The sequence below is a fragment of the Leptosomus discolor genome, chromosome 4, assembly GCF_034619465.1.
Source record: "Leptosomus discolor isolate bLepDis1 chromosome 4, bLepDis1.hap2, whole genome shotgun sequence".
NCBI classification, from domain to species: Eukaryota; Metazoa; Chordata; class Aves; order Leptosomiformes; family Leptosomidae; genus Leptosomus; species Leptosomus discolor.
This window is the reverse complement of record NC_141394.1, coordinates 17,564,563-17,708,741: the sequence shown is the minus strand read 5'-3', so window position 1 is coordinate 17,708,741 and position 144,179 is coordinate 17,564,563. Positions and strand designations below refer to the sequence as shown.

The following is a 144,179-nucleotide window of genomic DNA, read 5'->3' as shown; positions in this document are numbered from 1 at the left end:
CTGGAGCTTATCAGTATTCCTAACAGGAACCTACCCAGAGTCTTTGCTTTCAGAGCAGCAAGACTGGAGAAGCTGGTGACAGCTATAATGGCAGGGCACTAATGACTGTGGAGCAATGTTACTTTTGTAATTGGAAATGATACATACAGTGTCATTAAAACAGATTGTTGATGCCGTTTTTATTCTTGTCATAGGCTTAGTTATAAGAATGGATTCACTCTAAGGAGATGACATCAGAATTTTTATGCTTTCCAAAATTAGATGGACAGATCATGAGGCTTTAACTCATGAAATCCTGTTTTTTTCCAGAAGACCAGCTAAATTAAGGGAGGATTTTAATGACTGCTTACTTTTCCTTCTGTTGAACAGTAGCCCAGAAGAGGTGAAATGTCATTGACATGGGATTCTGAAATGTGGCTTAAGAGCTGAGAGCTCTGACTTGAGCTCTGATTTTCTTGTTTGTTTTGGTTTGTGGGGGTGTTTTTCCTTATAGATGTTGCTCTTTAACACACAGATCTTTATAGCCCAGTGTTTGGTATAAAATATGAGAAGCTTTTTTTAAAGACAAAATCAAGATCCCATCCCTTCAAGAAACTTGTAATTCCCCAAGTAACTCTGTTATTCTAATCCTTTGAGTCTCCACTCATTCTGTCTTTTTTTAGGATAAGTAGGTACAAAAAGTCAGCAGCAGAAAGGGATGGTGGTGGAGAAGAGACACTTCAACAAAGGAGGTCTTCTTGAATACTTTTAGTGCAATTTTTGCTTATCTCATTATTTTTAGGTCATTTTTAAGATCTAATGGGCATGTAAGGCCTTCCATCAGACCCCCACTATAGGTGACTGACATCCTCATTGAAGCACTGAGCATCTGTTTATCGTGTTCTAGTATTAGTCTTGTTACATGAGAAGGAAATAGCACTGGGGAATATATTCTTCTGGAACAAGTGGCAAACAAAAAAATAATGAATGGAGGGGGGTGTGTATATATGTTAAAAACACAGCCTTGTATTTGGGTGTTTCTCTGTTCATTTTTTAATGTTTTATCCATTGATGATTTGAATAGTCTGCTTCTGGCTAAGCAGAGAGTTGAGTTGGAGCACTCCTGGAAGCTGGTATAGCTCCTAGCAGAAACGGGCAGAAAGTCTGAGTCTAGGCCAGATTAGGAACACATAGGTAGATACAAAACTAGAAAATTTGGGAAGAACTAGGTACAGCTTTTGACATCTCACTGCTGGTGTTTCTTTTGACAGCACTGTGAGTAAGGCCATATAGCTTGGCTAAATTAGCTTTAATGAAATAAACAGCTGTTTGTTTAATGCCAAGAAGCCAAAATAGAATGGTTGATCAGAAGGAAGAACCTCAGTTGTTCAGTCTGTCTCCTTCTCTACTAAAATTGCAAAACATGAAATATATACAGTTGAATCTGGCCTGAAAAGGATCGAGTATACTGATGACCACAAGTCACCTGAGATGAATACTGCAGATTTCTCAACAATAAAACATAAAGTCCCTTAACACTGATTTATGCAACAAGGCAACTCTCCATACCTTTCATATGAAGTTTTCAATTTCTTCCCCACACCGATACTCTGAATATGTGTCTTAACAGAAAAACCAGAACTACTGGTTAAATTTATGCTTTGTATTTTGTTTCTGGTTTAGGTGGGAAATAAGACGACGTTCCTATGTAAGCCCTATGTTATACGGAGATCCCTGACTTACTGCAGCGACCAAAATTCTGCTGGAAAGTCAGAAACTCACTGTAAAGGACTCCTAAATAGGGTTACAGCCACTTGCTGCTATCTTCCGTGAGTAACTCTACAAAACAAAACCAAGATGGAATTCATGCTTGCATTCTGAACCCTACTGAATGCACTCTGAATAAATGTTCAATGTGTTTAAGTCCCTTAGGTTGTTAAAAGTCTGCCATGGCCGAACAGGGTAGATTTACGATCGTGATGATGAAGTAATAATGAATTCTTCTGTGTTCAGAATACATCCAAGCTGCGTGACAAAAATGCATAGCGCTAGCTTCCCCTTCTGGCCAAAAGAAGTAAGTGATTCTGAAGGTGAGAGTCACACGAATAATTTCTGATTTTTTTATTTCTATGTGCTAAAGCTAAACACTAGTTTTCAGAGAACAAATTAATGCTTAACTGCCACTGGGGTGGGGTGGGGGAAGTGCTGGTGGAACATCTTTGCTTCTTGTGATGTATGATGATGTATTGAGATGGGGTTGCTGTTGGAACATAGAATTGTTTTCTAAACGTGGGCCTAATTTGGAAAGCAGTTAGATAAACATACCAACTTCTGGACAGAAAGATTCCCAGTGTCCCTTCTGGACCCTTATTAGCTGGTGCTAGAAACAAATATCTTACTGCTTTTCATACTCTATATGCTAATTTTCCCCATGCAGCTGCATCAGTTATGATTGTAACTTTTGTTTTGTTTGGAGTTTGTGGGGTTTTTGCTTGCCTTTCTGTTTTATTTAAAGATTCTTCTTTCACTTTAATTCTATGGCACAATATTTTGTAGCATTAGCATAAGCTTTGTAAATGTAGGGTGTACTAGCATAAAGGTGTTTATTTTGTGGTATAAAACAGCAATACATAATATGATCCAACATGCTTTTTAACAAGACCTTTCTGAGTTAGTTTGCCAGCCTTTTACAATGTTGTATTACTGTATCTCTGGATGGGTTGATCACATAACAATGAACCTTAGCAGAATATTCCCTCTTTGTGATTTTTACTCACATCTGGTACAGATGCCTGGAAAAATGGGACATTTAAATCACTAAACAATTTTGCATTATAAGACCACCAAAGTCTTGCTTTATGGGCATGTTGGACAGTAAGCATGCGAACACAACATGCATGCACATATGTACATACCAGAGAAACAGAAGCTTCCCTGCATGATGACAGCCTCATATTTAAGATGCTTAGGTGGACTGCAGGAGACAGGCTTCCCTGTTCATACCACGAGTTTGGTCTGAATTGGAGACACTTAGGTTTTCCTATATCTCAGTATTGAATCCTGATTATCAGATTTATCATGGGCTTGGTCTTCCGTTTCGTCTTGACTGTGTCATCCTGGAACCGAAAACGGGTCTTGGTATGTTTTGCTGCAATGTTATGTTCCTATGGACAATTCTACCCACTATCTCACTTCCACCAATTGTGGTTTTCACCTGCTTGTGAAGCACTCGGCATAGGGATGTTGAGACAAAGACCTCTGAGCGCCGATGCTGTTGGACGTGCACGGAAATCACTTGAATGTGTGAAAGGTTGTGTCTTTACTCTTAACATTCAGGTTGTCTACAATGGTAAACAGTTATGCATTCATCATTCATTCCTTGCCTCAATCTGTGCTTCACCTTGTGAACTAAGGTATTCTTTTTGGCGTATAAAGCTGCGCTAACTTCATACCAACCTAATAAATCTTTAGCACACTGGGGCGGGGGGAAGGAGGATTGTATTTAGACACTTAAAAGTGCTAGTCCTCTGCTCCCATCTTTGTCAACTCCTACAGAACTTAGAAATTGCAGCTAATCAAGCCTTTGCTTGAGCAAAAAGTGTCTGGGAATGACGGTGCCTTGTCAAAGTCAAGCGTCAGATTGTATTATGCTTCCTATGTTTACTAATATACTTGCTATGGTTTCATTGCTGTATTGAAAATAATCAGGAGGAGGTAATTAACGATTTCCTTTTTAGCTGTGCAATAATGAACTACATGAGCAATATTTTGATATTATGAGTCATTGGTGGCCATGGTGAAAAACATACTCTTCAAGCCAAGCTTTTAAGTACTTTCTTAATTGAAAGAAAAAAAAAAAATTAGTATTTTACTGGCAAGTAATTTACCCTTCCAGGTTTATGATTTTAACAATGATTCAGTCTTGGAGAACATTATTTAACTTGCTTTTACAACCAGTGGTCTACATGAATAATGTTTGGGATGTTTTGTCCATATAGTAATTTTCATTTTATTTTCTAAGAAATGTGAACCCTTACAGAAAAGATAATTGCTTTTATAAGAAAATATTTTTTTATCTGCCCCCTTTATATGTCATTTTATATCAGGCAGTTCATCATGAACAATTAAAAAACTAGTGCATAAGGAGTAGAAAACTTTCTTGTAATGGTTGATGTCCTTTCTCACTGATGTGCAGTCATAGCTGAGTTCATACCGACAAAAAAATGCTGAAGTCACTGCTGTAAGGTTTTGTGAAGAAACTTCAGCTGCCTTGTTTTATAAAAATGTTACACAAATATAAGGTATAGTTATTTAAGATGAATTCTTCCTCTTCTTTCTTCGGATACTGTCTTGTAAGTCTCAGCCAAAGCTCAAAGAATAAATTTCTTTTTCCAGGTTCTCAGGCAGCTCAAACAGCTCTGACAACCTTACGGCTCCTTGCCAGCACGGGTACAGGGAATCTGCTCAGCTGTTGGAGTCATCCCCTCTTTGTAGGCTGCTGAACCTGGAAAGCTGTGGTAAGGCTGTCTCCAGACCAAGCCACGGAGCTGACCTGCTGCTCTGTCCTGGCCTTTGTAGTAAAACCGTGGAATACCCAAATGCTGCAAACACCTGTTTGTATAGCTGTTGATGAGCCTTTGGGGAGATTTGCTGCTTTTGTGCTGTTTCCTCGTCTGAGTCAAGAATGCAAAACCGGAGGCCTGCGCTCATGTTGCATTTAAACGGGCAAACTTTCAGCTGTGAATATGCTTCCGACTGTTTTTTTTTTTCATGTGTCCAGTTATCTTTTAAGATGAAGCAGAAGGAATATTTTGTCTAAAGTGCTAAGGCTGTTCTTCTTAAAAGGCTAGTGCTCTTTAGTGAAAATAAGGCTGTAATCAGCAGTTAGTTACCTTTGCTTAGTGTTGTGCTGCAAAGAGGGGGTTGAAGCAATCTTCTCTGGTTGCGTGAAAACTGAAATGAATTGAGGGGTGTCCTCTGAAATAAAGGAGAAATGGTCATTCAGTCACCACTATAGTTTCAGTTTGTACTGTGGGCAGGGACGGTAGTTACTCTGTAACTTGGCTAAACCTGATAGGCAGGTAGGATTTAACCCTCGCCACAGATTGACACTTGTTTGTTGCTCCTGTCAGCTGTGGTAGGTTGCAGTGGAAGAGACCCCCTTGTTTCTGTGCGTTGAGAGGCAATTGGTCTGGGTCATAGCCACAAAGGGGAAGCACTATGATGCTGGGGGCCAGGCAGGTGGTGTTTGCAGGAGGGACCCTGATAGAGTTTGGATGCTTCGATCTATGTTATGTCAGTCACAATTTCTCAGGCAGTTTAAGGAATATCTTGGGGGAGTTTCTTGGACTGCTTGTAATAGCAGTAAAACCACTAGTTTAGCTGCAATCATACTAGCCAAGAACAAATAAGCAGTGTGGACTATTACATGCAGAATGGAAGAATGTTGGAGGAGGAGAGCGGGTGAAGGTGTTACACCGCAAGCACAACGTGAGTAGCCAGCATAGGAATTGACACTGAATTTGAATTCCTGAATGAGAAGTTAATTTTGCAATAAGGCATAGTGGAGAAAGGGATTTGGGAGCATGGCAGAGCCACCACCACCTTAAACACCCTTCCCATCCTCACAGGGGGAGAAAGAACTGATGAAATAAAATTTCATCTCTAAGAAATCGTAATTTCTTCTTAAGTGATGTGAATTTCATAATTCTGTAGCCAGTAGTCACTGTAGGCATGCCAGACCTTTTAATGTGCAGAGGGAGGGACCAATAGGGAGTTCCTAACAGAAGTACATCTTGTTCAGGGAAAAGCTGGTGAGTTTCAGGCTGATGCTGTTTGTTTAATTGTATCAATTATTTGTCCTGTTGTAATTTCCTTTAGATCGTAGAGATTGTTAGTTTTGTATTTGCCTTTGCAGCACATTGCTTATAGCTGTGTCTATGAACATATTAAATATCATTGTGATAAAAAAGTGCATGAAGATTACTTTGAGACTTCTTAAAGAAGAGGTGAACAGAGCAGGGAAATCAGAGTGCTGCCAGAGAAAGGAAGAACGAACGAATCCAACTAAAACTGCAAGGGGAAGCCAGTTAGACGGAATGTAAATCTGCATGGTGGAATTTGGCAAAAGTGCTAATGATAATACTGCTTCTGCTGTGAAAAGTTGCAAAATGCTCTTTTTCTATGATTTTATAATGATTTGGGTTCAGTTGCCCACTTTGTATGAAGATCTGTGCCTCCTCCCCACACCTTACTCCCCGTAGTCCATGGTACAATACTTTATAACACTTCACAGGACATTTGATGTAGTATTGGCTCAGAAGGAAGGCTGCCACTTCGTGAGCAACCAGCAGTAGTTTTAACATCTGGGGTAGATTTGCAGCAAGGAGGTTAAAACAGATCATTTTCCTTAAATCTTGGGCAAGTTTGCAGACTGTGATGGAATAACTATGGGATGCACATTTTTATTCTTCTGTCACCCCTGGGGAAAAGAAGCAGAGAGAACACAGAAAGGAAGATGACTTAAATTTGAAATAAAAAAAAAAAAACCAACACAAACAGCCCCCTCCCCCCCCCCCCCCATTTTTTTTTTTAAAGCAACCAAGAGCTTGATGAAAAGCTACTGAAGTACCCTCCCAAATACCTCAGCTAGGATATTAAGTAAAGTAATGATGACCAGGTAAAGGAACACAAGCCAAGAGATATGTTGGAGATCAGAAAGCACAAAAGCAATGAGTCTGACCAAAACTCGTTGGGCTGAGTGTAAGAAAGACCAAAAATATACACGTTTGGTCATATACGTTAAAAGCCCATAGAGGAAAACATAAGAGCACTGTGTACTATGACAGAATGTAGATTAAGGAGACTCTAGATATAATCCAGCTTCTAAGGAAATACTTTGCTTATGTTGGGTCAAGTTAGAGTGGCATAAAATCCTAGATGGTAGAAGAGTGCCCAGCTCTAGGAGACCTGCGTAATCTCTCTTCCAGAATATTGAAAGAAGGCGTGTCTATAATTGACGATGCAATAGGAAGTCTTCCTGTAATTTCTAACATTTGGGGACTATAGTTTCTGACTGGTGAAAAGCAAGCTTGTTGAATAACGGAGTTGAGGGGAAAGGGGAAAAAAAGAGGTGACTTGAGCAACTTGGATTTCCACACTTCACCAGCGTGCAAGGTCTTGAAAATGGTTCTTGTAGGATGACTACTCTAAAACACATGTATGCTCGTTGGTGGTCATACCAGATTGGCAGTGCAACTCATGAACTGTATAAAATAGCAGAAGTTTTGTGCTTAACTGCTGAATGCACAATTTAATTTCTTTCCTATTATTCTGGTCTACAAGATTATCGTAGACAGAACTGAACAATCTACCCTCCTCTTCAGTGCTGACAAAACATGCAATTTTCTGTACTCATTCATCTAGTTCTTGCAACAAGGTCAACGACAAAAGTATTCAAGATGAAAGCAAACAAAGTGAAATAAAATGCAGGATCAATGATCTGTGGTGACACTATAGCAGAGTGGCTTTTTTATTGTTGCCGCTGCTATTAAAATAATAGCAGGGATGTGCTGCCTTGGTTTAAGCACAGCACTTGAAACTGCCTCAGAAAACTTGTTGAAGGGAGAATCATAGTGACACGTGCTAACTGCTGAATAAAGATGTGATTAAACAGAAAAACTGCACAAGGCTGTTTTGAGATGGGAATTCTTGTCTCTCTGCTGTGGTTTCATCACATGCTGATAGGGACACAAAATTGCATGTTTTCTCAACTCTTCAGAGTGGATTGTTCAGTTCTCTGTCTATGATAATCTTGTGGACCGGAATAATAGGAATGAGATTAAATTGTGCATTCGGCAGTTAAGAACAAAACTTTTGTTATTTTATACAGTCCCTCAGTTGCACTGCCAGTCTGACAGGGCTCTGAACAAGTCTAATGCATTCTAGAAAAGTGGTAGGAGTGCTAGCTCAGCCACTGGATTGTGTGCTTTTCTGTTTATTGGAAATAAATGCATGTACTTCAACAAGAAGAGGTGCAGAAAAGGTATGGTAAGATGACTAGAGAAATAATAATTTGAAAAAAAACCAAAACAAACCACACAACAAAACAACCTTTCATGAGAGGGAATTTTAAAAAATCAGGTTTAACTCTGCAAAAGGAAGACTGAAAATAAATAGGATTTAGTAGACGTGTCTGGGGGTTTAAGTGTTTCTTCTCCCTTCCTCCTATCTGAAATGAAATTGGGGAATAGTAAATTGCAATGCACAGGTTCAAAGTGGACATTTTAAAGATTTTGGACCAGGAGAGAAATGATGATTTGCAACGCTCTTCCTTATCAGGACAGGGCACAGAAACTGTTACTGCCTCAACGCAGAAGTTGGTGTACTCATGAAATGACCAGAAATGAGTCTTGAGCTGATCTCCAAAGTGAGGAGGGGAAAAGAGAGTTGTTTGCCACTGCTGTGTACCTATAATGTATTTCATTATTCTGTAACGTTCCTTCAGATAAAAGTTTATTTTGGCACTGACTGGGTTCATTACAGATCACCAGGATCGTGGATTAGAGTTTAGGGTCACTTTTTGAGACTAGGATGAGGTTGATGTGGAAGGACCTGCTGAGGGCGCGGGGGCGGGGGGTTGGGCCTTGTCTCCTCGCGCAGGGTCAGGCGGGCCTCCCTCTCTCGGGGGGCAGTTTGTCAGCCAGCGGCTGCAATGCGGCCTTGGTAGAACCCCAGACCGGTGCTGCCACGGGAGCTGGCGGCGCGGCGGGCGATCAAGCAGGTGGCTGTTCGGTCTCACGGGTGACCCCGGTTCTGCCCAAAGGCGAACCACTGGCGGCGGGGAGGGTGAAGGAGACGCTCCTGCCGGCACGACAGCTCCGGCGCCTCTCGGGATGCCACCGCTCGGGGGCTCCTGCCGGGGCCGAGGAGGGGCGGAAGGAACGCCTGGCGGGCGGCCAGGAGGATGGCGGCGGCCCTGACCGGCCGCGGCGCTTGGCGGCGCATGCGCGGCACCGCCTCGGCGCAGGCCTCCGGCGGGGCGGGCCGGGCCGCTGGCGGCGGGGTGGGCCGCTCGCCCCCGGCCGGGCGGGTTCCGGCTCAGCGTGAGGGCGTCACTTCCCGCGGCGGGGAGGCGGGGCAGCGGCCGGTGGGTGCCGGGGCAGGAAGGGGGCGCCTCCCCTCCCCCGCACCCCCTCCCCGCCCCGTGATTCCTCCACTCCCAGAGTCGCCCCCGGGCTGAGGGGGTTGAGCGGGTGCGGGGCTGGGGCTGCCCGGCGGCGGGGGGCGGTGTGGGTGCGCACCCTGCCAGACCCGCGGCGGTGGGGGCCGCCCTGTCCTCCGGGAGCGCGTCGCGGCAGCCAGGGTCAGCCTCTCCCCGGAGGCTTCGGAAGGCTGCTGCGAGTAGCGGCTTTTGCGAAGGAGCGGCCCCCCGGGCTCTCGGAGGAGCTTCGCGGGGGTCCGTCTTTTAGGCCCGTAGCGGTGCTGAGGTGGGTCAGACCGGGCCCAGGGAACGTGGTGGTTGTGCCTGGTGCTGCTGCCCTGTGTCGGTCCTCTGGGAGGCTTCAGCTCCTTCGGCTTATTTCTACATGTTCTTGTGTCTTGACTGCTTCCTGCCGCCCGCCCCGCTTTCTCGTGGAAATAAGGTGTAAAAAGCTCGTCCTGAGTAATAGTTTAAAAACACCCTGCAGCTGTGAAAATAGAACATACAGTAATGTCAGTAAGCATAGGAGTTGGTTTACTTGGTTCCTTCCTGGATATTTAGGGTAAAGTGTATGCTTTCAGAGGCTGCCTTATTTAAAGGTGCTTTTTATTTATCTATTTACTTATAAAGATAATACCTTCATTTATTAAGCATGATAATAAAGAGATGCTATGCTGTTGAAGATTCCATAGCTTCTTTTTGTTGTGTTGTTTTGGTTTTTTTTCAATGGAAGAGAGAACCATCTCGTTTGTTTGTTTGTTTGTTTTAAACAGTAGGTATAGATAAAATAAAAGCTGATGATTCCCTGTGCACATAGGTTTTATTTGAGTCCTTACAAGTGCTTTGAAGGAAGTAAAAATGTTTTTCTTTCTCTTTAGGGTGCAAACAGAAGTGAACTGATACCTTTGATACTTTTAATTCCAAACAAGATGAAGATCCTCTCTTTGCTGCTGAAGTTCCCTCATTGTTATTTCTCTAGAAGAACTTGGGTCACGAACTTTCACCTCATGAACTTTCACTTCACTTCCAGAGCAGATTTCCTATGCATTGAATCTCTTACACCAGTGCACGTGTATTGTGCAAAGTGGATATGTTCATCAAACAGTTTGAGGAGAGAGCTGTGTCACCAGGTGTCCCCTGACCAGCAAATAGAGGGACTTTCTGACAGAGAACAAAGACTGGTAGACAGACTTTACAGTGGCCTAATCCAGGGTCGTAGAGCCTGTTTAGCAGAAGCCATTACACTTGTAGAATCAACTCAGAGTAGGAAGAAGAAAATAGCCCAGGTGCTCCTTCAGAAGGTATTATCCTACCACAGGGAACAAGAAAAGTTAAATCAAGGAAAACCTCTTGCCTTTAGAGTGGGTTAGTCATTTTATGTCTGTCCAGTAGTTGCATTGAGGGAGTTACAGTCCTCGCCTTTCATTATCACTGTTGTTCTTTAAGCATTATGGTCTGTGGTCTTGGGTTGTTGGTTTTTTGTGGTGTGTAACCAATCTAGTTCTCTTCTGTTGCCTAGTAGAATTATGACTTGAACTGGAAAAATGCTTTTGAAAAAGCTCTAGAAATTATTGTTGCTTCTTGGGGAGGTGTTATTTGTTCTTTTTTTTTATCACTATTATAAGCTGAAATGTTTGTAGTTTGCAGATTGATACACTTAGATAGGGAAGGATGTAGTTTAAGCAGACCTCATCTTTTCCCAAAGAAGGTGTTTTCTTGAATGCTTCCTGAACACCTTCTTTCAATCTGCTAATGGAAAAGCACGTTCCTTCCTGTTTTATGGCCTTACTTTAAAGCAGCTTACTCTTCAGCTGAGGGTATTGAACCTGGTTTGCTTGGAAACTATATAAATATTTTTCCCTTGCAAAGAGATGGACTACTAAAGTATGTCATGCCCAGCTGTCATCTCTCATGTGTGTGTACAGAGATAGTAAGAACAAGAACTTGGGCATGAGAGCGAGGAATGTTTGGTGCTAATCTTGGTTTGCGTGCTTTGACATGCATGTAAATCACCTCGTTGTTTGAAAGAACAGCTCTTCAAGGTAGAGGCTTTTGCTTTTAGAGTGTTTCTTTTGTAAGTAGTTAGTAAATGTAAAAAATCCAGATTAGGGATATGGTATTTTTAAAGTTCTGAAGGATAAGTCAGTATAAATAAATATATTAGGAGGGGAGGAAATAGGGCTGGATAAACGCAGTGTTACATTGGTGTGGGTAGGATGAGGGGTGGTGTGTGAGCGCTGCTGTGTTGGGTGAACCGAGGTGGTGTATTGCAAGTCAGTTACAACTACTTCGTTGTGTGTATTGGTTGTGACATAGCTTTTGTTTGCCTTTGCTGTGGTACTGTGTCACAGTATGGATTATTACCAACTTAGATGTTGATGGTGCTCACATCATGTAATATTTATTTGGTTAACAAAATGTTTTTTTCTTCCTAATATGATTATTTAGGGTTGTCTGGTCCTCCTGGTGCTGGGAAATCAACTTTCATAGAATGCTTTGGGAAAATGCTTACAGAAAGAAAATACAAAGTGTCTGTGTTGGCTGTAGACCCTTCCTCTAGTACAAGTGGTGGTGAGTGTGACTTAAAGTTTGAGTCAGATTTCTAATGCCTTGTCAACTGTAGGAGTATCTCTTTGGGCCAAATGGAGGGAAATTTTGGGCCTAAAACTAAAAGTAAGATATTAAAAATAAATGTTGCATCAAGTTTTCATTTTTTTCCCCATGTGCTATGAAGTTGGAAAATACATATTGGTGTCCTAATTTTGTCAGGTTTCCTCTTTTCCAGTGTTCAAATGTTGCCTTACTACTTTTTTGGCTGAAACTGTAGATGGCCGTGGTTTTCTCTCTCTAGTCGTATTTATTTATTTCCCTGTGAATGAAGAAGTACAAGGGCCTTCATTTCTGCTTAAATTTCAACAGTGGTAATGCTGATTGCTGGGCAGGAAGCATATGCTAATTTAGAACTATTTAGAGGATGCTGCAATCCAAACATTTAGATCTGGTTGGATTTTAGAACATTCGTTAGTTTTTTGCAATGGGAATTTTTGAATTTCTCTTGACTCCTGATGCAGTATCGTTGAGCACTTGTAGCGTGATGATTTTTTTTTTCCTAAATTTGAAATTATTCAGAGTTATGTGGCTGTAACTCAAATCAAAAATTGTAGGAAATTATAGGCTAACCATGCTTGATTAATGCTATCTCTGACATGAATAATAGAACCTTGATTTTTTTTTTTTTTTTTTTTTAATGGGCAGCTGCCAGGGAACATTATTCCTTCTTTCAGCTACTGTGCTGTTAGAGAAGATCCTGCAACGTGTAACTATTTAAAAAGGAAAAAAACTTAAGCGTTGTAATGGCCTAGAGCTAAGACAGGCTATATTCTTGAATGTGTGCGTTCAAGATGTATCAATGGAATGGCAAAATGTGATAGCAAGACTGCACCAGTTAAAAAAATTGAGCATCTGTCGTCTTCTGGAATGTGCACCGTGCGTGTAGGTCTCACTGAATCCGATTTAAAGTCTGCATGGATAGAAGGAAGGCAGGGATGCACATCAGCTTTCTTAAAAACAAAACAAAACAAATCCACCATCAAGACACATCAGAATCATAAGGCAGAGATTTGTCCCTTTGGACAGAAACAGCAAAGATTTAATTGTGCGGCCTGCTGTGTATAGGCCTCAGGAAGCTGTTCAGGAATTGTAGGATTCATTCTGACCTAGAACAAATTCTTCGTAGTTGGTAGCAGTAAGGTCTGTGTATCAGGCCTTTCCAGCTTCTGATAGGCAGAAGAACCGGGCAGTAGCTTCCTAGTCATCAGCAAAGTCTTGAGCGACTGTTATTGGGATATTGTTATTTGGCTGAGTTTGTCCAAGTGATCTGCCTTTTTTCACTCGTTTGTTTGCAGGGTGGGGGATAGGGGAAAGTTTGGCTGTTTTGCGCTTTTGAAATAATTTAACATTAAACATTTAAGGTTCTCTACTGGGTGATAAAACACGGATGACTGAGTTGTCAAGAGACATGAACGCATACATCAGACCGTCTCCAACCAGAGGGACACTAGGAGGTGTAACAAGGACCACAAATGAAGCCATTCTGCTCTGTGAAGGAGGAGGCTACAATGTTGTTCTTGTGGAAACAGTAGGTATGTGCTTAGGGTTTTCTTTCAGTTACCCTGTTGTGACATCTGAATAAGGTGTGTTACTAATAGCTTACTTTCATCCTTGATTTTCTCATGCTTTCATACATGGCCGCTGGTTGAAAATGAATGCCCGTTCTGTCAGTGTTCAAGTCCTGTACGTTTTGTAAAAACCGTTGTGTTTCCTGTTGGCTTTGTTTGTTAGTGGGATTTGTCCGTGGTGCAACACTGGGATCTGTCATAATTACTGTTGTTAATGTGACTGAAAGTTGGCTATAAATGGTGAACTCTGGATTTAATTTTTTAGGTGTGGGACAGTCAGAATTTGCTGTGGCTGATATGGTTGATATGTTTATATTACTGCTACCACCTGCAGGTGGAGATGAATTACAGGTATTTTCCAGTTTCTCTTATTAAATATTACCTAGAGCTAGAAAGAAAAATTTAAATCCAAGATGTAGTATTTGTGCAGAAAGTCCATATCAATAATGTTTTGTAAATTACACTGCCTCTATTGAGGTCTTTTCAGTGTCTTACCAATGTACTGCACAGTTAGGATCTGATATCCACACCACCCCAGCCAGGCTGAATTTGAAAGTGTTAGGCTGTAAAATTTTGATACTCTCTGACTTACTTTGGGCTGTTTACTAGTTAAATAGGAATTTGGGGGGTGGCTTTGTGTTATAGGGAAACAGAAATCGATATAAATAGGTTTGCAAACTTGGTCATGTTTTGGTTAAACTGAAGTGTCTACACATGAAATAGGTTATCATGTAGACTGATATCTGTATTTGGTGTTCTTGTGTCAAAGTAGAGTAATGACTGGTAATGACAGGCTGTTGGTACTACTCTTGCATGACGAGCCACCTACACACCTATGCACATACAAAAAAGTTGGCAAGAGTCACCAGAAACTAACAGAGCATTTTGACCTGCTTTTTGTGATGAATCAGAGTCCTTCTGGGTATTCGTGATTTCTCTTCGTGTTCCATTTAGGGTATCAAACGGGGTATCATTGAGATGGCAGATCTAGTTGCCATAAATAAAGCTGATGGTGATTTAGTTGTGCCTGCACGGAGAATACAGGCTGAATACGTCAGTGCTATGAAGCTGCTTCGCAAGCGTTCAAAGGTTTGGAGACCAAAGGTTTGTGTGCTTCTCTGGCGTTGGGGGGGGGTTGGGTGTGGTTTTGCTTGATTTGGTTTTTGTTGGTGTGTTTGGGGGTTTTGTTTGTTTTTTCTTTTTTCCCCCCAGAAAAAGCGCTGAATGAGTTAGGATTGTTACCGTCTCATCCAGCTATACTAGTATCCCCAGGCTCTTTTATAAGAATTTCAGTTCTTTTGTTTAGTTGTGCGCTGTGCTAGAGACTTAATAGCTGCTGTTTCCCTTTCACCTCTGATCTCAAGGTATGCCATGTGCAAAGCCAGTGTGCAAAGCCAGTCCTGCTTCCTATGATTTCTATCCTGAGCTACAATCACAGCACTAGCAGACCTACTGCTAACAGCAGTAGTGGTACACACTTGTCTTGCTTTTTGTAAACTACACATATATCTTAAAATGTCCCGTAAGCTTTTCTTCCTCTTTTGTAACTCTGAGGCCTATGATTATCTTTGTTCTTTGACTTGTTCTTGTGTTTCCTTTATTGCTGCTTTTTTTTTTTTTTAATTTCTCACAATAAAAGTTCTTGGGCGAGAACCTCATCTACTTATGTATGCAATGTCTGGATTATTGGAGTTGTCATCCTTGGGCCTTCAGTTTCAATGCAGTATTCCATTTATTAAAAGGTTATAGTAAATTATTAAGGAAAAGATTCAGTCATCATGTTTAATACGTGTATGTAAAATAAGCACACACACACACACTCCCTTTATTTATCTACATGTATATGTAAAGAGGGGGTTACTCTAACCTGGTATTAAAATTGACCCATTGAATTAAGTTTAAATCAGCTGTGCTGCTTAAGGCTTAGCCATCATTTTGTAAGTTTTGTTTCTAGATCTGATGGGAGGTCACGTGTGATAAATGTGACCCAAAAGAACTGTTTGAGACCAGTGAATTGAGCAGGTCATCAGAAATATCTCTCTTTCAGTGATGGAGGTGTCTGACAATTGGAGGAAAGAAAATATTAATGTGTAGGGGCTGTATCCTATCCATTAGATTGGGGAAAGAGAGAGAAACTTTAAAAAAAATAAAACCAACAAAACCCCCAAAACTTACTCCGTTTAAAAGATCGTGTTGGATGTCTGAAATATTTTTGACAAAGTTAATTCCTAGTCTGGAAAGCAAATGCGAAAAATGGTCAAAATATACCTCCTTTCTGGAGTATTTTAAATGCAAAAGGGTACCTACCAGAGTGTATCTACCAGAATATGTAATTTAACTACATTGATAGAGCACTGGAACAGGCTGCCCAGGGAGGTTGTGGAGTCTCCTTCTCTGGAGATACTCAGACCTCCCCCTGGACATGATCCTGTGTGACCTTCTGTAGGTGAACCTGCTTCAGCATGGGGGTTGGACTAGATGATCTCCAGGGGCCCCTTCCAACTCTTACCGTTCTGTGATTTAAGTAAAACAGCGACACCATACCTTTTAGCTAAAGGACTAATTATAAATGATTCTCACTCATTATCCAAGCAGCTGGACAAGGCATATTTATCCCAAATACCATGGACCTCAGGGTCCACTTAAAGTTGGCTGATCTTTCAAAAAAAAAAAAAAAAAAGGCAAGCAGCACAAAACTGCTTAGAGCTTCATGAAGTGAATGTATTGAAGTAAGCTTGCCTGATGCATTTCTTAATTTTCATGCAACCTACTTGATGCAGTAATTGAACCCTCAAGCTAAGTAGTTACTTGGCTTTAAAAATTCTTCTCAATCCAACAGGTAATGCGCATCTCTGCCAAAACTGGAGAAGGTATCTTGGATATGTGGGATAAAATGACAGAATTTCGTGACCTCATGCTCACAAGTGGCGAGTTGATTGCTAAACGACGGAAACAGCAGAAAGTGTGGATGTGGAATCTCATACAAGAAAATATGTTGGAACATTTCCGGAGTCACTTGGCAGTCAAGGATAAGATTCCACTTCTAGAAGAAAAAGTTCTTAGTGGTGTTTTGTCTCCTGGGCTGGCAGCCGACCTGCTACTGAAAGCATTCAAAGATGGTCTCTAAGTGTTATATTCTGGTCTGTTCTTGTCAAGTGCTTTATGTAAACATGGACATTAAATACAGTTTTTTAATGTGTAGATTCAAGTGTTTTACTACAGCAGACAGCGATAGAATACCTGTCCAGTACTTTGCAAACAAATACTGTAGGATACTGTATATGCAAAGATCAGGACAAATCCAAACACTCTCTCAGAGATTACTACAGCCTGTATTGTGAAAAAATACATTTCTAAGTCTTCTATTTGTACATGCTATAGATCTGTTGATCAAAAATGTATGCCCATGTCAAAATGTGACTTGGTTTTGGGAGGACAGAAGAGAAAGGTTTGTGACGGTGCAGTTTTATTCCAATTACAGGACCATCTTGGAGCAGTTGACGCTGCAGCTTTCCAGTCTAATGTAGCATCAGCTATTGCCAGTACGGATTGCTTTTTCTTTCCTCACCTTGAGTGACAGCAAGAACATCGGAGTCCCTGACAGCACCTGACCACAATCTTAGTTTAAATAAATTGTATACATATAAATAGAATACACTGGTGTTCAGTCTGTGTTTGGAAGCTATAGTTGGTTGTTATACACTAGGAGAACAGAATTTTGACCATTCCAGTTTCTAAATAGATGTTTCAATACAAAGGTAGAATTTAGTTAGACTTTTTTAAAATGCAGATATCAAATGGAACAAATGTCATCCATGATGTTTTAATAGCAAATGTCTTTATACTAAGAATAATTGATCTCTAGTAATAATGTTTTGAGGTTTTCTGATCTGACTTAAGTTTTTTTGGGTTCAAACAAAATACCCGGTTGTGTTTGCGTTTTTTTGGGGGGCTTCCCCTCACTTGAAGACGTGACTGCTCACAACCAAAAGTACTGAAGTACTTTTTTTTTTTTTTTTACTTTTTTTTTCTTTTTTTTTTTTTTTTTTAAATTTTCCTTGAGAACAAATCTGGAGGAAACATTTTCCTTAGCAGTGATCTACAAAACAGAGGTCATCTGATACCTACTAAGTATGAAGAGTAAAGTGGAAAAGTACTGATTTTTGGAGATCTGTCAGAAAACCAGTAAAAGAGCAGGAGATTTTGAGAGTCTCTTGTTACTTATGTTAATTGACTTGGAAAAAAGCGTTGGGAGTAATGATTTTTATAGTCTTGATTTTCTAGCATACGTAAGTGGTATGGTGCCTTTAATTTTTATTTTAGCTCAGTTTCACCTGTTTGCCTTCCTAAGAAGTATGTGTTTCACACGGCGTTTGAGTTCTGGCAGCCTGAGTGAATGTTTGAGACAATTCCAGGGTAGCAATAAATTGGTTTACTTAGATCCTCTTTCTTTTTTCCTTTGTTTTTTCCTGGAGTGATTTTTTTTTTTTTTCCTTCCTTCCCCTCATCCTAGTTGTTACAGTGTGTTCCCAGCTAAGTTTAATTTTTACTGCTAGACCTCTGTGCTTCAAGAAATTTGATTCCTGTGTAGGTATAATTTGGCCTTTGTCAGAAAAAATGATTGTTGAAAATGCTGAGGATGTGGCACAAGTTTGCAGATGACACTAAATTGGGTGGGAGTGTTGACCTGCTTGAGGGTGGGAAGGCTCTGCAGAGGGACCTGGACAGGCTGGATCGATGGGCTGAGGCCAAAGCTATGAGGTTTAACAAGGCCAAGTGCTGGGTCCTGCACTTGGGTCACAACCACCCCATGCAGCGCTACAGGCTGGGGGATGAGTGGCTGGAAAGCTGCCCAGCAGAAAAGGACCTGGGGGTGCTGGCTGACAGCCGGCTGAACATGAGCCAGCAGTGTGCCCAGGTGGCCAAGAAGGCCAACAGCATCCTGGCCTGTATCAGCAATAGTGTGGCCAGCAGGAGCAGGGCCGTGATCGTGCCCCTGTACTGGGCACTGGTGAGGCTGCACCTCGAGTGCTGTGTGCAGTTTTGGGCCCCTCACTGCAAGAAAGACATTGAGGTGCTGGAGCGTGTCCAGAGAAGGGCAAGGAAGCTGGTGAAGGGTCTGGAGAACAGGTCTTATGAGGAGCGGCTGAGGGAACTGGGGTTGTTTATAGTCTGGAGAAGAGGAGGCTGAGAGGAGACCTTATTGCTCTCTACAGCTACCTGAAAGGAGGTTGTAGTGAGGTGGGGGTTGGTCTCTTCTCCCAAATAACTGATGACAGGATGAGAGGATATAGCCTCAAGCCAGGGGAGACTTAGGTTGGATATTGGGAAAAATTTCTTTACTGAAAGAGTGGTCAAACATTGGAACAGGCTGTCAGGGAAGTGATTGAGTCACCGTCCCTGGAGTTGTTGAAAATACGTGTAGCTGTGGCACTTCAGGACATGGTTTAGTGGGCATGGTGGTATTAGGTCAATGGTTGGACTTCATAATCTCAGAGGTCTATTCCAACCATATGATTCTATGAAACTTCCATCCTTTGTGCTAGCACCGTATGATGGTGTCTGTATAGTTGTCCATATATTTTTGCTCTTAAAATACGAAGCATGACCAGAAAGTAAAAGGCAAATTGCAAGGCAAAGTAAAAATACTTTGTAATTAAAGCAATGATCCCCATGTGTATTTGCAGAGAAATTTTAACAAAGAGCATTGTGGTGTTTTGTGGGACATATAGCTGAGGCATTTCTTTCTTAAGAAATTTTGGACTGATGTAGCTGGCTTCCGCCACCTAAATTGTCAGAACTTCAATACTCTGATCCCCTTATTCCTATTTCTTAAACTTTGCAGCCCAATTGAGTAATTTGGGATTGCTGCAACCAGTTACGTGGAAGCAGTTGAAGGAATGTTAGGGGGTGGCAGAAGCACAGCGACTTTGTTAGGACCATGCTGAGTTGTTGTGAAAATGTAGCAGTTTCTTTCCTTTTTAAAAACTGTTATTGAATATAACAGAAAGTGCCCAAAATGAAAAGCAATGTTTTCTATCCTTTCAGCTTTAAAAATTAAGTGTAATTTGATGATACCTAGTAGAAGAAATGACAGTCAGATGGAAGATGAATTAATGAGAGCAGCCGCATTTTAGCTGGTGAGTTCTCAACTTTTTGATAGTCCATTTGTTTCAAGTGACAATTTTTAAGGGGACCTCACTTGTGCTTCTCTGTTAGATCAAACCTTTATTATTGTGATTACTTTTGTCAGGGGCTGCTGTTTTCTGTGTCTATTGTACGTGCGCTGTTGAAGCAGTAAAATAGAACCTGCAGCTTTGTTTAAGTGGTGGCTGCTCAAGCAGAATACATTTTACCACTTCTTCAGGATGTCTTCTGGACACGGATCTGTCCATCTGCTCAAGCCATGGGCCATCATTATTTTCTCATTTTGTTACTTCTTTTAAAGTATCGTTAGTTTACTAATGAACTCTTGGTAGAAGACACTACAATGGTTTAAGCAAGTTCTACTTTCATTCAACTGCATTTTCTTCTTAGAGTAGAGCACTGAATGAAAATTCAATTTGCCTTTATTATGTGTTCATTTGTGCCTCATGCATCAGTAGATGGAAAAATATCCTTATGCTGAAAAGGGTCTTTGGAAATGGCACAATAGATAAGGATCCCTGCTTTGTTTTTCAGTGATTCCTCTACCACATTGAAAAGCTGTATTGCGCAAACTATGACCTGAGCCTCACATGTGAGAATCAAATTCCTTGTTTTATAGCTCGTAAAATTTTGCTATGATGTGTTTTGGAGTCAACTGATGTTCAGTTAATTGTGCAGTTTTGTTTATGTCCTCGTGGGCTGGGGAAATGCATTGTCTCCAGTAGTAAATGATTCAGTATTTCCCAAGATAGTGAAGAGCATTTCCAGCTCATCATTTCTAGCTCTGTGGGATTAAGTGAGGTAAAATGCATTAAAACATTTTTATTCAAGTAAACAGGCTTCTGAAAAAAGATAGTAAACAAATCTGTTGAGTAGGATGTTGATATATTCTTAGTTGCTAGAGTTAAGGTGCTCTCATGTTAACGTTTAAAACCACAGCTACTGCAGAACATTCTGGGAAAATAATATAACTTTATGAGAAAATAGTAATAAGATTAAGGTAAGCTAGAGGTATGATAAACTGTTAAATTGGTACGGGAGGTAAGGAACAAACTTTTTAAATATACAAACTCTTGAATCCTACAAAGTCTTGCAGTTGTATGTAAGTGTGAAACTTTTCCCCAGGTCCCTGTGTAATAGATGTTGCTGGTGTTTCACAGCTGGAAAAACAAGTGTGGTGTGATCGTGATTTACCCAGGACTCTGAAACAGGTCAGTAGAGTATAAGGGTTACAGTTCAGTGGTCTTTACTCTGAGCACCATATATATTTACAGCCATGTTACTTAAGGTTGAAAAAATGCTCTTAGCAAGTTCATGCTCTCAGTGTGACTTATTCCTTTCATATCTAATCTCTTTCTTTTCAGTGACAGGACCCAGTGACCCCTTCTTGACTACTGTTCTGCTGTAATGTCCTGCTTTAAGTAATAGAAAACTTTTCCTTGGTATCTAATCTGTCCTTGCCATTTGTAAATGCATTACTTCCTGTTATGCGTGCTTCTTCAGTTTTTACGTTCTCCTCACATATGTTGTTTATTCATGAAATCTGCAGTGTGTTGGCTGTCTATTCGTGGGTCTAGAGATTTTTGGGGATGGGGATTGAGCTAAAGAATACTAATGAACTTTTTTTTTTAGCCTTATGCAGTTCTCTTCCTAAAGTTTTCTTTCTTAATGTAGCAAGGCCTAGATGGCCAAGAAGGCCAATGGCATGCTGGCCTGTATCAGCAATAGTGTGGCCAGCAGGAGTAGGGAGGTGATTGTGTCACTATACTTGGCACTGATGAGGCTGCACCTTGAGCACTGTGTTCAGTTTTGGGCGCCACAATATGGGAAAGACATTGAGGTGCTGGAGTGTGTCCAGAGAAGGGCAATGAAGCTGGTGAGGTGCTGGAGTGTGTCCAGAGAAGGGCAACGAAGCTGGTGAGGGGTCTGGAGAACAGGTCTTATGAGGAGCGGCTGAGGGAAGTGGGGTTGTTTAGCCTAGTGAAGAGGAGGCTGAGAGGAGACCTTATTGCTCTCTACAGCTACCTAAAAGGAGGTTGTAGTGAGGCCGTTGTTGGTCTCTTCTCCCAAGTAACTAATGGCAGGACAAGAGGAGATGGCCTCAGGTTGCACCAGAGGAGGTTTAGATTGGACGTTAGGAAAAATTTCTTTACTGAAAAAGTGGTTAGACATTGGAACGGGCTGCCCAGGGAGGTGGTGGAGTCACCATCCCTGGAGATGTTAAAAAAACCGCGTAGATGTGGTGCTTAGGGACATGGTTTAGTGGTGGGCTTGGTAGTGTTAGGTTAATGATTGGGCCTGATGATCTTAAAGGTCTTTTCCAACCAAAATGATTCTATGATTCTAAGACTCAATTGTTGACTTGCTCTGTACTGCTGTAAACATAATTCTTTCCCCTTTACTTTTCCTTGCTAAGAGTGCTCTATTCCTCCCGCCTTGGATGCACAGTCAAGAAGTATCACTACCTGTGAGTTAAAATGAGAAACATTTTTACAGAGCTTAGTCCTTCCATAACTATTCCTGCTTTACTATTCTAAAACAGGTATCATTTGAAGAATGTTTGAACAGAAGCTGATAAAACATGGCTTTAAAGAAAAATCAGTGTGTTGCCCTGGAACTTATGATTTAGACAATCAACAGTGCACAGATTGACTAGCAACAGAGTTCCTCTTCCAAAACCTAGCTCAGATACTCCATGGTCATATTCCTTACAGTTTTTTTTAAAAATAACCCACCAGCCCCTTATTAGAACAGTAACTCAATTTGTGGATTGAGAATAAAAATTTTAAAACTAAAAACTCATAAGCAATTACAGTTCATACTTGGAATGGAAGAAGACAGACATATTATGGTCCTTGCTGCCATACCAATGTATGGTTCAGCTGGTGAACAAACACGGAAAAGAGGAGCTGACATTCATGGTAGTCATGGAGAAGGTACGTTATGGAACAGCAAGCAGAATGTCTATTTTTTTTTTTTTTTTTTTTTTTTCTCCCATGGGAGCCTAAGGATTATCTTAGATAATTCACTGGCAAGCCACAGAAAATTATGTGATCCACAGTGTTTGCTGTGTGAGGTTTACAAAAATGGTAAATTCCCTTTTCCATCTTCTGGATTTGTATGTTGCAGGGGATGAGTCTCATGCAGACACTTGTCCTTTGGAACTGGGTGGTTTTGTTTGTAATTGTGCTGTAAGTGGGGAAAAGCTAAAAGTCCTTGTAGTTTGAGTAAATGATTGTTCGCTTGTAACAAAGAAGTCAAAAGCTTCACTTTTCAGAATGCATGCTGAGATTTCTGTATTTTTCCTTAAATACTATGGCAAAGCTCACTTTTTCCTGCTGTGTTTTAGTTACTCTGTCTTAATTTTCTTTTATGTTTAGCTCTCTTTCACTGGTAGAGTAGGGTAAAAAACTTTAGTTATGCACCTTTTTAAATTACTCAAATATTCATAAAGTTAATCGGGAATTAACAATGTTTTTGCTTTGTTTCTTTTATTGAAAGTGACTATTATAGCCTGAAGATTACAGCCTATTATAACCTAAAGACTATTGTAACTTCAGATGACTGAGCTGACCTTCAGTGTGGCAGACTGCAATGGCTGAGGATGCGTAATGTATGTGTAATGAGAAGATACTCTCATTGACTGTGTGGCTCGTAGCATTACAAAGTCCCACTGCTGAAGGTTTCTCTCAGCCCTGCATCTATCACACAAAGATCCTGTTTGTAGTTTTCTAATTGCAACCAGCGGAAGACAAGAGTAATGTTAGTTTTTATGACTTGTTGCTTAGCAGCATTGACCAACAAAAGTACAACCTTTTCTTTTCCTGTAACCTTGGTGAACCCAGTCTTGGATGGAGCTCACCAGCAGAAGACAAGGATTTCTGAAGTCGTGCAAAAGTGTTGTTCAGTGTCTGTTAGCAGCATCTGAGGGAAACTGTCTCTTCTCGACCTCTTTGTTACTTTTGCCCTTTAGTCTTCTTTCCCCTCTAGTCGTAGAAGAAAGCAGGCACCATCCTAGGAAGGCGTGGAGCATGGGAAGCTTAGAGACAAGCCAACTGTGCTAAGATGTATCCTGCTGCTTATGGGGAAAAGGAGCTGAGCTGGTTCCCAGGCTGTGATGTCAGACCCTGTTCTCATGGCAGGAGAAACAGACTCCAGCCATCACAGTAAGGATTGTTCTTATTTAGAGAAGTTTTCCCAGTATTTTTGAGTAGGCAAAATAATCCATAGAGGAAGGGGAAATTAGGGTGCTAAGAATTTGCAGGTTTACATCTTTTAGGAGGGATTTCACAAGGGGTACTGAATGCGTTTAAAAATTATTAGCTTTCACTGTAGCTGCAGACACTGCTCCACATGCCCATTCCCACCGCACACAATTCCTTGTTATGCACTTGCTTATGTTAGAAATGCTACCGTTTCTCCATACCCTGACATCAGGAATGCACAGCGTTTGAGCACGTGCCTAAGTGGGATTGAATAGGGGTCCTAGAATACAGGCTGTCTGAGTTTTGTCCCATTAGGTGAGTCAGTTTTCCATTTTTGGAGTAGTAAATTTCATACGCAATAAGACAGGAAATTTCAGAGGGAAACTGGAATAATTAAAATAATGTTGTTTGGTCCACTGCCAATTCTTTCATCGTAGAAAACATTGCTCTGGAGGCACACACAGATTCTGTAAATGAATCTAGTCTGGATAGCTCTCATTTAACATTTTGAACATGTATCCCTTAGTGAGCATCTAAAGTGTAAGGACATTTCTGTGGGACAGTTTGAATGGTTTTAGTTTCATAATTTTTTTTCTTTATTGGCTACTACTTGAGATCAAGACTGGACTAAGTGGATCCTCAGGTTAGTGTGACATTTCCTCATGTAGATTGCATCGCAAAGTCACCCCAAAATAAAAATATTTTTACAAACAAGACTCGTATAATTAAGGAAGAAACACAGGCTAGGTGGGAGCAGCTCCAGCCCTGACCTCTCAGCTGCAGTGCTTGCAGAGAGCCCGTAGATGGTGCTGGATAGCAGCGCTTAGCCCTTCGGTGCTCTGCTCGGCGTCCCAGGTGGTAGCTCCTCCACGGGGTCAAACGCCATTGGGGATGCGCTTGCCCCAGCTGAGGGCGTGCTTTAGTGAACTGGGAAAAGGCTTCCTTAGCAGCTGCCTGATTTCTTCACCCACTGATCTTGGGCTACTGATGAGATTGACATTTTTTTCATTAAGTTGTTGGGTGAAAGAAAATCAGTTCCAAAATGTTGCAGGAATCAGTTGTAGAAGCACAAGGCCTGTGTGTTCACATCAGGGTGTGCCACACAAGTCAGAGCTTTCTGCCCAGATGAGGAAACACCGCACTTTGTTCCTGAGTGTTACACCTAACCCCTTGCTCGGTAATGGATATTCCTGTGCTTTGTTTTCTGTATATCCGTGGATCCGTAGCCCAGGTCTAAAATTTTGCCATAGTTCAAGCTGAGGACATGGATGAGCTGTCTCTGGGCACTGTTAATTAAGATCAGTAAATGCGATCTGTCAGTAGAGATGTATTAAATATTAAATTCAAACGTGGATTTCAATAGCTGCTATAATTTAATTCTTATAAAACTTGAATCATGTCATGCTTAAACACCTGCTTAAATATATTGCTGGCTGTCTGTCTGTAAAACAAAGTGCTTTTAAATAATAGCTAAAGAGTTTTTGAGGGTATTTAGGGACCATCATGATGGAAGAACAGTGTTCACCCCGAGAACTTCCTCACATAAACATGGGTGTGGTGGTGTGGCTTTCAGGTTAAATGTTCCAATGCTTGCTTGCTTTATTTCTGTAGAACTGGGGTTTCGGATTTAGGAATTTGAGTTGTGCTGTCAATTACAAAGGAATTGAAATGGAATTTCCTCCAGCAGGATGGGTCACAAGCCATGAAATAAGTTTTGTTTGGAAGCTGTTAGTGAAATTATGAAAGGGAGTTATTAGACAACTCTCAAATACTGTATTAGTATCTACCCTTTTCTTTTGTAGTGAGGCAGGACAGAAGTGAGATGTTGAAAATGAATTGATCTCTGCCCCTTGGAAAAGAATTAAGTGATTGGGTTTTTTCTAAGTTGGGAGTATAGCCTTCCTATAGTTTTATTGTGTACTTATGTACATTCCTGTAATTTGTAAATGGATCACATTGTTTCCTACCTTTTACCACAATTTGAGGGGATTAAGCCTGGGAATATTCTGCCAAAGCAAATTAAATAATTCATGTTTTCAGAATGACTTCATTTAGTCATGACTTTTATTTATTTAGAGAGAGGGAGAGAAAGAGCTGTGTTGTTACAGTCTCTGCTCTATTTTTTTAATCTCTGTAACTTCCTATAACCCAACTATTTTTTTTTTTTTTACCTTTGAAATGTACCAGACTGCATAAACCAAGTATCCACTGTGCTTTCTGCTCGTCCCAGTAATTTTTGTCCTATGGTCTCTGCATGCTGTTATTTTAGGTATAACTTTTGCCATTATGTGAGTTAGCATTACCCTGAATTGTGCTGGCATGTAGGTGGGAACAAGTACTGAGCTTTTCTTTTTAGTGTGTTGAGAAACTCTGTAGCTGAAATCACGGACAAGTTAAATGTTGCTAGAGGGTGACTTGTAGCCTAAAGCTAGTGGCTATAAGTTCTCACCTGTGAAAAGGGAATCTTGTAGCTCTGTGCAGTATGTTCTTCCAGCTGCAGCTGAATTTCTCTGTGTTAAAATCCTTAAGCAGCTGCAGCAATTTGCATCCTTAAAGCTCTGCCCAAATATTTGAACTGGGTGAAGCACTCCACCGAGCTGAAAGGGAGGTGAGTGTCACTACAACTTCACAGAAAAAGAAATGGCCCCTGAGAGGTTAAAGCGACTTTCCCTCATCATGCAGCAAGTCAGTAGTGGAGCTGGAATTACAGCTCGGGAGGTTTCTGGCTCATGCTACACTACAATGCTGTGGAGAAAGGTCATTTCCCAAAATAGTACAGAAGGTTCCCGTTTGTTATTGATAATAGGGCAACAAAGGGCTCTAGATGTATTAATAGGTCACTGTATAATGTCCTTAATAATACATAATTAGCAACCTTGCAAAATAGGCTGCATCGCATTTTTCTGGGGCAGTATCACTTCCCCAGTTAGCTTTGTCTACTATGCTCTTGATAGGTAGTTTTGTTTTGGCTCTTCTAACACAACTTTATTTAAAGCAAATAGGGACATTTACAAAGTAGGCATAAATAGCCTCCCTGTTAACAGTCGTATTAAACTGCGTATTCATCTCAGTACAGCTCCTCTCCCGCGATCAGTACCTGTTTGTGGGCCTGCAGGCCGCAGCCAAGGCACTTTCCTCTGCCACTTTGGAGCTGTTGAGCAGAGCTCTGTCTGCCTGGGGAGAATATAGAGGTGACAGAGGATTTTGGTGGCAATGTTATCCCTGTGTCGTGTGAGACAGAGTCGGCACTAGCTTACCTGGGCAGCATAGGAGCTGAGGTGCAAGCATGGGAGCCCACAGAGGTCCAGATTTGGTGATGGTCTTTAGGCCTTCCAGGGAGGAAGGTGAATGTCATCTCCACCTGGTGGGACAGGGGAGAGGATGCTGAATACTTGGGAAGGGTTTTTCATTGAGATTTGGTCCCAGACATTCCTCAAATGTCCCCAGGGCTCCAGTGTCTGGATCTTGTAGATTATTTCTTTTAATCTGCCTTTTATGAAGTGCTGTTGATCACCTTTGAATTTACTGGCTTCAGCAGTGTACTTACTGAAGGTTTCTGTTTCTTGTTTTTCTTCTAAATTAGTTATTTGAACTGCTAAGTTACTTAGCAAATTCAAAATAGTCACTGAGTAGTAAATATGGAGCTTGAGTTTATTTTTTTACTGAGCACCTAGGTCTATGTGTCTGTGATTGAAAGAAGAACAAAATGGTATTTTCTCTTAGCTAAGTCTGAAAAATTGCAGTGAATAATGGTGGGAAGAACGACATTCACAAAACAAATCAATTACTCAGCTGTGTTTTGGTTTGAGTTTGGGTGAAGTGTTTCCAAACAGGTAAACACCAGGGGGGAAAAAAGTGGAAACCAAAATGTGTAAGGGAAGTTAAGAAGCCAGAGCATGTATAGTGTACAGAAATGGCAAGGGTGCTGTTCTCTCCGCTTTATGTCTGCAGATATGTGTATTTGAATTAACAAAGCAGTGGGAGCTTTATGTGCTGCATTTGCTTTTTAATGCTTGTTGGTTGAAGTAATTGGATCTATTGTTGTGGGCACTGGGAATGCCAGCTTGGCTCTTACGGTCACTGACTTGTGAACATGACCTTCTGGAGGTCAAAACACTGGAGAGCTTGCTCTGTTCAATTCTCAGAGGGACCAGTCATAATAGTTATTGCATTGAAAAAACAATGTAGATGTTCCCTGCCTCTTATCTAGTTGTTTATACTGAATTGTGGTGTGGTTTTTATGTGTGGGGTTTTTTTGTTGTTGTTGGTTGGTTAGGTTTTTTTTTACTAATTAATCTATTTTCAAGTGGACTCGGATTTTTGGAGAGGGTTTTTTTCCTTTCAAACCGCAATTGCGTTTTCACTACTGAAGTTGGTTAAATAACTGATCAGAGATTGAACTGTAAGAGTGGTTTTGAGTGATGTTTTAGTACTTGTTCAGGCATCCTGCTTTCATTCTTCCTGGTGATCAAGTCAGCCAGACATAGTCAAACAGTGCCACATAGGAAAAACAGTGTACTTTCAGCGAGAGAGAAAACAAAACAAGCGCTTGTGATTGATGCCAAATGGTTCGTGGTAAATGCTGATGGCTACATAATTTCAGCATTGACTACATCTGCCTTCCCTACTAGGGAACTCCAGAGAGACCAGAGTAAAACATCCTACAAAAAAAGACAAATGATCTCTTTAGAGTCTCTCAGTTCATGCTCCTGGTCCTGCCATTTGGGCAGTGCGACGCTTGAGTCCTTGTGACAGAAAGGGAGGTTTCAGGGTCTGTATGGTTTGTGTTTTCTGGCCTCAGATGGCTTAGTGGTTCCTTTTGGTATGAATCCTTTCCAAGAGCTAGGGGAGTTGCTGTCAGTCCTCAACTTTCATCCTACAAACCTGTCAAAACGTATTTTAACACCAAGCATGACATGAAACAACCCGTAGATTTTGTGATCCATCACCAGATCTGCTGGACTTAGAGCAAAGTAGTCATGGCATTGGTGATTAGATTGCCTCCCATAAGGTTCCTGGCTGGTTCAGATGGGGATAGTTGTACTTCCTCAGATCTTCTTTATCTCTACCTAAAAACCCACCAAGATACAGCTACCACGTTGCCCCTATCAAAGATTCAATTTGGGCTGATCTGAATGTTTGGTTGTGGTGTTTTGTTTTGTTTTTTAATCCTGGTGAATAGCCTTCTTGCAAGACACTGCTCCTTAAAAATGCTCACATTACCAGCTGCATCTGCAATAGGGCTGTTTAGGATCTATGGGTAGGCTTGCTCTGTCTAGGTAGTAGTGATGTTTTTCTGAAATTAGGAGAGTTTAGACCTCCTTAAAACTGGACTCTTGTTTACAACAGATTTCAGAATTTTTATGTCTTGCTAGAGAGCCTTATTTTTTCTCTGCTGCTCTATGGCTTGGTCAGGGCAAGCAGCATGCTGTATATCTGCCTGCACTTGTTTGGAGTTGATGCAGTGCACTGTGTGTTGAACTCAAATTTACAGCCAAGGTAAAAGGAACAACCACTTGTTACCATCTTTTTTTTTTCCCCTCCTCAATATGTCAAACTGCTGTCTGTTCCTTCAGAAGTGTATTGGACTACTCAGAACCAGGGAATACGTGCTAAAGAAACTGTTGAGCAGAGTCTTAAATCAGTTGCCTCAGGTCTCATTTTCTTCAGGGTTCTGTGATTCTGACTTGTTTTTGAACAGGGCTTTTTCACTGCTTTGTGGTGGGCAAGAACTACTGAAGTTATAAGAGGTTTTGCAGCTGGAGGAGAGAAGATGCAGGGCTGGCAAGATCAAGACCCCCAGCTGTTGTGTAAATAACTTTAGGGGCATAACTTTTTTCAAGAGGCCTGTTTGTGTTTAAGTAGTTTGAGGCATTGCTATTAATCAGGAAACCTGGGTTCTGTAGCCCCAAGAGATTAGAATCCATTTGGATTCTTCCCCCCACCCCTTATTTGTCCTTGGTACCTTTTGTTTACATGGTATGGCCTTGCCAAAACTATCCATCCCTCAAGTTTTCCTTCTGCTTATATTTTGCACTGTGTGTTGTTCCCGTTTTCCTCACTTCTGTACATAGATGGAAAGCTGCTAGAGCTGCTGTGAAATTCATGCTACTTTTAATTACTAAAAGCAAAATCCCACTTCTGCAAAGCTCCTTTCATTTCCTTCTACATCATATCTTTGCATCACTGTCTTCTGACTCGTTTGGCAAAGGCTGACAGACCTCTTTAGCCTGAGAGGGCAGGTTGCAATCCTGGCAGTAAGAGGCACCTGACAGATGCTGCCCTCTTCACCAGTGTTAGATGTGATAAGGCAAAATGCATTTTTCAACTGGAGTTAGAAGAGGATCTGCACTAGTCCTTGTCCAAAATCCCGACCATTTCTCTTCAAAAGGTGCTGAACTTCTACTATGCATCTGAGTGGCTGGTGTCACAGTATGTAGGCTTTATTTACAGATGTATATAAACAAAAATCAATCTTCCTTTACAAATTGTCAAATCGTATTTCCCAAAAGCTGAAGAATCTGCAGTCCATTAAGTCTGGAGTTAATGAGTGAGTCTGAGTCTCTAGAAAGAGCACCTTTTGTTCAGAAAAACTTGCTTGTTTTAATTTGGCTGCTGACATGGGTTGTCTGCAGTTTCTTCCTGAAAAAAACAAAAGGAGAAAATACTGCTGTTAAAGTGTTTTTTTTTTTAAAAAAAAAAAAAAAAATCACTGTGCTGTGGTATTTAGTGTGTTTGCATTATTTCATGTTTTTAGTAAAAGCGATCCTGTACAGTTGAAGGATCATGTGATACAGTGGCAGCACAAAGATGTGCAGTCAGGGGATGGGGATGGATAATTACTAAAATAAGGTGTTCGTCTTCTGACGTGCAAGGAAGAGGGTACCTCATTGGAAGCAGGTGCCCTGAGCAGTTGGTTTGGCTGGCTGCTCTTCCCCTGTCCAGGATATGGGTTTGAGTTACACTGTACTGTTTGATCATAAACAGGGAAAAAAACCCACATATTTTGAACTGGAAGTACCTCGAGGTTAACTTCCAAGCCTTATAGAGTAAGAAGTTTTGCTTCAGGGCCAGCCTGTGAACCATGGTGGATGCATTCCCCATTTCCTAGTTAGGCTGCATTAATCTATTTTCTGACACCTGGTATGTCCAAAATAACCTGCAGGCTCTGTCAGGACACAGCGATATTGAGCATGCTGGTGAGAAGGTGTTGGTTTCAGGTCCTCCTACAGCTCTTTGATTGGAGCTGCAAACTCCTGACTGTCCGTTCCTGGAGACTTTTACTGCCAGTCTCGGGTGTTACCACCTGAGTCTCAGGTCCTCCAGGCCTGAAGACTGGATGGAGTCTGGGACATGCTTGATTGGCTGTTAGTAAGAGAAGCTGTCGTTATTATCAAGAATACCATGAGATATATCAGTGTGGGCAAACGGATGGCATGTGGACAGGCGGCTGTCCTCTCTTGGGCTGTCTCTGCCCAGTGTTCAAGATTGCCTGCTGGAGTTGAAAAGGGTGAGACTCTCTTCCCTGCAGTTTCAGAGCACTTAGCAAATGTCTCTGGCCTGTGCCCGTGGGTGGGAGGTTTCTCAGTGTTCTCTCACCTTCAAAGACCTTTGAATAGGTGGGAGAGGATCTTCTCTTGAAGGTAGCTTTCTTCGTTGGCTGTCCTATTTATTGCCAGGAAGGAAAGGGGAAACAAGGCTACCATTAGAATTCAAGCTGAATGCTTCCTTGGAATGGTGCAAGATTTCAGATTTCACTTGACTGACAAGTGTGCAGGTGTGCAAGTGGGTGTTGCAGGTGCTTTTTCCTTTTATGTTAGCAGGAAAAAAACCTTCAGAAAGTCCCCTTGCATTACTGGGCCTGTGATGAGAAGATTTGAGGGACTTGGCAGTCTCACTGTAGAAGCAGGATAATTGCTTTGCATTTGTTATGACATTGCAACTTGTTACATCAAGTGGGCCACCCTCTGCAGGAGCAGGGCAAGAGGAGACAAGGTGTGTGCACTTCTGTGAGTACCGTAGGGGTGGAAGTTCTCTGGCTTTCAGTGTTTGCACAGTAAATTTAGTGTCAACACACATACAGACAGCAGATCCCAGGAGCTAGAGGTAAATAGCCTTTCTTTTTGGGGTTTCTAGAAAGAGCTGCAGAGCTAAAGGTTTTCTTTGAGTTTCTGGCCTGTCATAAATTGGCAGATGACTTGCGGGGAGGTAGTCTCTGGTTGTCTGGCAGTGCCAAGAGCGAGCTTTGAACCATGCAAGCTTTTGGCAGCTGGGGAACATTCACGCTAGGGCCTTCAGAGACCTGGCCTCTCTTTGGCTGCCAGTGACAGTTTTGGGGGATCTACTTTATTTGGTCATTAGAAGTTAGGTGTCTCAGTTCCTCTAGCCCAGGAAGCTAAAACAGTCCCATGGAAAGCAAATTTTCTGAACAATACAGAACACCACCCCACCCATTTTGTTTTGGCTCCCTAAACAGAGAATTCTTGAAGTCTCTACCACCAAATAAGAACCTAAATCTTGACAAAAATCTAATGACAGCACTCATGTGACTTATGCTGCCGGTGGCAAATATACAAGTTGAGGAACTCGCTATTACAGTGACAGAATCGAAAATCCTGATGGAAAATGTCCAGTTTCTAAAGAACGCTCAGGAAAACCTGTCTGTGTAAAGGATTTTGGGGAGCAGATCCAAAGGCAGTTGGTCAGAACATGGTGAGTAGCACTCATTGTCAGGAACCACAAATGCTGCTCCACAGGAAATTCCTGTGTCTTTTAAAACTTGTCTGACAGCAAAACATTCCACTGGAAGAAACCTCTGAGCAATCCCAATTTCTGGATTGGTTTTTTTTTTATTCTTTCTTCTGAAGTGTTAGTCAATAGCATTTGCCCTGAGAGCAGGATAGTGGCTGGAATTGGGGAATGAATGGGCCGATCTAGCAGGGTCAACCCTTTTACCACATATGGAAGTGAACTGTGAGCAGAATGAGCAGAATCAGCTTTCATTCAGAATGAGCAGAATCAGCTCTCAGGAGTGGAGAAGGCCAGAGGAGGGTAATGGTGATGATCACAAGTACAAAGTGGCTTCTGCTTGTGGCAAGAGCAAGCAGAGTGGGTCTGTCCAGCTCGAGGGCCTGCAGCAGGCAGCCATAAAATAGCTTGGGGAAGGCTAATCAGGAACTATGGTTGCAGTTCCAGTCGTGAGGGGGGAATTTCATGTATCACTGCAGCAAAAAAAGTACTGTTTACATAGTGGGATTAGATGTAATTTGTGGAACAATGCGATGCTGGAGATACGAATAGGTTTAGAGAAAAGTCTGGGTTCGGTGACAACAGGCCAACCCTGCCTCTGTATCATCAGTACTTCTGTCTCGGGCAGTCACGTTAGGAATATGGCAGATGTGCTTTACTATGACAGCACCAGAGGGACTTTAGTTAACTAAATAGAGCTTAGAAGAAAACATGAGGGGTTTCTTTTTTTCCTGTTAAATTCCTTGTTACACAGGTTGAGCTGGGCCAGGCTACTGGGAAGGCCATGGAGGGGCTGTCTTTCCAGGTACGCATGCTGCCATGACTGCAACGTGCCCGGGAAGCAGCTGGAGCTCAGCACCAAGCGAGCGTTGGGCCATTAGGTGATGTGTGGGGCTGTTGAGTGTGCTGAGGCCACCCGCCCAGAGCCAGGGAGCGGCAAACCCATACACACTGATGGGCTCGCTGTCGTACAGCAGAGCTGCTGCAGCCGAGTTAAAGAAGGTACCTGCGAGAGCTTTAGCTGGTAGGTACGCCCCCGTGGGGGTGTGTGATAGCCTTTTGCAATGCGCACGGCGTTGTTTGGCTGTTAAAACTGGATGTGAAGTGAATTTTCTTTTGCAGTTAGCTTTAATAGACTAGCCACGGGAAGGTAACTGTGTTTATTGCAAAAATGCATTTATCTATAAAATGTGATAGCCCAATTTTGGGAAGTGATTAAGTCTACCCTTAATTATATTTTCCTGGTTTGAGTGGCTGGAGGACTGTTCTTCCTGGCTCTATCTTAGAGAAATTTGTCACTTTGAATAAGAATGAAGCTTGCCTGCTAAAAACTCAATCTTATCACAGTATCACTATGTAACTGGATCTTACTTATTTTTAATTGAAATGTCAACTTAAAAGATGCAGTGAGCATTTTAAAATTACATTATTCTATTTAGATCTTTTCATTAAGTTCTAGGTATGCAGTCCTGTTAAAAATACATAGCTAGGTGTAAAAACACGAAGTCTTAATGCTTGCTTACTAAATATTCAGAGTGCAAATGGGTATTGCTCTGATAACACCTGCAACTAGAGCTATTCTGGTACGTTTTAGAAGTCTTGCTGGCATGAGTGACAGCCACCGATGTATGTGTATTATTTCAGAATCACACTGATGGAGGGAGCACTCCTGCAACTATTTGTCTTTACTTGTATCCCCATGCAATTTAATTTTTTTTTCTCAATTTCAAGAAAAAGTACTGTGGTTTTATTGCTAAAACAGCTACTGCTTCTAACTGTAATGGAATATACTTGTGTGCTATGTACTGGGAAGTCTAGATATCAGGAAAGTGTTAATCCCTGCAATACAAGAAATACAAGACATGTATATTTTATCATAGTTTATTTTGCTGGTTCTAGGAGGAAATTCTGCATTAATCTACCCACAGAGTTTTAGAGAAGTTAGGCCTACAAGGAAGCCAAATGACTTTTTGCTTTATCCTCAAGCAGCTCTTGCTCTCAGTACCCAGCCTCCATGTGAGTGATGCTACGCAGTGTGAGGTGCCTGTACCAGGAATAGTGTGGTCAGCAGGAGCAGGGAGGTGATCATTCATTCCCCTGTACTCGCTTTGGTGAGGCCACACCTCGAGTACTGTGTCCAGTTTTGGGCCCCTCTCTACAAGAAGAGTATAGAAGTGCTGGAGAGGGCACAGAGGCGGACTACCAAGCTAGTAAAGGGCTTGGAACCTGTCCCATATAAGGAACGGCTGAGGGATCTGGGGCTATTCAGCCTGGAGAAGAGAAGGCTGAGGGGAGACCTTATCGCTCTCTACAAGTACCTGAAAGGAGGTTGTAGTGAGGTGGGGGTCGGTCTCTTCTCCCTAGTAACAAGTGATAGGACAAGGGGAAATGGCCTTAAGCTGCACCAGGGGAGGTTCAGGCTGGATATTAGGAAGAATTTCTTTACTGAAAGGGTTGTCAGGCATTGGAACAGCCTGCCCAGGGAGGTGGTGGAGTCACCATCCCTGGAGGTGTTTAAGAGACGGGTAGAGGTTGTACTTAGGGACATGGTTTAGTGGTGTTGGTAGAGCTAGGACAAGTTGGGACTCGATGATCTTGAAGGTCTCTTCCAACCGTTCTATGTGCAACGGCATGGAGGAGTCTGAGGCTGGCCCTGGCGCCACTGGCAGGGCGGTGCTCTGCTCCAGCCCTTAGGTCTGGCTTTTTGGTAAATTAGTCAGCATTGGGCATTGCAGGGGTAGTGCTGCTGTTGTGGCTGTTCAGGCAGAGGAGCAGCAAGCCTCAGCTGAGTAGGGGCTAGACCAGGCTTGTATGGTTATTTGTGGCAAAATGCAAAATAAAGGAGACAGTGAGAGCAAGCTGGGGAGAACATGCTCATATTCATTCAGGCAGTTATGCAGAAATAGGTTCTAAAGTCCTACTCAACTATGCCTGAGCACGTTAGTTAGCTTTGACCCTCCCAGCTGGCTTCCCGTTAAATCTGTTAAAAAGCAAAAAGTCTCCAGTCTAGCGTGTGAATGAATGCTCCAGTCTCAAATAACAAGGAAAGAATCAACAAAGTATTTGTTGGGTTTTTTTTTTGACCAGCCAAAAATGAGGCCTATTTTTGGTTTTGGTCACATTAGGCTGTGCTGTGAACACTGGCATGAAGGTCTAGGGGCTCAGCAACAGAGAGCATTTTTCTATTTATTTAAACAGGCACCTTCCCAGAAGAGTAACCATATGAAGTTTGCAGTTCCAGTGAAATGATCTCTGGGAAGTGCTGAGGAAAAAAGGTATGTAATAGAAAGTAGAGGTTCAAAAAGTAAAGTGGAGCAGAGCTACATGCAAACAACAGAGGATACTACAGGAACTCAAAGGGTTTTTTTTCATTAACTATAGCCTAAATTGGAAAAACTTGGGTTTTTGTGTTTTTTTGTCAGAGTTGTGCTGTATGTTGCATTTTAATCGTGGTGGAAGGGGAGGGAAATGGAGTAATTAAAAAAAAAAAAAAAAAAAAAAGCCAAACCAAAACCGCAACAAAGCAAAACTGCCTCCTAGCATGGAATGCCCACCCCCCATCTTAAAATAAGTAGGGAAATAAATAGGCTGCAGAGGCTTCACAAGGGTCCAAAGAAGTGCACTTTGTGCTCTTCCCCCAACTCTTGTTGGGGTTTTTTTTGAGGGAGGGAAGTTGGTTTTTTTTCTTTTCTTTTTCTTACCTAATGAAACATTTCCAGTTGGTGTCGTGTCCGTCCGCCCCCCACCCCCCACCCCCCCCCCCCGCCCCGGTCCAGCTCTTAATTATCTTTTGTTCTTTTTTCCCTTTTCTTTTTTAAATGGTGTGCACTTAGAGAGTCACACGTATAAGTGTAGCCACTGCCGGGTTGGTTGAAGACAGCTGTTGTGCACATGTGGAGGCACAACAGCTGTATTTCTGATGTATTGCTGGTATCTAGCAACTGGATGGCTTCCTAGGGCACGTAGTGTTGTGTTCCCAAGAGCTATGCAACAAGCCCCCAAGCCAAGTAAAATTCTGGTCTTTGGTTCAGCTGTTCCCTGTTAACTAAGCCCAGATTTGCCAAGACACGTGTGACCTCTGAGCCGTCCTGCAGTGCCGTACTGCAGCCGGTGTGCGCTCCCAGGGAAGCAGGCAGCAGGCTGCTCCCTGCAACCTCCCACCAGGAGTTTTAGGCCAAGATTTTTAAAAGCACTGGAGTTGTTTGGTCGAGATGAGTGGCCATGAAGACACTTGCCTTTCAGGGGGCACTGAACTCAGAGCACCAAATCCGCACCCATCCCTTTTCCAAGGGCTCCTGCTGGGCGCTCAGGCCCAGGCTGCCCCAGGTCCAAGGTTATCTGTCACTTCTGGAATAGTTAGATGCTTCACTCGTACTTTCTAAAACTTTGATGCAAAAGATAATGCCTCTTCCCTTGCAGACTGCTTGAGCATCTCTGCAATGAGAAGGTGACATCCCACTTACTGCAGCTCCACAGATGCTGTGGTGGTTGGCAGAGCTTTGGGTAGGAGTGATTGTGCAAGTGTTTTATTAGCTCTCAGAAAATATATAGCAGGGAAGAGGCTGTGCAGGCTCCTGCACGGTCTGCCTGAGCTCTGACCCCTCGGGCAAGAGGCTAGATTGTTTTTACAGCCAGTACTTAACCTTGCTGCTGAGACTTGTCAACAAGGAGGCCAATTAGCAGCAGATATGATGGTGGATGATATAATGCAGATGTCTGTTTGCTGGGAGCACAACTGATATATTTTTAACAGAACATGTATTTTAAAACATGGTGCTGCATAAATGATGCCTTCCCCTGCAAAAGAATCCCTCTCTACAGTCAAGTGTTACAGAAAATTTTAGAGGTGGTGTGGTTTGTTTTGTTTTGTTTTGTTTTTTCCCCAAAGTCTCTCTTCTTAAGCCTTGTTCTGCTGGGCTTGTGATGACTATGGCAGGTGTAGGATTATACAAAATACCAAGAAATAATTCTGCTTGAAAAAATGTTGACTTTTAAGTTAATTATTATTTTTTAACATATATGGCATATTACAAATATATGTACTTGCAGCATGAAAACAGGGCAGTTCTTGATGTCCTGAGAGGGTCAATACACAAACCGAGGTGTTTTCTATCACCACAGAGGTATATTGCTCTGTGTGTGTCAGAAAAGACAGATTATAAAGTTGAATTAAATTGTGCTGGTCTACGTGCATGTTATAGCCACCTGCTGCAAAAGACAGTGGCTCTTTATCACATACCAGCACGTGACAGTAATACCCCTGTTTGGGTGCACATAGGGTTCTTCTGCCAGATGTATGGGGTTTGGTAAAGCTAGAGAGGCTGATTGCAAGAGGACAGTCGATGTTTTTTGAGACTGGGCCTGTGCTTTTAAACAAAAGTTCATGGTAAGGCTCAACGGCTGGAGCTACTTAACTGCTCGCTGGCTCCTGAGGCTGGCAGCGTAGTTCAGTCTTCTGCTCAGCCTCCTCCTAGAGACACTGAGGCACTGTCAAATAGTACAGAGGGTACCCCTTCCAGAGACAGCCGTTTGCCAGCCAGGGTGCTCCCTGCACCTTCTCTGTTTTAATGGAACGTTTGAACCTACATCTTAAACCATTGTTTCAATTAAATGAACGGGTATAGTAATTTACAGCAGAACGGCAGCAATTTACACAAGCAGAGGTCTGTTTTACAACTGTCAAGATATAGTCAGGGCTCGAAAGATCAATCTCTGGAATACCTTTCAAAAGCAGAGAATTTGCATGATTGTTTTTTAATTGCTGGGATAACTATTTATGTCTAGCACAACCTCCCGCCATGGACTGTCACTGTGTATTTCTATTACAGATACAGTGCAAGAGGCGAGAAGGACCACCTCTTCTTGAACATGAGTTACCAACCCAATGCGAAGCTAGTCACCCTTCACCCAGCTAGTCACCAGCAAAAGGAGGAGCAGTGGATTCAACACACAACCTGCCAACAGCACCACATACTCTGGTATGAGGTACTAATAGAGGCCCTGAAAATTGGTAGCCACACCCCAGTAGAAATAACCATAAGAATTTTTCAGTTGATTAGACCTTAACACTGCCCTAACTGAGGGCAAAGGGCAATCCACATGTATTTAATATTAACATTAATTTGACTATTTTTGTCTGATGAATATCCAGATTTTTTTTTTCCTTGGTTAGTGTTTAAATACTCTCACTTCCTTTTAGGATGTTAAGTATCTTTTGTTGTTTGGTGGAGCCAATAATATCTTTGCTTCTTGGAAATTTGTCTGCTCTTAGGGTTTCCTTCTTTAGCCTCCTCTGTGCATTTTAATTATTTCATTCACCTTTGGTGAAAAAAAAAAAGCTTTTTCTAAAATACTGACAAAATGCGTACATGGTATTTTAACAATAAAAGAAATAGTTTTCCACTACAGTCTTTTTAGGCACAATGTTCCTTTGTTCACTGGGTAGCTCCTCTTTAAGGAGAGTTCTCCTGGTTTCATTGGGGCTACTCCCAAGCAAGGCCAAGTTCACCAAACTACTGCTTAAGGATCTGATTTTTAAGGAAATGCAGGGCTGAGGAGGGCAGGGCCAGAGAGCTCCATCGTCCTCCCCTTGAGCAGGCTCCTCAGAGGGGGCATTATGCCCGTGGCAGAATTGACCAGGCAGGTTGGTACAAGTACAGAGCCCACAGAGAGAAGTCCTGTAGCCATCCTAGGAGTATTTGGTGTAAGTATTCATCAGTAGTAATAACCAGAACTTTCCTTTTCAACCATTGATAACATCTTACCTTTTTTCTTCATATCTTCTTGTCTTGTAGGAGAATCCTTTTCCCCTCCCTCCAAATCAAGCCTAAATCTATTTCAGGTGAAAACAAGAGAGGAAGGAAAACCAAAAAGAAACAAGAATATAGCCAACCTTTTTAATTAGAGTATATTGTACTTCCAAACTGGATACACTAGAAATTGGCAATGCAACATAAGATGCAAAGGAATATACCAGTTACTGTCAAAATGACCCTGTACAGCCTTATAATGCAAAAAGCTTTATACAATACAAATTTTTATTAATGTACACAAACCTTGACAGAATGATATTTGAACATAATACAAGTAAAAAAAAAAAAAGACGGAAGAAGGAAAAAAGTGCTGAGAACTTTAACTGAATTACTGAATGGAAAAACATGCTAGCTTTTGTTAAAGAATGCATAGTGAAAACCAGTATGAAATTACCTTTATGGTGGGGGGGAATTTATCAGAACTGTTGGTCATTAGTTGGTAGGGGAACCTCTGGAGCACATTCCTTTCTTTAGCTTTGAACTGCAAACCAATTATTTTAATATGCATGAGCTCTGATAAATACTGTATTTTTTTCCTTAAAAAAATAAAAACCTCCTAACCCACTTTTCCTTACAGAGAATGCTTCTATAACTTGCCAGAAAGAATTAATTTACCCTTTCCAAAGTGCTAAACAAATTTCCCAGGTACATTAAGCATTACTGGGTCAGCTACTGGTACGGTGGAACATTGTTGAACATGTGGCGTTCGCATGCCGACGGCTCGTTCTTGGAAGTTCCAGCCCTATTTAAGCTGCTGGTTTACAGAAAATGTCCTACTAATATTCCTACTTCTTCCTCCTAGACAGCTGTACTTTACCTGTCAGTTTGAAAAATAAGCTTTTTGATTTGGAAGTGTTTGCTTTTCTATGGTGGAGTCAGAGATAAACGCATTGAGTGTGTTATAAAGAAGTGGTATAATTTCTGGATGCAGATTGCATATTTTTTTATGCTTTCAGTATTCACTCATACAGCACCTTCCATTTAGTCTGTACTCTGGGGCAGGGATTACCAGTTCTGATGGAGTAAAGCATGGCAAACAGGGCCCTGAGTTACAGGGGTTGTTTACAAAGGTTTGTACGTACTTTGGAACAGATGGCTTTTCCTTACTGTGTAGACAGACAGACTGCCACATGCTCATTGGAACCAAAACTGTCTGCTGGAATGTAAACAAAATGGTGGGACTTCCCTGTCCTTTAATTGGTAATTCCAAATGATAACCTGCTATTATTTTGGATATTTCCCCCTTGTAAATAGCTTCCAGTATGTTAACAGGAGTGCACAGATGAGGATGTCCTCCCCGAACAGGAACAGTTTGGTCATGACAGTGGAGAGTATTTGGCCATCTTAGTGCAAAACAAACATAGGAATCTTGCAAATAGGTTAAATGATGCAAGTTTTGCATCAACAAAGTATTTCTACGCAAGCTTCATTTAAGAACTAATGAAGACTGAGTTATGTTTCTAGTTGTGCATATGGCTAAGAGCCCTTGTGGACCAGCAATGCCTTCCTGAACTGGGGCGTTGCTTTAGTACTGTCACGAACAATGGGTTGGCTCCAACTGGCCTGTCGGATCCTCCCCATCCCACAACAACCTGCAGCAGATGTTCCCTCAGGAGAGCATGAGGGTGGGCGGATAGCACTTTAGATGTGACTCAGGGCACCTCCTACAGTGGCTTGGCCAAGGGACAGAGAGGGGACGCGACAAAAGCTAGTTCAGACATTTCTAATACCTGGTGAAAGACTGCGAGATCCGAATCAGAGAGACACCATAGAAAACAATAAACCAGTAAGAAAGTGTTGCTGTAAGTCACATGATAATTTTGAAATGTTTCATATTTTATACTTCCAATTTTAATGCAGAGTATTTTTAATCCTGATCTTTCTTCCTGGATATTAAGTTGTCTAAGAAACACAAATCCATTAACAGTCGGTTAGCTTCTCTTAAATTAAGATCACTCTTGGCATTTTGAGATTAACGAAGGTTATACAACCAATCTGCATTTGCTTCTTCCTGCAATAAAGTGCTACATATAACATGTCATTTTAATGACCACAAGTAGGAGTGCTAAATAAGTATAATGTTAGCTTCCTAGCAGTGTACAATCTATCCACCATGAACAGAAAGGAATAAAGTATTACTAATAACATGGAGAGTAGCGATAGGACTGTAGAATTTGCAAGTACAATTGAAATACTGAGGGTATAAAAGAGAACTGTATGGTTCAAACAGCATCTTTTTATAGCTTTATATTTCAAAGAAGTTACTGGTACCTTTTCAAATAAACAGTCATCTTACCTTCAGCCCACGGATTTTATTTTTTCTTTTTTTTTTTTTTTTGCAAGTGAGAAACAAACTAGTGCAAGACTAAAAGCACTGTGCAAAACTGCCTTTTTTTTTAGTCTGAGTATTTATACCCAGAATGTATCCATATCCTTTTTAAATCCCCTTGTTGGATTTTTTCCACCATAGAATTCTAGTTATACAAGTTGTTCCTGCAAACTAAAAGGTAACCACTGCATAATACAGTATATATATATATATATATATATAAAATATTTATATGCCCTTTTAAAACAAAAGATGTATGCTATGGCCCAGAGGCAGGTGTTTGTTACAGCTGGGCCTGCTGTGTGGGTGTATAGACTGCACACACTGCATACGCACCTCTGTGTGTACATACACATGCTTTTTATTGTCAGCCTCTCATCCTGCAGTGCTGAAAGCAACTTTTTCCTCATCAGTTCTGCCCCAAATCCTCAAACCTTGACAACCGAGTACAAGGCATCAAACAACTAAAGGAAGCTGCAAACAGCACTGAAATAATACACCAATTCACCCTGAACCAAGCGTTACTCCTCCCACAGCTCTACAGTTCAGGGGGCGACGGAGGGACGGGAGGGAGCAAGCATGTGAAAAGGAGAAAAGAATAATAATCAAGGAAGCCAATACAAGGGATGTGCAAAAGCAATGTCATGGCACACTACAGGCAGACTCTCTTTCACGCACCCGCACGCACACAAAGCCCAAAAATAAAATGCGTCAATATGTCATCTTACAAGTGCTGATTGCCATTAAGGACACTCTTTTTCAGCTTAACAAGACAAAATAGTTTCTTAGATAAGAGTACTGGGAACATGCCTCTGAAGGTAGAAGTATGCAGTAGGTCACCTCTTGAAGATTTAATAAAGCAGCTTTCATGTCAATGCAATAAGTATACACACAGAGCCATTGTCTAAACCTTACTAATGATATAGTACAAGTGTTCGTTACCTCTTCGGTCTACGTTTTGCAGCAATGTATACCTGCTGGGTTTGTTGGGGTATTTTTGGTACAGAATGTAACTGCCCTCAGACAGTTTCTGCCCTTTCTGTTAGTCCAAGGTAGGCAAGGAAGGAGTGTTTAGGTGAAGAGGCACCTCCCGGTGCAGTCTGAGGTCTGGGTGGATGGAATGTGAGATCGTAGTGGTTTTTGGGGAAAAACATTGTTAAAGGAATAAGGTGGGCAAACTCTGAGTTCCAGTATTTATCAAAGCACAGGGAAGTGCCGTTGACGGCCAAAGCTTTCACTGCCAAGTTTGGCTCTGCCCCGCTGCCGTGCGCAGCTGACATAGCCACTGTTTGCAGAGCCTGGGAGGCAGACATAACTGAGAGGGGTGACAGGAGGTTTCTGGAGCTGTTCACTGGTAGGAGTGGACTGGCTTCCTTGGAGGTTGAATACTGGCCCTTCTTCTCCTCTTCGGAGCAGTCCCCGTTCTGGTGCTTCTTCACGTGGCGGCTGAAGACAAAAGGGTGGGTAGTCTTGAACAGGCACTCGTCGCAGCTGAAAGTCTGGCGTGGAGCATGCTTCAGTTTCTTGTGCAAGTTGAGATTGTCTTTGCGTTTGCAGCTGTAGCTGCACTGGTCACAGTGAAAAGGGCGCTCACCGGTGTGGACACGCACGTGTTCGATCAGCTTGTTGGCGGTCTTGGACAGGTAGCCACACTGGTCACACTTGTAATGGTTGCCAAGGCGGTGTTCTCGGATGTGCATCTCCAGCTCCAGCTGATTGGCTTTCACTGTCTGGCAGATCCGACACTTGTACTCCATCTTGTAGTGAGTCTTCAGGTGGCACTCCATCGCTGCGGGGCGGTTAGTGGAGTAGATGCAGAATGGGCACCTGGCAACACAGCAAGGAAAGGCAGGGACAGAGAAAAGAGAAGTCACTCGGCTTGAAGACCGGCATTCCTGGTTTAACCCTGTCACTCAACCCCTCTCTGACCTACTAAAAAGGAGGAAAAGGCACTTCGTTCTCCCTGGGAAGCCTCTCTTGAATACTTGGTTCACCTTGACACATCTCTACCTAGAGGAGGTTTGCCCATTTAATGGCAGCAGAGCTCACACGTTCCTAGGAAAACACTGATTCCCTCTGAAGAAGCATCCCTTTAATCTTCTGGCTTACCTTGGTGGGGAAGATTCTGCAAAGCAGGCCGGGTAGTGCAGAGTGGGTGACTGATTCACAGGTACTTTGTGTAACGACATTCCTAGTGTTTGCACGAAGTCACTTTGGCCATTTTTTCCATTAAGAAGTGGTTTAAAGTGAGTGTTTACAGATGAGTATGAAAGCAGCTGTTTAAGTAAAGATGGAATAAACTTGTAATACCACACGTACAGTAAAAGCTTAGGAAATTCCTTTTATGTGACCTTGAACAATAAGCTGGCTGGGTGTCCTGCTAGAAGCAGCTGAAAGCCAGTCTCTTAGGATGATTTGTAGGGATTCCCAGTTCTGGGAGATGAGCTAGCCATGCTCAAAGAGGGCGTGTGTTTGGCACTGTTTGCCTACAGCCACCTCTGCCACGGCGGGAATTGTTCCTGTGTGGGAACAGGATGTGGGCTCCGCTTAGTCACAGCGGCAAGCGTCCGGACCGGGGTGGACGTGGCAAAGGGCCTCACCCCTGGTTCCTGGACCAGGAAGGGCCGAGGAGGGAAACTTAAAAGCTTGGAAGGAAGCCCGAGCTGAACAAGCCTGGACACCAACAAACTCAAAACTGACCTGCTTTTGCTTTACATAGCTGAGAGGAAGTCGGTGAGGACAGCTACCTGCCAGGGATCTCTGCTGCATTAAACAATGCACGCCCCCTTCCAGATCTAACTGGTGAGCTAAAAGAGCAGGTCTAGATAAAAAGATACAGCAGAGGCACCTGGCTAGTCCCTATGACAGACGTCTTCACCTGCGCTGATGTACGTTCACTGTTCAGCACGTCTGCCAGTTGTGTTCTAGCGTTTCAGATCATTTCTAAGGGCGCTCTTGCCACGTGTGTGGTTTCCCTTGCTACAACAGGTTGCGCATGCAGGTTTAATATTAATCTACCTGCTAATCGAGAGACTTTTGAGCACAGTGAGTAATACAGGAGAACAAATGGCCACTAAAACATCCAGACACTTTTCCTGATGCACATCAAGTACTCTGATCCAGAGAGGGAGCCTGGCATTGAGGCTGCTAATGTGATTAGCTCTATTGCAACAGAGGACTCAGCTGTCTATGCACACATACCTCTCCTGGGCCGGGTGCTCTCTGGATCAGAATCTCAGATTTTGACCTGGAGCTGGAGGAATCATGTTTTTTTTCTCTTCCCCCACAGCAAACAGGAGACACAAAAATACAATTTACTTAGATCTCTTCAGGCTCTTCTGGATGCCTTAAAAAAAAAATAAATCAGAGCTTTTTCTTAGGTGCAGCTTTCAAGGTACCTAATTATTACTTAAGTTGGGCAGGAATAACTTATGTAGACTGAGAAGCCTGTTCTGTCAGGAAGGCCTGAGTCATAGGTCATGGTTTTTCCTTGGTAAATAGAAGAGATTCTGTGCAGCTTAAGCCCAAATTGCGTTAGAAAAGTGGTCTCTACGTCCAAGACACCATCCCAACATTCTGGCACACTACTTGTTTCTCTATCTGGTCATCTTCCCAGATTCAGTCATCACACCTCAAGTGACCACAGATCCCAGTTCATGGAACTACTGAGCTGGAGACCAGACGCAGAACCAGTTTTCAAAAACTGCAGCGCAAACTGACGGAGCTACTCGTGGTAACACTAACTGGGGTGGGCTCGTCACGTGACGGCATCACTACACTGAAAACATCGGTTTGCTTAGCGAGAGCAATGGAAGCAGGGAGTCCGGTGCGAACACTAGCTGGGCTCGGAGTGGTTCCAGCCTCTTTTTCTGCAGCAGCTGGAACAAACAGAGACCAGGGACGTGTGTCTTGCATAACGTCACGTTGCCCGCCCACAGAGAGCAAGCATATGGCCCCAGCAGTCACTCCTTCCCTCAGGGGTCCAACTTTGACATAAGGGCACACTCATTCTCTAGAAACACTGCTCTGAAGGACACTACCTTAGCCAAAGCCAAAGGGCTTTTTTCTTAAAGGAGTGTGTTACTTGTTACACATTAATTTATACAGTGATCATTCTGGGGCAGGCAAACCAAAGCAGAAAGCATCAAAGTTATTAATTCTTGGAGAGGACTGGCTCTGCATTAGACTCTGCAATGGTTATAACCTAGTTTAGTTTCTTTGAGCCAGGTGCAGAACAGAGCCTGTGCTGTGTGCACTCCTTGGCTCCGATGCCTTGAAAAAAGCAACCGTCTTAGTTTGCCAACACCTCTGTGCAGTGGTGCCTCATTCTCCGTAGGACCCATCACATACTGTCCCCTGCTTCACTTGAAAAGGGAAAGGACCATAGTTTGTTACAGCTCTAAGACCAGTGGATGCCACATCTGCTGCTAGGTTACCAATCTGCTATAGTGATGCAAGCCTACACTAAAGGACTAGGCTTGGGTCATCTAAATAGAAGGAAGCCCCAAATCTGGATTATCAGGCATTTAACTAACCCTTTCTAACTGACTTCCTTTTGTCCTACCCTCACAGTATTAGACGTGCTTAACACAGTAAAAGTTTGTGTACTTGCTTTCCTTACTTGAGCCCACCGGTGGGGACAGTGTGGCATTTCTTGTGCTCCAGTAATTGTTCAGGTGTCTTCATGAACTTGTGGCACACATCACACTCAAACATCCGTGTGATCAGGTGGATTTGCAGATGGCGCTCAAACATATTTTTTGTTTTGCAGACAAAGTTACAGAAAACACATTCAAAGCCTGAAAAATAAAACAGGAAAATGTATTCCTTACATTGTGGCCTCGGCTGCACAGAAGGTGGCTGTTTATTTAATGGTGTTTTACCTTTCTCTGACTTCTCTTCAGTGTTCACTGAGGTCTGACTACCAGGCACTACAGAAATGACTAGCAGGTTGTTTGAACCCTTGTTTTTCGGGGTTATATCTGCATCTTCTTTGCTGTTGGCAGAGTCACTCAGTGCTGACAGCGAAGATGAAGATGGACTGTTAGATTCACTGGGTGTCTTCCTCTCTTCAGCTGAAAAACAGGAATACAGAGCAATAACTAATACAGCAGATTAGATGGAATCTCAGTGATGCTGTTTTAAATTTCAGGGAAAATATTTAAAGTTAATTCAAACATGCTTATAGACAAGTCTGAAATTAATTGATCTGTTAAGAAATCACAGTTGCACCTCCATCCTTTTTACTGGCATTTACAACAGGACATCTCTCAGTTTATCGTAGAGTTGAGTCTGTATGTAACAGTAGTGGGAAGGAAGCATGCAACTCTGCCTCCTTACCAGGCTGAAAAAAATCCCAAGAAAACACTTTGATTAGCTCAGAGTTCAAAAACAACAAAGAACTTGTCACTTACATAGAAAGGAAACAGAGCTTCTGTAGGTTTGGGGTGGGGAAACCAAAAGTGCCTACTGGTCCAAGCTAAACTTCCCCCACCTTTCCGTTTATGTTGGTCCAATGGGTAAGTGTGGCAGGGCAAAGGAGAATCATCTCACTCATTGTACCCAGGAGCATCCTCAGTAATGATTGTAAGACATAACAGCGTGGTCTCACAATTTATGTGTTTTTATTAGCACCTCTTATTGAAGGTAATGGATTTTAAAAACCATTATTTAACTGCATCTAAAGCTGAAGCCCACCAGAGTTTCCTTATATGTGTAAAAAATGTAAGAGGTTCAAATCCCAAACCCTATCACACACTAGAAATGAACAAGGGTGAGTTCTCATATGAGAACTGCCGTGAGGCAGTGGGGTACGGATGGGCACATTATTACCTCCCACCTCTGTCTTGGTTTAATCAAAGCTGTATTAAAGAGAGACTTTACTAAAACTTTGTATTCTCTGGGCAATAAAGTCCCCTGATCAAGGCCTCTGCAAACACCAGTACCTATGAGTACTGATGAGCGGCACCTTTAAGATAAAAATGTGGGAATGCACTAATGAAATCTGATGACCCGAGCTGTCAATAGGGAGGAGCTGTCAATGACTGGGATATCATATAGAAAGATTCAGTGACCTTGGGGACCAGAGTAACAGAAACAGAATGAAATTTAATCATACAGAGTACAAGGTTATGACCTGAAAGGCCAGTAACAAGAATTTTTGCTACAAATGAGGAGTGCTTAAGCTGGAAACAGTCAAGGAAAAGAAAAGAAGAATTTGAGCAGAACATGGGATGAATATGAACAATCGATGTGGGGGAGCCTTCAAGAAAGGTAAATATGATCACAGAACGTTACTGTGTGAGCTATTCCCAGTAGCTGCTGCTGTTTCACACTGCCACCACTACTCATTTCATTTCACCATGTACAGCTGTGATTGCATATGTCGAGAGCAGGGGTTCTAACCAGAACATATGCAGTGAGGGATTGGTACAGTGAGAAAACTGTGTTTCATATAAGAAAAGGCTCAATGTACATTTAGAGGGGAGAGGGTTGTTCTCTATAAATACACTAAGGGAATAAATACTGTGGAAGGAAGGAGGAAAGGTGGAGGGAGCAAGAGGTGGACTGCTGTTTCAGATAAAGGACAGTTCTGGCACAAAAACAACGTATGTGTACTCTGATTATCAGAAAGACACGCTGGAAATGTTAAAAAGGTCCCTGTTCTTTAATGCAGGAAAGTCTACATCTGCCTGTCTGTAGAAGTAGTTGGTTTAAAACAATTATACTTGTTTGAAGACATATGCCAACATCCTTACAAACAGGCCTTTTATGACTTGGTAACATCACAGGATAAGAGACTGGAGTCAAGTGACCCAGAAAATCCATTCTATTTTTTACTCTCTGGATTTGCCATATGTGTAAGCATTTGGCTGAATCGCCAGCTGAATGGCTCAGTTTGACAGGGTGAAGGAGGAACGAGGGGTTTTTGTCTTTCTTTAAAAGACAAGCAGCAGCTCCAACCTTTTAGCCATGATAGGAAGATACAGTAGAGTACAGCTCAGTGTTGAGCTCCGATGCAAGCTTTCCATGTGGCCATGGGCGGCGTTTCGCATTTGCCTTGACTTCCTATATATGAAGTGGAGCTAGATGCAAACACCTCACAGAGCAGTGAGTAGTGCCGAGAGCTATGCTGGCATAAAATCCCTTGAGAGCTTTCCAGTAGTTTGTATTTCTGTAGTTACATTTAACTTATATAGCTGTAAGCACAAACAGCTGCATCCTTTTCTCCCTTCCCCTTCTCCACCCCTCCCTGTCTTCCCCATTTCATTCCTGGTAGGACAGGAAAAGCAATTTAGCAATGGAAAAATTGTGCTGGATGGAATTCAGTTTCGCCAACACAACAGTTTGTGGCAGCAGAATGCTTCTTCCTGGTGTTCTAAGAGAAATTAATTAAAAGGATTCTAATTTTCTTCTCCTTACATTATGCCAGACTTCATTAGTTGGACTAAGCATATGGAGCTTGTTTGGAAACTGATATTGCTCTTATCTTGGGCTATTAAGTGAACAGGACCAGGGAGAGAACACGTGACTTGTTCTGTTATTTAGAATAAAGTTACATTTATGGTACTGCTGAATCACAGTGTCAACTAGACATTGGTGTGAAATCCCAAACTGATAAGACTACGGAGGCAAACACACTGAAGAGCAAAGCTCAGCGCATTGTGCATTTCAAACCTACAGCCAGGTGTGCACAATTAGCACTCAAAGTCACCTTATCATCCCTGAAGTCAAGCCGGGATTTTGACAAAATAGTAAACCAGTCAGAAAAACAAACGAAGTATGCTGACTTCAACAGGGGAGGGAATTTGGGGATAAGGGGAACAGGAAGAAGGAGGGCTAAGTAGTCCTTCATTTATTTTCTCTAAGCTTGAAAATTGATCTGCACTACCAGATTATTTGCCTGGCTGGAGTCCAATTCACTTCAACTTTGAGAGATCAGGCCTTAATTAGCAAGCGTTTCAGTGAAAGCAGAGTGCTAATGGGAAGTGTGAAGGTTGCACCTAAAAAGCAAGGAAGAGAGAGATCACTGCAGCTGGGAGAGAGGGATCATCACCTGTGTGCCGGCTGTTGACGTGAGCCTTCATATCTGCCTCTTCCATAGTGACAAAGTCGCACGCTGTGCAGCAAATGGAGAACATCCACTGCTCTTTATCCACATGGAGGGACATATGACTGACAAACTGGACATTCATCTCCGTCTCAAACCCACACACATGACAGCTGCAGGCAGAAAGGGATTCAAGAGTAAGAAACATTAAAAAACAAACCACAAAGAAAAGCATATTGCCTTTCCCTGAATTTGCAAGGAAAAACTCACTGCACGGATTTCTTCTCTTCCTCACTGTTGAATGTTCACTGCAAAATTCTTTCGTCTGATGAACCGCCTTTGAACTGATGGCCATGCCAACGTGATTAAGGGCAGGCACAATGCAACAATCCTGTACATGCTATAGTGACGCTAAATAATCATAAAGTTAATTAAAAACTACAGATTCCAGATGCTGCGCATCACCTAGCCGATTCCTTTGGGCAATAAAAGGCATTGCAGCTTTGCCAAGATGTTTAGTACGGCTGATACACTGACAAACGGAGAGCTTGCTGCACACTCCAGGAGTTATTTTCAAGCCCTGGAATGGTTCCCATGCCAAACTGGGATCTTGTGCAAAACTGCCTGGCAGTTTCAGTGTAAGCAAGTAAAAATGGGTTCAAACATTTCTTATGCTTGACTGGAAAACAGCAGTCATCAGCTATGCAAATAATTAGCAGGGATACAGATTTCACAGCCAGTGCATAAACAGGGTGATATTGAGAGGCAATGGAAAGGACCCTTTAATTTAACTTTCTTTGCAGAGTCCTCCTTTTGCTTTGATTAGGCCATTAACATTTAAAACAAACCAAAAACATTTTAAAAGGTGTATACTCTAGGGCACTATTCTGCTTTCCCGGGGGATGGACTAGATAATCTAATCCAGCAGGTCTCATTTATTTCTTACTTCTATGATTTTGTAATTAAATCTGCTCTTGGCACTTTGACTAAAAGTAAGAGTGATTTGGTAATCTGCTTGGCCACTAGAGTGCATATCACAGTTTGCAGAGTGCACAACAGCGCGTACAACAAGGGGAATGTCCAAATATCCATTTTATCTTAGCAATTCCTTTTAATTTTTCAGGCAAATTCTCCTGAAGGTTTTCTTTCTTTCATCATGTTAGTCGCTGAATGTATATACCTCTGGCAAATGGAGAAAATCTCTACATCGATACAACAGTTCTTGTTACGCTTCACTATTCGATTTCATAGATTTGGCTGAAAACAACCGAGCTGTCAGAGGCAACTCGAAGCACGGGGGTTTAGATTTGCCATGAATCTGCATACACAATGGGATGTTTCCAAACACAAAACTTAAACGAACACTGCATAAAAAGTTAAAGAGGCTTCTAAGAGCCCATCTGCCTCACAAAGCTGTTTAAAAAAAACCAACCCCACACCAAACCCCAGAGTCTTTCCTAATGGCTAGCCAAGTCAAACAGCATGAGGCAGCCAGCTGGGTTTTGCTGCTTAGTCTAAATCAGATATGGGCAAGACAAATACTTTCGTCGTAGCTCCACCCTGCAGCACCAGAAGGGTGGCCCTCTAACACGTTCGAGCAGGCAGATAAGACATTCTGATTCCAGCGTCTGGTGCACAGCCCTTGTCTGGGTCCTCACCTGTAGTAGTAAGGGTGCTTCCTTCCATCGCTGCCTTCAGAAGTGACAGCGCTGACAATGTCCTCAGTGTCTGTACTCACCAGCTTCACAGAATGGACGGTCAGGTGCTGGTTCAGATTAGCACGGCACTTAGCAGCGTAGGGGCACAAGTGGCATTTGTATTTTCTCTCTTCTGAAAAAGAAACAGAAACCCTTAAATGTATACTTCCTTGTGAAGCAAGCTATTTTTAAGGCTGCCAGTAACCAAGTATGCATTCCTTTGGGTTTCTCCAAGCAGCTTTCAGAATGAGGTACTTTGGAAGCTCAACATTTTGGAAACTTATAGGAATTCACAGCAATTAGTCAGAAAAAAAACTAATTTGGAGATAATTTAGGGACAGGTTTTTTTAAACGTGCACTACCATTTGTAGTCAGATAAGATTAAACTTTATAAACTGGAAAACTGGGGCAACTGCTGCTCTGAGAGCTGCAGCAGAACCAGGAGAGAAACAGGTCAATAATCTATGACTACTTCCTTTACCTAGCCTCTTTTATTTGATTTTTGGGTCCAGTTATTCTTGAGGTTGCCCATGTGATCCCTTGCACAGAGTTGATGGTTGATGATTTTGTATTAAAATCTGAGGGTGGGGAGAAAAGGGAATGCTGTATCGTTAGGCCAGTTCAGAACACAAACTAATGAAAAAAAATGACTCAAAGAACAGTTGAAAAAACTAAACAAATTCATCATGAGTTTCTGATATTTTGCAACTTAAAACATTTAAAATAAGAATGTTTTTATTTTAAATTAAACATTTCTAAATCCTGGCAGCACATTTTTCATTGGTGCCAAGCTTTATTTTGCAAAGAGTTTATTAAAATAACCAAACATTACATCAGCTTTTACAACCTTTCCCTTTGAGGACCTGCTGCTCTAAATTTGAAATATAATGCTACAAGTGTTAGGGGCAAGACATTCAATAGAGCAGCTTAGGACTATAAAAACCCCACAACACCACAGAACACAGCACTTGAATCTTTTCAGCATGCCTCTACTACATATGTACGACATACACTGGCATTATACCAACAATATTTTTCAGCACTGCATCAGAAATTCTTGCTTTCAAGTCTTATTTTGTGCAGTGCACCTCAGCAGGCTGACAAGGTGCATCTTCCATCTAAAAACTCTGTTAGTGTCAGTTGATTTGAAGCTGATTCACTTTAAGAAAGTTGGTATGGGGTAGAACAGCCCCTGTTCCTCTCAGAACTGGATGATGAGCGCAAAGATGAATGCCAGATACTAAATTCTTTCAGTTCCACCAGATCTGAAACACCAAGGCCAAATCTTTTGTTGCTCAGTGACATTTAAAAAGCTCATCAGGTGAATGTAAGAAAGCCTATGCCTTCTCTTCAGAACTCCATTAACAATTAACCAGTTTGTATCTACAGGCTGGTCTACTAGAACCTGGACAAACTTGAATCTACACATTTTGTAAAGATAAACTACAAGTGAGCTGTAAAGAAAATGTTAGTTAACTCCCTGAACACCACTCTGACATCTGTCCTGTTTCTTCACCTGGCTCTGCTCTAAGTGCTAGGAGCTGAGGATGGCTCACACACTCTTCTACTTACCTTCTTCCCCCTCCACTTAAAAGACTCATAGAATCACAGAATGGTTTGGGTTTTTAGGGACCTTAAAGATCATCTAGTTCCAACCCCATGGCCATGGACAGGGTCACCTTCCACTAGACCAGGTTGCTCAAGACTCCATCCAACCTGGCCTTGAACACTGCCAGGGATGGAGCATCAACCATGATGAACACACAGGTTTCCTCAGTGCTCTAACAACCAAACACAAAGCATCGGCTTACCTGTGTGCAGTGAGAGATGCCGGGACAGAGTCTGCTGTCGACCAAACACTTTTCCACACACGTCACAGGGAAAGAGCTGGTCGTTAAATTTCCAAGATGGCAGTCCATTTCCCGCCTCCAGCCCCAGCTTTTCTGTTTCTATGCCAAAAAACACATAAACAGAAAGTTGCATTTTAAGAACGCTGAAGACTTGCAGATTTCATTCAGTGGAGTCCTGTAGGTGTCATATAAAATGCACCACCTCACCTGCATGCTGTGTGATCTGGCACGTGAGTCCATGTAAAAAGGAAACTCCCAATGGCGGAAAGGAAATTAATCTTTCATACAGCATCTTTCATATGTACTCTAAAGCAGAACATTTGGTCAGAGTGTTCTAGACCTAGACATAGTCAAAGAGTTAAACCAGATTATGGAAAGAGAGAAAGTCAAGAGTGAGCGTGGCAAAGCATTAACCTCTAATTCTGTTTCTGTAGAGAGACCACTCCTTTGGCTTTTTCAAATTGCCTACCTTTGCCTGGTGCATGAAGAAAGCCTGGTCTGAGATGGTGGCCAGTTTTACACTGGATTATTATTCATGGCTGAAGGAAGATTTCCAAACCTTTTTTTTCCCTACTGACGCAGGAATTTTTGCTACATGAGCAGTCTCGCATTGAAGGAGAACAGAAGATTGCTCAGACAAACATTAAACCAAGAGGACACAGCATGCCAGTGAGTGGGTGGCATCCGGGATAAGCTCTACTGAGCACCTGCTGTCCTCAGGCATCAAACTCTCCAGCAGCTTAGAGGGCTGTGTATTGAAAAACTGAGACCCAGAGCAAGCCATTATCTTTAAAGAAGTGTTTTTAATTGTTTCAGGAACAGAGAGAGCCCGCCATACAAAAAAGAAACTCTACACAGCATAAAACACAGACACGAAGGCACCCTGTAAGGAAGTAGAGAGACAAGGACTGGTAATGAGGAAGAGAAAAAAAGCTACACAGTGCTTCAAGAAGTTAAAAGTGTGGCCAGTTTTGATCTGGACAGAAGGGAGCGGAGAGCTGATGGAGACTGGGGATAGCAGCAATACTACTTAGCTCAATAAAAGAAACAGTATCAGCAAGCCTTGTGTAAAGAAATATTCTCTGCAAGGTCCTGTTGCCCAAGGAGACGGGACCACTGTTGTAAGAGGTGCACAAAACTGCAAGGGTACTCAGCAGCTTTCCAAATACAACAGCCAGTGGTGAGGGCACTTGTTTTAAGACTTACTTCTAGTAAAAGACCTCCTGTTTCCACAGGAATGAAAGATGCAACATGCAGAGCACCTTTCTCTAAACTGACCCCGCCTGTGGGACTGCTGCCCAGAACTAGCTCCACCAGTGTGTGTGGGCATGCCGTGATGGAGGAAAATCATTTGGCTGGGATTTTCAGGAGAGAGAAGCTGAGGACAAGAGTACAAAAACATCTTATTGAGTGTAAGTTACTATTGTAGAGGCTGGCACAAACCAGCAAAATCTCCATCCGATGAAGCCCTGAGGAATAAACTCCACCCTTGTACAGGCAACCCCTCGCTGACAGAGTCACCTGCTGCTGCAAATTTGACTGCCACATCTGAAAGGGTCTGTCCTTCACAGATAGGTGTCCAGACGGCTCCACTGTGGTTTAGGCAAAGAGCTGTCAAATGCTGCAGTCAATTTAAGCAGTAATAAAAACAATGCCTCATTTGGGGCAGAGATTCCACACAGCAATCTCAGCAAGTTTAGGGATGGTCATACTCACCAGCCCTTTTGCAGATGCTGTTACTTTCTCCTGTGACACTGTAATATGTACAATATTCAGCACACCAGAGGAATTATGAGGTGCCCCTAAGTGCTACCACCCAACAACACATTTTTCTTTAAAGAATTTCTAGTTAGAGAACAAGTTTGGCTTATGCAAAATAGTGATTTTGTGAAATTAAAAAGGAAGACACCCCCCCATCCCCAAGGGCTCTAAATGACCCATAACCTCCAAGAACTTCAATAAAGAATGGTTCTTTTTGTTACTATCCTTGAGTTCAAAACAATGGAAAAATCTGACTCTGTACCAGAGCTACAGATATTTTAGCAGAGCTTTTTGAGTATGTAATCAAAAGAGGGATATGGTAATAATTATAAGAGAAGGTCACAAGGGTGTAGGTTGCTTCAATATGGTCACAACAAAAATGAATTAATTGGGACACACCAAACAAGCAGGCTCAATTAAGTAAATAAGTCTCTTAACAATTCACTTCAGCATTAGTCATCAGCCCTCTTTTATCTCTTAAGAAGAAGAAATATACTATGTTCTTCCCTATGGTGGATTTATAGCTATCAGTTCTGGGCCACTCATGGGAAGCCGGAAAAATATCAGCTTTCTGATTATCTTGAGCTGGTGAAAGCTAGTCCCTTGCAAAGCAGCTGCGTATTTTTCATTGATGCAAAAAAGGATACTGTAGGTGTTTTGAAAGTACTTCTATTTACTTTAAGATTTGTTCCTGGAGTCCTGACTACAGTGTTTCTTTCTTCTCTTTCAACTGAATCTTCTCTCTGTAGCAAAGTGCTTTTTCTATTCAGCAAGCTTCTTAACTTGTTCATGGCAAACCAGAGTTGGTCTCTGGTGCAACAGGAGCCTCAGCACTTCGTGGAAGATTTCTCAGCTTGAAGGGAAACCACCTACTTCCACCCACCCTACCCTGTGAGCAGCTTTCTCTGCAGCCTGGAAACTGGAGCTGTGTCCATACAGGGTCCAGAAATCGTCCCAGAATGTACCCAGCAACTGACCTCACCAGTGACCTGAGGAATCAGGTGAGTCAACATCCACATTCAGTCCTTTGGCTCTGTCTCTAATTAATGCTGGGGAATGGTGTTCTCTGCGGAGTGAGTACAAGTCCAGTGACTCTGAGACCATCATACTGGTTTGCGCGCAGTGTTCTCTGTGTGTCCCAAAGCACTCTACCAAGACAGTCAGCATCGGTATCCTTTAAGAATACCTTACACAGTGGCCAGGAAGAACATGGACTGAGACCAACTAATGTTAAATAATAAACCACCATTGTGAGAAACATCCCACAGAAATCCATCTTTCACCATGACATCCCTATACTAAAATGAAGAAAAAAAGAAAAAAAAAATTACTTGATGTAAGATTTCTGCTTTAAACGGATAGTCCACAGCAAATTCCCAAACTTCTATGTTCGAAAAGCATACATGACAAAATAATATTGAAATTATTTAAGTAATAGACTGCATTTCTGTATGGATTTTGGAGTTTGAAACAAAATATTCTTAGTAAAATAGAAGGCCTCCAAGTTCTCCAGTATATCATTAAAAAGTGGTAGAAAAATTAAGACTCGGTATATTAGAGGCTAGTAATAAAATTGTTTTGAAATCACTTTGCATATAAGTCTTACTAGCTAAAATTTTTATGTAATGGTAAAACTTAATTCTCAATTTAATTTAGTGAAATACATCTTTGTGGACACCTTTCCTGCCCTTCTGCGTCACCTGGTATCATTTCCTTACTAACCCCAAGTCAACTTCCCAATGACTAGCTGCGTAAAGCTGATCATCCAAGATGGGGTTAGAAACTGCCGGGACTGTCACCATCTGTATTTCCCCTCAGGTGAGGATAAGGTGGACAACAACTGCAGAAATACTGGTCTGTCCCTCCTCTTGCCCCTCCAGGTAGATTAACTTCTGGCAAACAAAGCCCAGCACCTTGAGAGAGTTACTATTTACCCCTTTCCTAAGCTGTTGGGCATAATTCTGAACATGTATGTATTTTCAGTTTTCACATTTAGGGATTAATTTTTTTTCTCTTATCCTCAAACTGGTAATATCAATATGGAGAGTGCATTAACCACCCCTTCTGGAAAGCCTTTAGCCTGACTTTTATCAAGAAATGCTGAAAGATGATACCATATCTGGTCGAAGCTGTAACTGAAGAAGAGAACAAAGTGTGACCTGAATACGTAAGTAACTGTCTAAAGTCAACAAATCAGCCCTGTGACTGCTAGTAGCTGTCACACACAAAAAGTTCCCCAGGGACTGGCTTTGGACTCTGATATGTGGTACTTTGATTACTTATTTTCTTTTACTTAGCTTATGTATATTTCAATTACTGCTTCACAGTGTTTTATACTGCATTATGTTTTAATCTGTTGTTCAATGCCATGCCTGTCTTTATACTAATAACTGAAAAAATGAAACCACTATTTAACTGAAAAAGACAAAGCTAAGAAACAAACAAAAAGTATGCTGAAGTGTCACTCCAAGATGATAAATTCATATTTATAACCTTTGCTGGTTACTGTCTGTTCTCACGTCCTATAACTCAAACAGCTGCTTCTCTGTTTCATCTTCACACCTCCATAGACCTCGGAAGCAAGAAAATCCACAGGGGCAGATCCTTATGGTCACATGGAATCCTACAGATATAAATTAAATGGATTGTCCTTTGCAATAAGTATTCCTTAAAGAGGTGGAAGTGAGAGGTGCTGATGAGTCTTAACAAGGAAGGTCAAAATTTATTATCTCTCCATTCTTCTGGAAGTGTATGTCATATTTATACTTTGGCTTGTTCAGACAGTTTGACACCACACAGATGGTCAAGAAGAAATCAGGCAAGTAATTTTGAAAAAGAAACGAACAGAAATCCTGTGAAGGGAGAAAAGAGAGAGTGGTGGTTAGATGTTTTCAGTTAATCCTGCTTGCAAGCCAAATGTGACGGAGAAAACAAGTCAGATGTCTAGAGGATCTGGTGACAGAATAGCCACCCAGGGTGAGGCTGAGAGCTAAGAGGGAGAGATGGCCAAACTCCGAACAGGAGGTGAATTGAGAAAAGGTAGATGATAGCTGATACAGAATAAGAGGAAAGGAAGTGTGCAATACTTCCCTCCTCATACTCCAGGGCATAAAACTCGATGTGAAGAATACGGGATGCAGAAGGAAGCTCCCATGAGAGAACGGATCTAAAAAATTCCACCAAACCAGAAAATTAATGAACTGACCTAGAAACAGTGCTGGACAAGGTGACAAGGTTTCTAGGAGCTTGTGGCAAGAGGATAAACACTACCAGTAGTGCAGGTGTCCCGCAGCAAGGCACCTTGCTTTGCTCTGAAAGACTTAGGACGTTCAACAGTCATCAATTAACTTTTGGTTACTACCACCCTGAACTGGATTGCTGCTAGCCTGTCCTTTGCGATCTTTCGAGTACCCCAGGTTTACTCAAGAGGTAAATATACTGTATGCAGCTCTATGTGAATGTCACAAAAGCCTGTTCCATTTGTAAGGTCATTTCTATTTTCTTATGTCTAAAAGAGAAAAAGTCCAAGGAATTACTTACTCAGAAACAAGGTATTCAGGTCAGGCAGTCATGCAAACACTGCTTTAAAAACATTTGGTCAAAGACATTTTCTTTCCTTCTTCTGTCTGCATTCGTCTACGCTACTATAACGTCTTCCTACTTTCTGCAGTGTCCCCATCATCAAAGATGCATTTTATTGCTTTGGAGCCTTCCACTTACATGTTCATCTATCACCTCTGGCAAGCACACTGTATTTAAAAATTGAGAACTCCTTTTGCGAAATATGTAATTAAGGCTCTGCTGCAAGCTTGTTTGCTGAAAGCCTGTGAAAGGCTCGCAAGCTCAAAAATATATTGACTCTATGAAATTGCAGCACTCCAAATACTATATATCTTACTCCCTTCCCAACTTACTTTCACAAAGGTTTTATTTGTAGCACCAGAATTCTTATTTCTAGTAAGTCAGTTAAAATAAACAGTGGAATCCTTCTAGACACTGTAGCTCCCAAGTCAGATACGTCTTGAGACTTATCTAAGGTATCTGTGATCCTGAGTGGTCCTGTGGTCTTCATTTGTCACCGCCAGCATCACAGCAACCTGTCAGGTCTTATTTTAGGGTATATCTTTTGCTGTGAGCAGACCCATCCACTATTAGCCAGTGACAAGCAACTGCTTTTTTGGCATAAAATTTTTCTATATTCACCACAAAAATTAAAAGAAGAAAACTTGTTGTTGTTGTTTTAATTGCAAGCGGGTTTGCCTGACCCCTTTGTGGCGGGTTTTTTGATGCCTTTTTGTAGCTATTAAAAGCAGTCAGTGCTGTCCCCTCTAATACCAATTCAGGGGCATCTGTTCAGACAAACCCAAGTCCCCTTGTGTGCGTTGTGGGCTGGCCAGAGGTGAGTCTGCACCAGCTTGGCAACCATCCAGCGCTGGCAGCAGAGTCCTGGGCCCCAGCTGGCAGGTTCGAAGCCTGAACAAAGGAAGGGTCTGTGCAGCCACACTCTCAGTCACAATGTGCATCAGGTATGAGAATTTATTCAGGGGGATTCGGTAATACTCTAATAATGAAAAATAAAAATTAACACAAAGTTATTGTTCAAATAAAAGAACCCTAGTTCCACTTGTGAGGGGGATGTATACTTTTTGTTTCATAAGTCCCGAAAAACTGCACATAATCAGAGAGTTCTGAATGAGAGAACAACTGCACAGAGGAAGCAGAGAAAGTCTCCTTGGTAAATAAAAAAATTTACCAACTACTGCTCTTATTTTTTTCTCAAATGCTTTTGCAAATATCTAACATTACTATGGAGTATGGTAAAAGGCAGTAATATCATGATAATTTCAAATCCTTGATATGGAAGAAAATAGAATCCAAGTGATTTTACGTGTCAGTAGCATCATGCTTAAGCTGAGCTTTCTAAAAACATCAACCATGAAAGTTGGAAATATTTCCATAAAGAGCTTGCATGACCCACAAAAAGAAACGTTAATATTGTGCACAGAAGTATTCCGAATGAGCAATGATAGGCAACAACACTTGAAAAGGTCATTGAGAAGTGATAAAGATGTCGGGGTTTGTGAAAACAATAAAAACAAATAAAAGATCACACAGAATCACAGAACGTTAGGGGTTGGAAGGGACCTTGAAAGACCATCTAGTCCAACCCCCCTGCCAGAGCAGGGCCACCTAGAGCAGGTCACACTTTAAAGATGCCTCCATAGAGGAATGTGGGAAAACAGTGAGGCCCACTTCACTGCTAAGTCTGAGTCTGTTGCTGAAAAGTGGACAGTCAGAAGCGGGGTGAGAAAAACAAAGCCCGAGTCAGGGCAAAGGCAAGGTAGGGACATGCTGAGTTCAAGACACAAGGCCACTCCCCACCTTCTACCCTTGCATCAAAACCAACACCTATTTTAACTTCACTTGTACAACAGAAGACTTCTGATTGAACAGTGGGACTTATGTAACCTTCATCTGCATGATAAAGCTTTGAGATTTGCTTTTATTGTATTAAGCTCAAAACCTAAGAAACAACCAAGAAGAGAGAAAAATCCCCAGTTCAAAACCTACATCAGTCTATGTGAATTCTGTGCAAGGTGGCTGGAGTTGCAGATTTTTAAGAAACCCTAAAGTTGGAATAAAAAGACCTAAGAACCCTAAAGCAGTCATTTCCTGAAAATTATTTCTACAACACTTAAAATGTGTTATGACATCAAGTTCAGAATAATACTGGACAACACCCTCTATTCCCCCCAACCTGTATTATGCACTGTAGTGCTTTAGCATAAAGCATAAACAGGATTGTCTTGGTAGTAACTTCATTCCTTACACGATAAGAAAGAATAGAACAATGTAAAATTCCTGATACAGGCAAAGTAAGACCCTGAGCTGTGAAGTTATTGGCCAAAAAGAAGCAGTCATGGAAAAGTCCCTGTAGCTCACTGCATGGGCTCCAGGAGTTCCTCAATCGTTCACAGTTATCACAGTGAAGAAGGTCAGTTTGTTTTCATGACTATAGATGAAGTAATGCAGTATGGCCCAGATGGAAACTGGTTTATTTTTTTTCTCCGAGGGAGTTGAGACATTCCAAGAAAAGGACAGGAAGCACCAAGAAATCTGCTCCCCCAAAAGTGTTTTTAAAAGCTTACCTGATCTTTGTTGGCCAAGAGAACAACCAGTCTTTTCAGCAGCAAAGAGCTCCGTTGTCATAACTTTACTTTTTTTGCTTGTTTAGAAATAATAGCTATTCTAAATAAAAGTTAAATTCTGCATCTATTGTCAGAGAAAAACCTGGCAATGTGCTCTGTTATCTTTGCACAATATATTGTATTTCAACATAATGCTAGAATATCCTCCTGAAAATATCTTCGTAACTGCAAGATGTGCTATAAGGAATTTACATAAGCTCTCTCTGATTCGCTCCCAAGCAGGTGGCCCTCATATTTAGCTCAACCATTTACACTGCTTATAACATTTATTTTGGGTGCCACAATACTGAGTTCATATGAACTTACGAAAATACTATTTGCTCCCATTGTTATTTTTAAACCACAGTTAATTAATTTCCATAATGCCAACAGGTTTCTACCCTTTTAGTTTCTTTCCTACAGTTCTGCTTAAGACACACTTCCTAAGAAACCCTTTTAAAAAATCACTCAGAGACATTTGTGCACATTTAGGACCATTACGGTGCATGGACAAATTTTCTTTTTTTTTTTCTTTTGTTTTTGTCACTGTGACAATTTCTACTTGCAAGCCCACCTGAAGTAGGGGCTTTTCTTTCATAGAAGGTAGTAACACATCTAGGGCACATTGCAGAGGCTAACACCAGTGCTCCCCATCCAAAATTCAGATACAAATAAAGACAAATTGGTCTTTAGGCTACATTTTTCTTTTCAGCCTTCTGCCTCCTTTTTAGTGAAGCAAAAGCTGCTGTACTGCAGAAACCGTAAGCTTGTGACCACAAATCTCAGTGGGGGAATGCAAAATAAAGCCCCAATTGCCTACTGATCCCTCTTCCTCAGCTGACTGAATGAACACAGAAGTGTCAAAACTAGATGAAAGTAACTGAGAACGTTTGGCCAGATCCACATTTCCATGTTTCAGCAAGCTGCCAGGGAAGGGCACCACCCTTCACAGTACCTGTTGCTGCATTGCTGCAGTAAAAGAAAACATTCCTACTGCTTTTATTGCAGATTCCCCATGTGATAAGCAGTGAATCTGCAGTTTCATTGAAGCCCTTAACTCTTGTAAGAGATTTACCTCTCTCCTTGCTTGCTGTCTTATCACAAGCACATGCATCTATCTGGAAACCATCCTCTCCTTCCTTCTAGACTACTCTCCCATCTGACTTCTGCTTGGGTTGCATTTGGAGGGCACTAGTCAGCACCATGACTGCCCCAAACTCAACTAAACCACCCAGCAACCGGTAGGGCAAATTTGTACCCTGACTGAAATCATGCTGTAGAAGAAAAAAAACCCTTCTCCTCAGCTTTGCTTAGATTATTTTTAAACAATGGTCTTTATATATATATCTATATCTATCTATCTATCTATCTATCTATCTATATCTATATATCTGTCCAAATAGCCTGATGAATTTTGCATTTAATTTACTCTTCGTCAGGCAAATATTATAGAAGACAATCTTGTACAAGACAGGATAGGCGAGGACTGGAGAGTCCCAAGGTAACTCTAAAAAAGACATGTCAGGAATAATGTGCTCCAATTCCTTTTGCAGAGTGAGAAAAGTAATTTTAAAACCTGTATTTCTTATATTTGAGCTTATATTTGGAAAAGTTTCATATTCAGGAAACAGTCTGACTCAATGCTGATGTTCACTTTTACAAAGATCCCGGTATTAAGAAAGACAAAAGAGGATATGAAACTATAGATGGCTTTGGATAAGATGCCGAGTCTGAAACACAGCATGCTGAGTATTTATAAACCAAAAGCATCAGCTATCGAGTCTCTTTCAAGAGGTTCTTTAATCACCATTATAGCTTTGCTACTGAATTTATATCACAGAATTAGAGCTGGAAGGGACCTCAGAAGGCCATCTTGTCTCTTCCTCACCCAGAGGCACACCAGCCACACACTGAACATACCCATCAGTCATGACAGGTGCCTAACTTATTTTTTTAAAAATTCTCCCGTGACAGAGGTTCCACAGCCTTCTGTAACAGTTGTGCCAGTGCAAAAACACTCCACTGCTAGAAAGTTTTACTTGATGTTTAACTTAAATCTCCTCTGCTGTCATTTAAGCCTATTTTTCCTTATTCTGCCCACATGAACATAGGCAAGGTTTATTCTTTTTCTCTCAAAGCTCTCATTTCACATATTTGAATACCATTCTCATGTGTTCCTTCTTTTCTTCTCCAAATTAAATAAACACAAATCCTTCAACCTCTATGCACAGCTCATGTTTTCTAAACCTCTGACCACCACTGTCCTCCACAATGTTCTTGGATTACAGAGCCCAAAATTGAATTCAGGGCTCCAGCTGTAGAGCAAAATTGCCACATGTGCCTCACAGACAACATTCCCGACATCTCAGACAGATGTCTGCCCCTTCTGCAATGGAACGATGTCAGCTCTACATACAGTATCTGACGAAGACTAATCCAGATCCCTCCCTTAAGTTGCCACTGCCTGGGCATTCATCCCTCCCTCTTCTTTGTGGCAATCATTCCCCCCGCACATCATTTTGTCCTCACTGAGCTGGCTACCATTTTCCAGACTGTTCTTTCAATTCCTCAAGATAAGACTGAACTCTAATTCTGCCCTCTGAAGTGCTTATGGCACCTCCACGCATGGTGTCACCAGGACATTTAATAAACATGCTTTCTCTTCCATCATCCACGACATTAACAAAAGGACTGATTAATACCTGAGCAAGCACAGATGGTTGCAGAACCGCACGTGGCCCCTGGGGTTTGACAGCTTCACTTAACCGCTTAATTATAGCTGCACCTACTCTTGGCTTCCCTGCTTACTATGAGCATGTTATGGGAGGCAGTGCCAAAAGCCTCACTCAACTCAAGAGGGCAAGTTTCTTTAAGGACCTGGAAGCAACTACTGTTATGCCCCTTTCCATACAGACCTCCACACTGGAAGCCAACAGCTGTTATTTTGCTGGTTTTTCCTTCTTCTTTCCCCAAACCCACATTCTATCAGTTCATGGTCGTTCTTCACAAAGTTGCCTTCTGTCACCTACATCAAAACACAGGTCCCAAGAACTTGCTGGACAGCCTTGTGTTGTCCTAGAACTCACTTGCCAGCAGAAGACAAGGTAGGCAAAATCCTACATTTCTCATTCTGTGCTTTGGATGAGTGCAGCTGATCAGGAAGCCCTTCTCAAATTTGACCCCGACTTGTGTTACATATTTATTTAAAAATATTGAGAGTGACAATTATTTTATTTTTTTAAAAAAATCACTTGTTGTTGAATAACTATAAGAGACTGAGAAAACAGGTCCAAAAAATGATAAAGATATGCCAAAACCTGCCTTGTTTGAAAGGGTAAAAAATATCCAATTGATAAGTTTTATTTTTCCTGGGATGAAACAGCTACCTTTGGCCATTTTGCTTTGGATTTGATGTTGGTGATATTTCTTAACAGCTTTTGGTTTGCTGAGTTTAATGAATGGGGTCTAGTTTGGGTTTATTCTGAATGAAACCAGAAAGTATTTGTTCCGAGTGAAATTACTTTGTTCTTCTGTCCTTTACCATAAGGTTGATCCTACTTTAGGAGGAACAAACATAAAAGAGAAATGAAATAAAAATAAATATTTTTGCCTGTATTAGAAGACTCCACAGTACTAGAGGGCAAAAACGTTACCCTGCACAAAGGCAGCCCCTAATAAAACAAGGATCACCAATTTTCAGATAGACGTCAAGTGCCTTTCAAGACAGCCATTAGACATGGACCTGAATGTGTATCTTTCAGTTTGTCTATTTTAATTAACACCTTTCATCTTGAAGATCCTTAAATAATTGGCAAAATAATTAGCGCAGTGACTTCACAAGGAAAAGAAGTGAAATCTATATACCCATAACAACTCATCCAAAGTCTGGCTATTTAGTATGTATTGTATTGAGAGGGGGACTGGCCAGTTCACCAGGAGTTTCATGTGTTCGTCAGAAGGATCTGATCACATTCCCTTTAGTTGCTGTGGGGAATGGCCAATAAATACCGGTTGCTGAGAAAAATTAAAACACGACAACTGTGCATACATTGCACACTTCTTCTATTTTAGCCAAAGAACGCACTGTGCATGTTTGAACAAGAGGCTATTTGCTGATTCGAAATGGTCTGTTCTGCATAATAATATTTTCATTTCTGAAAGGGACTTAGTTATGAAGATTGGGTGGCTGCTCAGGACATAGTCACTATTACCCTATCACAGATCTGTAACACACATGCACTAGACACAAACCTGTTCGGCAGCAGACTCAGAAAAAGCTGCAAGGGAGATGTAATGCTGGAATCACCTGTAGCCGCATTGGTTACGATCCCATTAAATGAATCAGAAATTTGGAACCCTCTGCTCGATGACTGTAGTGCAAAGCGGTTGTCAAGGCAGCAGGGTGCATAGCAAAAGAAGGCTGCACCCAGGCAGACGACTATGGGAATCTGAAGACAGGATGCGATAGCTAAAAAACATGCTAGAGCCAGAACCACTGTCACACAGTTTAGCACTGAATTATGTTGAACAAATCCTGCAAAATCTGTCTTGCTTTGGAGAACTTTGCCAGGCATAGCCCACTTCTATAGCAGTCCAACTATCTCACCTTCCTAGAATTAATTTCCAAAACTTGCCAGCTATCTGTCTCTTGGGCTCAGACTTGAGAGCAACCACGATGCCTGACAGTCCCTAGTCTTCTAGAGCATGCAAAGACAGAGAGTGTACACCAGTCAATGTGTACCCAAAATACATTCTCTTTGTGTGAAAAATGAAAGTAAAATGCAGATTAGAGATAAGGAACTAAAATCGGTTACTCAAATCAATCTGCCACTCTGTCAAGAAAGTTTTCCTACCATCTATGAAGCTGTCCTACAGGTTGGATTTGTCAGAGGGATCTCTCCAGCATTCTTTTTCATGCATCTACACAAACATACACATGCACACACATGCATGAACATACACAAAAAGAAGAGTATCTGGCAGAATCTTACCCCAGAGAGGTACCAGAAGAGGAATAAAATTAAATGGGTGCTTTTGAGGACAGAGAGCACCAGACTTTGCAAGGCTCAATGAGTACCTACCATTGTGTTCTGCTGGCAGCAGTGACAGCAGTGTGGCATCTACCTCCAGCACTGCTTTCAACACGCACACTTCACAGAAATACTGAGACAGAAATGAACAATGGGACCAAGTGCCTGATGAAGCATACCTTGTGTAGTGAATTAAGTTCCACTCTACACTTTTCCACCCTGCCAGGAAGCCAATAAGAGTCAGGCACTCTCATCATTGAGAAACAAAAGGGATATCTAATGTCCTGGGTGGGCAGAAAACTGGAAAAAAATTACTATAAGCACTAGTAATGGAATAAAGCAGGAGAAAAAAATGCACCATATAAGTAAATTCATGTGCACATGCACTCCCTCTGCAACTACATTGGCAATAAAAATTGCTGTTCCACCACAGGGACAGAAACCACTGTCAGGACCCTGAAATAGTCTTTTAGACCTTCTAAGAAGTCTGAAGTCTGGTAAATACGACTAAGGGATTGGAGCACCTGTCATACAAGGAGAACCTGAGAGAGCTAGGACTGTTCAGCCTGGAGAAGGGAAGGCTTGGTGGGATCTCTCCAATCTGTATAACTACGTGATGGAGGGGAAATAAGAAGATGAAAGCAGGCTTTTCTCAGTGATGCCCAGTGGAGAGGAGGAAAGGGCACAAATTAAAACACAGGAAATTCCATTTAAAAGTAAGAAACCACTTTTTTTTTACTGCAAGTGTGATCAAACACTGGCACTGGTTGCCTGGAGAGTCTCCATCCCTGAAGATATTCAAAATCTGACTGGACAGAGCCTTTGGCAACAAGCTGACTCTGCTCTGAGAAAGGGGGTGGAACTAGGCTTCCTACCTCAACCATTCTGCGATTCTCTCAAAAATAATAATCCACAGGTTCTGCTGCCTTGAGTGAATTAGAAATCAATTGCTTTAATTTTGCTCTTAACCCCTAGCTTTCTTTTACAAATTCTAGCATTTAGGACTGTGAAGAAAGCCTTCCTAAAGTAAACAGAAGATGCCCACAATCCCACACAGGCTTTTTGACAGATGTAAGCAAACATAAAAAATAACCTAAGAAGGTGTAAATTGTTCTAATTAACTCCAGGGGTACATAGCTGGGAAGCTATACAAGGGCAATTTAAGTGCCAACATTTCATCGCTGATCACTTTAGCAGAAATCCTCAGGGCCTGTGCGCTTCACAGTCCCCTAAGGCCTAAGGGCATTTTCCAGGGTGACAGAAGTGCCAACAGTCCCCTGTACAGAAATCAAACCCTCAAGGTGTCCCTTCACTTCTGCAGTGCACTTACAGTGGTCCCAGGGACTATGTAAGATAAGTTAAAAGTAGAAAGTCTGACAGTGGGCTAAAAGAGACCAAGAAGGAGAACTGTCATTGGCAACTTGTGAAGAAATGGAAACTATTGTCAGATTCACTCTAACCTCATTTCAATTTATTAGTCCTGACTTTCTTAACTAATCTAGTGATGACCCAAAATTCAGAGCTGGTCGCTGTAGATGGTTGCAGAAGTTTAGTTTGCTGCAGAGCACAGGACACCAGAATTAAGCACAAATACTGCCAGAAAATAGTATATATGAATGAGCACGTCTGCAGGTTGGACCAAAAGAGCTCTTGCTATCTACTTTCTAATTGCTTTAAGCCGCACAAAATTACAACATCAAGAGGTATATTGACCTTAAAGTGTCTTTAAAAAGGGATTAGGAAGGAAGACACACGCAAAATACTTCATACTAAAGACTGTGGTATCTGTGCAATATCAACAGCTTGATTATTTGTCATGTTCAAGTTAAAATTCTAAACCCTCAGGAGGTATTTTTCAACTACAGTCACAGAAGAAAGTAAACAAGATTAAGTGTGGTCACAGCCATGTCAGTCTCACACAAATGCTGAAATTTCACACGGCTGAAAGATACGGCCTTGCCTTCACCCTGCTCACATCCCAACATTCCCACAAACTATTAGAAAAAATAAGAGATTAGTTCACTGCTTCCTCTGATCTGGCTTACAGTGTGGCCACACAAATGCTAGTACTGCTGTGTTGGAGAACGTGCAAAAATGAGGCCCAGTGAGCGGGCAGATTTTCCCCTTTAAGTATGTTAAAGGTACAGTGGAATTACTGCTTTAGAGAAAAGAAGGACAGTGTGACTATGAACAGCAACAGACGAAATGTGTACATCTCCTGAATAGCCCTGTAGTTCCAAATGTAGGGGAATCTTTGTTTCACATATTCCCTTAGTTCAATAAACATAAATAGGGGATAATGCTACTAATTACATCATCAATAAAAATACAACTGACAGTACCAAAATCCAAAATTTTTACACTACTTTTCCAATTTTCTACTGAACTAAGTATCATGCTACTGATTCAGTATTGGCTTCTGGATGTTTTTGAAGAGGAAGCATGGCCTATTTGTCATCTTACAGGTCAGTAAAAAGTGTGGAGACACAGTGACAGAAGAGGCTCTGATGCATTTTTCAGAAAGGTACTTGAGGACAGAAGCTTTATTGGCTTTATTTCATTGAAACAAGTAACAGCGACAAATTTAGCTCTGGCACCAATGGACAAAATTAAAAAAGACAGGCCTGTTCATGGGCTACAGCTCCCCAAAACCTACATCCTCCAGATCCAAAAGTCTATTTTAGCCATGTGAAATTCACTTATCACAATCAAAATTACAGTTTTGCAAGTAATGAATTTTCAGAAAAAGATTTTTTTTTATTATTATTTCTTTTTTAAAACTTAATCCTCTACAGATGAGATTGCTTCAATATCTGGCACTGTCAATGTAAATGAAGGAGAATAGCAGGTCCTTGGTGAATAGGAAAGAAAATAACGAAATATTATTATCCTACACACAAATACACATGGAGAAAAAATACTCCCAAAAATCCGTGGCTGGAGTCTTTGCCAATATTAATAAACTGACCGGAAAAGGAATAGTGAATATCACTCATCTGGATTTCATGAAGGCAGGTTAGATTTACAGAATGAGTCAGTGAGATAGTGGAAAACTATTAAAACACATTAAAGATTGGCTAAGGGTCAGGAACACCAGCATAAGATCAAGTTTTTTTAATTTCTCTAGCGATCTGGACTGAACTATATAGTCTGACATAAAACTAAACTCTATTCTATCAAAAGAAAAGTCTTATAAGACACAAGATAAAAATGCCCTTTTAAAGTGACTGTCTGAAACGAAAATTTTAATTTCTTCTCCTTACCTTTTGCTAGGCCAAAAAAGGTAATTTTGCTGTTCTTATAGGGGAAAGCTGAAATTATTGAATTGTTTTGGATATGACTTTGTATTAGATATGACTTTGTATTAGATATGACTTTGATACTATGGTAATTTTTGAGTGAAGTGTTTTTGATTGATGTGGACATCAATGCTTTTTTATTTTATTTCCATTTTTGAGTAAAGATGAGCTTATTTGGACAGTAATAGTAATACAGAAAAGTATAATGTAACTACAACTAACTTTGTATGGTTATTAACATACAAAATACCTTACAAAGGAGGGGAAGTAGTTCCCCAAATCTGTCCAATACTTTTGAATTACGTACTACAGGAAACTACTTTGTCCCCTTCTCAGAATATTAAGAATCCACCACAGGTTATCAGGGAGTTACCATGACTTCTGCAGGGCTGTCAAGTCCCTTTCTGACAGCTGTTGGAGATTTCATTGTTATTTCCTTGGGTACCAGACTTAAAAGCTGCTGCATGAGAGTCACTTCTCCTGCCTATGATACTGCCGCTGATCGGGATTACTTCACCTTTATTTCAGGCCAAATCCATCACTATGTCATTATTTATTTAGGGTTTGGGTTTTTTCCTCCAATAAATGCCCTGATCAGTGCATTGCTCTCAAGCATCTTTTATTATGTCTTTCCTAATTATTACATACTCCTTGGGGATCTTATATACTCAATGCCCTCCAAAGAGTGCTGCTCCTTTTAAATACCTGATCTTGCAATTTTCTTACGAACTGGCTATGAAGAGAAGTGGTTTGCGCTGAGAAGGCTACTAAGCTGAAGTCTCAATGACTGCCCTTTGGACCAATCGTACTTAAAAATCCTCTTTAATAGCTTCAATGCACACCAAAAAAAGCCCCCAAACCAAACCAGCATTGCATTAATGAAAGCAGTATCATCAATACACAGAATTTTCAGAGTATTAAAGAAATAATCTTGAGATCTACAGTAACAAGTGAAACAATTTGAATTCCAAGGTCATATGCCTAGAAAGTACAAACAAGAATTTCTCTTGCATGCTGAAATCATCAGCTGAAATTCTAAAGGAAAAGAAAAACATGTTACTATTTGATCAGCAAACGAACTGAGAGTCACCAGCATGTTGTAGTTACAAAGACTGTGAATAATCAGGACAGGCGTTTCCAATATACATAGAAGACTGCAGGCTGCTGACAAAGTAATTGGTAAAACAGTACATATAGTTCTGACCAGTCATATTTGCAGAAATTAATTTCCCTAAACAGATGCAGAAAAAGGCTCTGACATTGGTCAGGAAATGGAAACCCTATCATACTAAAAAGACAAAAAGATGTTGGCTGGGTTTCTTTTCCAAAATGAAGACACAATTAGGGGGATGCAAGATGGCACACCTGATGCTGAACATCACGAGGGAGAAGAATTATCAAAGCTGAAGGACAGCATTGGTGAAACAACAAGAGTAGGACTTGCTGTGAATAAATTCAGGCTGAAAAGAGAGTGGTCCCAGCCCTTCAAAGGGGTGAGCTTCTGAAACGGTGTCTTCATATGAATAATAAGGATGACAGGTTTAAGATGGGTCTTGATAATGAATGAGATTACATAATGTTGTTACCTTTTATAGAAAAGAATTTAATTTGACACATGAGATATCTTACTGTCCTATGTTCCTGTCACTTTTCCCGATTCCTCTGCAGCTAGGGTGCCAAGAAGTCTGCAGACAGAAAGTTGGCAGGAATCTGGGGATACAACCGTCCATAGTGGTGCTCTCTCGGAAGAAGCACAATGTACATGGGATTCCACCAAGGCCACCCAGACCAACCGGCAGCAAAAGCTTCCACATGCCGCTCTGCCTACCTGAGTCAAGCCTGGTCACAGAGAGCCAGCACAGAGCAGTAGCTGAGACCCCACACTGGTTCATCAGACTCTGCTAGCTATGGTGATTGTGGCATATTTTTGGATATGAACACTACTTAATGAACACTCTTGGCCATTAGCAGTTAATCTGCTTGGATTTTAGTTGATGACCTGAAGATGACACTGGACTGGGAATTTCCTGTCATTTTCTTATGCTGTTCTCTTCTTCTTACAACCTGTTTCAGGGATGAAGTAACCCAAACCAAATCTCAGGTGAATGCGTACATAGCCTTTATCCATGGGACACTACGTACGCATTTCCACAGCATTTTCTGTTACATCTGGTTGCCCTTTACAATGTCTTGTTACAGTTCCTTTATGCTACTCTCTGCAGGGATAAAGTTTCTTCTGAGCTATCCATAGCACTACCTAGACTATTTCTTCTTGCAAGGCTGAAACTAGTATGAAATCTACCTGTGGGTATTCTGCTGTTCTTTAAATGAATATCTCATTTGTAACTGATTAAAAATTGAAATCACATTCCTGGTGCTACTGTGAAGTTGCACTTCAGGTCCAAGAATTTATTATGAAGCTGAGAAAAATCAACATATTTGGAATGATAGAGTTGTTCCAAAAATAAAAATGAAGTAGAAACTGGCATTTTTGGTTTTCAGTATATATGCTGCTATTAAATATCAGAGTCTTATAATCACAGAGCAATATGTATTATAATACATAGACCTATCTAGGTAATACTTATATTCCATAAGGCAGAAAATGAGGCAGCATGAACATACAAAACCCACTTCCTCAGAAGCCATTCTAACACTCCAGGATGTCCTAACTAACTGGATACTTTACAGCTTTTAAGCAGGAGATTAAACATGTCACCAAAACCCATCCACAGTTTTAGTGGCCTCACTTAAAATGAAGTCTTACAGACAATTAAAATTCTTATACATTCATCTTGGTATGATGTAAGAGTATTGCTGCTAGAGGCCACGTCCTCTGAGGTATTGAGCCCTGCTGCCTGAGGAGTCCAAGAGTTCTCGTCTTTCATCTGGGTATATGAATATTCCATGTTATGTGAAGGTCAAAAGCCAGAACTGAAGTGCTAACCTGGTTTACATTTTAATACTTAAAAGCACCACACCTGATCTGTTTCTCCTCTCCCTGAGTTACAAAATCCACTACTTCCTTGCAAAAGTGTGTCTGAGGCTAGTCTGAAGACCCTTGTCCTTATGCTACAAATTTTCTTCTTCTTCCTGCTATGCATATTTACCCTTAGACAACATCTAGCTCTTAACCTCATCTGCCACTTCACAAGCTGTCAAATGACTATTCAAGCATTAAAAAAAATGAAGGGTCTGTTAAGTTGTAAATTAAATGACAGTCTATAGCTGAAAATTAGCAGTAACGTGCCCAAAACTTTATTGATTGCTAAGAAAAGGTGAATAACCCCCTTTACAGCTGGCTGTGTAATTACTGACCTTTAGAACCCAAGAGCTATTAATTTAAGAACAGATAGCAGGGAACTAGCAAACGAGTTATTTTGCAACAGGACAGTAAAGGCACATACCAAGTTTTTCCATGGGCTCAGCGCCACTTTGAATAGTACTGTTACATGCCTATATTTTCCACTTTAATGCAGAATATAACCCAAGCTAGGTCTGAAGATAAAAGGCCTGTCAACTAGTTCAGAAGATCAGTGGGAATGTACCCACAGATACTGAGGCCTTTCAGTACGTTTTAAGAGTTCCACATCCTTCCTAAAAGGTTTCTAAATTACTGTTAAAGGCAGGAACATTGTATTGCCAAGCTCAGCCACTCTGATACATGTACTGCAAACATTTCATCTGTACTCTGAGAGACAGAGATGGAAATGGCCAGTAACAGGAGAACAGCAAAAGTAATCCAGCATCAGTAAAGTTCCTTTACACAGGGGAGAGACACAGACAAAACCCCCCCCACCTCTGTTAATACTGCTGAGTTTTATCTGTTCTAGACTCTTGTACAATTCATGGAAATAGTAAAGACTAGTAATACAAATGCTTCAGTATTTAACTTTTTTCTTTTTCTCCTTAGTAATAAGCACTTACTGTGATGGACAGATAGTTGCCTCTTGACAAAGCAAACTACATTTTAAGAGCATTGCTCAGATGGTGGAGTTTACAGTAAGAAGGTTTTAAAAAGATATATTAACTAGAAGTAATGAAAGAAAGAAAAAAACCCCAAAAAGATATCTGACCTGGTGCAGATGTCCTTCCATGAAGAGGAGTTTCATTAGGCAGGAGCTCTTTTGAGTTGGAAGTGAACGGTGATTGTCTAAATGTGTCTTCAGAAAAGAAAGGGCTATAGGAAAAAATAAGATGTCTTTTTGTAAACAAAATAGCACTTAATGGAAGAAGGAAATATGATTTTTGACCCTAACATCTTAGTATTATAACAAATACCAGCTTGTTAAAAGTCCTGTTTCATTTACAGAATTCACACTGAAAGATACGTGGACCACGAGGCAAGTTGTGGAGAAGAGGTAAAATTGCATTTCAGATTGAAACTCAAGTCCTCCAAAAAGGCTTTTAACTACATTTCAACATCTCAGATTTGCTGTATCACAATACAATATGGATCACTAAAATTAATGCTTCAAAAATTTGTGTTCTACTGTCAAAATATTTCCATTCTATTGTCATATCTGGAGAGGGCAATCATGAAAGGTGGAAAGCATATTATTATTTAACAATCTGAGGTATATAGTAACTATTTTTAAAACAAAACTTTTCAAATTTTAGGTTAAGATGTTAAATAGTTATCTTTTGACATGGCATTCCATGAGTGAAATTAACTCCATGACTTCGATTTTTAAAGCAGGAAACAATTCATATAAGCTAACTGAATGGTTACTTCCCAAAGGGTATTAAGTGCAAAAATCACCAGGTACTTGACTCCAAAAAGCATAGCATGCTTTGGTTTTAAGGAACAGGCAGTAAAAAGTCAGTTTCAATAGTCAATTGGTATTTCTGTCAACGTATTTTGTTTTCTATTCAATTAAAGACCATAACAGCAACAAGAATCCTTGTCTACAATACAGACAGACATCAGGAAGAGGTACATAAAAAAATTCAAAATTGAAAAGGACAGTCTTTCTCAGAAAACTGTTTTCTAAGGCAGTGCATTCCATCTTCATGCAAACTATCCATTTCTTTAAGCAAAATGGGAACTACATTAAATCTGATCTCTCTCATATTGGGAATCCTTAACAGCTGTGCATAGTAGGTGTTTTAAAGGTGCAGGACAGGAGGCCAGCTCATTTCTGCAGCCTGTTCTTATTCAGTAACAAAATCCAAGAACCTTTTCAGGATAAGGACTGTATTATGAGGTCTTAGGAAGCGTTGCACAGCAGGCAGTCCAGACTAAGGAAGTATGTGCCAACAGCACCAACCAAGTTGACCCTACCTGTCCAGATACCCAAGGTGCCACTGAACAACAACAGCACGAGCGTAAGTTTTCCCTCATACAGGTTTTTTGCAGAAAGTGAACAAGGTGTTCTCCACCGAGTTCCTTGTATTGTTAGATCTCTTCTGCCTTTGGGAAACTTGTTGATAATTAGCTAACTTGATCATGTAACACTTTTGGCAATCACATTATTTACTTTCTCATTAAGTTTTTGGCCATTATGCAATTTTGTGCTGTTCCACATGTGGCAGTTAATGGGATATTTTGGTATTTCTACAAAAGTTTGAACATAACCATAAACACAGTCAACATTAGGTTGTGCTGAAGAGTAAGGCATGAAGCTGCCCCAAACTTGAACAGTTCAGGGTATAGCAGATAGCAGAACAACACGTAATACTCAAGAAAACAAGTGATCAGGATAAAGCAAAACAGTTCCAGCCCACATGTGCAAAACTCAACTTTTTCCAAGACACACTCTCGCTCAGGGGTGACATAATATAAAACAGACTGACGCGTAGAAAAATATGGCATTATTTATTGCAACATTCCTCTTGCTGATTTAATAATGATTTGAAAGAAATACACCAATAAAAAAAGTTTTATTACTGTTGTAACTCTTCAAAATCTTGTAATCTGCTCAGGTTTCCATGTTGGCCTTCCTGCTTGTGCCTTAGATTCAGTCACTGGGACGCTGCTCATTGCTAGTTCTAAGCAAAATGGATGATGCAGAGCTTATCTATTTCAGGCTAGGCCATATATCATAAGCAGGTTGCTGTTGAAGACTGCATTGTGTTGTGTCCCAAGGATTTCCCTCTCCGCCACTGGCCTTCAGTGAATTACAGACCCATCCTTGGATACCTCTTTTCTGCCTTCCTCTAGAATGTGTCTCTTCAGTGTTGGCCCTATTATTATTTTTATTTCAGCAGATATGTCCTCCAATTCCCAGCGCAAAGTATGGAGGGAGGAGCTCCTGCTTCATAGTAAGAAACTATATAAATTGTTCTCAGTCACTGCGCAAAGCCCCTTCTGATGAAGATTAAGCTTTAGAATTTTTTTTCTGGCTGCACTTTTCCAGTTTTATGGCAACACAGTTCTCTAGATGAAAGAAACTTATCTTGGCATCTTATGCTGGCGTACTCACTTCCAGATCATTTGCTTCTCCACTTTCTGTCTTCATACCACAGATGGCAGGCTCTACCATCTCACTCAGCCATTGAACTGTGAGGAATCCTTGCCAGTTTCAGCTGCTTAAGCAAAGTCATATGGAAGTATATGCTTGCAAAGTCCAGGAATACTCACAGAAGGAACAGCAACAGACAGGTGACAGTTAGAAATGTTAATATGGAATAAGACAGCAAAAAGTGCTTGCATACCCCATCTTGGTGGGCTTTGCTGATTTAAGACTCTCACCAATGACACAGCTTAATCTCTCTGCTCCCCAACTACTCACAGGTGGACAGCACTGACCTCACCTTGGCTCTGTGCAGCTGTCAGCAAACTTCACATAACAACTGTGATTTGAATGCCTTTCTGTCATTACTCCAGATGTAGGTTGGTGAGCCAAACTGCAACACCACATGTTTTCTCAATGCAGTCTTTCTCAAAGCCTCTGTCCTCCACTCACTGCTCCATCACATTCTATTTCTGAGAAGGCGTCATACCCTTACCAGTAAAGACTTCCAGCTGTTTGTTTGGGTTTGGGTGGGGCTTTTTTTGGCAAGGTCTTTCAATTCAATCTGTTTGAACTCGCAGGACTTAGCAGACTGACTCACTTCCCCTCAAGAAGCTCTTCTCATTCATGTCTTCTTCTGTTGATAGATAGGTAAGATAAGAAAAGCACCCAGAAGAATTGAATCAGGCACTCAGCATTTCATGCCCTGATGGGTAGCAGCCATTATCAGGACTTCTCAGTAAAACTCAGTGCAAGTTTGACAACAGCCAACTGTGCTACCCTCTTAAAATCCAGCAGCCAGAAGAAGGGGAAGTTATCTTTGAACTGTCCTCAACCTTTCCAGTTTGATAGATCCAAAAGTAGTTCTGGATTCTCACACCAGTCCTGCTGGTAACATCATGAGACATTGAAACCTATTTTCAACTGACTCTTTGTTACCCCCTCCCTGCAATGGTTAATGAGTAGTTGGACAATATGTGCATTTATCTCCATACGTGTCTCTCAGGCTTATGCTTTTTAAGGCTATGCAGGCTGCATATCCCACAAATTCCCAAACTAGCAAATATGGGAAGCATTCACAGTAGCCAGAAGCTAAAAGCTCAATTTAATTATCTTCCCATTTGTAACATCAAAAACTCCCTAATGTATATTTACTGAGCTGGTCAGTTTATTAAAACCAAATTATTTATTTATTACAGTTACCATGAATGAATGGGATAGGCCTAGGAATTTAAAAGCAACATATTTTAGAGATATTTTCTTCTGCAACTGAAATGCTTTTCAATTTCTGTCTGGACAAAGTGGTCTTAGTTGGCAGGAACTGAACATGCTGGGAACTTCTATAGAAGAGACTGCAGAGGCATAGGTCTCTGTATTTGAAGGAACTCTTCGTCATTTCAGTATGCTCCGTCTCCAACCCATCCACACTGATTAGGGAACTTTCAGGCACGAAACAAATGTACCCTTGGCCAATCCCTGCCTACTCCTCACCATGGGCTCCTAAGTTTTTACCAATTCTAGTTACCACTTATTACACAAGAGCTTCTGATCTTCCCATACAGACACCTCACTTTGCTGCTCATGTACATGTAAACAACTTGTGGGCTTGTTCCCAGACACAATACTGTAAAGTGCGTATTTCTTTAACAGCACATGCTGTTAATTGTATCATGTTTTTAATTCCTGGATAATTTCATTTATTGTATTAATGTGACTATAATCTTTAACAAATGTTTCATTAGCATTGTCTTACAGTCTGACTTTTAAAAATTCATCTCTAGAAGGCATTGAGATGACAGAAATACTAAACTGAAATTTTATTAAAGAAATCCAAGTTTGACAGAAGACTGAAGCAAAATCACCTCTTCTTACATTGGTCCATGTCTTAAAATCCAGTTGTCAGCCTGTTCTTCCCTCAAGCACTTCATGTACTATGCAGTTTCTTTTAAGTTTCAGTTTTTGTAGAAAAAAAAAAATAGAAAAAAGAATTCTTAAAATGATGTGTGAATACTTGATCAGAGGAGAACAGTCATTTTGGCCCAAAGGCCTTCTGTCTCATGAACTCTAAGCAATCAGATCTATAGGTATAATTTTTCAGATATAGGTTACATTACTCATGAAAATATCTTACACTTGTAACATCAGGTCACATTTGCAGAAGACAAGACGCATTTGAGTTCACAAAGCAAAGTGAAGCAATGCCATTTACACTAACAGCTTTGCAGATAACAGTGGGCTGTACTTACCTGGCTGTAGTTCTGATGGCGTTATCTTTATTGTGGTTGTGCTCTTTGCTCACTTTTTCTGCAGAGGAACACACATGTTTTTTTGTGATTAGCATATATCATATTTTCCCTACCAGGTTTTATTCAGCAGAACTATTTTAATAGTTCTGATAACAGCATAATCCAGAGTAATTTAGGGTAAATGGTCACAGCATGATTAGAGAATGAGCATGACTTTATATAAACTAACACCCAAAAAATTTTTTCAGTGTTAGTGCTCCATGCAAAGCACGCAATACAAGTATTCATTAAACACAGTGCTGATATCATTGCCTTTATGTAATAGCTGAGGTTCACCTTCTTTGTCAAGAGACATGGACAAGGCAGCCCCAGGAGCACTGCATGCTGCAGCCACTGGCCACTTATGACAGTAACTGCCACCTATAGGTTCCCCTATACTCCAAGGCCTGGACCAACCAGTTGTCACAAATTATTTAATTAGCTTTCAAAAATACAGGAGTTGAACTCTGGCTTTTCCAATTCAGTTCAAATATTGTGAACCTGACCTGACTGTCACAGTGCTCTAAAGCATATGCTAACTATGGGGAATATTTGGCAAGGCTTTTGCGTTCCAAATGTGAGGGTAGAAAGGCTCTAACCCCTATTATTTTTCAGCCTTAGCAATCTCACACTTTCATAGCCCCTAAACGGTTATAAACAATCTCTTTTTGTTCTTTAAATTCAACTATTGACTATTTCCACTGCTTTTACCTGATAACTGAAAGAGCAGCTCGGATGCCATCTTCACTGATATATCTTGGCTGAATAGATTTCTTTCTGGGAGCACACGACCTTCTGGTGCCTTCTGTATGTGTTCACTAATGTCTCGCCCTAATAAAGTGCTGTAGCCAACATTTTGGCTGGGTTGGCTGGGTGACACTGAAGCCTGCGAATCATGAATGTCAACTTCCATTGGTTCTTCCTTTATCTTTACCATCTGGGTTTCCTTGTAACTCTCAGCTGCAAATACGTATTTAAAAAAAATAAACAACTGCCACAGTTATTTAATTAGGCTACAATTTTTCAGAGTACTCAAAGCAGGAATCACAATTACAAAGTTATAATTTGTATATCGTATCATTGCAAATGGTAAGAGAAGCAAGCAGCTGACTGCTACAGTATTCTTCTGGGGGTTATAAGTAGAAAGCAATCTCTTGAAAATCATTTTTCAAACTAGAGAATAGAAATCACTTGCATATTTGTAAATATGACAGTTATATCACTTTCTGTGAATACTGGGTGATCACACACCAGTTAGTGAAGCTTTGGTTTTATTCATTAAATGAAGTTGCAACTATGCACCAGCTCTCCCAAGGTGGGCACTGAAGACCTCTTACAAACTGTGAACTACTCTTTATCAGCAGAAGTACCAGAACAGACAGTTAGAAGTATTAGTATGGGGATAGGGGTGGAGGAGTAAACCTCATCTGCTCCTCTTCCACTCTCTTCCTCTCTTCTGGAAAATTCCAACCAACTATGTGAAGAACCAGTTTGTTATATCTGCATATGCTTTCAAGATGACAGCAGTATTCTGGGGCCCATGCTTTTCTGAAGTCTAGTTTTGTAACAAGCGTAGGTATTCCCTCATACATTACGAGATCAAATAACCTTAACGACTAGTTTCCATAAGCCCATATCCTTCCCTCCTCGTCTTCCTCGTCCTAGGTCTAGCAAACAAAACCGTAGTCTAGAAGCCAATTTGTATTCACTTTCTACACTTGAGATTTCCTGGGTGTTGCTGAATGCTCTGGTCTGGCTGCAAGGTAAGTAATCATTTTTAATTCAGAATAAAAGTTCTGAAATCTCAAAATCAAGGCTCCAAGGTAATTTGCCTACCACACCCAAATACCTATACAGCCCTTTTGATTCAGACTTTCTGCTGTGAAAAGAGGAGTCAAAGACCTGTAGAATTTACTCTCAATTTTGTTACAGAGAAAGATGATGAGTTTTTAAAATTATTTTCATTCAGACTGCTCCTGAAAGGACACTGGTATCATGCCAGAACTGCCCAACTAAGTGTTGCCTCTGCTGGCTGGATGCTGAGCAGACACTCTGGAAACAGGCAGCCTAAGGCAGGCAATATACCTGGGAGAATCAAGAAAATAAATAAATGTCTAAACACAGTTAAATACCAGAAGGGCCATCCAGGTAAGGAATCATTCCAACAAAAAAATGTACATGGGATTTATTAATTTTGCTTAAACCTGTACATGAACTTTTGGTACCAGCCAAGATACTGAAAAGCTTAAGGAAAATCTGCTTCTGTTTACTCATGATTAGCACATGCCCTAAATTGTTGCCTATGTAGCCTTCACAAATGGACTCAAGGGAAAGTGTGAGTTTGAATTGCTCAGACTTCATGAGCCAAAGGAGGACAAGGCAATGCTAGCACCCAGCAAAAGAGACTGTGGTAGAGGGTAGGGACAGGCACACTGCAGCACACAGAGCCAGAGAAGCAGAGAGCTTAGATGCCAAGTGTATTAGGGCCTGAGAGAGCAGCCTGGCCCTTGTCCAGACTGCGGGGACGTGATCAGCTCTATGACTGTGGGTCAGAACGTGAACTGGTGCAGACAGGGGCCAGCCATCCTGTCAGCATCAGGTCACTGATAGAGTCACTCTGCACAATGAGTTTTCTCACACGGAAGTTTCCTTGTCGTCTGTCAAATTTTACTACTTAGAAGGCTCTAATATTAAAAATAAATAGATGAATACCCATTCATAAAAAAAAGCCCAAACACAATTTTCTACTAACTTTGGATCAGAGAGAAGAAAGAGGGTGGTTGGGGGAATCCACTAACTTCACTTGGTTGCTGCTCTCTGTTTTTCCCCTCCTCTCTAACTCACACATGACTGTGTCAGCCTCACAGATTTTATTCCAAGCGTGAATGTTTCAAACTCCAACAGGCCTTTTGTTTTCAATTACCCAGTATTACACTGAATCTCAGAGGCACCAACACATGGTTTGGTCATCCCGGATAACATCCTCAAGCTAGTCAACTGGTTGGTGTCATCTTGTAGTCTCTAGCCAAAGACAAACAGAATCCCTTTAGCATGAAGGCATATACATTCCACCTAAAACTAAACTGATGTGTGTCACCAAGACCTTTATCATTCCGCTGGTTTCTCCCTCTCTCCACATTCCTGTTGCTCTTAAGTGAAGGAAAAGTGTCTTTGCTGCCTGCAGCTCTTTAAAAAAAAAAAAAAATTAAGACAGGAGATAAAAGCCACTTGGATATGTTCCAGAAACAATTTACATGAAGTGCTTTCAATCTTTTCTTATGACATTCCTTGACCTTTAAAAGAAACATATAAACATTGATAAAAATCTTTACCATCTACAATGCACCAGATATGTTTCAGGCTTTGGAAATTTTCATAGTGAATTCTCAACTGAAGACAAGTTAGAAATATCATGTAATGTCATTTTATTCTGTTAAACAGATTTTTCAATCAATTTTTTTTTTTTTTTAATTTAAAGCTTCCATTAGCCTCTTATTATAAAACCATAGAACGTTGCATCAGTGTGGAAAGTGTAAAAATAGCATGCTGTTCATTGAAAGTGAACACAGAACAGCAAAGGAACGCATCAGGTAACACTGTCAATCAAAAGCTCAGGTAACCTCGCAAACAAATGAGTTCTTCAGATGTCTGACAGACTGAGCTCTGCACCCGGCTGCCAAATTTAGGTGCAGAGTCAAGCTGACCTTTGCTGCTCTCTCTGCTTTTAAAATATTCTTTCTATTTCTGTTCCTGCTCCACACAGTTTAATTCCCTGTCCTGCAAATGCTTTTGAATCAAACTGATACAACCCCAACTAAGGCAAGAGTCAAGCAAGACCGATGACCTTCTCTCCCTCACAATCAGCTAGCACTTACATTGCCCTAACTAAATTTACATATTTGATCATTTCCTTTGACCTTTATCTTCCCAGCTGCACCCTTTTGATCTGACAGAATGTCCCTGCCAAATGTGAATCCTGTCAAACTCCAATTCCCAACAGCAAACACACACAGAAGACTGAAAGAGGGTCTCTATAATAATTTTACAAGAGCTAACGAAAGGGAAATTCAGTCAGCCTGTCCCGTGAGCAGCAATCACAAGCATACAGCCCAGCTGTGCTAGATCTTGTGCTGTAATTAAGTGTAATTAAGATTATGCCCATACCCATCTCACCATACAGGCAGTCAAACTGTAACTTCTTGAAGATTATTTTCCCTTCTGTGCTACAGACGGTTCATTTGTGCAGTAAGGTGATACCCCTTATTTCCTTACACAGGTATCTCACACGGTCATAGTGCAGCTAAAGTTTTTCAAATCAAGGACTGGTACACTGAAAGGTCTCCTGGTTCAAATAATTAAAATCATGATAGCTTTGGCTTTTTTCCACTTGTGCATTTCTCCTTGAGTAGATGGGCTAGGTTAAATAAACTGCAAGGTATCAGAATACAAAGTTAGTATACGAGAGTCATTTTCTTCACGTCAGATTTTTATAAAAGTACAGACATCTAATTCCTAGCAAAAATCAGCAGGGGATAAAGACTCAGGTATCTTTAAAGTACCCAGACCTTGATCTCCTAAGCATGGTCTGCTATTCATTCAAAACTAACCTGGATGAAGCGCAGAACAACAGCACAGCAGTGAGCATTGCTCATCTGGCAGAAGATGAACCGAATCACCTAATACACTTTTTTTTTTTGCTGTTAGCTTTGTGATATGGAAACAGCTTAACAAAATAAGAGAAAATTATTGCATACATGGATGTACTATCATCAAGCCACAGTGATACTGTTTCTTCACAGAGCCGTATAACTTTTAATCAGCTGAGCTATAAAGCCTCAATGAACTTCATCTTATTCGCATTGAGTGAAGCAATTTTCCACATCGGATATGAAAAATGCAGTATTGGACAGGCTTGCTCCAGGAAGAAGTAATTTCTTCCACAGCTTTCAGGTTCTCCAGCATTCAGAAGTGCAAGCAATTGCAAAGTAGTAGCACTTGCTAAAAAAACCCCAAACATAACAGAAACCTAGAACAACACTTGTGCTACCTAAAAGCTCAGGGTACAGCATTCATTCCTGAAGGCCTGACAGGGTCACTTCAAGAAGGTGTAGCAGTAAGAGTGCCTCTGAAATTTAGTCTTAGATAATGCCTTTCTACAGCCTGAGAAAGAGATTGCCAAGTTTTAGAAAGAGCTTGTTCAAGCTACTTCTCTCAGAAAGGTGGGACTACCACAATCCAACACAAGTTATGCACAAGTCAGCAATGTTCCCTTGTAGCAACCAAGGCCAACCATATTCTGGGCTGTATTATCAAACCTGTAGCCATCAGGTAAAGGGGGGGAGATTCTTACCCTCTATTCTGCACTTATAAGACTGCATTTAGAGTACTGTGCCCCATTTGGGGCTCCCCAGTACAGGACAGACACTGACATCCTTAAGCATGTTCAGTGGAAGGGTACCAAGATAGTTAGAAGGCTGCTGCAAGACAGAAGAGGAAAACAGCTAAGACAACTGGTTTTGCTCAGCCTTAAGAAAACAACACTAAAGGGACATTTTATTGCTGTTGACAACTCTCTAAGGTATCAAGGGAAGGTATAGAGAAGCTAGAGTCCGACTTAACCTCAGAAATGCACAGTGATAGTACAAGAGTCGCCAGACAAGCTGGGACATGGGATTTTCTGTTTAAATATACAGAAAAGAAAATTCACTGTCAGGATGGTGAAATACTGGAACACATTGCTGAGAGAGGTTGGGTTCTCCATCCTTGGAGACATTTAAAACTTAATAAGACCCTCAGCAGCCTGGTCTTATTGGACCTGCTTTGAACAAGAGTTTGGATTAGATGAACCATGGAGGTCCCCTCCAAACTAAATTATTCCATGAATTATCAGCACTAGATCAGATCAGTTGCAGATTTATCCATCTACGCCAGAGCAACTGCCAAGGTCAGAAAGGCCTACCCCCCAGTGTCATGAACACCTCCATGAGGAAGAAAAAACAGGTTATAGTTGTAGGCGACTCCCTTCTGAGGGGAAGGGAGGGCCTATTGACGAAGCCTTCTTACTCCAGCTACAGGAGGCTTCATGCTCACAGGCTCTCGTCCTACTGGGGGACTTCAACCACCTCAACATCTGCTTGAAAAGTAGCACGGTGAGCTGTAGGCAACCCAGGAGACTCCTGGAGTGGATCACGGATCACTTCTTAAGCCAGGCAATAGACAGCCCTAATAAACAGACCTGTTGGTCACCAAAGTGAGTGAGCCATCAAGACTGGAGGCAAACTGGGCTGCAGCAATCATGCACTGGTGCAGTTCGCAGTCTTGAGGGATATGGGGCCAGGCAAAGAGCGAAGTCAGGACCCTGAATTTTAGGAAAGTAAAATTCCAGCTCTTCAAGAAGTTGTTAGTCAATAGGACCTTCTGGGAAACTGCCCTCAGGGACAAGGGCGCAGAACAGAGATGGCAGATCTTTAGGGATGCTTTCCATAGAGCACAAGAGCTCTCAATCCCCAAGTGTAAGAAATCAGGAAAGGAAGGCAAGAGACGGGCATGGCTGAGTTGAGACCTGCTGGTCAAACTAAAGGGCAAGAAAGAAATGCACAGGCAGTGGAAGCAGGGACAGGTATCCTGGGAAGAGTACAGGGACATCGCCTGGTTGTGTCGGGGTCAGGAAGGCCAAGGAGCAGCTGGAGCTGAACTGTGGCAAGTGACACAAAGAATAATTAGAAGGGTTTCTATAGGTATGTCAGACAGAAAAGGAAGGTCAAAGAAAGCATACCCTGTCCACCCCCCGCTGTGAACATGACTGGCAAACTGACAACAGACAAGGAGAAGGCTGAGGTACTCAACAACTTTTTTACCTCAGTCTTCACTGGCAACCTCTCTTCCCACACCTCTCGAGTGGATGGACCTCAAGAGACTGGGGGAGCAAAGTCCCTCCTCCCACTGTATGAGAAATTCAGGTTTGTGATCACCTGAGGAACCTGAACATATTAAGTCTATGGGACCTGATGAGATGCACCCCAGAGTCCTGAGGGAACTGGCTGATGTAGTTGCCAAGCCACCTTCCATGATATTTGAAAAGTCACAGCAGTGAGGTGAAGTCCTTGGTGACTAGAAGAAAGGAAACCTTACACCCATTTTTAAAAAGGGTAGAAAAGAGGACCTTGGGAGCTACCAAACTGTCAGCCTCACCTCTGTGCTTGGGAAGATCATGGAACAGAATCCTAGAAGCTAGGCTAAGGCACATGGAGGACAGGGAGGTCATTCGAGCCAGCATGGCTTCACCACGGGCAAGTCCTCCCTGACCAACCTAGTGGCTTTCTATGATGGAGTGACTACATCAGTGGACAAGAGAAGAGCTATGGATGTCCTCTATCTGGACTTCTGTAAGGCCTTTGACATGGTCCCCCACAATATCATTCCCTAAAAATGGGAGAGATACGGATTTGATAGGTGGACTGTTTGGTGGATGAGGAATTGGTTAGATGGTTGCATCCAGAGGGTAATGGTTAATGGCTCAATGTCCAAATGGAGACCAGTGACAAGTGGTGTCCCTCAGGAGTCTGTGTTGGGACCAGTACTGTTTAATATATTCACCAGTCACACAGACAGCAGGATGGAGCGCACTCTCAAGTTTGCAGGTGACACCAAGCTAAGTGATGCAGCTGACATGCCTGAGAGACGGGATGCCATCCAAAGGGACCTGGACAAGCTGGAGAGGTGAGCCTGTGTCAACCTTGTGAAGTTCAACAAAGGCCAAGTGCAAGGTCCTCCACCTCGGTCAGGGCAATCCCCAGTATCAATGCAGGCGGCAGATGAAGGGATTGAAAGCAGCCCTGACAAGAACTTGGGGGTACTGGTGGATAAAAAGCTGGACATGAGCCGGAAATGGGCGCTCACAGCCCACAAAGCCAACTGCATTCTGGGCTGCACCAAAAGAAGTGTGGCCAGCAGATCACGGGAGGTGATTCTGTCCGTCTACTCTGCTCCAGTGAGACCCCACCTGGAGTACTGCATCCAGCTCTGGAGTCCTCAGCACAAGAAAGACAAGGACCTGTTAGAGCAGGTCCAGAGAAGGGCTACAGAAATGATCAAGAGGGATGGAACACCTCTTCTATGAAGAAAGGCTGAGAGAGTTGGGCTTGGTCAGCCTGGAGAAGGCTCCAGGGAGACGTTATTGAAGCCTTTCAGTGCTTAAAGGGGGCTTATAAGAAAGATGGGGACAAACGTTTTAGCAGGGACTGTTGTGATAGAAGAGGAAATGGTTTTAAACTAAAAGAGGTAGATTTAGGCTACATGTAAGGAAAAAAATTTTTACAATGAGGATGCTGAAACACTGGAACAGGTTGCCCAGATTGCTGGTAGATGCCCCATCCCTGGAAACGTTCAAGGTCAGGTTGGATGGGGCTCTGAGCGGCCTGATCTAGTTGAAGACGTCCCTGCTCATTGCAGAGCCTTGGACTAGATGAAATTTAAAGGTCCCTTCCAACCCAAACTATTCTATGATTCTATGCAGCACTCACCTGCTCTAGAGGGGACACACTGAATATGTTCTTCTAATGCAGCACAGTTTGCTTTTCACTTTATTTGAGATGAAAGTCAAAAATGTGCACAGATTTAATAAAAAACCACAAGCCATGTAGTAGATATTGCTTTTGCTGATACAATATCTGTCCAATGACTTTCCATTGCTGAAATCAAATGAATCCTTGTTAAATCATTCATGTTTCTTCCCATCATTTTATTTAAAACTTCATCCTGCAACTAAAATCCTAAGTTGCTCATATTTGCTGAAATGCCCATCAGCTTTACAAATCAACTTTATGAATCAACTTAGAAAAGAAAGCCTTTCCCATATGTCTCATAAATTGGACTCATGTACTAGTTTTCACAATCAAGCAGACAAGGGTAACTAGTAGGTCAACTTGTACCGACTTCAAAAGCTTTCAGTATGGAGAATCAGGCATTTTGTTATGCTAATTGTTCAGATCTGCTAGAAATAAACATGCCCTAAAACAGCTTAAATAAAACCTCAGAGGTAGGGAACAGTTGGCGAGCCCTGAAGGTTCTGCTGCAGAGACACAACAAGTAACATCTGACATTCCCTAGGGCGCTGTGCTTGATGCTTTATTTTGCTCGTATTTTTTTCAAACTGCTGTTTTATGTAAGACAATGTCAATGGGCCTTGAATCAATGTAACAGGATCCTGCATTTAAAAAAGAAAAATAATTCATAAAGTGGCTCATATTTGTTAAAGTGGAACTTCTAAATTCCCATGTTACACAATTTTGCAACTACAGGCTTCGTTTCACAAAAATGCAAGCCAATACCAAAAAAAAAAGAACAAATTAAAGCAATACACTAATTTGAGTTGTGATACACATCTGCTGCTCCTTCCATTTAAACGGTAAGATTATAGTGCTTACCTGAAAGACCCTACTTGCAGAACACAACCAACCTCTCAAAACATAGATCGAGAAGAATTTAATAAAAAGCCTATGTGTGCAGTGAATTGTTATTTTACAACATATTCCAACCTATGCAAGTCTCCCAGTTCAAGAAAATTCCAGTCTAGCATTTCTGCAGCAAGCTGTACCTTTGCAGAGAGCCTGGCTCCAGTTCTCCTGTCTTTACAAGCTGACTCTCCAAAGGCAAGAGGGACTGCAAGATGCCCTTCTGCAAATACTGTGCATCCACAATCCCCTGATACTTTGAAGAAAATTGACATGACCACTTTCCATAGCTTTGTGGCCACTCCTATCTGGATGAACATCAACAAGCAGCAGCAGTACAGCTAAGGCTTGGGGGTTTTGTTTAAACTCTTTAGCCACAATTCCTAAAATACAAAATAAAATAAATCCAAAACACCCAAAGCATCACATTTGAACCACAGACATTATGATTTATTATTCTAAATGATCTAATCTTTTAAATTAACGTGGTTTTCATTAAATGTCAAGATTACCCTGACACGGAAAAAAGGAAGAAGATGAATTGCAATAACTTAAAGGTGTAGCATAGTATCTGCTGAACTAAAAACTAGGCTCTGTTATAAGGCACTTGTTCTGTGATTTTTGTCGTTTTGTGGATTATTTTTAAGATTTACAGGAAAGAAAAAAAAAACAACAACTTAGACTTTGCAGACTTCCATACTTCCCACCCTATACTTCTCCTGTGAATGCACAGTATTTTTTTTCACCTTTTTCCTGCTTTTGGGTTCAGACATTAATGTTGCCATGAAACATGGCAAAACCCATCAATAGATAAGAATCCCTTACTAGTTGAGTTCTTTTGGGATTGTGTTATTATGCAGATGCCATGGAAAATCTTACTAAACTGAATAAACAGACCATGGAGCTTCATGCAGTAAAGCATCAGCATCTTGAAAAAAAAATCTGGAACCTGACACATTGCAATAATAAATCTAGATATCTAGAAACTTGTATGTTTTTTCTATACTATAATTAAAGACACAGCTTCATTCTAATCAGTCACAATCAATTTCACATTTCTGCTGGTTTAAAAAAAGAAAAACACAACAAAACACACCCAGCTAGTAGCAGGATTTATTTCTGCTGATATGACTTGCCATGGCTTGTCATCTCTCTATTTCCTATCAAGAGAAAGTCTTATTTTGGGTCATACACTTCCCCGCTTACTTTCCTGGGCTTCTACAGAAGCACCTGCTGCTGCCCAGAGCTTTCTAATGAGCTATTTAGAGATCGAGGAACAAAAGACTTCCCTCTATTTTAATTCCTCTGCCCATTACCAAGGCTCTCTAAGCAGGGGTGAAAGCACTCAACAGCTCCTCTGCAATCTCGGTACAGAGACTCTTATGAGGTCCTGACAACAGCTATCTCCAAAGACAGCAGCCTAGCACCATACAAGCGCTTCCCAGAACAGTCCATGAGGTTATGAAAAAGAAATATATAGAGCAAGAGTAGTTTCTCTGTCCTCCACCTCACCCAAAGCATGCAGTAATGTACTTTTTCTTCACCATAGTGACAATAAACCAAAAGACTGCCAACACAACCCACTAAACCTGGAAACACTTTGTGATTGCTAAGGATAATAGCTTACTAGCCATGGACTCGTTTTTGTTGTCAATTCACATTGCTGATGACAGCCAAGCATAAATCCACCCAAGCCTTAAAATGAGCTAAATCTGACACCAGCTGTCCAGACACACATGCATAAATAGTACTCTTAGGTTAGCAAACTTTTAAAACTGATACAGGTATTTAGTTCCTCTGGAAGCCCGTGCTGTTGTGACTGGACTGGTTTTGGTAGGAGCTAATTAAAGCCTTCTCAGATAGTCCTTCACCTCACTGTGCCCTAACACCCAATATGCCATTTTTGGAATAGGAGTAGCATTGAGGTGTTTTGGTCTTCATCTTATGCTAGAATTGTATTAACTTTCTTTTTTCTTTTTCTTCCTCTTTTAAAATAGAAGTTCTAATCCATGTGGTTTCAGTTAAATGTAAGATACAGTGTCAAAAAAAAACCAACTACAAGGCATGAAATGGGAAATTAGTATAAATATTTTCAAGTGGATAAACAATCAAAAAACACCAAACCCCGACAATAACCAGTTGTGCTGAAAGAGGAACTGTCACGTAATTAGGTGATAACAAATAGAGTTGATCAAGAATGCTTTTGGAATCAATTGTATGTAACATTTTACTTGACCTTGGCACAAAAAGTAAGTCTGAACTAATTGCATCTGCTGATAACCCAAAAATTATGACACACTGTTGGTACCGGGGAATTGGTGTATTACAAGAAGCCCTGTGTGACCCGAGGATTGAAGTACAAAACATCCAAAGGAACTGAATAGTACAAAGGTCATGCATTTGCCAGTGATAACAAGAATACGTGCAATACATGGGGAACTGATCCACTGGAAAAAAAAAAAAAGAGAGGAGGAAAACAACCTGACTTACAACTGAAATGCAAAACGACTGCATTTCACAAAGAAGATATAGCTGAAATAAAGGCAAATGTGATTCAGACAACATTTCTAGGAAAGACGGTGACATACTAATGTCATAGTTCAAGGCATCAGGGTAAAATATTACTTATAAAATACTAGTACCTGAAATAGATTTTATACACTTCCAGCTATGCATTTATTTTTGGACAAGAAGGCAAAACACTGTATGCTTCTGAAAGATAATACATGCCCAAAACATACTAGCAGCATGACTATTTCAACAGAAAATGAGTGGTTAGACTCAAACGTTAGCATGTAAATGCAAACTTTTATTTTAAATTTCAGTCTCCTCTGAAACCTACCTTTCAATTTACAAAACTGAGTGTATAGAACTGACCAGGGATCACTGGGTACACCACTTAATTAAACATTTTGAGAAATAAATTAGCTTTTCCACAAAAGAAAAATGGTAAGAATGTAGAAAACTCGTTCAGAACATATGAAATACATTACTTCCATTTCTTAGAAGTGATTTTGTGCAATATTTAATAGGAATTTAAAATCTTGCAGGGATGGCACCCTTCCAAACAGAAATGAGAGCAATTTGCCCCACTCCACTATCTCCTCAAATCTGTTTGCTTACTATTGGATCTAGTCTCAGTCAAGACTTAGTAATGGACAGAATTCACAGCCCACCTTTGTACATTTGTATAAATCATGGTAGTCATTTTACGTTCTTCTGTAATATGTAGGTCGAAAGTCTGCACCGAGGCTCGAACTTTCCCTGTTAACTCACAAAGATCATTTCTTCCAAATGGGTGTTTCATTTATTTTTAAATAGCAGGTAAGTTATTAGGAAGTTTTGGGTTGACTATGGATGGAAATGGGTTCTACCTAGACATGCCCAAGAGACATTAGCCTTCTTCGCTTGAACAATCCTTTCAAAGTGTGACTAGGTATCAAGTTTGTGAACTATGAGGTAGAAGTGGAACACAGTGGAGAAAAAAACCAATGGTGTAAAAGGGCACAGCACCTCCAGATAAGATCCAACTCCACCAAAGTCATATGCAGGGTAAGGGCCTGATCTTAAACACTGGTTGTGTGCTGCTAGAACCACACAAGTGTCCTGACAGCTTTCTAGCTTAATGAGAAAAGAGAAAGCCTTGTGTAGCAGAACTAAAATAGATAGCTGCATGTGATTTTCTCTTGTTTCTGTATGACTGCCTCTACAATGAAAACTAGTAAATGTTCTGTTAATGTTCTACTATAGTAAATTATGTTTATTCTTCTAACTTTTCCTAACCTTAGAGTAGCTTCTGAGTGGCTGACAAGTCCCTCCATTATAGGGGCTGGTGATTTGCAGTAAGTCTTTCTTACAGTATCCACTAGCTGAAACTAGGCTCCAGAGCTGGAAAGGCCTTCCAGTACACTGTAGAAGCTCAGCTAAGAGGTAGCAAGACAGCATCTCCGTTGGGAAAAGAGATTTCCCAGTGAAAAATATAAACCACTGTATTCTTCACATGAGAGGACACAGCAAGGCCTATGCCTAAATCCCAAGAGGTTCCCATGAGGCTGCCACAATCGGCAATATTATTGCTCAGGGGATAACAGAAGCATGTACATCAGGAATGCAGAAAGCAAAATACTATTATGTTGGAAATCCTTTGCTGAATGTGTACGCAGTGCAGGTTTTGGTAATTAGTATTACACAAAAGGAAGCGCAAATAACAAAGCAAGGATGTAATCCATTCAGTCTTTACCAAGAATATATAGAGCCCGGAAGGACCTGACTTAAACCCAATTACATAATATATCAAATCTAATAAGGACACTTGACTGAAGATTTCCCACAGACAGTAGAACATCCAGACATACTAATTCCTTTCCATTTTTTTTTTCTTCTTCCAGTACCAGAAAAAAGGAGGAAGTTTGTTCTTGTTTTCACTTTGTTCTGAAGAAGTGGCTTAATTGTTTTAAGTTCTAAATCACCAAAACCAGGGTGCAGAATTGCTTAAGATAAGCTGGGAAGTCAATAGTGATCTCAGAGTATTCTAACAGATAAAGTAAACATTAAAAAAAAACCACTAAAGAGGCATATTATCTTAGGTATTCCTCTTATATTTGTCCTATATTAAACTGGATCTTAGTGTTTTCTCATTCATAGTTTCTGCCTTAGACGGTAATTCATAAAAGTGCAAGTTGAAAATAGTGCGTGTGATAAACTTGGTATAACCCCACCCACTGGCTGATTCAGGAATACCAACTGAGTAAATCCTAGAGTAATTCTTTACCTTCTAATCTGCAGATTAACCAAAAAGACTCCTATCAGCAAAAACTGCTCAGTCACTCAGAGATCATAAGAGAAACGTTAAACTAGTGTTTTTCTTAGTATAACCTTTAAAGACCGGAAGTTCCCAACAGAAGTGACTGAAGACTTGACCAAGATTTTATACATGCCAGATTTCACTCATATAAACAGATATTTAAGACACAAATATTCTAATGTAAGTCTGCTATAAAACTTTTAAACACAGCCTGCTAGTGTTGAAGTCAGGATTCACAATCAAGAACCCTAAGTGTCTCTGAAGTACCTGAGAAATCATTGCATTACAAAGCTCTTTCTTTATGACAATAGTCATATAAATTTACATGCACAAGAAAATAAAGTCACAGGTTAACATTCTTCAGGCTGTAAAGTTCTGTTACCAGAAGACCATACTCAAACCAGTCACCAGCAGCAACAGTGCACTATATCAATAACCAAAGGTTTAGTATTTGGGAGTCTGTGAAAAACTGGGGAACTTCCGCTCTGATCAACTTTTGTACCTGGGAAGCACTTTTTGCACCATTAACACAGAAGACTTGCAAATCAGTGACTCAAATCCTGCAAATTAAAGTGTGCAAGTATGAACAGGAATGAATTAATTACATATTAGAATCTATTGGAGAGACCCTAGTCAGTTAAAGTCTTTCAGGTATAAATTTGAGCTCAAATTCTATGTTGACAGTATCCGATCAAGCCAAATAATTTCAGACAGGTTTGGAAAGGATCTCAGAAGTTGCTAAACTTGCAAGCATTTCCACTGGCACCTCTTGTGTGCATACTTTGGCATACCTAAAAAACCAAGTCTTGCCCAGTTTTGGAGAAGATTTAAAAGCTAACAAAACCAGTTTAGGTGCAGAAGTACAAAACCCAGCCTCCCAGACTGACTTTCATGTCTCAGTCCTAAAAACTGAAGTCTATTAGAAGTTCAAAGCCTTTTCATCATTTACTTATCCTGTTCCCAGCATGAAGAATTCAATCCTTTTACTTTCCCTTAAAGTTAAACCTCAATTCTGACAGACAAAGCACAATTAGCAGAATATACATTTTTATTTGACTCTCTCCAGCTGTAACAGTACCTCTGTATATACACATGCATACTGTTGACTTGTCTGGCAGAAGGATGTATCACTAAGGCAATGTAGGCAAGCTCAAGTGGTCTCCCTAACAGCAGAAAGCTGGCTCAGTTTACATTTCTTCTATAACAGTGTATCTTACAATTTTGAGTACAAGATACTCTGAGAAAAAAATAAAAGGCTTTAAGAGTCATCATTTATAAAGCTGTATCAGGTATAGTTCAGTACAGACACACATTCTTATGATGTTAGTGAAGCAACATGTGAATAAATTGGTATTAACATGTTTACGCACATTTTTAAAATGACAACATCTAAAAGCTTTAAGGCATCATTTCTTTTGACTTATCCCATAATCATTAATTTGAAAACCAGAGCACAGATAATTAGATACTATGGTGACAGACCAAACTGAGATGTCTTATGTATGTGAAACTGTGTAGACAGACCTTTTCAATCGTTCCTTCATTTGCTACTAAAGCCAAACATTCCTTCTGTGAGGTAACTCTGCTAGTATACGTGAAAAGAAAAAAATTAAGAAGTTGAATATTATTAAATTAAACATCTACCTGAGAGCTTCATGAGGAGCTCAGATGCTGCCTTGACTGACATGTCCTGCCTCATCACATTTGCCTGCACTTCCTGTGGCTTGAGTTTCTCCTCAGGGATGTTTGGAGCTGAGGCTTCCGATTCCTGGCTGAACACGTAACTGGACTGAGACAAGGCTGAACTTGCAGTTTCTTCATCCTTAGGCTCCTCTTTCACTTTAAATTTAGGAGTCAAAGGCTCTTTTTGATTTGCAGCTGTCAAGAGAAGGAAAGAAGTGAGACTTAATGAGGTATGTAATATATAATCATAGAGCAGCTAATAACAGGAAGAAACTGTAACCTGAGAAATGCTAGAGCAGGTACCAGAAGCAAGCAAGCCAAACAGTATCCAAAGATGCTTCAAAAGCTAAACAAGCTTCTGCATCTTTTGCACAAAGGGACGGTTTTGAAACACAAAAATTGCATGTACCAGTGCTCAAGAAACCATCCTTCTCATCTTACTTTTTTGCCCTTACTCCTCCTAAAAGCATTCCCCTGGTCATTGGTTTGTAGGTCTTCTATAGGCTTGATGGAAGTTTAAAACATCACTTCACATAATGGCAAAATTGGAAAAGACCATGGGTGCTACATATTGAGTTCTTAGCATGTGGAAAAGAGGCAAGAGATGAAGAGTAGAGAAAGACAGGAAACCTAAGAGGGGAGTAAAAGGGAAGAAACAGCAAATTCTTAGGTCCTAAAAGTTGGCATTTGTTAAGAAAGAGAACAGAGGGGTTTTCAGAAGGCAGCTCTGCACTGGAAGATGCTATTAGAGCACTACATCCATAAAAAAAGAAAGAGAGCAAGTTTAAAGTAATCCTTTCAATACTCCATGTAAGCAGCTGCACACAGACTCAAGAGAAGGGTACAGAGACCTTGCTGGGGCTGCTTAAAATCTACACACTGAACAACGTTGTTCTTGAACGGATATAACCCTTGACAGTGGTAGATCCTTTGCAGTACATTTGGTTGACGGAATAAAACCAAGATCACCTCTTAAATAATACTTCCAAACCCAGGCAATATAAATTCACAGGCAGGCTGCATGACAAACAGGAGGCTAAAGAAGCTGCATTATTTTTCAGCAGCTCTTCTCGTAACTCTTTGTGTTTGACTGTTAATAGATACTTCCTTCTGTGTGCCTCTTAGTGCCATTTCACTTTTAATTCCCAGTAACACACAGCAGACGACTTGTCCGGTGCCCCAAACTTTGATGAGTTTACATCTTTCTCACCTCTCTAAACCTCTGTCTCCACAAATATGAAAGATAGAGCATTGTCCCCATTTTGTTATCTTTACAAGCTCTCTCACCATTTACCTCACTACCTCTCCTATACACTTTCCTCCTTCCATTTGACAATCACCTGCCTACCCTCATGACTCTTGCAGATGACCTCTCTCAAGTCTCACTCGGACAAATAAGAAGGATGTATCCCACCACCTTGTTCAAAGGCTGCAGCAGGGCATTAGAAGCCAACGCGCATTGCCTGCTGCAGAGAGCTGTTTTTTTTTTTACAAACCCACTACATGAACAGGAAAAGCTGAGGAAGTGGCATATCACAGGGGGTGGTAATATCCAACTGAAGGGGCAGGGTACTAACAGGCCAAATCAACCCAACAAAATCTGGCAACATTCACCTGCTTAAGCCTTTGGTCTACTTTCTCCTTCACTATTTTTTACCTACTCTCCAGCTCCTCACTTTCCTGACTTACTTCTTCAGATACTCCTCCTCAGCAGTTCCCCCGAAATCTGACTCCTAGAGAATCTGAATTCCTGCATCCCACTGTAAAGTGCTCACCATCTCCCAGAGGCCCCAACCCTAAAATACAGGGTACATTCACCGTCTTTATCACAAATAGACACTTTGGTTTGCTACTTTGAGCTTTGCTCATTTTCACACGGTCCATTGTTCGTGGTTTTCTTTCTGTTTTTTTTTTTTTTTTTTTTTATTTTTTAAAGATACTACATGACCCTGTAACACGACACTTAACATCTTTTCACCTTATATTCCAGGTTGTTTGATTTTTCTCCTTTCTTATTTGATGGCAAGCCACTACCAAAGAACAGGATTAAAGCAAGTGGTATAAACAGTGTACACATAAGTAGCATGTACATACACATTGGTGCTATGCGCTAATTCAGAAATTAAATTACCTTGTATGTGTAATTTTTAATATGCCCTTTAAGCACTTTTACCAGTATTAGGAATTGCTTTTTCCTTTTTTTTTTTTTTTTTTTAAAAAAAAGCAAAAGCAGAAACATGAAACATTAAAGCATGATTTAATTCATTAAAATACAGGTTAAGGATCTGAAACCAATTTTAACTTTACCAAGGTACTTACAAAAAAAAAAAAAAAAAAATCTATCTATCTTCTTTATCCAGGCCTACATCTTTCTAGCTCAGTCTATTCTGAGGTTTGACCTGGGGTGATGAATGGTCACCAAAAAAAAAATAAAAAAATAAGAGACCCAAACCTTCTATGCCACACTACCTTCTACATTTCTTCTCTTTTAAAACATGCTGCTACTGATACGAAAAATACCTCCACCAGGAGCTGAGTGCAACTGATAGAGAGCATTCTGTCTGAACTTTCAGAGAACGAAGAGAAAAAACCTTTTTAATTTATTCATTGCAAGAAGGTATTAACTCAAATTGTCCCAGAAAATAAAGGAAACATGAGTCTGAGAGAAGAGGTAAAGACGACCCACTGAGAACAATCATTAACCTGTGAAGCCAGCTATGGTTCTGCCCATGAACCAGGGTAGAAAATGAACCATGTAGAGGAAGTCCTATAGAGTAGGTCAGCATACACTTCTGCCATTTAAAATACAGTGGTGATCTTGAACTCACATACATAGATCAGTGTAAGGCTGCAACCATACACTGTGATCCATTATAAGCCAGGTTAAGAACAATGTTAAAACATTGCTCTTAACAAACAGAATCACTGGCACAGAATTCATATAATATCACAGCCTTAAACTAGGAACTTTTTTCAGAGTCAGGCGCTACAGTATGCAGTGGCATATGCCTTATGTATTCCCCCACCACAAGAAGGAGGATCAAATGGGGTGCTTTTGGAAGAAATTAGCATTTATTAAACCCTCTTATCACCAAGCCAAATCTCAGCAGCCAATCTGACCCAATCCAGAGCAGGTGTCAACAGGTACCTCTACGCTCTTCATCCCAGGGTATTTTCAAACTCTGCTGAGACGGAGCCAAGTTCTAATAGCTCAGAGAACGAAAAAGTCAAGGTAGATCACAGAGTTTAACTGGTTCATGGTAGTGACACAAGCAAAATGACTTGAACAGGGCACCCATCAAGTTTCCCTCCTTTCCTATGTCTCACTTTCCCCTTCTCTTCCTACCCCACACATTAGCTCTCCTACTGTGACAGCACAAGCTGCTGCAGACCTCTGCTCCCTCACACTTCTGAGCCACCGGGATAACAATGCTAAAACTATTCTGACAGCAAATCTATCAGCACAATCTAAATCAGTCATAATCAAATGAGCTTTTCATGAGATCTGTATATTCAGTTTGTCCCTGCGTGTCTACAAGACTTAACCTATGAAAAATATAAAACACAGTCAGAGTCCCACAGTCCAGAGGAAGTCCTGAAAATGTGCATTTCACAGTATTATGATAAGGGGAAAAGAAACCCAGGCTATTGTTCTTACCTATGTTGCTGGTTCTGCCTACTCTAGCTGCTTTGCTTTGGACAGAAGACAGAATTCATAAATCAGGAAAGAAATAGGGGTTTATTTCTTTAATTAACTGACAGCACATTCCTTGAACTGGCTACACTTTCCAAAAATCAAACATTTTAATTGTAGACAAATCACAAAAATAGAAGCGTTATTTACCCCATTTTTCTTTCCCCAGAAAACAAAACTGAATAAAATCAGATAACTATTGGGTCGGCTTCAACCCAATTGCTTCAGCTAATGGGGCTTTTGCTTCAATTAATAGGGCTTTTACTCCTTACTAAAATAGACTAGAGCAGATTCCAATGTAAATGAAGCCTAGAGGACAAATAAAAAAAGGGGGAGGTTGTCCAGTCTATCAGATCCATACATTAAAACCAGAGGGGAAAAAAAACACCTAAAACCAAAACCAGATGACCCCAAAACCAACAAAAATCCCCACATCTCTGTCCCATCTTGGATCCACAATTATGGGCAAAATTGCTAACACATTGGAAATAGCAACTGTGATGCAGCCACTAGTCATATTAGGGAGAACAATGAACAGATGTAAGAAAAAACATTGCAAATAAGGGAAATAAAAGTTAACTGAGACCAGTTTTTAAAAAACCCTGTGATTGAGGATTTTTTTAAAATTAGAACTAGACAAGGATTAACAAGATGATGTTGAAGTCTACTAAGGTATATTTGAACTCCAAAATTATTACTCTCCAGAAGGAATAACATCTTCTATCTACATACAAAAATAGATACACATACATATACTTAATTTGTATTTAATTTACATTCATTCTGAACTGCAATAAGAACAGACTGAAGGATGTGTTGCCTGCAGACTGAAACCAAAACCCCAGCAATTTAATTTTGTAATACACAATGAGGGAAAAAAACCCCACAACAATCCACCCAGTAAGCACAACCAACAGGCAGCAGTCTTTCAAGCAGGGCTGATAATTCTCTATTTCTTCAATTTCATTCTATATCCAGAAAAAAAACACATCAAAGAAGATTCCAGACTGCTGATTTTTAACTTCCTGGCAAGGGGAATCATTTGATCCATTTGGCAAAAGCAGATGATGAAAGTGATAACGCTTTTCTCAAACTGCCAAATGCCACAAGAAAAGCTTTGGGCATTTGCCACTAATCTGAAACACTCTGATAGAAGCTGCTAACTGCATCAGTCCACTTAAGAGTATTTCTAAATGCTCAAAATGTTTATAATTGAAAGAGGAAAAATGGGCTAATTACTTCAAGCCAAGCTCAATATTACAAGACACAATCAGCAAGGAGTTGGTCACCATTCCATCTGTCTGAGCAAAGAACATGAGAAAGAAAAAAAAATCCACAATAAAAATGCTGCCACAAAAGAGGCCACGAAAAAAAGCATCTACAGAGTCTGACTCGAAAGGAACTGTGATAAAAACGCCGCAGTACACCATCATGTTATTTCACAAGTGACGCCTGACTACAGCTACCAAGATAAGAGAGAGCAGGCCAGTCATAGCTGAGGGAAAAGGGGAAAGTGAGGACATATTCCAAAAGGCATTGCAAATTGAACCGGTCTCCTTGAGATCTTGCAGGAAAACCTCCCTTTGTGATTCTCCTCAGAGCCTCCACAGCAAGAGAACCACAGCATGACTTCTACCTGCGGGAGAAAGCACAGTGTTTTATACAGGTCCCACTGGAGCTAGAGCACTTGAATGACCAGGAAGACTTCTATTCCAGGTGGTAAGTTATGAGCTGTGGTGGTTAAAAGAAGCCAAGGACCTTTAACAGATCAGTTCTGCACTATATGGAAGACACCTTTCCCCAACCCTAGGCATCATCATCCTGTGGTCAATAAAGGGTATGACTCGAGTCTTCTATAGTTTCTTGCTAGTAATTGAAATGTGCAGGTAGGTGTTGGCATTCTGCATGGAGACTATGACTGATATTTGATGACATTCAAGAACTGAGTAAGGGGTACAAATACTACAGAAGAAGCCACTCGTGAACCAATTGCTTTGCAAGAAAAATCTATGCAACTGGAACCTGTCAGAATCTCCAGACTAAAATCCAATTGGGCTGATAAATTATATCCAACTTATTAAACATAGAGGGTATCTACACTCTAAATGGCCCAAAAGGAGAAACACTGTTCTTCTGGCAGGACAGTCTAGCTGGTCTCTCATTTCTTTTTAGTGCCTTCTGCCCTGGAGTATTAATCTGTCCCAGAGAACCTCATGTTACCTAACCCTTCTGGGAGCGCTAACTCAACTACATCTCATTTTCAAAACTCTCTACCCTCAGCCAAATAAACTAACCTATAGGGCTCTGAGGATGAGGATGGGAACTATCAATGAAAAAGCTACTTATGACTCAAGGGCACTCAGCATTAAAACATCTATTTTTATCAAAGCAGTGGAACAGCAGAATAGACAATCATGAGAAGCATGATGACGCCAAGACCTGCCACCTCTGGGCTTCCAGAGACCACTTAAAATATGAGGTCTTCCAAACCATCTTGCTTAAGTATGTTAAAAATACATAAGCAGAGGTTAAGAAAAGGCCACATAATGATCCTTTTCTTCTCTAAAGCTGCTTTGCATTTAAGGAGCTGCAGTCAAGCAAAATGGACACAGCACTGGAGAATGACCAGTTCTGCTACTGTCCCCTCAAAATTTTACAATGTTCTAGTCCAGGCGGAATGCAAGAACTAGGCAAATTCTTAAGGCATCCGTAGGATCACACATTTCCCCAAACCCCAAAAGTCCCACCTGCTAAACAAGGTTGTAATATCTGCCAAGACCATCTTCTCCTTTCTCAAATAAAAAATCAAAATAACAGCACAATAGGCAAAATTCTGGGGAAGCTGGAGAAAAGGGGAGGAGAGTGAAAGAAGCAAAGGGAAATTTGTTGCTGATAGGAGAGAATTGTTTGCAGTATGGAAATTTCTTCTCTCTACAAAGGAACAGAAACAGAGAAAGAGAGAAACACTACCAGACTGCCTTTATATTTGTTTAAGAAAACAAAAACCAAACCAAACAATCAGAGATGATTGAACTAACAATGTCTTCAATTCCCATTTTGGACAGATGTGACAGAAAGGCTTATAAGCTAGGACTTCTGCCCAGAGTAATGGTGTAATCAGGGAAAGAAAAGGGCCATCAGTCTAGTCTAGTCTTATACTCCAAGTATAAGAGTTTGTATAGATACTAAAACTAAAATGTAAGCACAGAGCTGATCCAGAATCATATTCATGTCTTCTTCTAAGTTGTATTGGGCTGAGTACACAAAAAACCATGTTGTTATCCTCCTACATATTAAATGACTAAATTAGAACAGAGTCTACACTGCTTTATCTTGCCTAAATTCTGAATATTCATTCAAGGTGTAAAACACGACCAGCATGATTTTAAGGGTGTCAGGAAATTGTGGATGTAAGACTAGCAACTGCTGAGAAAAAGATCATAAGGGTGGTAATATATCAGTGGCAAAGAGTAGTGCAAGCTTTTATTTACCCAAGTTTTAATTAGCCATGCTATTGCCTTTTTTCACTTTTATTTTAAATTAAAGGTCTATATGGAAATTATGAAAATGTGAATCTGGAGAGACACTTCAAAGAGAGATCTTGATGACATCAGGGGTATTTACACTGACATCAGCATTATGGAATTCACAGTATTTTTATATTAAGTATATGGCCCAATAATTGCCAGTCCTGTGCGCTTACATATTCTAATTGAAATTTTACATCCTGGCATAAACTGTGAATCCTAAATATAGGCCGCATGGTCATTTCTTTGGAATTTGCTATAGCAATACATCAATTATGACAATTTAATTGGACATGCTTTTATTTTATTAAAAATAGCTGTTTGAAGAGTTCAAGACAGTCAGTTCAGTACTGTCAATGGCAAGGGCTAAAACATTTCCAATTACTTGTATTACCTTTAAGGAATGCAGTAATTTTCAAGAGCCAAACAGAACCAAAAAAATCCAAGTGATTACTCAGCTTATCTACTAATATGGTGTATGTAGCTGTCTGATGATTTACTATTTCATTATTCCATTAATAGAATCAGCTAATAACACATGAATGCAAAGTCCAAGTACTTTGGACAGCCACCAAAATCCCATGGTGGCATCATTTTCCAAAATAAAAATTTGACTCTGTACACAATAATCACAGCAGATACAACTTAAACTGAGAGAAAACATAGTTTCTCATTTGTTTAACATGGCCAGTCCCAAACCCTCAGCATGTTATCTCTCCTTCCTCCTCTCTATTTTAAAGTTTTTCCATGCGAGTAACTTGGGGAACATAAAAAGAACTGCAGAAGCAGGGCACACTGGATAATACACACCATCAGAAGATGAAGAGACATGCTTTCTAGAGTAATGCACTTGGTGAACACAGAGATGTGGGGGAGGGAGGCCAGCCATGAAGTATGCTTTACAATTACTGTTTCCACACAGAATTCCTTTGAGATCAATAGTGCAAGAATCCCATTCATTTTGATGGGATTCATTTATTTTCGAATGTTATGAAAAGTAACTGCAGCACATAACACAGGCACAGAAATAACTTCACTAGAGTACACTGGTCATTGTAATTTGGATCACTGTGAAAGCTGGGTTTTATTACAAAAGAAAAGAAGCCTTAGAAGTGGGTGGAAGGACATCAGTATTTAAAAGAGATGTGTTGTATAATGAATGCCACTGAAACCTTTGAAACAGGAAAAGCAAATACTCTGCAAATTAAGATATGAATGTAGTTACAAAGTTTCCATGTGGAATTAATGGACTGGGGGAAGAAAACATTCTGGCAAAGCACTGATCCAGCAAAGTACTTGGGCAACTTAAAGCATACAAGCAGTCCTACTGAAACAAGAGGGGAAAGATTTGAAGGAGAAAACATGTCCATGCTTAAACACTCCTCTGTTTATATGTTACGAGTCATCTGCTAATTGCCTTTACAAACAATAACACTTTCCAAATTTAAATAAAATTTCACAGAACCCTTTTAAATTTCTTGTGAATTTAAAAGCATCTTCTACCTTAAACTAGGACCTAGAGAATGGAATCTGGAAAAAATTTTTGTTCACATTTTTATATTTACATTTGGTGATTTGTGTTACACCTTATTTCATAAAACATGCAACTAAAAATCTTTCTGGCAAGCAATGGCACAGAAGTAGGTAGGGCTGAAGGGATCTCAAAAGCTCAACCTCTTTAAATCTTAAGCTCCCCTAAGCCTTTCTGAAAAAAATTCAGAGGCAGTTTTGAAGAGTATTATCACAATTAATTTCTGGCCCACTCAAAATCAGGTCCAACTTTGAACATCTGTAAGTTTTTTCCCCACTTTGCTTCTCTACAGTTTGCTGCTTGATTTTGTTCAGCTGAAATGTCTTGCAACTGCTTCTGATGTCCTATTGTTCACTGACTGAGATACACAGGTCTAGTCCATCCTACTGCCTAATATGCGATCAACCATATCTGACAGGTAGTTATCTAACCTGTTTCTAAAACTGTCCAGTGGCAGAGATGCTACAGTCTCTCCAGCCAATCATAGAGGTTTAACCACCTCAATTTTTGGAAAGGTTTTCCTAATGCCAGCTTAAACCCTACAGCAATATAAACCTGTTATTTTTTTTTGTCCTAATTACAATGAATCACCAACAGATTATTTCCTTGTCTCCATGACAAACTTTTTAATGCATTAAAGGCTTATTAATGACTTTCCTTAGTCTTCTCTATAGGCTTCACAAGCTCACTCCCTTTTATCCATCCTCACTGGACATGTTTTCTAAACCTCCAGTCATTTCTGCTGCTCTCCTCTGAAGTCTTTCCAACTGTCCTACACACTCCTCAAACTATGGTGCCAAAACCTTGGACTTCAGCAAGACTGAGAAGAGCAGGACTGTTTCCCCCATCTTTGAGGCTGTTTCTTTCTGTACACGTCCCAGTAAAATGACTGCCTTTTTAGCACCATTATGACGTTGTTAACTTCTGTTTCTTTTCCACAGAACTGTTACCTAGCCAGTTGTTCCTGGTTTTCTATTTGTGCACCTGTTTGTTGAACAGTTGCACATTTTTTACAGATCTCTTTTGACTATGACTCTTATCTTTTGACTGTGAACTACTTTCAACGTACTATTTTCCAACCATCTGATATTCACTCCATCTAGACTCGAAAGGTACTGCATCTCACAATCAGAAATAATGCTAAGACCCAAGATTACACACATGCTTATAAAGATTCAATTTAAAAATTCATAATAGTTAATAAACACCAATTTTGTACACTATTTCACCCTAAGTGCACCAGTCAAACTTCTGGAAACTGTAACTCTTAGGTCTGAAGGGAGACAAGCCCTCCTCTGAGTCACATGCTTGGAAAAAGAAGAGGTTGAAACCACACAGAAGTGTAAAACCTACAGGCCCTGAGGTCTCCTATGAAACTGAAGGCGTACAAACTGACACCAATCAAGAAGAACAGGAGCAACAAACATTGGCAAGCAAAAAGAAATGTTCATTTAAACCATCAATATTCAATAAGAATAAATGCCAAATTCTAAAAGTCTATATATCTATCTACTGCTTCTTTCTTAGCCACGAGGCCTATCAGAGAAGAAAATTAGATTGTTTTGACATAATTTGGTCTCGACAAATCTGTGTCGGCTGTTACAACTGGCATATACAATTTGAGATGTCAAAAGATTTATAACATTGAAAAGGTAGGGCCAATAATTGAAGTTCTGATGGGCCTAACGAGAGTGTCGTAATAAAGAAATCACTCAAAGGAACTAGGTTCAGCACAGCAAGCAGTCAAAAAAATGCAGCTAATACTTAGCCAACTTGCTAAAAGAGAATTACTTCTACTTCTACTCTAAATTTACACACACTGTAAGGAGGAAAGCATGAGCTAAATGTATATAACACAATATAAATCTCATGAGAAAATAAATTCCTTTCCCTTTAACATTGCTCTTCTTGTGTAGTAAACTTGGTGACTGGCAGTACATTTTCATCCAAATATGCACACATACAAAATTACAGATACATCTCACTCCCACAGTGACTTTATAACATGTTGCTAGGTAACAGTGCATACAAGTCAGGTTTCAAGACCTTTAGTAAGTCACCATAAAATAACTGCATAGGCCTTTTGCATGAATAATGTACATTTGTATCCTTTTTCTGATGCCAATAGATCAGACATTGAAAACACGACTGTCTGCCAAACTGTAAACAGCTCCCCATCAACTGCTACATGAAAAACAACACATCAAAATGTGGTATGTTTTCTCAGCTTTCAGCCTTTCCCCCCTCTCCTGCTTTCTGCTCTCATTCTTGCTACATGCAGCCATCATGAGCACTACCATCTACAGGTCAGTACAGTTGATGTGTTCAGCACTTTGTGCACAGAAACCCAAATTTAAGACAGACATCAGAACGAGAACACATACGGGACAGCAGACAGACAATATAAAAAATGGATTTCCAAATTTGAAACTCAATTAAAAAAATGTACGAGCAAATCAAACCAGACTCATCCCCACTCATTTTTTGTTTGTCATAATAATAGATTATATCAACAGATTTTTTTTTTTATTTATTTTTTTTTTTAAAGGAGAGGTTTCTCTGGCTCCTTCCAACCCACACAGCAAACCATTTGTGTCAGCCCATTTCACCTCCTGCTTGTTCTCAGCTCTTTTCTGTTTTCCTGGTTGGTTCCATGAAGCCTCAGGCTTGATTTCTTGTGTTTACCCATTCTACTCAATTTCCCATAGAATCGCAATCCCAGAGGTATAAAGCTCTGGACAGATGAGGACAGCAAGCCTTTCCAAAATAAATGGCTGCAGTTTCACCAAGGCAATGGTATTACGGCAGAGGCAATTCCTTACTTTACCTAACAAAATTTTTTAAAATGCAACTTACATTTCACTTAAAACAAAAAGGAGACCAATTATTCTCTATTGAAAAGGGGATCTTCTACCTCCAAAGTCTAAAACTTGCTATAAGGACTGCCATCTCCTTGTGAAACAGAAATTTCTTCAGTGATATTTTTCCCAATTTTTTTCTCTTTAAAAATTAGAGGCCAATTTTGAAAACATTTAGTATAGAACATCCCCCCATCATGTCCACAATTCTGTCAAATTCAGTCAAATCAATAAAAGAGCACATACAATATAACAGATTCACCCTAAACACACCCTCCACTTCAGAGTCTCGCATAAAAATATCATTCTTACAGTAATAATCTGACAGTGAAAGCAAGCACAGTAAACACATGCTTTGCATTAGATAGAGATTTCAATTAAAATAATAAAAAAATTTAAAAGCTGTTCATGAATCTCTAGGATTAACTTTTTTAAGTGTTAATAATCAAGAAACACAGTAACATTCATACTTCACACGTATTTACCAGTTAGACCTCAAATACTGTTCTGAAAGGAAGGTGACCAATACTTTAATGGTCCTTTAACAGATGGGTAAAGGCAGAGAACTTGAATTTTCTCACATGCTGGGTGCTCGTGACCCTCAGTGATTTCAAACCAGAACTACAGGTATTCAGCATGCCTGAAAAACACACCAAATGAGATTTTCCAAGGTAGTAGTCAATGAACGTGAAAGCCTGGATAAAAAGTTCTCACTCCCAATCCCAGCAATCAAACAGCAAAGTCCCTCTCTTCTCACCGTTTCCTCTCTTCCCTCTGCCATGCACCTCTTGTTAGCAAAAGAAACAAGAAATTATAAGCTAAGAAGTTACAATGTTTTTCTCCCTGCAATTCCATGATTTAGCAAACCCAAGGCAAAGTGTTTCTTAAGCCCATAAAGGAGCAGCTGATGCTGCCATTTGCTGGTCAATTACCTGACAGCTTCATAAGAAAATCTGATGCCATCTTGACAGAGATATCTTGGCTGAATAGTGCTGATGCTGTATTGGCCACAAAGTCAGAGGAGTCTTTCAGCTTTGTGTTGTTGGGGGCTCTGTCAACAGTGCTAAGAGCAAAAGGTGCAGCTGAGATGCCATTGTCATCTTTGGGCTCTTCTTTCACTAGTAAAGGTGGAACACCTCCACTAGGCTGCCCAGTCACATCAGGTGTTTTAGACACAGATGCTGATCCCGTAAGCTCAGGTCCACCTCCTTCCCTCTGTGGTCCCGGACAGGAGTCACTATTTAGCAGTGGTGACCCCTTCACCTCAGTTTCTGGTATTTCCTCCTTCACCTTGGATTCTGTCCTGAGGAAATGTTGATGGCAACGCATATGGAGTTTCAGGCTGAAGTGGCGGGAGGAGGTAAAAGGGCACAGCTGGCATTGAAAGGTCTCACCCCTGTCTTGGTGCTGGTGAACCTGGTTCCAAAGGCAAAAGATAAGAGCACGTATTAAGCAAAACAGTTTACTAGCATCACAGAAATCTCAACTGTACACTTCTCACACTATTTAAAAAGAAAAAAAAAAGTTGACTAATGAGTGAACGCTTCATTCTGAGCGCTTGGAAAGAGGTCAGGCACCAAGAACAGTAGGATTCTTTCACACATAAGTCAAAGAACATAAACATCAGACTCAACTAAAAAAAAAAAAAAAAAATCAGGAACATCTGTTTCTGCAGCATGGAAATGATGAAATCTGCTTTCGATCAAACAGCCCTTACAACCAGATCCTGATGACCTGTCAGTGCATAAAAAGACTTCCAAACTATAACTAGCAGCTTTCTTGATTAAAAAACAAACACACAAACCCTTATCTGTTACATGATCTGCTAAGCATGATTATTCTGTGCAACTTCATAAATAACAATTGTTCAGAGCAATCCAGCAAAACACCAACCTGCACAGCAACGTTCATCATCAATTCATGTATCATTAGAGTAAAAACACAGCACCCAGCAATACCAAGGCACTATTGAAACAGTTTGTTGCAAATTAATTCTACCAGAAAATGAACAGCTCTTACGATAAAACACATACATGAGAGATGGTGTTTGCCATTTATTCCATTTTATCAGTCAATTAATGATAACAGTTAATCTTACTGTCCTCATATTTTGTCTGCAGGCTCTTTCTCATAGAGACTGCATGCTCCAGTATGACTAGAATGCCTAGTATGCTCAGGTGTGATCCTGATTACCTCTTAAAGAGAACTCTATCCATCCATCCACAATTATATGGATATAATTATACAATTTCATGTTTAACACAGTACTCATGAAAGGGAAGGAATAATTGAGGCCAGCATAATAGTAGCAGGTATATTGAAAAGGGTTTTTTCCCTATAGCTTCACAAATGAATTTTAAATCCTGACAGTAGCACTCTGGACTACTTCCTGCAGAAAGACTAGCAAATACATACAGTTGTTCCTTACTAATTGATGAACATGTGATCAGGACAAACTGGCACCAGACTGAGCTCCACACATTCATTTTTCTCTTGTGACTTGAGTTGGTTGGAAACATTTCAGTAAGACAGATTTTTGTTGGAAAATGGCAATTTGTTGAACGCAAAATATTTTACCTGAAATACGGAGAGGTTTATGAACTCTTGGCAAACAAGGTGTGATTCCCCTACCCTACAGAGTGGCACTCTTACCCTCTGCTCCCTGGGCTTGGCTCAGAAGCAGCCAGCTGTGCCATGGATCCAAGGCTCGCTGCTGTAGCCTGGGAGTCCAAAAGCCTTGAGAGCTCCAGCTCTAATCAAAGCTCAGCTCTACACCGGGAAGCCTGGAAAACCCAGCTTTAGCTAAGGCTTTCGGCACTTTCCGGTTTCCTGCAGAGTTAAGCTCTAGATCCCCAGAGTCCTGCTGCAGACACTGCAGAGCAGTGGGGTAACAGCAGCATTTCCCAAACACAGCTCTGTCAAAATTCAGGTTGGAATTTCTCATGGTTGTAGATTTGGCCTGATCCATTTTCTATATAGTAAGAGGAATTCAGTCACGAGCTCATGCCCAGCATTCCCAGCTCTACATACACGGGACCTAAATTTAGGTCTGCTAAAATGTGAAGCTGGGAGACATCTCTCTTTCGGTCCTTTTTGCGTTCAGTGAAGACATTTCATTAGTGCTGTATAACCTTTCATTCAGTACTTCTTCAAGAGCTCTGGAGATTAGGACTAAACAAACAGATAGCAAGAGAGAATTTCTTTTGGCCAGCTGCTTTAGAGAACGAAATTCTCAGTATCATATAAACATGACATTTTAGTAATTCTGGAATCTTACAATTGTACCTGACAACAACAAAAAAAATCAAATGCTAATGCTAACCTGAGACAGTTTTAAAGCAACAACCTTGCAGAAGAATAGCAGCACAATAAATTCTAAATATTAAGAGGTTACAATGGAAATGCCAACCAGATTGCCTGTCTATGCTACTGGAAACAGGATGGTCTGTGAGCACAGCACTATGTAAGCACTCTTCTCCATGAAGAGCACAGAGATGTACTAATGGTAGCAAGCACTCTCACCATAGCAACTTTATCTCTTACACCCACTGAGATTCTGTGTGCCAGGGTTTCTCTCCAGGATCCCCTTCAATCAACATTTTCCTGCCTACATATTCAACCACCTCTTCTAGAGGCCCCTTATCACAATCATCAATATGATGCCTTCTGAAGGCTGTCACTGCTGCAGTCAGGTGGCGAAGTCTGTGTGGGAGCCCACCTTCTCTCCCCAGGAGTACACCATGCCACCCCTGCAATATCTTTTGAGAATGGATGGGAACAGGGGGGAGATGATTCATCCAATTTGGATTTTTCTCCTGCCCAAAGACAATAGCAGCATCACCAATGGATTTCTCACAAAATAAAGTACATTTATAACTTGCAGCCAGGGAATGACAGAATTCAAACCCAAACGTTCAGAGTTTTGAAAGGAAGAACTTCAGATCTACAAAAGAAGCCCCCCAATGTCCTGCATCCAGTCACACCATAAGATTTTTTTTTTTAATTCTCAAAAATAAATAACAATATTTATTTAAAAATTTGAACACTATTAGAAATAGAAGCTAAGAATTAAAGTCCCTTTAAAGGAAAAACTATCTCTTATTTTGTCATTCGACAGCAGCTAAAAGAACCAAGAATTGCCATTCTATGCTATTCAGAGGGAAAAGTCAAGGCACCAAATACTTGCTGCAGAATAAGAAACAAAAAACCCTGTAGAGCTACACAGAAAGCCACAGGGGAGATCCAGGTCATGCAATGTTACAGTCCAAAAAGCCGCCTTCTCCCTCCATGAGACAGAGAATGGCTCTTACACTGTGCTAATGCTACCCAAACCATCAGATGCCCTCTTTAGATTCAACTAGGCTGTTCCTGCAAGAACCACAGGCAGGAGGAGAGAAGAGGGAAGTTGACAGGTTTTCTCCGAAGTCCCAGTCTGAGCCCAGCTGCTGCCAGGTTTGGATCTCTCTGAATTACGCTACAACAAACCACAGTGCACAACCTGCTCATAGAGAATGGTTCTTTCAAAAGCCCATAAAACTACTGTTTGACTTATGTCAGAAACATTTAAGGACTTCTGCCTTCTGACTTTATTTCATTTAATCATGGATATACTCCTTGACTGTGCAAAGTACTTGTATCATCTCTATTTTAACCCTAGTCTTCCCAGTCTCAAACGGTATTTTGTGGTTCTAAATTTTTTCAGTGTGTGCTTGATATGATGTACGCAATAATTTTCAACAGAACTATATGCTCCTTACACACTTTAGGCCTAGTTTGAGGACCTGGGTACAAATTATCTATTAGTCAAATTTAATTTTTTTTTCATTTGTTTCGTTCATTTTCTGCTGTTGCCTCCTCGTTCTCACATTACAAGAAAGAAAAAAAGAGGCTGTTTAATTTACCTTCTCCATCACATGCATTATTTTGATCATACCTCCTTTCTATACCTGGCAGCCCCATTCTTTTCAGCTGCTTTCTTCAAGGGGAGTTCTTGCCATCCCACTAATCATTTTCATTGCCAGCTTTTAAAATCCCTTCTGTATCTGATACGTCTTTTTGATGCAGTGACCAGAAGTGAATACAGCAAGTGGCAGCATACCATATATTAATAATAGCATTGTAATATTTTCAGTGTTATTTCTTTTTCATTCTACAGACACTGAAATATCTAATGTACTTTTTAACCACTGCTGCGCATGCCAAGAAAAGGTTTTCATTGAACTGTCTACAACGATACCCAGATATTTTCCACTAATAGTTCATTACACCAGACAGCCAGGTGCATTATTAGACTCTTGTTTCCACGGTGCAGTACCTTGTATTTGTCAACAATAACTTCATTTGCCCCCTTGTTTATCTGTCAGCCAGCCTCTTTTTACTCTCTTTCAAGCTATGCCTTTCCTAATCTTGATTCACACACACAAGGTTGTATCGTCTACAATTCTCTTACCCAGCCATCATTTTGTGTAGATCACATTTGCTAAAATATGCACAGTTCCACTCCTAGTAATGGAACACCCCTCTGTTAGCCTTTTGTCATGATTAAAATTGCTAATTCCTTCCTACCCTTTGTTTTACTGTCTCTTGGTGAATTTCTTAATTTGCCATAGTACATTGCTTAATTTATTTGGCAGCTTCACAGTGAGAAGCTTTGCCAAAGGCCTTTTTAAAGACCAAGTAAATTGCAACTGATTCTTAAGTCCATGATTTTCCTGACATGCTCAAAACATCTTAGTAGTAGAACACATGATTTTCTTTTACAGAAACCACATATCCCTATCATATCACATAATTCATATCATTGTACTTTTATCTGTTACATTTTTTTGTTGACATACTAACGTTTCTGGTATCATAAGCAGTTTCTTAAATCATCTTTTCATACTTAAAGGCAACATTCCCTGCTGATTTACCAGCCAATTTAAGTCATGGGAAGTACACACTGGCCCGTACAGACATACCACAGTTGGTATATGATCCCACATGATATACATGAAATACACATGATCCCACCTAACAGGGTACAATGGGGAGTAAGGGTGAGGGAAACAGTGACACAGGCATGTCCTGCAATTTTGTCATACTGGTGAGGTGGATCTTTTCTCTTCCTCTTCCTTAAAGTTGGAGTAACGCTTCGCACAGACTGCCCCTTCTAGTTACAAGGCACAGGAAGGGAAAGATCGGCATTCACCTTTCTTTTGTGGGACTTAACGCCGCGGGGAGGGGGCGGCAGGGGGGAGTTATTATTTTTTAAACGCTCAGAATAAAAGAAAGTGTTTTTTTCTGAGAACCTGCATCCCCAAGCAAAAAATCAGAACATAAGGGGGTTGGTGTGCTGAATCCATTCACTATTATATTTGCTTCCAGCTACCTAATCTTTACTTACTTTTTGTGACCTAATTATCACTTTTTTCTTTGCCTACTATAGGTTTTATTTTTCTCACCAACTTTCAAGTGGATTAACATTTCCATGAGAGGCATCTGTTTAAGCAACTAATACAATCAACAACTACCTCAACCTGGCCATTTAGCCATATCTGCTACTCACTGATTTTTTTTCTGGTTTTTGGTTTTTGTTTTGTTTTGTTTTGGTTTTGGTTTTTGTTTGGGTTTTTTTGTGTTTTTTTTGTTTTTAAATTTTTTTTTTCAAATCTCTTTTACTAAAACGCCTTCTTCTGTGACTGCATTTGAATACACTTGAGAGGTCGCCATTTTGTATCTATCATGTGCCCTCTGCTTTTTCATTTCATACTCTTTTCTGTCAAGTTCCCTCATTTTTAAAATACTGCTATGGTGCTAGTTTTGATATGATCCTTCCCCTCAGGACACATACATTATTTATATAGTATTTTCTTTTTGAAACTATTTCCTTGCTTTCCTTGAAAGCAAAGGAAACAAAAAGCCTCTCTGCAGGGCTGGAATGGACTAGGTGTTCCAAAAAAAATTTTTTTTTTTCTTTTTTTCTTTAAGATTTAAGGTATCAATGCATATCATATCTTATCCTTGTCTCATATGCGAAAAGCAACAAGATTAAAAGGCAGATACTTGAAGTCATTTGTGGTACCTGTCAGGCCCAGGGCACAGATTTCTGCTGGTGAAAAGCTGTGCAAGTTTGCATTACCTCTCCTAGGCTGAAGGGAGATAATGGAATTGCAGGGCCTCCCAGGTCTCTCTAAGGTTAGCTTAAACCAAACTAAACAAAACCCCCTCCCATAAAACACAGTCAACCTCCTCCTCCCAATATGGTGCAGATGCTTTAAAATAACCTGTCCTATACTTCACCAAAACGGATTTGGAATACTTAGTCAGTTTTCTGACCCTAGTTGAGGAAGAAAAGAGGGAAAAGCAAATCACTAAGGGGTAGTGAGCACCTGGCTACATTCTTCAGGGCCTTTCCTTATTCCCACTATCATGTAATTAATAGCCTTTCCCTAACCAGGAGGCTGATTACAATCCTCTTCATATTACACAGGAACTTTAATCGGAGATCTCACTACGTGGTCCCTTTTCATAAGTAACAGAAGCAAGAAGATGCCCCAGTTGAGCACCACATGACCTGCCTGCCATTGCATCTAACTCTTCTGTTAAGCTTAATCTTCCCTTTCCTCATTTTCTGTCATACCATCATGCTTCAGCACGTGTTAACAGTGCCAAACTTCTTTTTCACTGCTAGAAGAGCTGTCTCACCCATTTCTGCCTTGTGTCTATATAGCAGCACAAGAAACATTTATAGATATTATTTTTGGCCATACACTCCTTTTCCTCATTCCCCTTTCCAAGTGCTCAGGCTAATGTCCTGTTGCTTTCTTGGAACATATCTGTATGATCTCACAGCCCTTCCGTCCACCAGTTGCTGTTCATGTGCATGATCCAAAGACACCAATTGGCCAAAGTCTGACTGATGCTTGTGATATTACTGTGAGGTAAATTTAATCCCTACTTCCCTACCAGGAAAAAGAGAAAAGCCAGAATACATCTTGCTGAATTACACCACCTCTTTTTGTTGATTTCTGCAGAAGTAGTACATGAGATAGTCTCAAGAAGAAAGCAACATATTCCAACTGAATATAAGTTTAGATAAATAAAGAGGAGGACTCAAGCACAACCCCTGCTGCCTGCTTGCACAAGACACCTCCCTTAGCTACCCCTCATTTTGTCCGGCTTAATTTTCAGTGTTCTTGGCACCCCTGGAAAGCACGCTATGATACCAGAATCAAGTCCTGAGATATTATCCTCAGATTCCTGGGAATAAGGGCAAAAATTTGTGGTTATGCATGTACTATAACTTCTCTCCAAAACAGACTAATAAAATTCCATACTGTGTTTTAGGATTTTTCTAAGGTGTCTATCACTGTGGAATCTAAACGCAATATAATAATTATAGATAACACTGTGTGCCTTAAAAGGCAGTCTACTCATCCTGCCTTGTTCGTTGTGTGGAAACCTTCCCTCTGCTTCCCTTCTTGCCTTTCACTTCCTTGCCTCCAGTTGTGAGCTGGTGCTGGCAAAGTGCCATTACTGGAAGAACGCTTCATCAACATGGTGGGTAGCACATGTAGACATGAATATGGGTCAGGACTGGAATGAACCCAGCTCTATTAAGATTTTCTCTGGCAGGGGACAAGACACCAAAAATGTTGGCAATGTTGTATTCTAGGTAAATCAGTTTGACACGTTATAATTACCATAAAATTACACATTATTTATATTACATAGTTATTATTCATTAATCTGAAGATATATACAATAAGCAAGGCCCATATGGACACACACAAACCACTCATGGATATTAAATCTCTAAATAACCAGTTTCAGTGGCAAATGCCTATAAGAACCTAGAAAAAAAGAGGAGGTGCTTCAGCTCATGACTGTGCTGCCTATGAGGAAACAAAGACAACACTATTCGATTTTGAGGACTGCAGCTGGACAAAACACCTCTACAGGTTTTGTTTGTCATCCTTATCAACAAAAGATAAACCCTGAAAACTGAAGAGTGGCATAAAAGAAAAAAGCTTGGCTCGTGACAGCATCCTAGAACAAAAATTGGCTTATAATGAATGACAAACACCAGTCTAGTACCCTAATTTTGACTAGCCTTTTTGGTTTTGAAAAACATGTCTTCACCTGTACCCACAGTTGACTCGTGGTGAGGGAGAGAGGGTGGAGAGCTAGAGGCAGCTCTGCGTTTGTGGGTTGCCTGCCAAGAAGGAGATAAGGCCAGGTAGCTCCCAAAGGATCCTAAGACAACGAAGAGAACTGAAACATCCAACTGGCATAACCAGAACGCTGCATCCTAAGAAGCTCCCAGCTGTGCTGTAGCATTTCTGATGTGGTGTATTCATTCCATTTTGAACACTGTTGGCTTACATACATTTCTGTCGTTATAATCTCGTACTTATTTACATACAGATTTAAAAGCAGCACTTTTTATTATGAGAATCTGATATTTCTTATTTTTAATCTTATTATCAGTTTGTACTTTCACCAAAGTGAATTCAAATTATGTCTGACACTGTTGGATACAGGACTAACATGCCCCTACCTCATTCAGCTGCTTCAATTCTGATGTGACAGACAATATTTTTATGAATGGCCTATTCAATTTAGAAAAGTGTACAAAACCCATTGAAATGAAGATAAAACATTCTCTTTCAGATTCTTGTGATTGTGATTCGTTACATCTATCCATAAGACTGTAACAAGGACAAAAGACCAAAATACAGGCCATCTAGTTTCATAAAACAATTGCCTTCATCTTAAATAGGGAGCAGTTTTACCAGCAAAGACCACTGAGTCCCTTGTGACTTGCATGACTGGACTGCCTTGACTGAGGAAATTTCAGATCTTATCTCCATAGTAAGGCTAAAGGAGGCTGTAATATCTTACATTGCGTCAAGCAGCTCTAGGCCTGATTCTGACGTCAGTGATCTCTAACTGAGCATTACTTGGTAATAATTACCATATTACCAAATAACTAACACTACATGTTACACGTTTGTACAAAGGGTCTGTTTTAAGATGACATGGGCTCAGATAGTGAAGGAGTTTATGTTAGGTAAGAAGCAAAAAGCAGTACAAGGGCTTCAGATAGCCATCGATTTCACAGGACACACAGACAGTGAAAAAGTCCCAAATTTTCTCCAACATCCTACCTGTGACTACCTATGGAAATCACCATGCCAAAAGGAAGGGATAGGCCCTCAATCTGCAAAAAATAACTTCAAAAAGGAAAAAAAAAAAAAAAAAAAAAGCAGAGATCAAGCATTTCTGTAGGGAATAACAAAGATGCCCTTTACAAAGCAGAGGACAACAACAGGCCTTTGCCAGGGAATAGCAAGCTTTTAGGTGATGCATGTTTCTGTGCAGGCTGTCTACAACCGAAAACAAAAAACGTTTCTTATCGTGCTGTGTTCCCATTCTTTCTACTCTTCTTCTACTCAGGATGGCCATCTGTGCCCTCTAGTCAACATGGAGCACCAAGTTCTAAAAGAAAGAGCCATAAACACCAAACCTACTAGTACCTGATAAGGATTAGCATGATACATCAAGGATGCCTGGGAAGAGTGCATTGATCCACAGTAGGAGTGTTAAGGGATGAGCCTTCAGACTTTAGAGGGATGATTTCAGACCTAGCAAAGACCTGAAATACAGCAAGATCTGCTGTTGTGATAAATGGAATCATCTGAATCATTTACACTGAAGTGAATAGTTACTTGGGTACACAGCAAGGTTAGACTCTTGTCTAGTGATCTCAGATTCTGCAACAGCATATATAAAAGCTGAAGAGGCATTTCTGTCCCCCTCCACACCAGTCTGGTACTTTGTTACACACAATTGTCTAAAACAGACAAAACACTAACTATAATAAAACATTTCACTGTTATTATAAAACTCAACTGCATTAACATGGGAAACTGTTTGCACTTCAGCTGCTTCATCCATGGGCTAATGGGACAGGTACCATTTTTACTTCACTGAGCATGTTCTACAGCTTGCAAGACCCGGCACTTTGTATGTTGCAACCATACTTCAGCTGAGCAGACAGAGAGTTTCTTTATATTTTTAATTTTTTTTCCATATCACCACAGATGTGGCTTCCTTCAAAAGGTCATCTTCAGTTTGAGGCTAAAACTTAGGCTGAGACAAAAGTATGCTTTAAACTTAATTGAAACACTAGAAAACAAAACATTACAGTATAACATGTCGTTCATTTTGGTTTGGATGCTTGCAGTTAAAAACTACAGCAAGAAAAAAGCTAAAACTGCAGTCCTGTCTGTAGAAAGTAATGGAGAGATCCCCTGCTAGTGCTGGCCAAGTAGTGTGATGCAATGGCATGCAGAGATACTAGCTGGGATCCTGAAAAGCAGCACTGCTGTGTTTGCATGGTGTCACATCTCAGCTGACATCCCTGCTTCTGGTAGTTCCAGGTCCAGAACTAAATCAGTCATAGACAGCTTGTGCCGCACCAAGTTGACACAATCCAAGACAGTTTCCACATTGCATAAAATGGAAAGGCAAGCAAAGGAAAAAAAAGAAGTTATTTCTTTCTCTTTTTATGGTCTCTTTATTAAAATAAAGGCATCATTACTAGTACAACTAGGGAAATTTTGTTGCAAATGCAAATGAAATAGGTTTGTTATACTATCATTTTTTGATTGATGATTCAAGTGTTTTTATAGTCAGTAAACTCTTCCTTTACCTTCATGTGTGATTTGAGATTGTCCTTGCGTGCACAGCGAAATGGACAGAGTGGACACTGATGACTTTTCAAACCTGTATGAATCACCATGTGCCGTTTCCAGTAACTCTTCCTCTTGATAACCAAACCACAGATCGGGCACTGGAAAGGTTTTCCTCCTTCTTCTTCTGAGGCTTAGCAGAAGGGGGAAGAAAAAGAGAGGATCCTTTACAGCCACTTGTCGAGTACTTTCCCCTTGTAAACATACTCAAGATACCATTTTTCAATGCTAGAATTTCATCTGCAAAGAGACACATCAGTTAAACAACAACATGTACCAGAAATTTCAGTTCCTCCCCCCCCTGCATATCCCTTTTTGCCCTTAATCTAGTTATTCTCCCTCTAAGAAAGGTCGCCATAATTTATAAAGGTTAATGTCCCAAACATCCTTTGGCTAATCAGTAGGGGATGATACTCTATCTCACCTGGTCCTAATGGTCCTTATAATTTAACTGAACTGAGATGGATGTCTCTCATAATCATCACTTTGCAGCTTCATTTCCTATCAAAGGCCGGTTGTAGTAGGGTATGGAAAATATGCTTAACTGTTAAAAAACGATCCATTTCCACATCTGATGGTTAGTCAGCAGGGGAGCAGGATATAAAGCATATAACAATCCACAACTTAACTGAAAAGCATACTGGTATTGCATATCCAATATATTTAACTCCAGAAGTGAAAGACTTCAGAACCCCTGCTGTTGAAATTGTTGAGTTAGGGCCCAAGCAGATGCTGCTGCAACTTCAGCCATCAGGTGTCTTCAGGTTGTAGGCTTCCTTCTGCTCCTCGACTTGCCAGGGCTTTAAATCTATGCCTTCCTAAATGTTTGCGCTCTGCTTTACTGCTCAATTCATCTAAGGTAACAGAAGGATTTGGTGGCACTTCTCAGACGAATAAGGTTAGTCTACTGAGTGTGGAACCATCACAAAGTTGAAGGAAAAACAAATTCCTTGCTGTTGACTTTACACAACTAATCAGTCAGTCATCCTCTCCCCATGATTTCCTCTGCTTATTATAAAGAAAGGCCTGGTATTAAGGTAGAATTGGAAACTTTTTCCTCACTGTAAAAGACAGACTATTTTCAAATACCCAGAGCTCATCAACTTGCATCCTGCTATTTAGAAATTCTCTCAGAATATTTAATCTCATTATTATCAGTTATTTCCTACTGATAAGAATATAGCAAACATCAAATTCTCTTCATGAGGAACTAAGTGATAAAAACCTCCAGAAAGATTTGTCATATCCTAAAATATAATCCTTGCTATTAGGTAGGAAACAAGACCACTGTAATTCAACTGATTTAGTAGTCATTACATAAGTACAAAAAAGGACATATTGTCAAAGCATGTACCTCTGCAAGTTCAGGAAATACTCTCGTATTCTGTATACTGTTGTATTTCTCGTGAAATACTCTATCACCCTCAACATACTATCAAATTGTTCCCCTCTCTGCACCTTTAAAGAGTAATCCAAAACCAATGCTACAATTGCTTGTGTTTCAGTTTTTAAATATCTTTACTTACTTCTTCATAAAAGGCAGAAGAAAGACAAACCACCAAAAAAATAATTGTAGCATAATTTCTTTTCCTTCATATCTTTTCTCCAGCCTCTGGTTATCATCACAAAGGATCCAGAAAATAAATGTGTAACAAGCTATATTACCTGTTTTCCACTCCATTAAAAATAAATCTGCAAACAAGATGGATCAATGGTAATTCAGCACATCACAAAATATGCAAAGGACTTGACCGAATGCATGGACTTCACCAATAACAACAACAATTAATGGTACACAGGAATTACATCAATGCTCTCCAAAGCTGAACCATATTAGCTCTTTACTGTACTACATAAACCTCAGCATATGAAAGAAAATCATGAGCTTCAGCTTTCCTTCATTTATACTGATGTCTATTTTATGTCACATGGCGTCAACTAGTTGGAAAGAGTAACTTCAATGAGTAGAGAATGAGACAGTGCTTCCCACAGATGCTTCAGGGACAAAACCACAAGCATCGCAGGCAAAAAGTTACACCAAACACACGTTCAGTAAGTGAAAGAAGGGTCTGCCAACAACACTCTTTCAAAAATGACACCAGAACTTTAACAGAGATTCCAGGCTTCCTTTTAAATTTCATCCCAAACATGAGCATTTTATAAAACTGGCAATGTTAACAGATGGATAGAAAAGTTTGTCTTCTCTGTACCACTTTACTATAACCTATGCAAATAATGAACAGCTCCAACAAACCTGCCATGCAGATTCAGAGGTGACTACACTCTGGTAAGCCATGGCTCCAGCTTCTTGCCTGAAATAATGCTGAGCAAATAGCTCAACATGGTGGACAAAAGAGCAGCAGGCATACTCTTGTTATTAACTTATTCCTCTTTAAATAGTCTCCATCTTTGCTGTTCCTTAGTTGTCGACATCTAATTAATCTCACTGAGTATTGATCTCACAACCAAAGCTAGATGTTGCTGGTGGGTAAGTGAATCAGATTTGTAACAACAAAGCAAACTTACCAGTGCCTTAAAAGCTCAAAGTATGAGAGGGGAAAAAAATCACCTCTCAAGCTATGCCTACTGGGAAAAGATGTCTCTCTCTGGGAACAAGACAAAAAAAACTCTCAAGGAGCAATCAGACAGACACAAAAAGATAAAACATTATAAAATGACATACTATTCTTTGCTTTTAGTGCCATAAGGTCATAGGTGCAAAAGGAATCAGGAACATGTGACATTTATTTTCACAGCAAATATACACTCTCAGCTGCCCTACTCAGCTTCTACAGACGTGAAGTCTTCAATCAAAGGTCACTAAAGAGTGACCTTTTTTTGCAAGCTGCGTTTCTCCGTGGCTGAAGCAATCAAGGAGTCTGGCTTTCCATAATCAACATCCAGATATGCTAACCAACAGTGTAATTTTTATTTTCAGTTGGTTAATTAGAAAGGAAAAACTTAGTAACATAGCAGAAAATGGATTTAAAGAACTTTTGTTACGAACATTACACTATAAAGTTTGCTTGGATGCCAACTGGCATTGGCCCAGTGCGTATGAACTGAAAGGAAACACCCTTCCTCTTGGGATATTAGTCCCATATATTATAAAAAATGAATAGTTTTTCCTTGGTTACCAAGGACCTGAGGCAGTCAGCCCCCATTGTTATCTTTTAGCAGCACAGCATGCTTGGGCCTTCAGCAAAGAAAATAGTTCCTAGGAATTTGCTGCATCAGAGCTAGTTTATAAAGTGCCAGTATACCAGCACACTTGCACGCTGGTACAGAGCACTCCCCTAGTATAAGCTGCACAGACAAATCCCATAGTTTGCTGGGCAAACACAGAACCTGGATTTTGCTACAACCATTCACTTTTCCCCAGTAAATATTTATGATGTGAATAGCTTTTTTTCCAGCAGGAAGTAAAATAGTAACTTCAAATAAATTCCAACCTAACTCCTATACATTGCTGCCTTTCTTATATGAAGGCTAGTCTTCATGGGGAAAGTTACATTAAATTAATGCCCACAGTCACACTGGTGTAGCCAGTGCAGGTACTCCTATTCCCACACAAAAGGACCTTTTCTTGGTTTAGCTTATGTTACTCCAAAAAGGACTTCATCTAAACTAATGAAAACCTTAGGCCAGACCCATGCCAAGAATAGTATGCCACTTTAATTGCCTTGGCAAAACACACCAGCAAAGCATTTGTAGAACACATGTAACTCAGAGCAAAAAACTGGTACCGGCTGCACCTCATCGCATCCCTCCTCCTCTTCCAAGGAAGGAATGAGCATTACTGTCCATCCAATGGCTTCTACCCTATGAGTTTTTACCAAGAGCTGCACAGGGACAGATCAGACCTCATAGTATCCCTCAACAAAGAGGTGAGGTCAGAAAAACAGCAGCGTAACTATACAACGTCCAAGTCAGGCTTCACGTCTTTACACTGACTTGCTACACCTGTGCAGCCAAGCTAGTATTCCTGATAAAACTCAGCCTGATAAAGCTCTAATATACTGAACCCCTTTCGCATCTTGAGAAGACAGCTGACATGCTTCGTTCCTCTCTGCAGCAGAACGCCACTCAAGGGAGCACACTGACAACAACTGAAGATGTATGCTCTACCAGAAATATGAATCCACCATATGAACTTTTTATAGAAAAAGATGAAAGAAACCTTATTTCTCCTTATTTTGAAGATTAATCATATAAATTTCTCTGCATGGCTTGCCAGTTCTTGGAAGCTTTTGTTACCAAGACTATTTCTTCTTATTCCCTATAAGCCTGATTTCTTGACTGCCGACAGCTGGAACTGGTGGAGGGAAGTCAGAATTGTAAAATGGTTCTTGTTGAGCAAATCAGAGAAATACAGTTCACGGGTTTTTTTTTTAATGACAAAGGATTGTAAAATTCTGAACTGCTGCAAAAAATTTTAATGAAAAGTGGCAACATAATAATATACTCTGGTAAATTAGGACAGGGGCGCAAGCAATTATACAAAAGTCTATTTGTGACAGAGACAGCAGGAGGGAAAATTCTCCCTTGTCCAGTGTTTCAAAAGCACTAGTTTAGTACATGCTTACAGATACAGTGAGCTCCCTAACAGGGATTCTTTGATCTTCTCCATTAAATATTGTGGACTTATTATGAACTGGGTAAGAGGGGGAAATACCATTGTATGGAATGAAAAAAAAAAAAAAAAGTACTGAACTGTACACTCATGTCTTTCAAATATGGAAACATTTGTGACAGTTAGGTGTCACTTCAAGTGGTATTTGAAAAAGCTTTTCTTTTGTTTACCTAAAGTACCTATTTCTTATTCTCACAATACATGGAATCAAACCAAATCCAGACCCACTGAAGAGATGTCATATAAGCCTATAGCAAAACAAATACATTAGTGGCTCAAATTGTATCCATACCTGTACTAGTGGGTTTGGATGCTCTTCCCTTAGGGACTGGTAGTAACAATAATTCCAAAGATTGTGGTGGAGTTGCTTTCTCTTGCTTCATCTCTGAAAGCTGCAGGGGATCCTCAGCAACCAGCGATTTCTTCTTCTCAGCCAACAGGGTGCCAGCAGCCCTTGCAGCAACCTCCTTGAGAAGGGCAGCTGAAGAGGTCATGGAAGCCAGAGAAAGGAAAGAACTAGCCGGAGGTGGATGCTCTTGCCCAGGAGTCATGTTTCTTTCACTGACTTTCTTAGATAAAGCTGCTAACGTGGAGCTGGCTGACTGAGAACTAAAAGGTGACGAAAAGGATTCGAATCTTATAGTGTCTTCAGTCCTTGAAAGAGATTTGTCCTGCAGAACGGCATTGGCTGCGGCTTTCAGTTTCAGGATAGCTGAATCAGGGGACAAACCACAGGTAGTGGCTGAGTTTGGCAACCACTTACCTTGATTCCATATAAAGTGACTACTTGCATTGTATTGGTCACTTTGTTCCTGTTTTTCAGCAAGCTTTCTGGCAAGAACACTTAGCTGCTGGGCATGATGAGCAGGTGGAGAGAAGGAGAGATTTGAGCCAAGATTTACAGGGGACTCGACTCTGCCATTGACTGTAACAGCAGCATCCAGCTTGAGGGAGCCAGCCTCCAGGAGCCGCCTCAGGTTACTACTCAGTGGCTTATTTGGACCAGGAGGTTCTTCTTCACACAGAGAAGACACATCAGGAGAAAGGTGCTCTTTGCTCTGTAATGTGTCTCTTAGTGCCTCATTTTCAATGGATCCCAGCTCCGCTGTGTTGCTGCTAGGAGTTGCACTTCCCAAAGAAGTATCTGGGGAAGTGGACTGCTCTTGGATTCTGTCCTCAAGAGACAACTTAAAGTTCTCCTGGACTTCTCCATATGATGCTTCTGAAGGAGTTTCTGAAGAATTTCCAAACCAACGTTCCTCTTCACTGAGTTCACCTTCCACTTCTTCCTGCCTGGTACCATCTGTGTGGAACCAAGAACAACAGTATTATTGCCAAATCTGAGTAAAATAACCTCTTAGCATGAAGTATGCCTGGCCTCTGAATGACCCTCCTGAATAGTCACCTAACATTCCCCTAAAGTGCATGGACTTGACATCAGCCTGGACTGAGTGACAAGTAAAAAGTTGTTCGAAAATGAGTAAGTCTTTCTTTGAAGACAAAATCATGACAAGCCTGTCATCTTTCAGTCAGCATAACTAAAACTGCTAAAACTGTAACAATACAGACATACATAATATATGTTCATATATTGCAAATATTTCATCATCGGTATAGTCTGTACATCCTGCAAAATATGATGAACTCTGTGGTATAAAGCAGGGATTTAACAGGCCCAGAAATTACTGAATGCTTGTGTGTTTGTACAGCTAGCACAGGCATGCCTTCAAAAGCAGATCAGGTGTGTAGCTACTCAAAGTAGTTTCTTCCAGTGACTTTAAATCTCAGCCCAATCCTGCAGTGACCCCTATCTAAAATAAAATAAAATAAAATTTGTACTGCTAATACACAGTTCATTCCTGAATAGCTGAAATGACTAATACATGAATGCAGGCTAAAGCTCTCATCTCTCCAACTATCTGGGAGAGGAATATCATACACACAAAATTAATCTTTGTGGGTTTTTTTCTTATATAGGCACTACTTGCTTGTCATTTGCTTGTCACTCTCCATTAATGTTAAAAGTTTTAAAGTCCATCCTAAACTGAACTTAGTCTAGCTGAAAAGAAAAAAAAATAACTAAAAAAAAAAAAAGTTGAACTCAATGAAGTTAGTTACATTTTCTCCTCTCTGGTAACTGCAACACATCTAGTCTCTCCTGAGACTTACACAACAGTGTTTAAAGCACTGTGACCCTGGATAGCTCTTCTTCCTGATAGGTATTCAAAGTCATACAGACATGGCCAAGACTTTTTTTGCAGATCTTGCCAGCCAATCAGAATGTTGTTAAGAACAGCAGCAATGCTAGAATTAAATTCATGTTATCTTCTCTTGGCAGTTACCTCTCATATTTCTTGTTTTCAGACTCAGTGTCCCAAGCTACAAAAGAATCTTTGTAATCATACTACAGAAAACCAAAGTGATTTAATATAACCCTCCATTGACATTCTGGAAATAAAACTGCATGATATGTACTGTATCTATGATCACGTATTATTCCCAGATTCCCTATTTAATTCCAGCAAATTACAAAACTTGGAGAAGCTGGTGAATAAAAACTTAGATTTATATTATTGCTTTGATCCAATGAATTTAAGCAGGAAAAACCCAGCCAAATATATCATGAGTGCAGATACCAACATACACTCTGAAAGTAAAGATTTTTTTTTTTTTAATGTTATATGGAATATGAGTAGTCGTCCCACACAGTAAGTTCCTTTTACTCAAAAATCTTTGGAAAAAAATTCACTAATGTTTTAAGAGCCCACAATAAAGCCACTCAGTTACATTAGACCAGTAATTCAAGCAGAAGAGAGCTAGCATCTTTCCTATTCAAAACAAACAAAAGCCAAGCAAAACCAAAGTGTTTACCTAAAATGATTTTGATATTATCCAAGCTAACATCACAGTCACAGCAAGATTAACAATAACATGCACATAAAGGCCAACACCATGCACATTCAAATAAAGAAGATAGATGCTAATCAGTTGAACCAGCACTTATGCAGGTTAAAGGAGAACTGAATGTATTCCCTTTTCACCCTGTGAACATTAAAAAGTAACTGGAGGCATGTCTGTACAGGTGGGTGCACTCAGATGAGAGATTCGTCCACTCATCCCAGATAGAAGCAAGTTCTGGACTGGAAGCCAAAAAAGCATCTTACTAGCACTTTGCCTGAACCGATACACCAAGAGCAGGGCACATCCTCTGGGACACAGCCTAGAGTTGACACCACTATACAGCTGCTGAGCTAGAGCTAGGCGGCATCCTACTGCTTACATCCATATGTCTGTTTACATCTGTCTGTGTTAAAACAACCTCTCCTCTCCCCCGCAAACCCTTCTCTATCTGTCTCTGCTCCCCATCCATAAATAGGATGGGAGAATTGCATTTCCCTTCACTCAGGAAGTCATCCAAAAATTACAGTTTGAGAGATACTTAAGTGTAAATGGTTAGAAGAGGAAGTGGGTTTCTGTTTTAGAGAAATTTCTAACTTACTAAACCCCCAAACTTCTCTGTTTCTTGCTGTATACCTGAATTTCTTAATGTTGATATGTTTCCTAGTTGCAACCTGCCTCTAAAATACCAGTTAAATAACACTGTTTTACACATGTCTCAATCTTGTTCATCCTACTTGCACTGGAAATTAATTCTTCATTCTCACTTGCACTAGTTTTTGCTCTAACAATAGAAGTAATGTCCTGTATATATTTTCACTATCTATCCCTCCTCTCTAAAGCTGACATCTCAGGGAACACTCACAGTAGCTGAGGAACAGGACACTGGTATTTGGAGTTGATGGTAAGGATCGGGGGAAAGGACCTACATCTGCTATGACAGAGCTGCAACACAGCTATCTTCAACAGTAACACTACTACACTATGCCTGGAACCAAAAAAATAAGGTAGCAATAGGAGGAGAGACAGGAACGGGACATGGATTGTTTTTCTTTTTCCAGACATGCACATTCTTCATTGGTCTTGCCTATATGAAGAGCATCCACCAACATTTTATTGACAGGGAGAAGCAGGAGTGCAGCACTCTTCATTTAAAGACTTGCTACCAAGTCTAGAATTTCCTTCCTTTTTAGGTAACGCAGTGAGAGCTCCCCCTCCTGTTGCTAATCTACCTGTAACCACTCAAGCCCTCTCAAATCTTCAAGCGGTCTCCATAACAAAGGGCAAATTTCCTCTGCAGCATCTCTATCCCAAAAGCCAGCTGGATGTTTTTTTCCACCAGCACAGTTTATTTCTGTACCCAGAAACAAGACCTCTAACTGCTGACACATTTCTAATTTTTCTCTTCTCAGTAATTCCCTCGGTTGCTGCAGTATCAAGTCCACAGTATTTTAAGGCTGTAAGGTTAATGCTGAAAAAGCCAGCATCAGTGTCTTATCATGAGCTCAGTCAAGCCTCGTTTTAAACAGCAGCGAATTGGTTTAGAAGCATAACGGTGAAGCCTGGAAATTTCATTTCTAAGAAAAGTTGCCATTTAAGGCCTTCAGGGCAGGATTTTAATTCACATTGACTTGTGAGCCTGTGAGTTTGAAAAGCTTGAAAACTCAAGGAGAAACCAGCCCAATCCACCAACTTCCTATGATTTCAAATTAATAAAACCTTCCCTCAGAACTCGGAGGGTTCATGGGACACCCAGACCAGGTTTGTCTGAAACAGGAGCCCACCTCCATGTGTCTATCAAGAAACCTCATCTGTCTGTGGCAGAAGATCTGCATGACTTGTTTTTCCTTTTCTCTGACAACATAGCTAAGGAACTCCAGTGAGAAGTCCTTGAAAGCTAGGAATAGAAATGTAACACCATATTGAAATTTCTTCTCTCCACCATAAACATATCATAGTTTGTTATTACCGAATTACTTTGAATGTTAAGCTACTGGCATTTCATTTCTGTTGCACCCTGAAATGCTAAATACGGGTAAGAAACCACATGGAAGTTGCAAAGCAGGAAAAGGTAATTTCAGAGTTACAGGCAAATTCTCACTGACTTCATTTGGAACAAGACCTGGCTGGGAATCTCACCGACTTTCTTTCACCAAGTAACTGCTCACCAGACTGCCTCTTCTCAACGTGATTCAAGACTTGTCAGTGCCTCTCCTTCCTGATTTCCATGGCAGTTCTATATGGACAACTGCTTGCCAAACCATTTGCCACTGGCAGAGATGTTCTGCATGCTTCAGGACTACCCCATCACACAGCACCCAGGAGCCTCACACAAGTACTTCCCACTCCTGTCAGTGATGAGAAAAGGCACCAAAGTGCTGTTAACAGGGCAACTTCTGCCACTGAGGTAGCCCAGTATCAACCAATCCCTGGCAAACTCACAAACGTGTGCACAAGCACTGTTTGAAGAAGTGCCAGTTTCCCTCACTCGCCCACTCACCTGCTTGTTTTCAAATAGGAGAGGTTCTGCTTCCTCTTCAACAGATCAGTCTGACAGACAAAACTTATTGATCCCCAAGTATGTTATTTCACTTTGTGACCATCTGCCCTTTTACACTGAGTGGTGATTAGAATTTGACCCTGATATCAACAGAAACATAAACATTAACTTGCCTAAACTACTTATATCTGAAAACTGAAAAAGACAAGCATGTTTGTTGATTTATATACTGAGCCATCCAATTGAAATGCTGGAAACTTCAACAGTACCCAATGTAATGTACACATGCCATTCCTAAAAGCGGCAAGTGTGAGATGATCCACAGTTCCACTTTGTAGGACTTGGGGCAGAGAAATATGAACGTAGTAGGCTAGATCTAGAAATTAAGTCTGTGGAGCACACAGAAAAGGGAAGAGTCTCCAAGTTGTGGCACTGAGCAATAGACACGGGCAGTGAAAACATGATTGAAAGAACACCATTCGGACCAACAGAGATTATCTGAGAAGAGGCTGCAGCTACGGAACCCACCCCAAAGAGACTGAATTTTCTTCCCAAGAGGGACAAAATATCACTTTAATCATTCAGTGCAACGAGTAAATTAAAGAACTTCAATACAGAATTAACATTGCAAAGCCATATGCTACAGTGATATGAAACATATGGAAATTGTAATTATGGGATTACAGAATGAAGATTGAAACAAATATAAAAGTACATAGAAGTCAAATAATTTCAAAGTAATGCACACAGGAAAGTTGCTCATGAGATAAATTAGGTAAGACTGCTCTAACTTCAGCAGTTACATTTCAAGAAAACTCTGGAAGTCTACAGGATCAGGACTCAAAGGGATAGGAGAGTTAAACCTCATTTTTATTATCTTGATATTAATATCTTGATCTACGTAAAGATTTCACACATGACCATTCAAGTTTGTGCCAATCTAAATAAAGTTACAATTGCATTTGTTGGCTACTCAGCACCCAGGTCATCTTCCTAATTTGTTGTACCAACAACTTATCTTACTCGATCTCTAACACTTATCATAAACCATTCTCTGTATGATCTTATACTAAACACTACACCTAGGCCTACTGAAAGAGCTAGGATTAAGTGACAGGTTTACACTAGGGAACTGAGGAGCTCTGCAAAGATACCTAAAGAATTCAAAAGGATGCATTAAACTTAAATGAAGCAGTAAGCCATCCATAAGGAGTTCTGAGGAAACACAGTCTGACTCAGATGAGCAATCAGTTTAAGGCCAAGTAAATAGCCAGATGCATCAAAAATAAGGCAGAGGCAACACCTGAGCAACCTAGAACTTAGCCTTGTGTGACTTTATCAAAAATAGCAGGAAAAGGGGAGTGAATTAAGAGAAGCAGCAGCTGACAACCAAGAAGGCAGGGACAACTGCAAAGGCATTTAACTCATCATGGACAAGGAGGAGGTGAGACAGATAGTAAACTGGTGTGCTCATATTTGGCCTCCAGGATGGCTTCCCATGTCCTACTCCCTCCTGTCTGTTTTCTTAGGACCCTCAAACAAGTATTAGGGATCAGGCCACAGGCCAAAATTAACTCTTCTGGTAGTCCATTTCAGAATACCCTGTCTTTTGGTTCTGTAACCCAGGTTTCACCATAACTGTTACCATCAGCATCATAGCCAAATAAGAGGAAATTTCATCACATGATGGTTGCATGTTCAAGAAGAGACCCAGGCCCACAATGTCTCCGTCTCAGCCAGCCAACTTACGCCCTTTAGAACTGGAATATAGAAGGATGAGCTCACTTCCTTCAGCCAAACCCAGTAAGTACCACTGGCATGGAAGCCTTGAAATTTGCCAGAGATTGGTTGCTAGCCACCCTGGGCAAAACAGTTTGAGTGGAACAAGAATAGCAGAAGTCTTATTGGAGAAGATCCAGGATGAAATTAGAGGAGAGGAACCTGAAGTCCTAACTGCAAACGGCATATTCAGCGAGAACTATCAGCCACAAAAGTGTCACATCAGAATTTAGTGCAGACCAGATAACAGAGAGGAGAAAAGAACAAAGGAGCTAAGGACTGAATACAGTAGATACACAGTGTATGTAGTTTACTTAAAGGTAAGTGCACCATTTTAGCAATGGTAAAAAATAATTACAAGAGATCACATGCTAATATCACATTACTTTCTAATTCACAATTTCTCTGGGTGTCAGCTTCACATAAACCCTTGTTGATTTCACAATCAGGTACTACAGAAAGCAGCATGCAGTGGCCTAAAAATGGCAATCATATCTGGGAAGTCTATTCTGTGGTATCCTATATAAATTGCTCAGTCTAGCTGCCTACAAAATACCCTTTTTGTATTCAGGCTGTTTTCTAAGTATTTCAAATAAAAAGGAGTTTTTCCATGGGCAAAAAAAGTTTTTTCTTTGGGCTGAACAACCTTTGTGGGTTCCCACATCCACCACACCATGTGCATGTGTGTGCTGCAGGACTGCCTCAGAGAAGCTGGGCACATTGTACTCTGACATCACACAGGGTCCACCTCTAAAAAAGAACTTACAGCCACATCTGATTAGACTATACATCCAGAGCGGCAGCTATGTTGATTTCCCCACAGGGACGCTCGCAAGAAAATCATGATTTTAATAAAGACACAAGGGCCTGCCTTAACTCCTTTTATTATACCAACAGCACCAAATAAAACTTAAAAGTCACAGTTACATAAACAGTCATGTGCTTGAGTGCCCTTGGTCCCCCATTTTCCCTTCATGATTTTTGTGACCTATAATAGGTAAGCAGCACAGGAAGTCACTGTCCTTTTTGAATGGAATTTCTGGCTTGCTCACTTATCAACAGGATGATTATTCAACTCTTGACCTCATCACAAAATGGTTTAGCAGTGTTGCTGGTGCTTGAACCATATTCCTCTACTGCAGGCTGACCTAGAGAGAGCAGCACAGCTGCAAGAAGGAACTGCCAAAAAGCCATAGCTCTTCTGTTCTGTCCTTCTCCCCTGTGTTTAAGATGTGTGAAAATACTCACACAATTAGACAGGAAAAGAAGCCCTAGGTAGGACTCTGTATTTCATCTCCACATCTTCTAAAATAATGATTTTCCTAACTGGAGGGAAGGAGGAGAGGGGAAAAGAAAGGCACAGCTTTTAAAGACAAGGCATATATCCTCTACTTTTATCCCTAACTTGAAGTGACTTTCAAAAAAAAAAAAAATCCACTTACAAGAAACCCCCAGAATATTCAGCTATCAATTTCTCTAGTACTGCTCTTTTAAAAAAAGGCTCCAAGGTGAACAAGATTAGAGAAAGTTAATTACCTTGCAGTAACCGGAACTGTTCAAGATGCTTTGGCCATATGCACAAACAACTGTGAATGTGCAGAAGGACCATGCATTCAGGTTTGCCAACTGCTAGACAACCACAGAAGGTCAAAATGCACATACAGCACCTTGGTTTCCTCTCAAAGGCAGAATCCAGGCGTGATGGACTCTTCCAAGGAAGAAGGAAGCAGGACAGCTTACTGAAAAAGCTTGTCACAGACAACATAAAACTGCCTTTATTTCCTTTCCCTCAAAGGAGAAGAATTTTGTGGTAGATGGGAAACAGAGACAGTGGCCTTTTATTTTCAGCCACAAGCCCCAGAATAAATGTGTCAAGTGGGTTTCATTACCTGCCAAAAAGATCCTTCTTTTACTAGCTAAATACCCATGGAAGAGGACAGAAATACATGGTTTCTCCTGAGGTGAGTTGTCACTACTTGATGAAGGTTGTCAGGGCTGTTGATAGACCACAGGATAGGACCTTATAGTGACAAGTTGTCTGATCTTCCCCAAACCAAGTTCTTCAAAAGATAACTGCTAGTATAATGGATGTTTGACATCTTGCCTACAAGAAAAATTAACTATTACTTTGTTCTAGGAAGAGGTTATAGGTAGTAGCTGTGGGATCAGTGTTTGAGGAGCATTGCTTGCACTGGGACTCAGAGATTTTAAGCACCAAATGAACACACATTGCCTTAAAGTGCTGTCAGAAGACTGTTAAGGTGACAAAAGCTCAAGACTAACAGAAGTGGTGGTCCTGTGCCCTCCCTCACATTTGCTCTGCTGTTTGTTTGACTGCTTGGTAAGCCAATTTCAACTCACTAATCTGGAAGAAAACTACTCACTCTGCCAAGAAATCAGAACAAAACTGATGTGAAGGAGGCAGGAGTGTGGAAGCAGGAGGGGGAGTCAACAGTCTGAGCCACCTATCTCCTCAGGTCTTTTGGGGTGCAAAGCACATCACATCTTGTCAATGAAAAACACCAGAGGATTCTCCCTCCCATCCCAAACCTCAACAATGTACCACACCTCTCAGGAAATAGCTGGCCCTTGCAGTCATGATGGCCACAGCAGTCAATATCATGCAGGCTACTTTAGAAGCCTTATCTGGGACATTTGCATCTGGGTTGGCCACCATAGACTCTTCTGATCCTAATTAAAAAAAAAATATTCTCTAGAATTGGTTGGCAGCATCTCCCTGGCAAAAGAAAAGTCCTAAAGACACAGAAATAGTATCTTAACAGCGAGGCCCAGTAATCAGCAACCCTGAAAAGTACGCGGGCAGAGCAGTACATCTTACAGTGTAACGTACATGTATAACAAAGTTACATACATGTATATATATAGTATATGTAAATAATAATATATGTACAACATTTGTCTCATGACAATTTAGAATTATTTTGTTCTAGCTAGATTTTGGCACTATTTGAGGTTCAGTGAGCTGAAGTACTTGAGGTGCGTGCCTGAAACAGAACATACATGGCCTTAGAGGAGGGAATATTTTTGAAGACCAATTCTCAAGCAATACACCACAAAAGAGCAACCTACACACAAAAAGAAATTCATCAGCTGACTTGACCAATACTTAGAACTCCTGGAAAGAAGGTAGACAAAGACAGTTGATTTTTATGATCGACGTTTTCAGAAGAAACAAGTATTTCTGAAGTCACCTTATGCTGCGAAGGCTCTCTAGTAGCCCCAAGACAGATTCATAAAGCACATAAAGTGTCAGTATAACAATAGAAGATCATGTTCCTTACAAAACATATTTCATGGTACTGATGTTCTTCTTGTAACACTTTTATGGAGTCTGAGCAAAATACCACAGCCAGCCTTATTGAAAGTTTCTTCCATAGGCTCTCGTGAACATCCTGTAATAACCTATAGTTGAGTTTGGGTACACCTTTCACAAAGCACAAGAGAGAGATCAGACTCATTTATACACTAAAGGAATATGGCCAACTGAAAACCTGAGGTCTGTACATTAACATATCAAAGAAACACACCTCTTTTCCCTGGTGAAAACAGAGAATATGATAAACCATTTGCTATAAAACCAAGTGCTTTTTTCAGCAGCAACTTCTGAGACAGATTCAAGTCCCTTATCAGGAACTTCAGGCTTCCCTGGGTCTTTTAAAACCAGCTATGATATCAGGTTAAGACTCTGATAGAGTATTATAAATTTGAGGACAAACTAAATACGCAGGAGATCAACTGTTATTCCTACAGCTCTATTTGAAATGGGAATCAGCTTCAACAATCTTTGATGGTTCGAGTGGTCCATGTGCAAGTCTGAGAGATTCCCTGCATCTGGAGGGGTAGTGTATCATTTATATCAGCGCACATTCACCTTTGTGAGCTCACATGTTAAATTCAGTACAGTGATTAGAAATTCTACCTTTCCTTAGCTATAAGGAAGTTTAAAAACTCATTAAAATTATTCCTAGTTAGCCAAAATTCACTTTGCTTTGCTCTAGATAGAGGTCTATGGCAATAGACTGTTGCAGTGAGAAAGTATCAAATACCAAAAGGTAATAGGGATGCTGGCACCTCCAAAATAACAAGAGTTAAACGTTACTCTCAAGACTTCTATTATCCTTAGCATATAGAGTCAAGACCTATCATCTCAGCCTACTTCATAAAGGAGGAGAAATATTTTAAGCCTTTCCACAATGGGCCTTCGTTGGAAATGATACCCCAAAGAATTCTAGCAAACAATTTGGAAAAGCTGGCTACAGCCAGAAGATCTCTAAACCAGGGACCTTAGTTTCTACTCTAGATCAAATTATTCTGGGAGATAATCATATGAATGCTGAATGGTCAATACAGGAATCCATAACATTTTAAAGCCACCCTTGAATGACAATTAACTCCATAAATGAGAAAATATTTTATGCCTTTGGCAGGTCATTAATGAAACTTTCTTTGAAAAGTTGCTTATGGAACACAGAACTAGTTTCTCTTTAGGAATTTCTAAGCAGAAACACAAAACTGCCTTATCTTAAACATAGTGTATCTGCAAACCAGAGGCTCAGTTACTCATTTCCAAATGGCTACTTGCTTTGTAGCAGTTCAATTCTAGGTCATCATCTTCCATTGTATATTTGAGGTAGAATACATCAAAATACAGTATGGGTTTGGGTTTTTTTCCTGATAAGGTCTCAGGCTGACTTACAAAAGAAAAAGAGATAGAAAGAAGGAAAAGCATGGTCAGATTAGACAACCACTATGAGCTTAAGCAACGAAGTAACTCATCAGTCTCTACCATCATACAGTTCTGTTTAGGTATTATGGAAAACAAGATCCATTCACCTGAACAATTCTGCTTGAGAAAATGGAGAGATCATACTATGTCATTAAGATATCTAAAAAACCCCAACAGAATAACAACCTCAGTTCTCTATACCTTTCAACACTTAAAAAGCAATGGATTTCAAGAAAGGAGGTGGGCACATGTGAATGATTATGGAACAAGACAAAAACTTGACCTATGACCTGGAATAAAAGGCTCAGAAATAAAGGAAATTTATCCGTTTTCAGAGAGGTAAGCCTCTGCCTTGAGCAGCTCAACACTGTAGCAATATGCTTTTTGGTGCTGTGATCAGTCTCCAAGACAAAGCCTAAGCATAAGAGATGGTTTCTAAACCATGATCTATCTGCTGACTGGATGGCTCAAGGCATCTTAAAGCAATTACATTCTTCTTGGCTGTCAGTGGTACCCACAAGGCTTTGGCAAACACCAGAAGAAAATTGGGAGAGGCACCCTTAACGGTATCACTTCTATGTAGCGAGCACTTCCCAAGAAAAGAAACCTTCATAGCAAAGCTGAAGCAAGGCATTAAGCATGAATAGTATAGGTTCTTATAGCATATTTTGTATGATCTAGGTGCCAAAAAATGCAGGAAAGCTTTACTTTCTAATCTTCATTTAGCTTTGTAACAAATTGGTGGTCCACTCCCTATTTTGCATACCTACGTTCTCTGGTTTTGAGCCACATCTATAAACTGCCTGCACTTACTCAGTGCCTTCATCAGCTAACAATTCGTCTTAATTAAAGCCTGCACCTGACCTGCCACCTCGCCAGAACTGGCTGCATTGACAGCTGTCTCAACTCTTTACTGCGACAAAATGCATTTTCATTGCCTGAAATGCACTGCAAGCCTCAGCACAGTCACAATCCCAACAGTAAACGGCACACCCAAGAGTCCTCACATGGTCCTCACAATCTACAGCGGCCAGGAATAAAGTGATCTGTTTATGCTATAGATTATTGTAACACTGATTTACCCTCAATACGTGCAATTCATTTTAGTGCAGCTAGTCATTTAAAACTGACAGGGTCACCACAACAACACGATTTTAGTCACCCCTACGGTTGGAAAGGAAGCGGATGAGAAGTTGCGAGTGTCAATTCAGCCAGCAGAAGGGGCTGACTAAACTGAGAAAAGTGTTCAAACGTGCCACTTTGTTGCGTACAAACAATTTGCAAAGAAAACAAGTAACTCCCTGATCACAGTTGCAATTTAGCACTATGACCTGGGAATGGTGATAAGTTTACAAAAAGTTCTCACATTACCTGAAACACTAAAATTGACCTAAAAGCTCCAGGAAAAATACATAAATCACTTATGCTCTGAGCTGTGCTGTACAGGGCAATTCCAAACTTTCCTAGGGGACAAACCGTTGACCAAAAGGGTAATGGAGGCACCAAAACCACACTGGCTGATTACCTGCTCTTTCACCCATTCAGTTCAAGGGGTTGCCCTCATGTGCTATACACACCATATAGAATCATGCCCTTAAGCAATCCAGAGTAAATTTACCATAGCTACCACGATGTATCAGTAAAAATTGTCTGCTAAGGTTGACAAATCAGTCAATTACCTGCTTCCTTGACTTTTATTCTTGTGTAAATGTCTTCATCCTTATACCAGTATCAGTACCTATGAGAAGATGACCTGTACATTGCCAAAATAAACTATTTAAATTACTAGCAAATCCTTAATTACCATAAACAAGATTACAACAGGCTTATTTCAAAAAGGTTTCTAAACACGAAAGTGATAGCTCCAGAAAATAAAACTCCCTTGCTGTCATTATTTGAGGCCACTGTCTCCATGTTTACTCTTGCTCTGTGCATGACCCTCAGTGCCCCTTCAGCCCATCTGAACGCCACAGCAAGAGCACCTGCTGTCTCTCCATCGATACTCCCTGCATGGCTGAGCACATACACAGGGCATGAAGTTCCCAGTCTCCTCTCAGCTCCTCCTGTTAAGTCCAAACCACCTTCCTCCCCAAGCCACACACTCCCCCAGCCCCTATAAAATGGGAAGAATCATTAACATACAGGGGAAGGTAAAGACAGACAAATATGACTGAAGCACCACAGTTACTGACTTCATCTTCAATGTAGACATGCTTTAGTGCCCCTGGTGGGAATCTAAAGAACAGTCCAATCCTCACAGGTGCCAGGAGAGTATGGGAAAACCACAGAAGGCCATTGCCCTTGCCAGTGAGCTAGTTTAGGCTCAAAATGGAATATTAAATCTATGCCAAGGTAGATGTGCATGATCTCAGGTAAAACTTCCCTCTCCATACTTCCTCTCTCACTGGTAATAGCAAGAGATTTCCAGAAAATGAGAAAGGAGAACAGAAAATATCTGCCTAACGGTACAGAAGCTGAAACCAAAAGGATAATGATACGTCATTCTTCTTCCTCTACACACAGAAGTTATTAAATACAAAGGACTGTGCAATGGATCTGTTTTCCTGTATCTCTTCAAAGGCATAGTCAAATTTTGGAATTGAGAAGCGGAGATCTCCCACCAGAGTTTGTACAGGGACAGACCAATGTAAACCCAGCATAGCTTCAATACTTGAGGAAAGCTCTTCAGAGGGCTTCAGCCGCACTATAAAAACATATAGCAACAACCAGAACATATCTAGTCATTTCAAGGAGTGTTTTTTCCATCTTTTTCCTGCTTACCTCTGTTCCCCCGAGGGACAAGTGCTATACAGATACACAGCTTCAACCACTGCTACCTTGGTTTCCCTGAAAAACTGGCAAGTTCATCTTTCCTACAGGACATCTAATTTAGAATACAAGCTCTCTTTCAGGCTGAAACTATCTTTTTGTTGGGGCTCATGCGCCTAGGACAGCAGGCTGACTCTCTGGCTGGTAGTCCTAAGCACTATACAAAAACAACAAAGGAGATGAAAACAATATTTCCCTGTCTCTCTCATGCACAAGGTGATCCTTGAGAGCACTTCCTGATGTCTAATCACTGCTGTAGAACATAGAAGTCCAAGAAACGCTCAGGTGAGAAAGTAACCAGAAGTCTACAGAAGAATATGGTATTTCTAATCTGCTTTCTCCACGATTACTGGCTTTAATTTCCCAAGCCAGGCCAACAATGGCAGGAATAATACAAATGGCAACCTTCACTTTCCCTCTTCTCTCCAATGGATTAAAGGCACGCTGTGTCTTCTCTTGAACCAATTCCAAACAACTTCTCATTCTATTAACTTCTGAAACCACCAGCAGTCTTCAGGCAGTGACACTGACAAAGTAGTGATATTATCAAAATGAAAAATGGATATTTCTCTACTTTCTTACCTTTCCAATTTTCTCCAGCTGGTCTAGAAAACTTACGATAAATATTGACTGGCAAAAGGTGAAAAAAAAGCGCAGAATTATCAGTGATAAAAGCAATTATTATACCACAAGTGGTTTTGGAGAAAGAGAAAAAGAGAAGAAAGCTAGTCCTCACCAGCATAGTAGCACTACATAAGAATTAAAGCTGGAAAAAAAGCTGTCTGTGAAGCTCTCCCAACAAGTGTGAAGAATCTCTGAAGAGAACTTGCTGTTGAGCCACAGGAAAAAAGAATAAACAAAAACTCAAAAAAGCTGGAGATTTCATGTCTGTAAAATGTCCTGCTGAGCCTCCAAACATCCCCATAAAGATCATACAATCCCAACAGCTCTGTCATTGCAGTCTAGAACTGTTGGACCCAAAAGCTGCTCCAAGGAACGCAGTTATAACTTATAGCACCAGGAAAATAGAAAAATTCTTGCTTGCCAAAGGGAGGTTTTCATCTCCTGAGCACAAAGTTAACCCAGCTAGCTTCTAAGGAAGGAAGAACACAGCCTCTCTCTCTGTCCCTTTATTGCTGCAGGAGGCTGGCTGGCTGCTCTTCATATAAAGAACATACAGGTTTGAAAAACTGTCAAAGGAGTAGTTGCATTTGCCTGCCTTGATGATATGATGTACTGTTGTACATTCTGACCTATGCTTACTTTGACTTTTTTGGTCAGCTCATTATTTCCTTCTTGGAGCACAAATAAGACATCTTAACTTTCCAACAGCCCCAGTGGCATTCTGGCAAAAGCATTTCATTTCACTCAATTCGGAAGAATCGCTACCGCTACATATTCAATAATCTAGACACTCCTGTTCAGTTTACTCATAGGGCCACGATCTCTCCTGCGTGATATGCACTGGGCAACAGAGGAACACAGCATGCACCTTTACAGCTCTCTGACTCTCCTTTGCGTTTTCTAACCTAGACTCACCCAGGAGACCGGCTCATCAACAGCAGCTGAAATGGCTGGTAAATAGAAATACATAGATCTGAGTGCATTCCAGCTATGGCTTCACCTCTGACCCTTCCCATCTCTGATTCACAGCCTATTTTAAGTTGCAGTGATATGAAGATGTATTGAACAGTATTATTCCCCCCCTAGGAACATCCCCATGCAATGAGAATCCCTGTCTGGGAAGGCCAAGGCAACTTCCGTAACATTTGTATCACCCTGGCAGCACAAGAGAGATCAGAGGAAGGCTGCAAAGCTGGCCCATTGCTGATAATAAACACTAAGTCCTACTTTAAATGTTAAGTTGAACTCAGTGAAGTCATCTTACATTATTCTAAATATTGAAGTTGGAAAGTTAGTGACAGCAAATACTGTGAACTTTTTTTGCCTTTTATTAAAATACAGAAAGAGAAACCCCACACACTATCCACTCAAAACACTGACTCTTAGAAAAATAGTTAAAAAATATACGTAACTGTTGCTTTACAACACACTTACAAAGACTGTTGCAGTGATCAATCAAGTAAAAGAAACAACAAAATCAACTAGAAACCCGTGCATCACCTTAAGACGTAGGCTGAAATAAAAAAACATGGGAAGCCTCAGATCAAGCTGCTGCAGTGCCTCTAATTACCCCTATTGTGTTCACAACCTCTATCAAGGGGTCACAAAATGAAGGGAGGAGCTCACAAACCACATGCATGACAATATTCAAGCATCGCAGGTGACAGCAGGACAGCATACCTGCTCTAACAAAGATCTTTGCTTTTTACTAGTTTCTGTTTATTTTTGCTATATGCATCTTCTCTTGCTCTATTTTTGGTAAATAATGTGCTCTTGATTTACTATTTTACTCTGTCCCATTACTCACCTGAGGTGCTTTATGCAATTGGTTTGGAAACAAAAGGTTTAGGTTTTAGATACTGAAATTATTCCTTCCTGTAAATGTCACAGGAATCTAGTTCCCTATAATTTAACTTTTTCCTCTCTCCCAAACTCAGATTAAAACGTGGCAAATTATATTCTCTGTGTTTCTAATTCCTCCCACAAGGATGATATTATGATAACATATCTAAGGGAAGCTTCAAGAAGTGTTTGCTTTGTCGTGCTGTGTTTGCTAGCAAAGGCAGCTGCCTTCTCTGTCCCTGAGAGGATTGCTTGGGGTTAACAAGCAAAGCTAAATAAGAGAGGATTAGGAAGCTACTCGTAGTGGTAGGCTAACACACAGAAGCAGACCTTTCCACATGGAATAGGCACTCCTCACTGGTAGACACACTGCTTAAGGCACTGCCTCAGCTTTCAACCTTAAGAAAAGTCAGAGGTCACATAATTAATGTGCAAGCACTGAATAAAAAGTGGGCATTCCTCAAACCTTATCTTATTTTAAAGAGATTTAGGATTCTGTGCCAAGCTCCTGGTACAGGAGCAACATATGCTATGGCTACTTAGGGCACAGACACAGCATAAATGGCAGTAACCCATTTCTACCTTCTGCCTAAAAATCCCCCTAAAACTTAGGCACAGAGGAATAGTTAGAAGTGGAGGGGAAGCTCCATGTTCATGTCCATTCCATTGCTGGCTTTTCTGCTGAACAAACAAACAAGTGTGCCAATGGCAGTGGGATTTGATTTTATTTTTTCAAAGTGCATTTCTTGGCTGAAAACTCTGTGGGCTTTACCAACACTTTTTATGCAGGCCAGTAAATGCCTTCAAAGACAACAACTCTGATTCTCATGAGAGTATGTCTATACTAAGTAACGCAGTGCTATGTAGTGATATCTGAGCCAGCTTGAGTATACCCACAAGTATTATAGCTGAATTAACCTGGGTAGACTGCTGTGATAACTGCCTCCCATACACAAGGTAGCTTATTTAGAGCTTGCTTTGTTATCTCAGTCTGGCATAGCGCTGTGCGGGAAGACAATATAAACGATTATGGTGAAGTCTATTTAGACCTTACGGGCAATGTAAAAGTACCTCAAGGTGGGCAGAAGAGCCCCCTTCAGAGTTATTCACTGTGCAAAGAACTCCCTTTGGCAACGCAGAATTGACAAAAGGATTATGTCAGCCCTTCCTTTCCAGAACAAGGAGAAGGGTGAGAGCCTGGGGGCAGCAGAAATTAGAGCAGCTCTAGGCTGTTATGCTTACACTGGTGCCTGAGAAGGGCTCTTCATGGACTCAAAGTGATAGAAATACAGAGGTAGGTAAGGGGAAGTTCTGCTCCAAACACAGATAAAGAAATTCCTCAGCCACTAGTTGCTAGGTCTAGATTTGGCACAGTGGTCCGTAAGGGGAGAGACTGGCTGTGCTTCAGGAAAGCAAGCAAACACAAACAGCTACACCACCAGCTGCTATTTAAATCCACTTGCCTGCCACCCTCTCTGTTCCTCACCTTCTTTTCACTGCATGATCATCCAGCTGTGGAAGATAAGTTTTATTTTAAATTTTTTTTTTTTTTTTTTTTTTTTTTTAAGATGAGTAATTATTTGTGTTACTACACAAGTCAAAGTGCAAGGTCCTTCACTTTGGTTGGGGCAATCCAAAGCACAGATAAAGGCTGGGCAATGGTGGAGTGAGAGCAGTGCAGGGGAGAAGGACTTGGGGGTGCTGGTGGGTGAAAAACTGAACATGACCCAGCAATGGGCGCTCACAGCCCAGAAAGCAAATCGCATCCTGGGCTGCATCAAAAGAAGTGTGGCAGAGGGAGGTGATTCTCCTCCCCTCTACTCCACTCTGGTGAGACACCACCTGCAGTACTGTGCATCCAGCTCTGGTGCCCCAGCACAAGAAGGACGTGGACCTGCTCGAGTGAGTCCAGAGGAGGGCCACAAAGGATATGAGGGGGCTGGAGCACCTCCCCTATGAGGACAGGCTGAGAGAGCAGGGCTTGTTCAGCCTGGAGAAGAGAAGGCTCCAGGGAGATCTTTTATCGGCCTTCCGGTGCTTAAAGGGAGCCTACAGGAGAGGTGGGGAGGGACTCTCTACCAAGGATTGTAGTGATAGGACGAGGAATAACAGCTTTAAGATGAAGGAGGAGAGATTTAGATTAGGTATTAGGAAGAAATTCTTTACTGTGAGGGTGATGAGGCACTGGCACAGGTTGCCCAGAGAAGCTGTGGCTGCCCCCTCCCTGGCGGTGTTCAAGGCCAGGTTGGATGGGGCTTTGAGCAACCTGGTCTAGTGGAAGGTGTCCCTGCCCATGGCAGGGGGGTGGGAACTAGATGATCTTTCAGGTCCCTTCCAACCCAAACCACTCTAAGATTCTGTAAGTCTAGAAGCAGCTTGCAAAAAACTCATGTTCCTTAACAAAGTCACACATGGGGAACACGGGGAATCATTCGTTAAGCTAAACACACTTGTAAAGTCATCAGTTCTTGTAGTGCCTTTTTCTCAAGGTTACTTGTCATTTATTTTTAAGAATTCACCAGAATTCTCATTTTTACCCTGATACAGCATATTGCAAACTCTAACAGGTACCCAGATACCAAGATCCAGGACACATACAAAACATTGACTTTAAATAGGAAGTTGCAATTTTAAAGTAAGCTTGTGACAAATCTTCTCCCTTACAGAACCCTTCAGATAAAACTTCTATCCTCCTAATTTAAGACCATGCAGTGAAGAATTCTTTCCACCTGCATAGAAAACTGCAGCAGAGGAAAAACACATCCAAGCAGCAAACCCCAGATGAGGGTCAGCAGAGCTATAAAACCTTCTCGAAGAAGGGAATCCCTAGAGGTAGGACCACGCAGAATTCAAAGGGACAATGACAGTAGCTTGCTTTGAGTTGCTTCAAAAATTTTATTTCTACCCTAGTGAGAGAGAATCCCAAATAAGAGAAATGAAACAGTGCAGATGTTTGGAACTTAATTTCACTATCTGAAACTGCTGATTAAACCATTCATTACAAGACCTCTACCACTCAGTAACCCTTTCATTTTTAACACAACTTATTCTAAACAGCAGCTAAATCATCCATCTTGCATAAAAACTTCTCTCTCTTGGTCTACTGTACTATCAGCACTTGTTCCCCCTAGCTTCCATCCCTACTCCCCAAGTACTGGAAAAAATGAGGGAAAGGACTATTTATGCAGCTGAGTTCTTCTTTTCTTACTGCATGTTTCTCAGAAATCTTCTCCATGACTCTTTCATGATTCCAAACTAATCGAACTTGGACTCTGTGTGAATTCTTAACCTGCAAAATGGAACAGGCTTGTCTTAGTGTTAGGCATAACTTGGGATTCTACTACTCAGTGTAATTACACCACAAGCAGGAAACCCCTTGAAAGGCAGGAGAAACTAACAAATAGAGCTAACTACTAAGCCACCAGGTGCAGACTGAGCATTGAAAACATTTGGAGTCTAGACCAAAGAGGATACCAGCCTGTAAATGCTACTCAAGGTACACCAGGAAAAGAGAAATTGTCTTTGAGAGCATATTGCTTCCATAATTGTGACCGTAAGTTAGTCGGTAAAAAAGAATAACTAGAAGACAAGCTCTCATGTCAGCTTACGCATAACATGTTGCTGAATCCTTCATTAAAGCAGCCACAATGCAGTGTATATATGTACAGAACCAATGCTGACTGGACCTTGAAGCACACATCCTTTCAACTGAAGTATGAGTCAAGTTTGAGTTTTATTATTTAACTACATTAAAAAAAAATAATCCTTGGGAAAAGGGGTATTATCCACCTTTTTGAGTTTTTTTCTTCTTTTTTTCCTTCAGCCCAATATAATTTATTATTCTTTAGAGAAAACATTTTTTTTAAAGTGGAATAAAACCAAAAAGTTTTACTTTGGGGACAGAAAGAGAGAAGAGGAGAATTCCCCTCACCCCTTGAAAACTGGATTCTGTTGCATACTGCTAGCTAATCTGTGGTCCAGATTTTTTACATATTATTATTTTTATAAAAACACAAAAAACTTTAGCCTCCATACATCCTGAAGGGGGGGTGTATGCATAAACCTAAATGATACAACTGATGTACTGTGATGGCAAACTAGGCAACAAAAAAAAACAGTATACCAGAAACGAGGACAAAATATTATTTAGAAGATGCACTCTTCGGCCATGACTCTGGAGTAGTTTAACAGCTGTAACAGTAAAAGGATTCCAGGCATAAGCCATATTAGCTCTCCTTAACCATCTGAACTAATGTCTATATCACAATTTCTTTGCAGTATGAAAGAGAAAAAGTCCTCTATACGGTGCTTCATGACAAATCACATGCCTTGTGAAGCTTCATGTTAGAAACCCTTTTAACTTCCAAAAAGTCCTCTTTTGTAGGTCATGCTCTCATTATCTTGCTCTGGGATCTGGTCTGATTAAATTATAGGAAATTACTAATACTTCACTTTGAACAGCCAGCTCCTCCTGGCTCCTCTTCTTTTTTTTTTTTTTCCTCTAAACTTAATTCCTCCTACTCCTGCCTTTTTACATATGAAAAAGACAACAATCACTCTATTACAAAGATTAAGTCATACTCTTTCTTCTTCTGTTTTGAAATTTAAAAGTAAAAATGCATTCCGTCTGGGTGTTCTTACATCTCCCATTCCACTGCTCTACCTGCAGGTTTTCCTGTTTGGCCAACTAAAAAGTTTCTGGGTTTTTTTCTATAATCTTTTGCATCCCCACCCCCTCTAAAATCTAATTCATAAGATCCTAAAGACTTGAATAGCTTAATGAGCACAACATTGACTCTTTGGTAGTCCAACTTATACTCCAGCG

General features: G+C 40.7%; 2 protein-coding genes across 2 annotated transcripts; one reads left to right on the top strand and one right to left on the bottom strand.

The window, feature by feature from the left end:
• The first annotated feature begins 9,415 nt into the window (after nt 1-9,415).
• Nucleotides 9,416-16,560, top strand: MMAA (metabolism of cobalamin associated A). Its single transcript, XM_009962105.2, has 7 exons — nt 9,416-9,623; nt 10,060-10,546; nt 11,630-11,752; nt 13,153-13,323; nt 13,625-13,710; nt 14,314-14,463; nt 16,199-16,560. The coding sequence occupies exons 1-7, from the start codon at nt 9,567-9,569 to the stop codon at nt 16,484-16,486; spliced, it is 1,362 nt and encodes a 453-aa protein (XP_009960407.2). The 5' UTR covers nt 9,416-9,566; the 3' UTR covers nt 16,487-16,560.
• Nucleotides 16,561-42,619: 26,059 nt separating this feature from the next.
• ZNF827 (zinc finger protein 827) lies at nt 42,620-131,989 on the bottom strand. The gene is made up of 14 exons (XM_086464786.1): nt 131,881-131,989; nt 122,428-123,438; nt 117,463-117,635; nt 106,697-107,180; nt 94,116-94,349; nt 78,927-79,175; nt 78,177-78,234; nt 73,552-73,655; nt 53,159-53,296; nt 51,309-51,480; nt 49,657-49,823; nt 46,484-46,675; nt 46,222-46,399; nt 42,620-43,427 (listed from the first exon to the last, which is right to left on the bottom strand). Exons 1-14 carry the CDS (start codon nt 131,987-131,989, stop codon nt 42,620-42,622), a joined length of 4,077 nt encoding a protein of 1,358 aa, XP_086320912.1.
• Between the last annotated feature and the right edge of the window lie 12,190 nt (nt 131,990-144,179).

Excerpts from the sequence above, each read along its gene's own strand:
- MMAA (XM_009962105.2), top strand. The coding sequence starts at position 9,567 with ATGTTCTTGTGTCTTGACTGCTTCCTGCCGCCCGCCCCGCTTTCTCGT. Across the intron at positions 9,624-10,059 it reads CGCTTTCTCGTGGAAATAAG|GGTGCAAACAGAAGTGAACT; the intron begins GTGTAAAAAGCT and ends CTTTCTCTTTAG. Across the intron at positions 13,711-14,313 it reads CAGGTGGAGATGAATTACAG|GGTATCAAACGGGGTATCAT; the intron begins GTATTTTCCAGT and ends TGTTCCATTTAG.
- ZNF827 (XM_086464786.1), bottom strand. The coding sequence starts at position 131,989 with ATGGTGGCCAACCCAGATGCAAATGTCCCAGATAAGGCTTCTAAAGTA. Across the intron at positions 73,656-78,176 it reads GCCATCAGAACTACAGCCAG|CCCTTTCTTTTCTGAAGACA; the intron begins GTAAGTACAGCC and ends TTTTTCCTATAG. Across the intron at positions 46,400-46,483 it reads TGAAGAGAAGTCAGAGAAAG|GCTTTGAATGTGTTTTCTGT; the intron begins GTAAAACACCAT and ends TTTATTTTTCAG.